The following is a 139,606-nucleotide window of genomic DNA, read 5'->3' as shown; positions in this document are numbered from 1 at the left end:
TGAAGTTGTGTGGGGAAAAACAGGGTCATTTCTGTTGTGTGGTTAAAGGTGGATGTGCTCCACTTTTTTCAATGCCATACACTTACAGTCCTTAACCATTTATATAATATTTATTTTAAAATGTATAATTTACATCGTGCTTTTTTTAAATGGGCAAACAGTTTCACAATCCATATTTACAATCCGTCTTTATCATTCTTCCCCACTCCCTCAGCACTGCAGTTGGGCCACCTCCGTTTTTATAATGTGTGTGTTTGATGGACGACGTTAACTGAAGACCCTCAGGCATTGAAAGTGTGCTTTGTTTGTTTGTTTTTAGGGGTGGTCATATCCAGAACTGCCTCCAAATGTGTAAAAGATCTTGTTTATATGTTGTGTTAAAATAATTCTAAGGTCTCAAATATATAATAAATATTCATAAATGCACATGTATCTAAATACAGTGGTACCTCGGGTTACATACACTTCAGGTTACAGGCGCTTCAGGTTACGGACTCCGCTAACCCAGAAATAGTACCTCGGGTTAAGAACTTTGCTTCAGGATGAGAACAGAAATCGTGCTCCGGTGGTCCGGCGGCAGTGGGAGGCCCCATTAGCTAAAGTGGTGCTTCAGGTTAAGAACAGTTTCAGGTTAAGAACGGATTAAGTACTTAACCCGAGGTACCACTGTACTAACCTTACTGTGGTTGTATTACTAACCTTGCTTTTCACTGGATCTTGCCTCCATCCATTTTCTCTGACCGATCATGGACATAGGGGACTTGGAGTCCTATAGGGAGTTGGGGAGTGAAAGCCAAACCCCAATTTTTACATCAGTTGGTATGTGTGCAGGGCAAACGTCTGGCTGGTGGATGGGAGGAAGTTCTTTCAGTGCACAAGGGTGGTTAGTGAGAAGAACCATGACAATGTGACTGGAGAGGTAGAATATATATATATATATATATAGTTGATTTTTATTTTATGTATTTTCCTTCTGCTCTTCTTCCCAGAGTGACTCACAAAACTGGAAGATCAAAAACAAGCAATACGACAGCAATATAATACAGTGGTGCCTCGCAAGACGAAATTAATTCATTCCGCAAGTTTTTTCTTCTTGCGAGTTTTTTGTCTTGCGAAGCACGGTTTCCCATAGGAATGCATTGAAAATCACTTAATGCATTCCTATGGAAACCGCTTGCCGGGAACAGAGGGGAAGGCGCGCAGCGCTTCTCCTCTGTTCCTGGGGCTTGCGGTGGGAGGAGGGTTTTTCCTCCCCACCGCCAACATTCAGAACAGCATTCTGAATGTTGGCGGTGGGGAGGAAAGCCCTCCTCCCACCGCAAGCCTTCAGGACAGGTCCGGGAACAGAGGAGAAGGCGCGCTGCGCTTCCCCGCTGTCCCCGGAGATTTCCCTATGGGCTTTCGTCTTGCGAAGCAAGCCCATAGGGAAATTTGTCTTGCGAAGCCGCTAAAAATCGGAAAACCCTTTCGTCTTGCGGGTTTTTCGTTTAGCGAGGCATTCGTCTTGCGGGGTACCACTGTAGCAGAACAGTAAACTCAGATACTAAAATGTGAGTCAAGTGCAAAGCGTTTTATTAAAACTGAATCCAAAAATGTGGGCAAACCAAGAGGTCTTCACCAGGAGCTGAAAATATAATGAAGTGAGCACCGCACAAGCCTCTGTCAGGAGGCATTTCACAAAGGGTCACCACTGATAAGACCCTATCTTGGTTCACCACCCACCTTGCCTCCAAACTGGCCTTAATGTGGTTGTTTATTATATCCAATGTATTTATTCTAGCTGCAGTTTCTTCTCTAACCCACTCCCTTTGTAAATAACCCTGGCCACCATTTTCAAAAGGGGCAGAAAACCTACACCAGACACTACCAGCATTTTGTCTATTTAGAAGAATTTATAAACCACTTAAATGTAATTCCTAAGAGGTGTACATAAAGCGATTTGAAACAATGGTCAATATTCAAAAAATTGGGGAGGGGACACATGTACAGTATATACAACTTGTTGGGAGGCTTAAAAAAATTCATTTTAGCAGGTAGCAGAAACAGCACAATTAACTAATGTCAGTAATCTGGGAGTTTCAGAACACAGGAACTATGATGCGTGCAAGAGTGCAAGTTCCACACCTTGAAGGAGTTGAGCAAGGTGATCCCTCAGGTAAATTGGTCCCAAGCTACTAAAAGCAACACCTTGAACTTGGCCAGGTAGGAAGTCAGGAGCCAGTGCAGATTATTCAGCAAAGGTGTAACATGTTGGCAGCATCTCCTGTTCTGTCAGCAATCATGATGTAGTCTTCTGCACTGACTACACCTTCTGGAGGAACTACAAGAGAAATCCCACACAGAACGTATTGCAATAATTCAATCTGGGGGTTACCAACGCCCAAACAAACAGATTTAGGAGGCATGCAGGGAGAGGAGAAGAAGGGGAAGTGGCAGTGTGAAGCCACAAATCACCACACCTGCGGAAACTGTCCTATGCTCTGAAAAGAATGGCATGTCACTTGGAGACTCTCTATGTGGCAAGTGGCTAATACGTTGAAAATTATCAATATTGCTGACAAAGCCTAATCCAGGAGCACTCTTAGACTGGGGTCTTGCTCTTTCAGAAAGAGTGTAACTAACCCCATGCAGATCAGGCAACGGGCCAACCAGCTGGCGGTTGAATCTGACTTTTAACATTGGCGACATGACAGTACAGTGGTACCTCTGGTTAAGAACTTAATTCGTTCCGGAGGTCCATTCTTAACCTGAAACTGTTCTTAACCTGAGGTACCTCTTTAGCTAATGGGGCCTCCTGCTGCCGCCACACTGCTGCCACGCGATTTCTGTTCTCATCCTGAAGCAAAGTTCTTAACCCGAGGTACTATTTCTGGGTTAGCAGAGTCTGTACCCTGAAGAATCTGTAACCTGAAGCGTCTGTAACCCGAGGTACCACTGTATCGTCTCTTCTGGGCGTGAGGGCATCATGCTTGTTTGGGGCATGAGACAGGCTGTTTGGCATTTGACAAAGGCGGCAAGAGTCTTAATAGCACAAGGATGGAAAAATGAGGAAATCCCAGCCAATGAACTGTGGCAAGAGAAACTGATGGACTACACGGAACTGGCGAAATTGACACACCAACTACGTGATAAGGACAACTGTGACTTTAAAGAAGAATGGGAACCTTTTACAAAGTACTTAAAGAAACGACAAAATGAACTGGACTCCTTGGCAGGTTTTGAATAAACATACACAAACTTTTTATTGGTAACATATTGATAGATTAATTAAGGATCTTTACAATTTTATAATATGCAGAGAATAACATGTGCTGAGAAACCAGAGAGAGGTGCTGAGGGAAGTCGGGGGGGGGGCTTTCTTTCTTTGGGGAGGGGGGAGGAAAAAAAGGAGGGGGGAAGAGGATGATGATGATGTGGGAGGATGGGTCTTTCTTTGCTGAGACACTGCAGAGCAGTGAACTTGGACATTTGCAGAAGAATGAAGACGGGGCTCATGGCCCCAAGAGTACCTCTACCTGAAAGCATCATCTCTTCCAGGATATGGGCAACACCCATGTTATGGGTTGGCATCTCCAGAGGCCCATGCCTCAGCAAGGAGCCCACTGTGAACCCCAGGTACCCCCTTGTCCTGCTGCTGTCAGCCCCTATTCACCTTCCCCAGGAAACAGGAACAAAAAAGGGGAATTTCTCTCTTCTTCTTGGAGGCTGAATGGATTGGACACAGAGGAAGAGGCAAAGCAAGTTGGACAGTGGGAATGGTGCAGGATGATGTGGGCCTCTCATGGTGCATAGATAGATGGGAAGCTCACTTAAGGTCACTTGTTCAAGGACTCTCCCTGCGTGCTCCCCCCCACGCCGCCCCAAAAATTAATTCCTGGAGCATTCACTCAGAGTTATTTGGAACACAGTTCGAAAACCATCATCTCAATGCAAAGGTCAAAGGGGTCAAAATTCACCCTCCGGGCATGTTCCATATGGCTTTCAGGACACTCCCAAAGGCCACACCCCTTATCTTTCACACAATCCATTAGTGGTTTTGCCTAGATAAGGCGCTGATGACATTATCCCTCTCAAATTACATCTACATTGGTGACCATCACTGCCTCCCTAAGTTTAACTACATGCTGTGTGCCTATAGAGGACAAATAAAACTCATAACCCACAAGTACCTCAATCCCACTCCATAATATGTGTGCAGGTATTCATCAGCTGTCTAAACCAGTGGTCAGCAAACTTTTTCAGCTGGGGGCCAGTCCACTGTCCCTCAGACCTTGTGGGGGGCTGGACTATATTTTGGGGAGGAAAATGAACGAATTCCTATGTCCCACAAATAACCCAGAGATGCATTTTAAATAAAAGCACGCATTCTACTCATGTAAAAACACACTGATTCCCAGACCGTCCACGGGCCAGATTTAGAAGGCGATTGGCCAGATCCGGCCCCTGGGCCTTAGTTTGCCTACCCATGGTCTAAACCACTCAGCCTAGGGCTTGCCAATCGGAAGGTCGGCAGTTCAAATCCCCACAACAGGGTGAGCTCCTGTTGCTCGGTCCCAGCTCCTGCCAACCTAGCAGTTCGAAAGCACATCAAAGTGCAAGTAGATAAATAGGTACCGCTCCGGCGGGAAGGTAAACAGCATTTCCGTGTGCTGCTCTGGTTCGCCAGAAGCGGCTTAGTCATGCTGGCCACATGACCTGGAAAAACTTTCTGCGGACAAATGTCATCTCCCTTGGCCAGTAAAGCGAGATGAGCATCGCAACCCCAGAGACGTCTGTGACTGGACTTAACTGTCAGGGGTCCTTTACCTTTTCTTCATCAGCTCTCTCTTTCGTCCAGGGCTGTTCATCCTGGCTTTTGCCTTCGCCTTGCGTCTATTTGGGCAACCTTTTATCCCTAGGCGACATTCTAGGTTGTTATGGATAACCTATAAATCCAATCACTCCAGATTCCCTGATATCACTCATGCTTTCAGCAGGGATCTGGCCATAAATAATTCACTGGTTCTGCAGTCCTGTGATCTTTGCTCTGAGATTAAAGGGTTGAAGGAAAGCAAGAGTGATTAGATTAGCTGCCATCCCTACAATATTGAACAAAAGGTGACACACCGTGTTGTAATGTCTGTTTTCAAAGTTAGTGCTATTGAAATTGGTTTGTTTTTTTTCAGCTGAGGATATTCTTTCGAGAGAGACTGCAATGCAACCCCCCTATCAGGTCCTCTTTCATTATGTTAGCCACATTTCCTGTTCAGGTGCATGTGTTTATTTAAAAATGCACAGTGTGTGTGTGTGTGTGTGTGTGTGTGTGTGTGTGTTCTATAGCTGCCTTCCTCACCCTTGTACCCTCCAGATATTTGGAGCTTCAACTCCTATAACCCAGGATGATGACAGCTGCAGTCTAAAACATCTGGATGGCACCATGCTGCAGCGGGAGACTTTTGGAACCTAAGCCATTTGGAGCTCTTACTCTTTTATTTTATTTTAAATCACATATGAGCTGCCTGTACAATTGTACATAAAAGTATTTCCGAACTGAGATGTTTGTTTTTTGTTTTTTTTTACAAACACCAGCCCTTTTAGCGCCAGTTGTTTGGGTGCATGTGTGAATCGCTGCAATGCAGCCTTGAAGGGCAGGAATCCAGCGTTCTAATTCAACTGACATTCTCGCTTTCAGCCCTCAGGCTCTTTGTGTCTTGTCTCTAAACAGACACACGCTTCTTGCAGTGTGTGGTTGGTACGCTCCATCTGCCGCGATGCTCACAAAGCCATTTACTTTCCAGAAAAGCTAGGTCAGTGCCAACTCTGGGCTTCAGAGGGTCCTTGGCAAAATGCCCTCCCTCTGAGCCCTCTCCTGTCTTGGTGAGTCTCTGCAGTTCCCACAATGCCCTGGAGCATGCTAGGGCATTGTGGGAAGTTTAAATGATGGCTCCCAACCTTCCTTTGTTTAAAGTGGGGAGGGGACACAGCAAATGTGAGGGATGGGTCCTGCCAGGGCACTGGGGCCCCAGGAGTAGTCCAGGGATGCTGCATGTTGTGTACTGGATAGAATGTTGGACCTGGGAGACCAGGGTTCAAATCCCTGCTCAGTACCAGATGCCCTTGGGCCAGTCACTGATTCTCCGCCTAACCTACCTCACAAGGTTGTTGTGATGATAAAATGGGAGGGGGAGAAGATGTGAACACCTTGAGCTCCTTAGAGAAAAGATGGGATAAGGTAAAGGGACCCCTGACCATTAGGTCTAGTCGTGACCGACTCTGGGGTTGTGGTGCTCATCTCGCTTTATTGGCCGAGGGAGCCAGCGTACAGCTTCCGGGTCATGTGGCCAGCATGACTAAGCCGCTTCTGGCAAACCAGAGCAGCGCACGGAAACGCCGTTTACCTTCCCGCCGGAGCGGTACCTATTTATCTACTTGCACTTTGACGTGCTTTTGAACTGCTAGGTTGGCAGGAGCAGGGACCGAGCAACAGGGGCTCACCCTGTTGCGGGGATTCGAACCACCGACCTTCCGATCAGCAAGTCCTAGGCTCTGTGGTTTAACCCACAGCACCACCTGCGTCCCTAAAAGATGGGATATGCATATACGGTAATAATAAAGAAATTAGTCTGCCTGCCTGCCTACTTTGACCTTCCCAGACATCCTGCCAATTCTTCCACAACCATTCTTTGCAAATTCTGGACCCGTTCCACTGCGACTTATAACAGAACTTGTTGCCGTCAGCCTGCTGCCAAAGGCCACAACCCACAAGAACCTGCTGGTCCTGTTCCTTCTGTTCCTCCCTGCTCACCTGCCCTCTTGCACAGGGCCAGCTCAAGGTATTTTGCTGCCTGAGGTAAAAGACAAGATGGCACCTCCCTCATTCCATGCACAGAAGCCACTCAATGATGGCAACTGTACCTTACCTCATCTCTCTCTGCGTCTCCTACCCATCCCTCACACCTGTTGCTTCAGGCAGCTTCCCTCTCTCTGCCTAATGCAGGCATGGGGAACTTCAGGACCAGGGGTCAAAGGTGGCTCTCGAGGCCTTTCTGGCTGGCCCTTGGGACTCTTCCCCAGGCCGCACCTCCTCTCCCCAGATCATGTCTCTCCCCAGCTCTGCTTTGCACCCTCCTGGAGTGTTTTTGTGTAGTTGGAATGCACCCTTCAACTTCCTGCTTCCCTGGATAGATGATACACAACTATGCAAATCTATAATCTACATCCATTGCTCTTAGGGACAGAGGAAGCTGCCTCATATCAAGTCAGACCGTTGGTCCATCTAGCTCAGTGCTGCCTACTCTGACTGGCAGTGCCTCTCCAGGATTTCAGGCAGAAATCTCTCCCGGCCCAGTTGGAGATGCCAGGGATTGAACATGGGACCTTCCACTTGCAAGGGAGACGTTCTGCCATTGAGCTCAGACCCTCCAAGTGCCCCTGTTTTCCAGGGACATCCCTGATTTAGAGAAGCTGTCCTGGTTTCTGATTTGATCCTGGAATGTCCATTTCCTTGTTGTTGTTTAGTCGTTTAGTTGTGTCCGACTCTTCGTGACCCCATGGACCAGAGCACGCCAGGCACTCCTGTCTTCCACTGCCTCCCACAGTTTGATCAGACTCATGTATGTAGCTTCGAGAACACTGTCTAACCATCTCGTCCTCTGTCATCCCCTTCTCCTTGTGCCCTCCATCTTTCCCAACATCAGGGTCTTCTCCAGGGAGTCTTCTCTTCTCATGAGGTGGCCAAAGTATTGGAGCCTCAGCTTCAGGATCTGTCCTTCCAGTGAGCACTCAGGGCTGATTTCCTTAAGAATAGATACGTTTGATCTTCTTGCAGTCCATGGGACTCTCAAGAGTCTCCTCCAGCACCATAATTCAAAATTTCCTTAGGATGTCCCTATTTTCACTGGAGAAATGTTGTAGGGTATGGAGTTATCCGACCCCCAAGCCATCTGAAGGCAATCCTGTATAGGGAATGTGTTGGGTTTTTTTTAAGTTTAATGTTTTATTACGTTTTTATATGCAGTTGTACCTTGGAAGCTGAACGGAATCTGTTCTGCAAGTCCGTTCGACTTCCAAAACATTCGATAACCAAGGCACAGCTTCTGATTGGCTGCAGGAGCTTCCTGCACACAAACGGAAGCCGTGTCGGACATTTGGCTTCCAAAGAACATCTGCAAACAAAGAACACTCACCTCCTGGTTTGCGGTGTTTGGGAGCCAAAACATTCAACTTGCAAGGCGTTTGGCTTCCAAGGTATGTTGAAAGCTGCCCAGAGTGGCTGGGGCAACCCAGTAAGATGTGTGGCGTATAAAATAGTAAAATTATCATTATGGAATGGGCCGTCCCTATTTTCATCGGAGAAATGTTTGAGGGTATGTGAGCAGTGGCTCTTCCCACTTTTCCTTCTGGCCCTACCCTCCACTGGCAGATTGCTGGCCAGATGGGAGTGCCTGCCTCAGGCAGAAAAAAATGTTCCCCAGGCCTGACTTACTGCCAGAGCCGGCCCTATCTTTTCAAGTATGTGAGCAAGGAGGACGAGGAACAACCTCCTTTTGCAGTGGTGAGGACTGGGCCATGTGAAGCACATGATCTGGACCCACTCAAAGAGGGCATATTTTTTAGCCCTTCCCCACAAACCCAGAACCTACACGGTGACCCAACTGCCCACACCCTAGAACTTAAAACAGAAAGACTGCTGAGTGTCTCCTAAGAGATGCTTCAAAACAGGTTCTGCCTGTCAGCCAGGAGGACCAAGAAGTTCAAACACAGCTTGACTCTCCCACGTTGCTCAACTTACGTTCAGCGACTGAGCTGTAACACACTCTGCTGACGTAAGGAATCGCTTTTTCCTTCTGGACTTGCTATGGGCTCTAACCAATGTTAGTCCTGCTCAGCGTAGAACGATTGAATAAATAGACCTGACTTAGGTCCATTGATTTCAATGTGCCTACTCGAGAGTAGCCTAGTTGGATACAACCCTGAGTTTTTAAACAAAATGTACATATCATTGTTTTATACCAAATATAAAGAATGACGGCCCATTATCAAAAATTGGGTGTGGGGGAGGAACTATCTTCATTTCTTACACTCTAAAATGTGAAGTGGGGTTGGGACCACCATAGACTGGGGGGTGGCAGCAATCTTTTACGGGGAATCTGATGTACATAAACTTAAGTCCATTCAGTGACGTCCGACTTAGACTCAGAAGAACCCTTGAAATCAATGTAACTAAAGACCATTGAATTCAATTATCTGCTCTGAATATTACTAACGTTGGATTCCACCAATTTCAGTGGGTCTTCCTTGAGCATAACTTTATTGGACACAATCCTCATTCCACATTTGTAAGAAATCACTTTCTTAGTGTGGTGGCACCTACACATTGAACTCCCTGTCTATTGACAGCAGGCTGGTGGTTTCACTGTACTCTTTTCATCAACTGCTAAAACACTTTTGCTAAGACTAGCTTACACAAATATGTAGAACATTGACACGTATTTCCATCGATTTTTTCCCTTATTGTTGATTTCAATCATGTCTGAATGCTTCAAAGAGCGGTTTATAATTGCTTTTACTGATAATGTTATTGTTTTATTATTTTTGTAAAACGCATTGGCGTGTGTGGTTTTTTACAATCAAGCGGTATACAAATTTTATGAAATAAAAACACAATCTTCTTTTTTTACTGTTATGATGTGGCACAGTTTTGCAAACCTTTTTGAATTCACTTGTTGGGTAAAGGCAAATGATATTGAAAGGAGGAATAATAATAATAATAATAATAATAATAATAATAATAATAATAATAATAATAATATATTTATACCCCACCCATCTGGCTGAGTTTCCCCAGCCACTCTGGGCGGCTTCCAATCAAGTGTTAAAAACAATACAGCATTAAATATTAAAAACTTCCCTAAACAGAAATGTGAATTGCGCTCTTAATCTCCCCCCCTTCCAAGTTTCTTTCTTTCTTTCCTTCTTTTTAAAGGATTTGGAAGGGTTAGATCACTGGATTCACAAGTCAAAAAATATGCAAAGCCTTTGCTCGTTTTCTCACACACAAATGTTATGTAGTAGCCAAAGCAAAACATTGCTTGTAATTACATTATCTCCTGATGCCATCATCAAATTGCTGAAAAGTCGCCTTTGTCTCTGATGTACTCATTAATCTAATCATGAGTGCCTGCTCTACCTCTGGCTCGCCTGTCTGAACAAGAAATGTGTAAAAGTTTATTAAACGTATTGCACAAATGGTTCCATAAAGCAACATGTCATAGAACAAGCACCTTGAAAACACCCTTTTTTGAACCAGAAGAATGTACACACATGGCTAGCATCCAAAACAGTTCAAAGGAAATGAAATGTTGATTTCTGTACGTCAGTTTAAAAAGTAGTGACTGCAAGCTGCATGGTGTTAGAAATTTGAGACTCTGCTTTGGATTTGTGTAGGGTTTCCTACTTAGCCTTTCCTTGAGTCCCCGTCAGGGAAAATGGTGGAGTACGGATATGTGATAATAAAGCTTCATGGGACAAACTATATTATTTACAGAGGGGTGTGTGTGTGTGTGTGTGTGTGTGTGTGTGAGAGAGAGAGAGAGAGAGAGAGAGAAGGCTACTGAGGACCACACTTTATGCAACTGACAATCTTATGCCACAATAAATTTATTAATTCACAAGTTCTTCATAGTTACAGGTAGGTAGCCGTGTTGGCCTGCCGTAGTCGAAACAAAATAAAAAAATTCCTTCCAGTAGCACCTTAGAGGCCAACTAAGTTTGTTATTGGTATGAGCTTTTGTGTTTCTGAAGAAGTGTGCATGCACATGAAAGCTCATACTAATACAGTGGTACCTCGGGTTAAGTACTTAATTCGTTCCAGAGGTCCGTACTTAACCTGAAACTGTTCTTAACCTGAAGCACCACTTTAGCTAATGGGGCCTCCTGCTGTCGCCGGAGCACGATTTCTGTTCTCATCCTGAAGCAAAGTTCTTAACCTGAAGCAATATTTCTGGGTTAACGGAGTCTGTAACCTGAAGCGTATGTAACCTGAAGCGTATGTAACCCGAGGTACCACTGTAACAAACTTAGTTGGCCTCTAAAGTGCTGCTGGAAGGAATTTTTTTATTAGGTCCTTCATAGTTCTCTAGTTCTGACTTGATGCATAGCTCAGCTCTGCCATGACTCTTCGCAGTCAGATCTTTGTGCGGAAAAATATCAAAATCTGCTGTCCCTAAGCGAACTCTCAGGAATTCTTACATCTGCATAGTGCAGCTGGGGAACCTCCATTCCATGGGGCATCCCGCCGCACCACACAAAGAGAACGCCCTAAATCTCCAAGAGCTGTCATTGACAGCCAAGCTTGAAACAAGTTCTGAACTATATAGGCTATTAAAATGCCCAGGCCCAGGAGAAGAGAAAAGAAGCCCAAGGGAGCATTGTGCAGGGAGCATTGTCTTTCAGGGAACAGAGAGTACAAGATTCCAAGTCACTGGGCACCACCAAACAGATCTGTGATCTATTGGTTGTGGGTGCTCTGTGCTCCCAGACACTGCAACAATTGTTCTGCTTTTTGCATTTCTTTCTACAACTGTGGCATGCAGTTCAGGATTTCTGTTTTGATTCAGGGAAACAAGTCACTGTGGTTTGGTTGCAGGGTTTTGTTTCTCTTGCAAAGGCAGCCCTGAATCGGGAAGTTTGTAATGTTTGACGTTTTATTATGTTTTCTCTGTTTTGCTGGAAGCCGCCCAGAGCGGCTGGGGAAACCCAGCAAGATGGGTTTCCCCATCTATTTTATAAATAAAATAAAATACAGTGGTACCTCGGGTTAAGTACTTAATTCATTCTGGAGGTCCGTTCTTAACCTGAAACTGTTCTTAACCTGAAGCACCACTTTAGCTAATGGGGCCTCCCGCTGCTGCCGTGTTGCCGGAGCACAATTTCTGTTCTCATCCTGAAGCAAAGTTCTTAACCCGATGTACTATTTCTGGGGTAGTAGAGTTTGTAACCTGAAGCGTATGTAACCTGAGGTACCACTGTATAGTAATAGTAACAGTGCAGAGACATCACCTTGCCAGCAAAGGTCTGTATAGTTAAAGCTATGGTTTTCCCAGTAGTGATGTATGGAAGTGAGAGCTGGACCATAAAGGCTGATCGCCGAAGAATTGATGCTTTTGAATTATGGTGCTGGAGGAGACTCTTGAGAGTCCCATGGACTGCAAGAAGATCAAACCTATCCATTCTGAAGGAAATCAGCCCCGAGTGCTCACTGGAAGGAAAGATCCTAAAGTTGAGGCTCCAATACTTTGGCCACCTCATGAGAAGAGAAGACTCCCTGGAAAAGACCCTGATGTTGGGATAGATGGAGGGCACAAGGAGAAGGGGACGACAGAGGACGAGATGGTTGGACAGTGTTCTCAAAGATACCAGCATGAGTTTGCACAAACTGTGGGAGGCAGTGGAAGACAGAAGTGCCTGGCGTGTTCTGGTCCATGAGGTCACGAAGAGTCGGACACGACTAAATGACTAAACAACAATAACAGTAACACTATGGTGTGTTGTTGTTGTTTAGTTGTTTAGCCGTGTCCGACTCTTCGTGACCCGACTAAACAACAACAATCGGCCATAGTATCACTCCCTGAATTAGGAAAATCCACGGTAGGGCCAACCAAAATGTCATCCTACTGTGGCTTTTTCTTTTTTCGAGGGACCAGCTTCTTAAATTAGAAGCATTTACATAGCTGACTAAGACATGTTGCTGAGATGAAGAACCAAATGTCTACACAATGCCTCCACCCCCATGCAAAATCCCGAAAAACCTGACTGTTGCCTCTAAGGCCACATATGTACCACACATTTAAAATGCTCTCGTTATCAGTCATGGTTTAACAACCCACCGTTCCTCCCAAGGAACTCTGGGAATTGTAGCTCTGTGAGGGAAATTGGTGCCTCCTAACAACTCTCACGCTAGCAAGGTTTATGCTTAAAATTCTACAAGGAAGGCTCAAACAGTATGTGGATCGAGAACTCCCAGAAGTGCAAGCTGGATTTAGAAGAGGCAGAGGAACCAGAGACCAAATTGCAAACATGAGCTAGATTATGGAGAAAGCTAGAGAGTTCCAGAAAGACATCTACTTCTGCTTCATTGACTATGCAAAAGCCTTTGACTGTGTCAACCACAGCAAACTATGGCAAGTTCTTAAAGAAATGGGAGTGCCTGATCACCTCATCTGTCTCCTGAGAAATCTCTATGTGGGACAAGAAGCTACAGTTAGAACTGGATATGGAACAACTGATTGGTTCAAAATTGGGAAAGGAGTACGACAAGGCTGTATTTTATCTCCCTGCTTATTTAATTTATATGCAGAATACATCATACGAAAGGCTGGGCTGGATGAATCCCTAGCCGGAATTAAGATTGCCGGAAGGAATATCAACAACCTCAGATATGCAGATGACACAACCTTGATGGCAGAAAGTGAGGAGGAATTAAAGAACCTTTTAATGAGGGTGAAAGAGGAGAGCGCAAAATATGGTCTGAAGCTCAACATCAAAAAAACGAAGATCATGGCCACTGGTCCCATCACCTCCTGGCAAATAGAAGGGGAAGAAATGGAGGCAGTGAGAGATTTTACTTTCTTGGGCTCCATGATCACTGCAGATGGTGACAGCAGCCACGAAATTAAAAGACGCCTGCTTCTTGGGAGAAGGGCAATGACAGGCCTAGACAGCATCTTGAGAAGTAGAGACGTCACCTTGCCAACAAAGGTCCGTATAGTTAAAGCCATGGTTTTCCCAGTAGTGATGTATGGAAGTGAGAGCTGGACCATAAAGGCTGATCGCCGAAGAATTGATGCTTTTGAATTATGGTGCTGGAGAAAACTCTTGAGAGTCTCATGGACTGCAAGAAGATCAAACGCATCCATTCTTAATGAAATCAGCCCTGAGTGCTCACTGGAAGGACAGATCGTGAAGCTGAGGCTCCAGTACTTTGGCCACCTCATGAGAAGAGAAGACTCCCTGGAGAAGACACTGATGCTGGGAAAGATGGAGGGCACAAGGAGAAGGGGGCGACAGAGGACGAGATGGTTGGATAGTGTTCTCGAGGTTACCAGCATGAGTTTGACCAAACTGTGGGAGGTAGTGGAGGACAGAGGTGCCAGGCGTGCTCTGGTCCATGGGGTCACGAAGAGTCGGACACGACTAAACGACTAAACAACAACAACAACAACTCTCAGCAGGGATGCAGGTGGCGCTGTGGGTTAAACCACAGAGCCTATGACTTGCCGATCAGAAGGTCGGCGGTTCAAATCCCCGCAATGGGGTGAGCTCCCGTTGCTCGGTCCCTGCTCCTGCCAACCTAGCAGTTCGAAAGCACGTCAAAGTGCAAGGAGATAAATAGGGACAGCTCCGGCCGGAAGGTAAACGGCGTTTCCGTGCGCTGCTCTGGTTCGCCAGAAGAGGCTTAGTCATGCTGGCCACATGTCCCGGAAGCTGTACGCCGGCTCCCTCGGCCAATAAAGCGAGATGAGTGCTGCAACCCCTGAGTCGGTCACGACTGGACCTAATGGGCAGGGGTCCCTTTACCTAACAACTCTCAGCACCCTTAACTACAGCTCCTAAGATTTTGAGGGGGAAGCCATGACTCTTAAAATGGTACAATAGTGCTTCAAATATATGGTGCACATGTCCAAACTTCAGCAGTAGTGATGGACAACCTCTGCCACTGAGCTTGAGATCAGCAGGGAGATATTTTGCCTGAGAGAACCACCTCACTCAAACTATAGGACCAGCCCTAGTAAAAGCTGGCTATTCCTGAAATCTCTATTCGTTCTTTTCTCTTTTATTGAGAAGAGTCAAACTAGTGCAAAGGTTTTCAATGCGCAATCTGAATTTCAGAATAATGCCAATATTCCTATTATTCTGGGGGACCACTTCTGTGTAACACACTTTCGAATCACAAGCAAACTTTTCAGCATAATCCTTTTGGGCTGGGTAATTAATCCCATCTGTGTTTCTCTCAGGAATTAGAAGCTTCACAAAGAAGCAAGCCATCTAAGTGGTGAACCAGGTCCCATTTCTCACAGACGTAAGATCTTCTGGGAGTCAGCGTCTGGATTTTGAAAATTATTGTTTACCGAGTGGAGGGATGAGTCAGATTGGCTAATGGCCCTGGTGCGTATGTTCCTGAGTCAAGCCAGAGAGGGCATGAAGGGAACAAAATCTTGATAATGCAGACAGTCAAAATGTACCAATTTGGTATTCTGATCTGATCTGGTGAGAAGAAAGATGCAGAATATTAAAACTGAGGATTTTATCCACATTTCATCAGCAGACCTGAAGCAAGATCTAAATGGATAAGCAGACAGGGATCATCTGGGGGGGGGGAGATCCAGTGTAACGAGGGCTATAATGGTAGAAGTGTAGAGTTGGAAGGGACCACAAGGGTCATCTAGTCCAACCTCTTGCAATGCTGGAATCATTTGCCCAATGTGGGGCTTTAACCCACAACCCTAAGATTAAGAGTCTCATGCTCTACCAACTGAGCTATCCCAGCAGTCAAACTTCCAGGGTGACTTAACTCTGTCTCAACCTAATCTACCTCCCAAGGTTGTTGTAAGGTCAAAATGGGAAGAATGAGGTATGATTCATAAATTCCATGGGGAAAGGATGTCCTTAAGCAGGAATGGGTATCCAGGCACATATAACATTATTGTGTGGCAGTGATGACAGCAAAGAGGACCACCATTGCATCCCCCAATAGAGCTTTTCTGAGTGGTGCAAGGATCGCCAAAATCTGGCCAAAGTGGAGGTGCTGGAGCCCTCAGAGGCCTGTTGGGACAGGTTTGCAAGGAACTTTGGGAGCAAGGTCGCTCATTCTCATTGTGAACTTGATGTCACTATCGGCAAGGATCCTATGGAGATGTCCAGTGCACCACCTAGTCAGATTGTGTAGGATCAGTTTTAGTTATTGAAGTCTGAGGATGCCAATAAGGGTCTGGGAAGAATCCAACTGAGCACGTCCATATTTGACTCTTGCCCTTTGTGGTTATTAACATCTGCCTGGAGGGGACTGACTCGCTAGGCCCAGGGGGTAGGTACTGTTACGAAAAAGGAGCAATGCAGAAGCGAGCTCCAGATGGCTGGAATGGTAAACAGGAAGCTGATGTTATGGGACTGTACCGTGGGAACCAGGGACGGTCTATTCAATGCACTGAGCACCGGATGTTAGCTCAGAGTGGCACATGACCCTGTACTGGAAGTACATGGGTGGAGTTATTCTCTCTCTGCAGCTGGGGATGAGAGAGTACAGACATGTTTTCTCTGTACTGCTGGAAAGACAGGAATAAAAGTATGTAAATATATTTCTGTCTGTCTCTCCCCCCCCCCCGGCTATGGGAGGGGGAGGAATGGTGTGTTCTTCTTCACGTTGGGAAGAATCGCCAATTGGAGACCTCCCCTGGTCTTGCCGGGAGTCGCAGACAGGAGGTCAACAAGGATTCAAGCCGGGCACCTGGAGGGTGGCCAAATTCCTCTGAGCTTCGCTGGCTCTGCTGGCTTGAAACAACAGGTAATTCATCACTGTGGGAGGGGCGCTAGCCTCTGCCCTGCCTAGTTTTGGCACAGAAAAGGCCCATGTCACCATAATGAATGACTTCTGTTGGGAGAGGGACATTTGGGAGTGTACCGCTGCCAGCTTTCCTTGATCTCTCAGCAGCATGTGATGCCATTGGGCCTGGTATCTTGCTGGATCAGGTTGTTGGGTTGGGAGCAAATGCACAGCGATATATTGGTTCCACTCCTACTTGAAGGCTGATCCAGTTTAAGGATATTGACAAGCTGGAATGTGTGCAGAGGAGGGTGAGCAAGATGATCAAGGCCTAGAAACCAAGCCTTCTGAGGAACAGTTGAGGGAGTTGGGTATGTTTAGCCTAGATAACAGAGGCGACATGGCAACCATCTTCAAATATCTAAAGGGCTGTCACATTGAAAACAGAACAAGCTTGTTTTCTACTGCTCCAGAGGGTAGGGCCAGAAGCAATGGATTCAAATGATAAGGAGATCCAGAGTAAACATCAGGAAGAAATTTCTAACACTAAGAGCTGCTTGCAAGTGGAATGGGCTACCTTGGCAGGTGGTGGGCTTTCCTTCATTGCAGGTTATTTTTTTATATCCCACCTTTTTCTTCAAGTTCAATGTAATGTTCGTGGTTTGCCTCATTTAACGCCCACAAGCATGTTGGGTAGATTAAGCAGAGATTAAGCGATTGGCAAAAGTTCACCCAGTGAGCTTCATGGCGAGTGGGGATTTGAACCCAGATCTTCCAGGTACTAGCCGAACACTTTTAACTTAGGCACATCCAGGCAAAATGATTGTTTTATCATTGATCTTATTGGGTTAGATCCAAAGAAAGGCACAAGGCCAACAGAAGCAGATTTCCTTGTTCCCTGCTCTCCAAGGATTGGGGATCCTACTGATGGGAATGTAGACAGCAGTCTTACAGAGTCAGAAAAGTAGCCCATCTAGCTCTATACTATCTCCACCAGATGTAGGGAACCCTTGACCTTACAGAAGTCACTGAGCTACAAGTCCCATCAAGCATGGCCAATGACCAGGGATGGTGACAGCTCTAAGTCAACAACATCTGGAGGCCCAAGGGTTCCTCACTTCCTGTGTACACCGACTGGCACCTACTGCCCAAGGCCTCAGGAGCAGGAAAGTGTTAAACCAAAACTTCTGGCTTTTGAGATTCAACAATACATTATTCACTGTTGGGCATGTCCTTGTGGTTCTAAGGTCCAGCATCTTGCTAAAGAAAGAAAGAAAGAGCCAAGTTTCTCAGGAAGCTTAGTTCCACATTCTGTGCTCTTTCAACATGCACAGGCCAGAATTTAACTTGATGGGAGGTGTGGTTTGGCAACATTTGTATGGACAAATGTTCCCCCACCCCTGCTGTATGCGATGCTGTAATCAGCAAACACACTTTGTTTTTTTTTGTGGGGGGGAGGCTGTGATAAAAGGTATCAGCTAATGCAACAGCCTGAGCTTTCGGATTTGCACAAATGTATCAAGCCAAGCGGAGCTGTGCCTAGTATGTAGAATGTGCAAAGGATAAGATCAGAGATCCGGTTATGGCAAATGCAACGTTTCTTCTTAAGATGTCATAGCAGGTGGCTGCTGGGAGAGACATAATCTCATTTGCAGCACCTCCCGGATGGTTTCCAATTGGCAGTGGAAGGAACATGATGATCTGATGCCATCAAGCAGGCAGCAAAGTGGATAGCATGAGTCACAGCAGGTGAGGCCATTGAGAGCAGAACTCAGACAATAGACAAAAACTACACTTTTCATATATAGCATAGGCTGGGATAAATGAGCTCATGCTATTTAACTGGGGTACCACAGAGGCAAAGCTAGCAAGAGCAGAAAAAAACCTCTTTCAGTCCTTCATCTGCAGGAGGCGAGTGATAATACTGGCCTACTTTACAATGTTGTTGTAAGGGACTGCAGCGACACTGCATGTAGTTTACAGCACTTGGGACCCATGCTAGATAAATGCTGAATATTAAGTCCCAACCATCTCTCGTTCTATCTGCAGGAAAAGCTGGGTGCAAGGCAGAGAAAAGAGCCACACACCACATCCTCTGCCAACCTGCAAGTTTTGGGCCACAACTCCTATCAGGCCCATCCAGCTTTGCCATGCTGGAACAGGGATTATGGAAGTTGTAGTCCAAAACTCACAGAACATACAGAAGGATGAAGGGGGAAAACACCTGCATTGCTTTTGCTTCCCTGGGGGCTGTTAACAGCCACTATATGACCAGCTGAGCTACTCACGTTAGCTCTTTTGTTAGAAGTGAAGCACCACCTTCCTCCACAATTTATCGCCAACTTTTAATCCTTGCTCCCAGCGATTTAGCATTTCTGTCACGACTTGTGGCCTCCAGATGTTGCTGGACTACAAATCCCACAATCCCTGCATGTTGGGAGGGCCACAGCCCCCCCCCACTTGATTTATAAGGGTGCTCTGATGTTCCAGTTCCCCGTGCAGTAACACTACCTGCACAGTTGGGTCTGCACAGAGGAGGTGCCATCATCTCTCCTCCACAGCTAGGGCACCTATATCTTGCCCCTTACGCAAGCAACATGTGTTTGCCTGATGAACGGGTGGTGACGTATTTGAAAGACTGGAGCCTCTGTAGCATTTGCCGACTTGTGACTAAGTGCACCAGCCTGCTCCTTTGCTCCAAAAACAACAGCCTGGGGTGCATGACCGCTTTCCTGCCATCAACGCAGAAAAACGATCTTCCTGCCACTGGTGCATTTTCGATTCACTGTGCCTGGCGTCTCTTACCCCCCCTACTGGACGAAGAATGGTGCTCAACCTCAGCTCTGCACATGTCCTATTAACAAGCGCAGATCTAGGTTTCTGCTAAGCAGCTTACGATCCACCGAACAATTAATGAACTTTCCAAAGTGACAACCTCAGGCCTGCACTGGTGGCAGCTCTGAAAATCAAGTCAGCCGATTTAGGTTTATCTTGACTTCCCAGTCCTGTTTTGCCATTTGCATTGCAAGAAGCGGTTCCTGGGCCTCCATCAAAGCACCCACCAACTGTGGCCTTTTAGGCTGAAAAGACAAAAGATTAGCTTGAGTGTAGTTCTAGCAGCCTATGGAGAAAAGAAAGAGTTGGTTACACAGGCTTGTTTTAAGAGGAAAGAGCTCTCTTCCCAGCTGAGTCATGGTTTTCTAATTTCCTGTACAAGTTGTTACTGCCTGTGTGAGTCACTTAAAAATGTATTAAGAAATGCCGTTTCAATTCGACACAGAAGCACATGCATCTTAGCTGTATAGATAATTGGGTCACGTTTTCCTGATTAACGCTTTGCCTGCTCCCATCAACCGATGCAAAACGCCGTGACACACCCATATTCAGTTTTCACCCATCCCCGTTTCCTGTCTTTCAACAGCAAATGACCCTAAAGAAAGGGAACAGGCAGGCGAGATTTCTGCCTACGGAGAAACAAAATTGTGAAACAGATGGCGCTCCTTTTGAATGGATGCGAGTGCAGCTCTTAAAACACAAAGCCCCGCAGGGAAACAGGCCCTAACCCCACCTCCAGGATATATTTGCCTATATACACCTGGAATGTAAAAGGGACCCCAACTCGGTGCCAAAGCATCTGATATGCACACAGGAAGGCCCAGGACCACTGCCAGCTAAAAAAGGATCAGTCGGTTGGCAGAGAGATTTTTTTCCTTTGTCCGAGGCTCAGAACACCACCGGTTTAACAGACAAAATAGCATGATCTGCTGTTAAGGTGCACGCAGGTGTGAAATATTTCACACTGGAATGTTGTTAAGCCAGCAAATGCAGGTCACCATTGCATCTGTAGGAGTGCTGGTAGGATACTTAGGCACGCAAGCTCTCTACAGGCAATTCCAGTTAAATGCTGTTCTCAACTTGCTTGTGATCACTGAACCTCCCTCACTCCATAAACACCAGAACCAAGGACCCCTTCTTGGTTGGATGGCGACATCTAGCATCTGTCCATCCATGGCCCAATCCAAATGTATGACTACAGTATTACACAAACATTCAATGGCCCATTTAATTATTGCACAGAAATGGGGCGAAGGAGCAGGAAGAGGGGCGCTCAACCCTTTTGCAGATCCTACTTGTAATCCTCCTGCAGCAGCCTTGGGGGGCAGGCAATCTTCTCTCATACATAGTGTGGTACCTCGGGTTACATACGCTTCAGGTTACAGACTCCGCTAAGCTAACCCAGAAACAGTGCTTCAGGTTAAGAACTTTGCTTCAGAATGAGAACAGAAATTGTGCTCCGGCAGCGTGGGAGACCCAATTAGCTAAAGTGATGCTTCAGGTTAAGAACAGTTTCGGGTTAAGAACGGAGCTCCGGAATGAATTAAGTACTTAACCCGAGGTACCACTGTATTTAGAACATGACTTTGAGGGTGGAGAAAAAAAGCATTCCTACAAGCTTGAGCAGTGAAGGTAGGCTCACTAAGCCTGTTAACCAGGCCCGGCCCACTGATGAGGCAGGGTGAGGCACTCACCTCAACTGGTAGAAGTCCAAAAGAGGGCACCTACCTTGCCTCTGCTGGCAGCCGTTTCCAGCAAGACCTTGCCGAAATCTCGTGAGATCTCATGGAGCATAAATCTCATGAGATTTCACCAGAAACTGCCACTGAGCAGCTCAGGTAAGAGGCACAGCAATGGGGTGGCAGCAACACCTGCCATCAACTCTTCCAAGGTGCCACAGCATTATGTTTTTTGCTGCAAGAGGCTAACATTCTGGAAACTGCCCATTCGTATTGCTTTTCTATGCAATATATAACGGTATGGGTCACTTGTTCCTGCCATCTCCTCCTAGGCTTCTTCATTCTCTTGCAAGACTGGCAATGTGGAGCAGTGGTTGGAATGTTGGACTAAGACCTCGGAGACCAGAGTTCAAATCCCCTGCTAAGCCAGGAAGTTCGCTGGGAAAGCTTGGTTGTGAGGGAAGAGCCACTTGGGATAAAAATGGGGTTAGCAATGTTTAGCTACTTGACTTTGCACTCACACGTGATGACAGTCTCTCCATCTCCCATTGGCTCAGTCGTTCCAACACATCTGCCAACCTTGGGTCGGGAAGAAAACATCAACATCTTGATTGGATGGTCCACAAACACAGGGCCAATCAAAGGCATTTTGGCACCCGAAGCAAAACACCCAATGCCCACTCACCAGGGAAGGGGCGAGTGAATGTCTACATCAGGAACAAGGCCGCTGTAGAGGCCATATTCCCAGCCTTCCTTGAAGGTCAGATCTGCTAACCCTGTGGATCCTGCCGCCCGAGGCGGCTGCCTTTAACTTGCCCCATGGGTGTGTCGGCCCTGCATGACCATCTTACCAAAACCAGACTCCCCCCTCTGCCAGAGTGTGACATGCTTTTAAAAGCCAATCTGTGGCTTATCCCCATTTTGTCAGGCCAAGACTCTCATCGTTCACTAAACACTGTCCATGCTTGCAAAGGCCGATTGTGATGAAAGACTTCTAAACAAGTTGGAAGGCACCAGGTTAGGGGAGACTGCCATGCACTGAAATCAGCAAGGAGCCTTCGAAGGACATTCCAGATTTCCTCAAGAAAAGGTTACTACTGTATCTGCTTCTACAGCACGAGGATGGCATCCGGCTTTCTAAGAGGACTGTGGTAAGGAGCATTCGGCATATGGAAAACTGTGGAAAGCAAGCATCATTACTTGATGGTTATCCATGTTTTCTGCACATTAAAACCAAACCCTTCTAGTATGAAATTGTTGAGCATTAAATTAGCCACCAGGTTAAAATCTATCTTGTGTGTCAAGGAAGGGGACCCTATTGCCCTCCAAACTTCAGAGGGAAGCCAACTCCCATCAGACCAAGCCAGAATGGTCCATCAGCAGGGATGCTGGCAACTGTAGCCAAGTAAAGTCTGCAGGGACAAAGCCTCTTCACTCCTGCTGTGCATAATGGATGCAATGAAGCCTCTTTCTCCAGCAGCATCGAACCCTTGTAAGGGGATAGGTCAGCAGCAGCACTGATTTGCTCCATTCTAAAAAAAGCAGCACCAGTGGCATGGATAATGCTAAGCAAAAGTATTGCTTTGGAAACCTGAAGGAGAGACTGAAAGAAGGTCCACCTGGAAATTAAATTCAACACGTATTTGGTTCCAAGGGATAAAATAGTTAAAGGTATGTGTAAACATAGCTTAAGAAATCAAAGTCATTTGACTAGGCTGTTTATAAGATCTGGCCACAAAAGCCATTTGAATTGTCTAATAAAATAGACCCAAGAAAATCGCAACTGGCCACTTCCTTGTACCTGGTAAACAGACCACCTGCATTATCTTTAGGAGCAGGAACCAAGTCCCACTGTGCAACCAACTGGATTTACTTCTACGTAAGCTTGTTATGATCACCGCATGAGGCTGCAGCTCTTAACTACACCTGGGCTTAAGCGATTCCAAGTTGAGAATAAGTAGAAAATATGAAGCGTGCAAAAAAATTTCAATCTTCAGTATGTCAACCCTGATTCACATACTATGTAGGTGCTTTACACAGTATCGAGACCAAAGTGCAACCAGACTCATTATTACCTGGTTCCTGCTGTCTCCTCTTGTAGAAGAAATTTTAAAATAAGTCCCGTCTATAGGTCACAGACAATTGATGTGCAATTGGATTGGCAGTTCACACACTCCACTGTGCTCCTGTCCAAGTCAGAGCTTTAGTAATTGAGGTTGGAAGGCCATCTCTCCAAGCTGATGCCCCTATTCTGTGTAGACACACCTGAACTTGTGGCCTGCAACTTACTGTGGGCTCAAATTGGTGGAGTCTTCAGTTGCCGATTCCTAGCACAATCCTTCCCCTCTTTAGATTTTTTGCCTTTCCTCCAAACCCACCCACAGCTGAAATTTACTTTGCAAACTCTTCGGGGGCAAGCATCCAGCTGTTAATTTTTTGCAAAGTCTCCTGTATAGTGCATCGCTCTGCAGCAGACCGATGGGACTATTTATAACAATAGCACCATCCCAAAAATGTCGGAACAAAGTAACTCGGTTGTACAGGACATGCTTTGCATGCCCGAGGGTCCTGGGTTCATCTCTGGCATCCCCATTTCAAAGATCTCACACTGAAGGGTTTGTAAATACCTCTTAACCCGAGACCCTGGAGAACAACTGGCAGCCAGAGTAAACAATACATAGATCAAGGTTTGACTCTATAGAAGGCAGCAAAAAGCACCTAATTTGTCTGTAATAACATTTTGGCCAACGTTCAGTGAAACCTGTGTCAGATGCTGCTTTACAGAAACAAGATCCTGGCAGGGCTTTTCAAAATACTTACTGCCTTTACCTATGAATGGATTTGTTGCTGTGGAGGAGATTCAATTTGACAAATCTTAAAAACAGGATGTTCTGACACCCAGGAGGGAACATCCTGAGCCTACTCAGATTTTAAAGCCCTCAATAAACATTTTCTTCAGGTGCTACAGATCTACCTGCTGTGAAGGGAAAGGGATTGAAGAGGAACGAACAAGGTTTGAGTGAAGTGTCTGCAGAAGGAAGAACTTTGAATAAATTACCTCCACCCTCCCCTCCCAACTAGCCATGATAAAATGAATGCGCTGTTGCTTCAATTCTTGCTGGGTCATGGGATAAGCAGCACGCCCTCGTCCTTCCAAGACATTGCCCAGAAACGGCAGATAAAGCCCAGATCACAGAAATCTCTAGTATGTCCCCATTAAGAAACGAAGAGACGTAGAAGTCACATTCTCTGTGCTGGCAGCTCCTGAAAGAGAACGCAAAACTGAACATTAAGCACTTTGCATTTCTCATTAGTTGCTTACTTTACAAGGGATGGGGGGACTGTGGCCTACTATCAGCCATCATCCCTATGGTCCACTCTGGCTGGGGATGATTGGAGCTAGAGTCCAGCAACACCTGGTAGGTCACAGGTTTCCCATCATTGCTTTATGTCAGGGGTCAGCAAACTTGCCGCGCCTCGGGCTGGTGTCTCCAGCACCGATCAGGAGGAGCGCATGCCCATATGTGTGCGCACACGCTATTTCCGGCGCACTTCAGGGTTGGAGGAGCACCGGAAATAGCTTGTGCACATGTGCACGGGCCTCCTCTGACCCAGATGTGCACTGGAAATAACTCTTGCGCATATTAACACTTGTGCATGCTCACAAGCTATTTCTGGTGCTCCTACAACCCGGAAGTGGACAGCCGCGCAGTGCAGGTAAGAGCAGGCGGCAGCAGTGGGAGTTGCTGCGGGCCGGATAAAAGAGTCCCTTGGGCCTTATCCGGCCTGCGGGCCTTAGTTTGGGGAGCCCTGCTTTATGTCCTCCCCAAGCCACTCACCTGGAAAGAAACTTTTGCAAGTCGAAGCACTCCACTCCGTCCCCCAACAGTGTCTGCCAATGTGCTGCACCTAAATATTCCTAGATAGGTTGACTAGTAATTTTGGTGGGCTTAAGGTCAGTGCACCAACCCAGTGTCAATTCACTGCTACACATTTACTCAGAAGTAAGCCTCATTGTGTCTAAGGGAGCTTTCAGCATAAGGCTGAAACCCCAAGAACATCGATTTAGGAGTAAAGTCCCTTGGGACACAGCAGGGATTACTTCTGATCCGTGCTTTTTTCGGGGGGGACGGGGACGCATACCCCTAAACATTTTGTGAATCTAAGTTTGGCCTCATTGAGGGGAAATATTTCAATACGAGTAGGAAAATGAGAGTACCCCTAAACATTTTTTTAAAGAAAAAAAAGCACTACTTCTGAGTAAACACACATAAGACCGTGCTGCATTTCTGCTTTTAAGTTTAGAACTAGGGTTTCCAACGTAGCACCTGTGGGCACCAAGCAAAGGCTTTCACCTGGGCACAAGCCCCAGACTTCATGCTTTCGTTCTTCTTTTTAAACGTGTCTCCAGGCCTCCTAGAAATAATGTTATGGAGCAAAATGTTCAGCAGCAGGATCAGTGTACAGTATGTTTAAAATCAGTGCTGTTTGCATGGATGTAGCCAGGATTCTTGTTGCGGGGGGAGAACTTTTGTTGAGGGGGGCAGAACCGATGTGATTGGTCAGTTAGTTAAGTATTCCTTTTGTTTTACTTGATCCAGGCCGGGGGGGGGGAGAGTCCTCCCTTCCGGCTACACCCATGGCTGTGTATCTCCACAATCGGGACAGGTAAGACTTCCCATTGAAAGCATAAAGTTGTTGTGGGTGGCTGTGTTTCTAATTTTGCATGTCGCCACACTCCCTGTGGCAACCATTTCAGGTTATCCTCCACCATCACATCCCTCTCCCCAATTGCAATAGCAACTATTTTGTGACTGGTGGCCTCCAACATTAGTAATGGGCCCACTGGTCCAAAAGGAAGGCAACCCCTGGTTTAGAATGACCGCCACAAATGTTTATGTGACCAGATCACAAGCCTTCCCCCTGCCCCCATTTACCGGCTCAGCCTGTGTATTATATAATCTCAAACCCCAAATGTACGTTCAGGTGAGATTGCTTGGTGTGAACAAGGAACAGCTAGTCTTTTCTGGCCCGAGGGCCACACTGACAACCAACCACTTTTCTGAAGGCCACATGCCAGTGGTGAAAGTGGTCAGTGTACACATGCATAGACACACACACGCAGCACAAACACTAGACACACTCTTACATAAATTTATCACACACACAAGACAGGTGCTGATGCACACACAACCATCATTTCCAGCCCCCTCCCCACTACCCGGCACTTTGGAGGGCTATATCTGTGAAAAGTAAAATGCAAACTTTCTGATCTCAGCACTGTGGTGCTTAGCGCTAAGATCAGAGATAAAATAGCCCCCTGCCTGCTCTTTATAGAGGCCCTTTCTAAAGATACTGTAATGCAGTACGCTTCATCTCCCTATAAAGCTGTGCTGGGGTAAGAACATTTCCTGGTGTTAGGAATATAAAAGGAATTAAAAAGTGGTCAAGCAGTGAGTTTTTCCCCTCCCTAAAATATACATGTGTGGGCAAAGCTGATTTTTCAAACACACACACACATATTTCACAATACTATATATGAAGAGTGAGTTTAACAATCCTTTTTTCCAGAGAACTATGGGAATTGTAGTTCTGAAAAGCAAAGCAGTGGCCTAAATGTAGCATTTTGTAGTTCCACAGCAGTGATAGGAAAGCTAATGGACTCAAACTCTCTGGAGGATACACAGAACATGGTTAACACCAAAACTGGTAAGAGAACACAGCATGGAAATGCCCAGTCCTTCTGGTCTAGACAAACACTCACCTGCCCCAGGTAGCATGGCCATTGGTGAGGAATGATGGGAACTGAAGCCCAGCAAGATCTGCAGGGCCAAACGTTCCCCATTCCTGCTCTGGAAGAAGTATTTACCAAACTAGTTTAACATCCACACATTGAGCTCTTTGACATCTGTCAATGATGCTCCATTTTTAGCCAACAATTCCCACAGAATGAGACCAATATCATAGAATTGTAGACTTGGGAGACCAAGAGTCATCTATTTCCTGCAATGCAAGAATATCTTCGGGGTTTGATGGTTAAAGATGTGATTCTGCTGAAGCAAAACGAGGATGACCCTTATCGTTAATTTGTCCTTATACTATCAGCTACCTCCCTGTTGTGATATCTGTTTTCACTAGGCTTTTATAACGCTTTGTAAATAAACTTTTCAGCCACGTGGAATGTTTGTTGTAGAGCAAACAAACAGGCAGGATACTAGCATAATAGTATATGTAGCAGATTAAAACAGGAACGTTGAAACCTCACCATTTTAGGACTATGCAATCTAGCACAATGGAGCTCCATAATATTGCCCTGAAATTCCAACACAATCTAAACTATCATAGGTATGTTACAGGGATTTCTACCTCACCTTTCAAATAAGATCCCAGAGATCTTGTCAAGAAGCAGAAAATTATTTTTAAAGCTGCTGTCCTATACCCACTTACCTGCAAGCAAGCCCCACTGAACTCAGTGGGACCTTTTGAGTAAAGATGTACAGAGTTGCACTGCTAAGGTATATCTTGAGTAAACCACAAAGTGCTTGGAAACAAGGGAAATCTGTAGTAGGATTTGGGGGGGGGGGGGGGCGGAGGGGAATTTCCAAAGTTAAAACTATTATAATTCTGCTGTCTTTCATCAACTTTATTGGGGAATTTGTCTAGATTAGGAAGCTGCCTTACCCTGAACTGCAATATTGGTTCTTCTAGCTCAGCACTGTCTACACAGACTGGCAGCAGATCCCCTGGGGATTCAACCTGCGGACTCCCTGCATGCAAGTAAGTGCTCTACCACTTCGCTGTATATTACAGCCGCAAGCTGGACAGATTCTCAGGACTACATGCCACTAGGACCAACTCTCCTAGTTTTACGAAAAGCAGGATTTCCAGGCAGTGTGATGGTTTTGCAAGCAGGAGGGTTTGCAGGCTGCATTGGGGGAGAGGGAGAGAAATAAAAACCTGGTCATTCCCTAAACTCAGTGAAACTCTAATCCACCCACCCCAAACAAAGCCACTCAACTCAACAGTAAAATCCCATTAAATTCAAGGGCTGCAAGCTCAGTCCTGGCCCGCTGCCAGCCAGTGCAGGCAACACTGAGCTAGATGGACCTAAGCAAGAGTCTGGGGCAGCTTCCTATCCATGCCCAAGTAGCAGGCGCCACTAATCCTGGCTCAAGGCTTGCGCTCTGCACTGGCGCCGCAGGAACCGATTGCTTCGGTGTTCAAACTGCCATTAGGGGAACCCGGCCCGAGAGAGGCGCCCGGGAACCGAACGCGGGGCTCCCGGGGACGCCGGCAACGAGCGCTCTAACCTCTGCGCCACCCGCGACAAGCGCGGAACGCTGCGGTCTGGGGACACCTATGAAGGGGCGGGGAAGGCGCAGCCGCGCTCCCATCCGAGGTTCCCACGGCAACACGCCGCCCCCCCCAGCGCGCGCCCCCGCCCCTCACTTATCACGAAGGGGAGAGGGAGAGAGAATCGCTAAACGCACCCGAGGACTTTTGACCTCCTCGCGCCCACCGTCGCTTCTCCCCCCCCCCTCAGGTTGAAATAGCTCTCCTCAACCGCTCCGGTTCGCTTTATTCCCACCCCCGCTCGCTCCCCCACCCCCCTCCTCTCCCACCGCACCGCCACTTTAAACCCGGCTTCCTTAGGGCCGCTCCTCCTCTCCGCAGGGCGCCCGTCGAGAACCGCACTGCCGCCGCCGCCGTCATCACCGCCGCCAATATGGCCGCTCTGAGGGAGCGAGCGGGCTCGGCTCCCGAAACCTTAAGGCCCTCCCTCTTCTCCCTCAGCTCCTTTCTGAGGCCGCGCCGCGCGGGGCTTCACGGGAGTTGTAGTGCTGCGGACGACCAGACGCGCCTGTAGTAGTCCGGGGCGGAACCGCTCCCCGGGACTACGTTTCCCAGGGACCCAAGGGACGCATGCCCGGAGGGGCCAATGGGAAAGCTCTGTCTTTCCTTTTCCCCGCCCACCCTCCGCCTCCGCCCCCTGCCGAGCCACAGAAGGATGATGTAATTGCAAAGCGGCTGAAGGGCGGGGCGGTCCTTCTGCGCTGCAATTCATTGTGCCAGACCCAGATCGGTGTGCAGCCTCCTCCTCCATCCCCCTGCTGTTGCTGCTTCCAGCAACCAGAGCAGCAGCAGCAGCACCAGTGACTGAATCCCAAGCAAAAGGGGGCGGGAGTGGGTGGCTTAGGTTGGTTGGGGAGGAAGCGGCGCGCACACACGACCTTCTACAGTTTGCATCCCAAGGGAACTGCTTCGCAAGCTTTGCCCCGCTCATGTCTAATTAAGTGACTTGGTTTCCAACCTGGCCTCTTGGCTTATGTTCTTTGTAAAGGGCAGGGAGCAGCCGTCCCAAACCAGGTGAGTTGCGCCATGCTTTTTTATTTTATTTAAAGCATGATTTCCCCTTCTTCATATCTATCAGCTTGCTGGTCTGTCTAAAATCCGGAACGTGTTGTGGATGTATGCATTGGCGGCGGCGTGGGGAAGGAGGGTTGGGGGGTGGAAACACGCTTTGTCTCCTGGATTCCCTGCTGTTTGGATGCAACATCGCCCAAAGCAAAGTGATAATGATAATGAGCCGCCTCCTAACTCCGAAGATTATTGATGAGCCCCAGCAACAAAGCCTTGGAGTTGTCTGCAAACGCGGTGTTTCCCCATCCTCCTCCTCCTGTCTTTTTTTTCTTTTTGGGAAAGGAAAGGTTACATGTGCGGAATCCCTACAGAGACGGGCTTGCTTGCTGAATGCTTATCAGACAGTGTTTCTGCCTGCCTCTCCTCTTTCTTCCCCTTTCCAGATGTTGGGGTGTGAGTGTCTGGGACGGTTGAAGCACCTAATTGTGGCATTGACTGAACATACCCGGGTGTGTTCGTGTTTTGGGGGGCTGCGGTGGAGAGTCTTTGGCACGTTGAACAATTACTGGGTGCGAAAGAGATGATTTAATGCAAGCTTCGAAGACTTGAGTCAGCTCCTTCCCCATCACTCTTTCTGCCTCCTTGTTTTGCAAGATCAGTAGAGGATATAAATGTGTGTGTGTGTGTTTAAATGTCAGATATGTTTACTATTGGAAATGGCTCTCGTCTTTCTTTCTTTTTTTAAAAAAAGATGACATAAGCAATAGTCATAGGGGTAGGCGAGTGGTGTTTAAAATAGAGAAAAGATAACAGTCCTCCAGGAACCCCACGCCCTGGATACATTTACTCAGAAGTAAGCTCCACTGAGTTTGATGGGGCTTAGGCTGCAGTCCTAAGCACCCTTGGACTTAGTGGAATTTACTTCTGAGCAAAGTGCATAGGATCACACTGTAATTTCCTATAGGGAGACTGCAGTCCCACTCTCACTTGGAAGTTTATCCTGTTGAATAAAATGGGACTTGCTTCCACCAAGAGTATTTGAAAAGATTGGTCTATAAGACATACTTTTGCATGCATGTATGGTAAGGCTGAGATCCTAAGCGTGCTTACTAAGAAGTAAGTTTGATTCAGCTTGGTGGGACTTGTTTCTGAGGAAGCCTGCATCCTAGCCTGCTACATAACCAATATGTTGCAATGAGTATTCCTACCTCCCCCAAAAAACTCACCCCGTTCCCCACTCCTGTTTTTCCTTTTCTTTCTGATGGTTGCTAACAGGCTTGGAATGAATGAATAGACTTTATTTGCATAGCCGACAGGCCATAGCATCAAAGGACAAACACCCACAAAAATACATTATGAATATAGTTACCATAAAATCTTATGACCTATTAAAACCCTAGGTAGAAGCTGGATTATCATTCATCCATGACCCTCTGTCCCATGGACAGAGGTCCCAGGCTTGGAATCTCTCTCTCTCTCTGTGTTTTCAACTCGGTAAAAACTTTGACCACACACTAACGACAAATTCCAGATGACCATATGCAAGCCATAAATTGTCAGGGAAGCGGCTGTACTGGTCCAGTTTTATTCTCTTGGCAACCAGAATCAGTCACTCACTGTTCTTAATGCTGCCAAGATGCTCAGAGAGATGGAAGGCCCTGGGAATGTCCGGAGAAATGCCTGATTGGCGAGGAGGAAAGCAAACATTGACACAGCAAGGACTTGGGCTGTTCTGCTCTTTCTCCTGGGATGACTGGTGTCTTAAAATAGTCTGAAAGATTCCTATTGGTCCTCTTCGTTTTTTTTCAGGAACCATCCTCAGTTTTGCGAAGGTGGGTCTATGTAGCCTGAGCCTCTGAATGTCAACTTGGGAAGTAAGCATCACTGAGTTCAGCAAGTTTGCATAGCTTGCAGCTGTGTTTCGGATGCTTGGGCACCCTGATGAATAAAGTGCAGTCTTGTCAAAAGCCATACAAGTTGCAATACTTGTGTTTCTGATAAGGCTGAATTTTAGTTGGAGGGTCATCGTTGCTCACTCCCCCACCCCCAAATATTAATTTTGCGGACTGTGTGGGAATTTGCAAAACTAAATTTGACAGCTCTTTCTCTTCTTGAGGACTGAGAATCCAATGTGTGGGGAGGAGATTAGGAGAGGCAAGTTACCTTCCCCCAACATGAAGTTGTGTGTGGGTAAGGGAGAATGAGTTAGATCTGCTCAGCCCAGCAGCTGAACATATGACAAATCAGTGTCTTAGTCCCAGCCCCACTGCATTATAGAGATTGTGAGGGTTTATTATTCTAACTTGCAAGAACTCCTGACTGCACATTCTGTGCTACCACCGGAAGAAATATGCTGCGCCGCAGGCGGATAAATGCTCCATGCACTGGGAAGGAGCTTTAAAAACATTGCATTCCCTGCATACAGCGTTGTTCCTTAGGGAAGGGCTTTTCTACAGCCTGCGTGCGGGGAGAGTAGCACCTCTATCAGCCCCATCGCCTGTTGTTCCAGTGCAATCCGAAGGGTCTTATTTCCAAATAAACCTCCTTCGGATTGAGCCATCAGTGCATTTGAGATGTGCTGGCTGCAATGGGATTCTGCAGAACTGGCTCCAGGTTTCAGGGCGCTCTTGGCATAGTGCCCTCTGGTGGAACGCCTCATGTGTCATTAGCTTCCTCCTCACCTGGAGTGCTTCCCTGGCAGGGGTGGGCAGCCATGGCAATTTGGGCTGCTGCTTTTGATTTTCCCACAGTGCTCCTGATGCAGCATCAGTCATGGGCAATGTGGGAAATTAAAATGGCAGCTCCCCACATCCAGCTACCCAGCTGGGAGCAAAGGCGTCCTGCTGGGGCCCTCCGAGCTGCCCAGGACGCTGCATCTTGACACTGGCTCTGGAGCCCTTAGCCTAACTTGCGCTCTCACAATTTATTTGAGAGCAATCATAGGTTTTTGGGGGGGATTATATGTTGCCAGAGTATATGTTTCTTATGCAAACATATACTCTGGCAGCATAAAATCCCAAATAAACCAAAGGATTGCTCCCAGATAAGGATAGCTCAGCACGAGACTTTTAATCTCAGGGTTGTGGGTTTGAGCCTTACGTTGGGCGATTCCTGCAGTGCAGGGGGTTGGACTAGATGACCCTCAGGGTCCCTTCCAATTCTGCAGTACTGTGGTTCCATGGTTTAAGTGTATTCTGGACTGTGGTTGGAAGAAAGCTCATAGACAAGTAGCAGGACTTTCTATTCAGTGCCCCACCCCAATAACTACTGGGTTTACAATGCTTTTGGGGAGGGTGTTATGGGATTTGGCTAAAGAATCAGGCAGTGGGGCTTATGGCTTTTATTAAGAGACCTCTCCTCCTCCCATTGCCTATAATTAATGCAATTGATGAAAGTACTATGTGGAAGAACCGTGGGATCCCAAGTTAAATCCCACTGATTTCAGCAGCTTGTCCAAGTAAAAGCATACAGAGGAGAAAAACTGGTGTGTGGGTGTGTGTGTGTGTGTGTGTGTGTGAGAGAGAGAGAGATAGTGTGAGTGTGATCTGTCTTAAGTGGTTTTGTGGAGTATAGGCCTGGCGTCATTGTGTTGGTTCCTGTTGTACAGAGTTCCCTCCCTGGAATGGAACGGCTCGAATTGAATCCATATGGCCGGCTAGCTGCCTCTCCTCCGCCGCTACTGCATAGATTTGTTCCTGCGCTTCCCTTGTGTAACTGACACTGTTTTGTCCTCTGGCAAACTTTCATTGGAATCGCATTGCCCTGCGTGACATGAGTTCGGGATGAACAATGAAACCCCCTGTTCCTTGAGATCAACGCGTTTGTAAACACTGACACAATGGCCACAAAAGCCGATATTGCAGCACATCCTATTTGATATCATTTTCTTTAATCTTGCGAGTGCCGTTCCCTTCCCGAGGGATCGACATTCCTCAGCTCAACTGCCTTGCATTTATATTTTATCTGATCTCTTTTCCTTCCTTTCTTATTGTTGTCAAAGGAGAGCAACAATGCAGCGACAGCCCAGGTCCCTTCTGCTTGCCATAGATTTCTTTATTTCTTTTGTGCCTGGAATTGCTTCTTTTATTTTACCCTCCTCATCTTCTCCACCCCTACCCCTTTTTCTTGGCAAGTTGGGGGTAAAGAAATATGCAGTTTCCTGCGCTGGCTATAAAAGCAGAGCTTTTTCTAGGAGCAGTTTGCCTTGGCCCAGAAGGACGAGCTTTGAAAGTTCAGCCTGATAAGTTTGTGCTGGGGGCTTCCTTGGTGAACTGGTGATATGTGAGCTATGAGAAAACTATGCAAGGACTTTAGGAAAAAGGGCGTGTTGGAGTCTCCAATCCAAACATAGAGCTTTTGGAGCATATGTTGTTCATATAGTTGTTAAAGTCATTTGTGTTACTGTGGGCTTGTTCATTGTTGTTGCTGTTTTTATTTTTAAGTGCCCTACTAACCATTGTTCCTAAGGTTTGGGATGGGTGGGGTAACAATGCCATTATCCAAAATACAAATTGTAAACAATAACAACAACTCTTCATAGTTTCAGTTCTGTACACACTTACCGTGTTTTTCGCTCCATAGGACGCACGCACCTTGTTTTAGAGGGGGAGAGCAAGAAAAAAAAATTCTTCCCCTCTCTGCTCAGCGCCCCTTCAGCGAAGCGGCAGGAGAAATGGAGGGGCTGAAGGGGCGTTGCGTAGCTCTCCCTCTCTGCTGAAGCCAGGAGAGTCTTGCTCTCCTGGCTTCAGCAAAAGGAACCTGAAGCCTCCGGAGCATGGAGGGAGTGCTCCTTCTGTGCTTCGGAGGCTTCACGTTGCTATCGCTGAAGCCAAGGAGCCTGCATTTGCTCCATAGGATGCACACACATTTCCCCTTAATTTTTGGAGGGGGAAAAGTGCGTCCTATAGAGCGAAAAATACGGTAATTGGGGCAAATCACTTTTGGCCCCACCAAGCTCAATGTGATTTACCCGAAGTATAAGCATGCAAACTTAATTTTAATAATGGTGTTGTCACTCACCCACTGTAGCACTTTCCTGAGCTTTGCAGTCTAGTCCAATGCCTGTTTGTTCCAAACAGCCATTGGACTGGACTGCAAAGTTAAGGAAAGCACTGTGTTGCTGTAGGTAGTGCTTTATTCAAGTGGACAATCCACCCACTTAGATTCTGTAGAGAAGAAGAGCCTGTGCGGAAACAAGCTTTTGCTAGTGCAGCTGCCGTGCAGATACTTCTGGATACTCATTTGGGCACCATTGAATGGCACTTTGGGGTGTAGATGTGCTTCTCCATCTAGGCCTGCAGTTTATTGCAAGCTCATAGAGCTCGGTCAGAGACATGGGATTGCTGGTGATCTCCTTTGCTGTATTTTTCGCTCTGTAAGACGCACCAGACCATAAGGCACACCTAGTTTTTGGAGGAGGAAAACAAGAAAAAAAATATGCTGAATCTCATAAGCCAGAACAGCAAGAGGGATTGCTGCGCAGCGAAAGCAGCAATCCCTCTTGCTGTTCTGGCTTCTGGGAAAGCTGCGCAGCCTGCATTCGCTCCATAAGACGCACACACATTTCCCCTTACTTTTTAGGAGGGAAAAAGTGAGTCTTATAGAGCAAAAAATACGGTATCTTAGGGCCGTCTCAGTGATTTCAAGTGGACAACAGATTTGCAGAATGGACCCTTTCCAAGCTGCTTCAGAAGTCAGTTGAGCTGACTCACTGGGATTCAAACTAGCATGCCCACCCTGACATCTCAGATAGCCTGATTCAATTATTTGTGGAACGGCCTATTAGTCTTTTATTTTCTACCACTAAATAATTAGTATGACAGTAATTGCTCTTTTTTGGGGGCCTTTAAAGCAGGCATAGGCAAACTCGGCCCTCCAGATGTTTTAGGACTTCAACTCCCATCATTCCTGACCACTGGTCCTGTTAGCTAGGGATATGGGAGTTGTAGTCCCAAAACATCTGGAGGGCCGAGTTTGCCTATGCCTGCTTTAAAGCGTTTGAGCAAAATATGTTATAAAGGATGGGTGGGGTGGGGTGAGAGCCTTTGCACTTCCTAAAGGTAAAGGTACCCCTGATTATTAGGTTCAGTCATGGCCGACTCTGGGGTTGTGGCGCTCCTCTCGCTTTATTGGCCGAGGGAGCCGGCATACAGCTTCCAGGTCATGTGGCCAGCATGACGAAGCCGCTTCTGGTGAACCAGAGCAACACCTGGAAACGCCGTTTACCTTCCCGCCGGAGCGGTACTGATTTATCTACTTGCACCCATGTGCTTTCAAACTGCTAGGTTGGCAGGAGCAGGGACCGAGCAACAGGAGCTCACCCTGTCGTGGGGATTCGAACCGCTTACCTTTTGATCGGCAAGCCCTAGGCTCTGTGGTTTAACCCACAGCGCCACCCGCGTCCTAAAGGTAGAGAGAGCTATAACTACAGACACTCCCAAGTGTCCCTATTTCCCCAGGACATCCCGGATTTACAGAAGCTGTCCCAGTTTCTGATTTGATTCCCAAAGGTCCCACTTTTCCTTACAACTTCACTATTTTTGTCAAAGAAATATTGGAAGGTATGGTGTTAGACAATCACCAAGCCAAGGAGATAAGTAATTATACATACAACCTTTAGAAGACATCTGTATGGGAAAGTTTTTTAATGTTTAATGTTTTATTTTGTTTTTATACATGTTGGAAGCTGCCCAGATTGGTTGGGGCAACCCAGTCAGATGGACGGGGTATGATTATTATTATTATTATGATATAGGATGTCCCTATGTTCATCAAAGAAATGTTGGAGGGTATGTAACTATAGCCAGCAAAAAATACATGCAAGTCATAGAGCAAATATGTTTATAGTTTGTGTTTAAAAGATATCCCAGACACTGAGTTGCCTAGGCATCTAAATGTGTTATTTTTCTTCTTCCCTGTACATCACTAGCATATTGATTTTTGGTTATGAGACTGGGGAATAAAAGTTTGTTTTTTTTAAAATCAGTTCTTACCATCTTATGTGCAAAATAAGATGGCTAGCCCTGATTAAAAAGCAGCCAGGAGATCCAGGACTGAATTCACTTTCAGTGAAACTAGAATGTTTGTGACATGGAACTGTTTGGCCAGCTAGGTTTCGACCGGGGAGGCCCTTTCCTATACAGCTGCCTGCTGGGTTGGTGGAACGTAGGTAGCAATCAGACCATTGGTCCATCTAGATTAGTATCGTCTACAGCACTAACTGTGGGACGCGGGTGGCGCTGTGGGTTAAACCACAGAGCCTAGGACTTGCCGATCAGAAGGTCGGCGGTTCGAATCCCCACGACAGGGTGAGCTCCCGTTGCTCGGTCCCTGCTCCTGCCAATCTAGCAGTTCGAAAGCACGTCAAAGTGCAAGTAGATAAATAGGTACCGCTCCGGCGGGAAGGTAAACGGCGTTTCCGTGCGCTGCTCTGGTTCGCCATAAGCGGCTTAGTCATGCTGGCCACATGACCTGGAAGCTGTATGCCAGCTCCCTTGGCCAATAAAGCGAGATGAGCGCTGCAACCCCAGAATTGGCCACGACTGGACCTAATGTTCAGGGGTCCCTTTACCTTTACAGCACTAACTGTCAGCAAATCTCCAGAGTTTCAGGCAGGGATCTCTTCCAGCTTGTTCCTGGAGATGCTGGGGACTGAATCTGAGGCCTTTCTGCATGCAATGTAGATGTTCTACTGCTGAACTACATCTGTTCCCCGGCAGTTCTAAGGCTTGCTTCATCTTCTGAGATGATTGTTGGGTGGGATGGAAGCTGTATGTTGATCTATATCATAGAATCATAGAGTTGGGACAGATCATCTAGTCCAACCCTCTGCAATGCAGTTGTCCCATACAGGGATTGAACTTGCAACCTTGGCGTTATCAGCTTACCAACTGAGCTATCCAGGCTGATATAAGCCCCTGCACTTGAAGCCAGAGATTCTAGCCCTGTAGGTTTCTGTAGCTGACTAACACATCAACTACTCCACACTGTAAGGAAATTAACAGACAAGCAGTTTGGAAATAAACGTGGGAATTAGCAGCACCCTGGAGGATTCTGCGGTGGCCTTTCTTGATGAATAAGGAGTCTTCTTTGTTGTGCTGCCTCCTTTTAGTGCAATGATTTAAATGGCGAAATGATCCCTTTGCAGTAACTGTACCTTGTTGACAATCCTATGTAATTTTAACTGAAACAGGGGACTGCCTGTTTTGTTCAAGTGGCATTAACGGGAAAGTTAAGCTATATGTAAGGTCTAATTTTGTCACTCACTGCCAGCACTGGGTTGTAGGCTTCAGCAGCAGGAACTAACACAAGTAGCTGCTGGATTTTGGGGTGACGGGGCTGGCATTGGCCTGAGGTTCATGCAGAACATTCATGGTTTTGGGGTCTATGCTGCAGTGTCCTGAAGTGAGCAGGAGGCAGCTGCACGGAGATGGTCGGCCAGACAGGCATGGCTTAAAATAGGCGATTGGCACAGGCAACCCCGCAGCCGTGACCTGGGAGTATTTATGGCTCAGCTAGGTTAGGGAAGGCCGTAGGCTGTCTGGTGAGGATCTGAGCAGGATAGTCCCACCCCTATTTATTCACTTGTCTGAGAAAACGTTTGGTCTGCTTAATACTAGAAGGGAAAGACTCTAAGCCAGGGGTGTCAAACTCAAATTCATCGGGGGCCGCATCAGCAGTTTGGTCACCCTCAAAGGGCCGGTTGTATCTGTAGGAATGCATGTAAAGTGGAGGTTTCCTGTGTAGAACGGCCGGCGCTACTAGAGGGCAGATGCTTGTAGGCTGCCGCGCATGCGCTGAAGAGGTGGCTTTCTTGTGTCAAAAAAAAAAGAAAAGAAAAGCGAGAATAAAAGGTGAAGGCTGGCGGCCGGCAGCGGCTACACGGGCCACATGACGAGGTCTGGCGGGCCAGATTCGGCCCGCGGGCCTTGTGTTTGACACCCATGCTCTAAGCAGTGTACAGTGGTACCTCAGGCTAAGTACTTAATTCGTTCCGGAGGTCCATACTTAACCTGAAACTGTTCTTAACCTGAAGCACCACTTCAGCTAATGGGGCCTCCTGCTGCCGCCGTGCCACCGGAGCACGATTTCTGTTCTTATCCTGAAGCAAAGTTCTTAACCTGAAGCACTATTTCTGGTTTAGCGGAGTCTGTAACCTGAAGTGTATGTAACTTGAGGTACCACTGTACATATAAACTGTAGAAATAGCATAAAATCATTAAAAACGTCAGGAGAATATTGGAAACGTAGAGGCACAGAATCCAGGGGATCAGGGAAGTCTGAGCACAGTCATGTTTTCAAGCGGAGATAAGTAGTCTTCAAGAACATGCTGTAAGGAATGCCAAAATGCAGTCCATACACAACCTGCTTCAAATCCTATTGCTAGCCGTAAGGGCCGTATTGACCTCCAGGCTTGGGTAGTTTAAAGTGTGTGCAATCTGTCCTTGATATACCTGCCTAAACATTTCACCCTCCAGAGGTTGTCGAGCTACAGTTCCCACCAGCCCCTGCAAGCATGGCCGATGGCTTGGGATGATGGGAGTCCAGCAACATCTGGAGGACCAAAGCTTCCCCACACATGTCCTGAAAAGACCTGGGGCTTTAGAGGTCAGCACCAGCGTTGGCTGCAAGTTTGTTTCTGAAGATGCCAACAGTTTTGCTCCTACGCGGCAGACGCCGTTTGAGCTGATTGCACTTGGTGAACTGTGTTTAAAGGCACTTCCAAGTGAAGCACTGTAATTGGATGTAGGAAGTTTGTGAGTCGCTGATGGAATTTGCCTCAGATGGGAGAGAAATGGTGTGTGTGTGAGGGAGTGGGTGATGTGTATTGGGGGTATAGCTGTCAACTGTTCCCTTTTCTTGCGAGGAATCCTATTTGGAATAAGGGAATTTCCCTTAAAAAATGGGAAACGTTAACAGCTATGATGTGGGGGGGGGGATGTGTTGGTTGGGCAAAGGGGTAGGTGGGGCCAGCGAGCGGAGCCCTTAGTGTGGGGCATGCGTGTAAAATCTTGGTGCAGTGGTTAACCACTGCTTCTTTCAAGGGGCCTTTAAATATGATGAACTTTATGATTAGTTGTGTTGAGTGCCTTGAGAGATCATCTGAAGCAGAGAACAAAGGACAAAATACTTGCAGAACGCCATATTTTTTGCATTAGCATAGGAAAGGGTTACCCGAGTTTATTTTTTCCTCTCATCCTTCTCAACAGTTCATGAAATTTCATCCTGCAGTAAATAAGCTGTTCATTTAGTGACGCAACTGTGTTGACACGAACTGAACACTTTAGTTTTATTTGTAGCAACGCCTGCAGTTCTAATAGCTGAGCTTTTTGCTTTAAGACTTTCTTTAGACATCATTTCTCCCTAACAAGCTTGGCGTTATTAACCAAGTGAGCTATCCCTGGTCATTCAAAATAGGAAGAGTCTTTCCGGTATAGTGGTACCTCAGGTTAAGTACTTAATTCGTTCCGGAGGTCCGTACTTAACCTGAAACTGTTCTTAACATGAAGCACCACTTTAGCTAATGGGGCCTCCTGCTGCTGCCGCGCCACCGGAGCGTGATTTCTGTTCTCATCCTGAAGTGCTTAATAGCCTGAAGCACTAATTCTGGGTTAGCGGAGTCTGTAACCTGAAGCGTATGTAACCTGAGGTACCACTGTAGTTCTCTCATCCTGTGGTTCATGGGTAGGGAACCTGCAACCCATGGGCCAGATCAGGCCCATCAAGGTGTTTGGGATGGCCTGCCAGCCCCCTTTCAGTTGTGCCTCTTCCTTACCTTGCAAAGAGACCTCCTCTTGTGCACTGGCATCGCTAACAGATTGACATGCTCTGGAAACAGAAAGGGCAAGGATGGTAAGCAAGAGGAAGAAGAGGAGATTTTGCAAGGTTAGAATGGAAGAGGTGGTTCCCTGAAATTTACACCCATTGGTTCCACTCCTACCCCATGGAGCAACAATGCAAATCTGCCTCCTCTTCTATGTGGAATCCTTTTAGGCATTTGGAGGTAGCTATCTTGCCTCTCCTGAATCTTCTCTTCTCCATGCTAAATGTACTCTTTCAGCTGTGCTTCGTAGGACTTGGTTTGCAGACCCCTTACCATTCTGGTATCCCTCCTTTGAACACAGTTTGTCAATCTCCTCCTACAAATGTGGCATCTAGAACTAGACACAGTACCCAGAGTGTCTCAGGAACTGTAGTTTGTGAAATGGCCTGTTTGGTGTCCTAGGGCTCACTGACGCCAGTGTTTGAAATTAGCCAGTGTTTGAAATTAGCCACGTACCAGGTGCATTTTGCGCCCTGGCTATCGCCCACTTGCAGCCAAGTGAAGATGCCCGGGCACCATCCCTGCATGCCTGGGGATCACTGGATCTTGGCTGTTTTCACACACTAACACCACATCCTGTAGAATTCTATCAGTTATATTTTACCTGCACAATCGGAATGAATTTCCGGAACCAAAAAGCTTTTTCCTGTACATTCTGAGCAGGATTAGTCACCATTAAGAAAAAGAGGCTGGAATAGGCCAATATATATGTGGACTGTCCTGCTATCAAGTGACCTTTCTTTTTTAAGTTCCCAAAGTTCTTAAACTAGCTCATGGTTGTCATCTGAACTAGCCAACTGCTTTTAACTGATAATCACAGTCAGTCCATCATTGCAGTTAAGTCTGCAACAGGGAAATGCATGTATTGGGTCCTCCTGATGGCATTTGAGATTGAATTCATTTTCTTCTCCTTCCGCCATGCTGTTCCTGTGGCCTCCCTGCTGCTTCTTCTTTTAAAATAATCTTTTTAAAGCACCCAAACTTTTTGTGCTGCTTGCAGTCAGCAATTGCGACCACGCTTCAGCAGAGCAAATCTGTTGAGTAAGGCTGTGCTGTTTGTACATGGTTGCCCCCCGCTGTGCTTTTTCAAACAGAACAGGTGAGGGAGGTCACACTTTTAACAGTTGTGGTTCGTTGTCATGAATTGCTTGAGTGCCCTGTGAAACGTTTTTTTGGCAGCAGAACCAGGAGGCCTAACTGCACCTCTGTTACATACAGCAGAGCTGCAGCTGGGCACCTTATCAAGTGGAAGACCTGGTTTTGTTTACTTTTTGTTTTTGGCACATCCGCTATCTGTCAGTGAAAACTGGCTCCAAGTTATGGTACATGAACTTGCCTATTACTTACAGGCCAGGAAATAGCAGACATGCCCCCAGGGAGCCGTCTCGCACCCATCAGACCCAATCCACTTGCTAATGAACCAGCCATCTGATAAGTGTCCATCTAAATGGATGTCATTAAGAAACTTCCCTGTCCTGATAGAACCATTTGCCTTGAGTCATTAACAACTCTTACCATCCACATTGGCTGGGCCAGGAGCAGCTTGTGATGTGGAAACCCCAGTTAAAAAAAGCAAAGGAAGCCAGATTGCCCCCCCAAATGACCATATTATTGCAATACTTTGACCAGCTGAATATTCACAAAATTATGTGCAAGCTTTTGAGTTCTCCAGAACTCTTCGCATAGCTGTCAACTTTCAGATTTGAAAATAAGGGATCAGCAGCCTCACCTGTCCCAGGGACAGTCTACGGGATATCTAACAATCCGGGATAGCAGCAGGAAGCAGCGGGAAACGGCGCTGGAATAAGGGAATTTCCCACACAAAAAAAGGGAAGGTTGACAGCTATGTCTTCGTCAGGCTAGGCAGTAAACAAAGGGGGGAAAGCAGGGGAAGAGAAGTTTATTAGTGCTTGTATGCCTATCATATTTACACGATGGCACAAGTGACTACCTGCCAAACTAGCTGGCATGTATCATATTTGCATGGCGCAATAGATATCTGTCCTCTCCCCTCTTTTCTTGGTGAAGAGTTCTGGAGAACTCGAAAGCTTGTGCATGATTTAGTGACCTTTTGATTAGCCAAATAACGGCATTGCACTGATATAAATGCTTAAACCCCAGTTGGTAATGCCTGAGGGCAGAGTCAGAAATTGGTCAACTTAAGAAGATGTTGTCCACCATGATCCAGGTTTAAATAAGCGCATGATGATAGTATAATGATTTTTAATAAAAAAAAGCTAGCCACTTCTATAGAGCTTGTACAACTGCAATCAGTGCAGAGTCGCTGTAGAGCTAGATGGACCAACGGTTTGAGACAGCTTTGTAGGCTCAAAATCGGAAGAAGTCCGACTGCCAATTAGCTACCAGGCTAAGTTTAGGGTCCCGGTTTTGGCATATAAAGCCCTATGTTTGGGATCAGGATACCTGAAAGACCATCTCATACATCCCATTGATCACTGCACCCTGCAGGTGAGAGCTCCCTCAGGTACCATCTTACCTAGAGGACCTTTAGTGTGGTGATACCTACCCTTTGAAATTCTGCTCCCCTTGAATATTAGCCAGGCGCCGTCTCTGTTGCTGTTTCGGTGCCCCACTAAAGACCTTCCTCTTTCCCACAAGCCTTTTCGGTCGAGATTTATCCCAGTCTGCAGCTGCCTTGGAATTGTTTTTGGATGTTTTAAACCAGGGGTCAGCAACCTTTTTCAGCCGTGGGCTGGTCCACCATCCCTCACACCATGTGGTGGGCAAGACTATATTTTGGGGAAAAAATAAATGAACGAATTCTTATGCCCCACAAATAACCCAGAGATGCATTTCAAATAAAAGCACACATTCTACTCATGTAAAAACACCAGGCAGGCCCCACAAATAACCCAGAGATGCATTTTAAATAAAAGCAAACATTCTACTCGTGTAAAAACACCAGGCAGGCCCCACAAATAACCCAGAGATGCATTTTAAATAAAAGCAAACATTCTACTCGTGTAAAAACACCAGGCAGGCCCCACAAATAACCCAGAGATGCATTTTAAATAAAAGCAAACATTCTACTCGTGTAAAAACACCAGGCAGGCCCCACAAATAACCCAGAGATGCATTTTAAATAAAAGCAAACATTCTACTCGTGTAAAAACACCAGGCAGGCCCCACAAATAACCCAGAGATGCATTTTAAATAAAAGGACACATTCTACTCATGTAAAAACACGCTGATTCCCGGACCGTCCACAGGCCGGATTGAGAAGGCGATTGGGCCGCATCCGGCCCACAGGCCTTAGGTTGCCTACCCCTGTTTTAAACGGTTTTTAATAATTGAATTTATACCGTGCCCTTCCTCCCAGAGGAGTCCAGGGCAGCGTTTGTGTGTTTGCCTTCCTGGACCCCTTTTCGGGAGGGAAGGTGGGGGATATAAAATAAGTTAAGTAGGTAGTTTTTGCCTGGCAAGGGTTTGAAGGAACAGAAGCAACCGGGGGTGGGGTGGGGGTGGCAGAAATAATTGGGATTCCACATGTGTCTCATCCTGCCCATTTCTTCTCTCCCCCTAAACCCACCCTGCCAATGGAAGTTGACAGCTCTCAATTTTGATGCGTGAGGCAGCCAGCTGGGAGAGGCCTGGCGTGCGCAGGGCTGCCTGGTTCTGGCGGGGGCCGGAGTAGCAGCTCTCTGGCCGGATCTTTGATTCTCTGTTCTCTGGGGTTGCAATTTAGCTGCTGCAGGAGCCGTCACGTGGTCCCGCTCCGTGTGGAATATATCGGTGGGCTGGTCTCCTGCCCCTTGAGCGGCAGGCGAAAGATGGGGAGCGGAGAGAGATTGTGTTTGCAGCACAAAGAGGGAAATCAAGAAATGGGCCGGGGAGCAGGGAGGACGTGGGAGAAAAGCTAACAAGCAGCACCCAGCTCCAGGGTTTTGTTTTGTGGGGTGGGGGTAGCGGGCTGTATTTATTTAAGAAATTTATATGCTTCCCATTGTTCCAGAGGCCGCAAAAGGCTGTTTGCAGTATGGTGATTTAGTAAAACATGAGCTGCTTTGGGAGCAGAGGCAGGATATAAATTCTGCTAATAATGGGAGTGATAAACACTGCACGTTCATAGGGTTGTGTTAAACGTAAATTCAGATCAAAGTAGACCCACTGAAATAAAAGGATGTGAGTTCGTCCTGCTGATTCATTTCAACAGCTATCCTGTGATTGGAGACAATTCTCCATAACTCAAATAAAATTTAAACATTTAAAACACTTTTCATAAATACAGTTTGTAATAATGTGCAGCATATAATAAGCACTTTTGGCAAGGTATTGTTGGGGAACCTTTGCCCCCTGATTTTCTACTGCCAAGGTTGTTACTAGTATATTTATATCCTGCTTTCCCCCCAGATGGAGACTCGAGGGGGCTTCAGCTGGAGCCGGGGCAGGTTCCCTGGGACGTGTCTTTTATTTGTATAGATATGGTTCTTAGGTTTTATTTTTCATCTGTATTGCAGTTGGCATTAGTGTTGACAGTTGTGTTTGTAAAGTCACTTTAGGTCACTTTGTTGTGAGCGGTACCTCCGAAGGGGAGGCTAACAAATTCTGAAAAGAAATATTCTCCCTTATGTGCTGCATAGCTTGGGAAGCATAACTCTGGTTTCTAGTAGAAGGAATAGGATCTTGCAGCCTGGTGTGTGGGTTTATTTTTATTTTTTTTTAAAGAAAAATTGGTTTTCCATTCACATGCTTCTAGCACTGTGGGTTCTTGCAAGCCTCTTCTGATTATTCAGCAATATTGTCCCATTACGGCTTTGAAACCTCATTTCAGCACAAGCTTTTCAGCCTCAGGGTTTTCACATGCCATGAAAGCACAAGACAGTTTATTACATGATTCTGTGCATCTGGGGAAGGTCCGTCCCCCCATTTTTTTCCTTTCGGGGACAGGCTTTAGCTATTGAATTTCAAGCAGTCCTGCATGAAGTCTAACTGATCCAGGAGAAAGAAGAGAAGCCTGTGTGTGTGCGTGTGTGTGTAACTATTTAGAAAGGAGAGGTTTAGAGCCTTGAGGATCACCTTTCAGCATGAAGCCAGATTTTATTCGTTTATTGATGTCTTATCCCTCTCTGCCAGGCATGTATGGGGTGTTAGGGACATGTGTGCTCCTTCTGGGGTAGTTTGCCGGGTCCCCATGCTGCACACAGCTCTCTCTTGCGGCTCCTGGAAGCTGTCAGCGTGTGACAGCGGCCGTACCCCAGGAACAGCTTCTGAAAAAGGTAAAGGAACCCTGAAAGTTAAGTCCAGTCACGAATGACTCGGGGGTTGCGGCGCTCATCTCGCTTTACTGGTCGAGGGAGCCGAAGTTTGTCCACAGTTTTTCTGGGTCATGTGGCCAGCATGACTAAGCCGCTTCTGGCAAACCAGAGCAGCACATGCAAACGCCGTTTACCTTCCCGCCGGAGTGGTATCTATTTATCTACTTGCACTTTGACGTGCTTTTGAACTGCTAGGTTGGCAGGAGCAGGGACCGAGCAACGGGAGCTCACCCCATCGCAGGGATTCGAACCGCCGACCTTCTGATCGGCAAGTCCTAGGCTCTGTGGTTTAGACCCCAGCTAAACCAGGTGAGGGTAGCCGAAGGGTCTCAAACCCTTAGTGAGTTAGGGGCTTCCCTTGCTTGTGAAGACAGGCTTCAGTGGATGGAGCAGATGAGATCAGTAGTGGGTCCAATGGTCAATAAGACAGTTTCTGCAAACTGTGGGAAGAGAAAGTGATGGACTATGCGGAATTTGCGAAACTGACACACAAACTACGTGACAAGGACAACTGTGACTTCAAAGAAGAATGAGAACCTTTTACAAAGTATTTAAAGAAACAACAAAATGGACTCCTTGGCAGGTTTTGAATAAACATTCGCAATTTTTTCTTTATTGGCAATATATAGATAGATAAATCAAGGATTTATAGATTTTTATAATATGCAGAGAACAATATTGTTGAGAAATCAGAAAGAGGAGCTGAGGGAAGTCTGGGGGGTGGGCCTTTCTTTCTTTGGGGAGCGGGGAGGATAAAAAGGGGGGAAGAGGAGGATGTATTTTTGATAAATTATGTTGAAATTCCATATATATATATATATATATATATATATATATATATATATATATATATAAAAAACCATTTCTGCACATGCTGTAGATGGAAGTGGGGGGCAAATGCAGCTCGCCCACCTGGCAAGGGAGCCCATTTTAGAGAAGGGAAACTCTGACCCTAAACCTCCATTGCCTTGTGGGATATCTTTGGTAGGAGTAAAGGCCAAGGAGTAAACCCTACACAAATGCAGTGGAGTCCATAAGATGGTTGGACTTGTACGCCTCCTTCCAGCAACTCCTGCAGCCAAGCTGGTGCCAAACGTCTTGCTCTGCTTTCCTTTGGACCAAGGTCGAGAGGGGGATCTTGTTGTCTGGGCAGCCCAGGACCTCCATACACACTGCCCAGGCTTGCACCCCAGGGAGGTCACTTCGGTGCTGCTAATACAGCAGTTTGACTTCACCCCCAGAGGCACACTCTGTTGCCTCTTGAGACAGATACCAGCAGTCCCTCTCTGCCTCCTCTCGGGGCAGTGCTCCTGGGTCTCTTGAGGTCTAGCTTCAGGTTTCCAGAACTCCCTTGCTAAAGTGTCCACTAGTGGGCTGCCTGGCCTCTGCCTCACCTGGCAGCAGCAGGCCTCTGTTTAAATTCCCCATTATGCCCTAAACTCAGCTGATTTCAAACCGTGTGCCGTTGTGAAGTCAGGCCATTGACAGGTTGGCAGCCCTGATTTTGCCAGCAGAGGCAATGGGCGTGAGGAGGGGAAAGAGAAGCATCTGGCCAGCAGGCAGGATTCAAATTCCCACAATGCCCTAGAGCAACACTATGCCCGTGGCATTGTGGGAAATCAAAATGGCCGTGTGCTTCTGCTGCTGCTGCCATCAGGTAAGCTGAAGGCAGGCATCAGTGCCAGTGCTCCCTACAGGTTGCAGGAAGGTGCAAGGGACTGATATCAGGCACAGCTGGTTGGCTGGAGTGCTGCACAGGAGCGCTGCAACATTTTGTTGCAGGCCCTACTTGTCACTACAGCTGTTGGGAACAGTGACCATTAGGTTGGCTGAAAACAAAATGCTGGTTTAGGTGGACTGTGTATCTGAACCAGCAAAGCACCCAGATTCTTAACCCCATAAAACCATTTTTATTTTTTTTACCGAAGAGAGATTGTGGTATCTATCTCCAAGGCAGTGCCTGTTTTTTTCCCTTTTTATCAGAAGGACTCCTTCCAAGTCCCTTAAAACTTATGGTCTGTAGCAGAGCTGGGATTAGACGTTGATTTCCGCTTCCTAGAGCAGCGTGTGAGCCATGAAATGCTGCACGTTCCCTGTGTGCCAGAATGCAGTTGCATTAACACCTGTGCGTTTAATAGAGCTCTGCAGAGAAAAATTCCCCAGGGGGGTTGTCCTGCTTGAGGAGGCTTGCTTGCTCTGCGCTGGGCAGAGGCATAAAATAAGCTCCTCCATGCATCCTAATTAAAGGGCCCGAGTCTGCTCCTTTTGAAGCCAGCGACATAATCAGACCAAGGACACTGAGCTAACACCTGCCACCCTATATTGCTGCCTATAAAATGCAACTCGCACGTACAGGATTGGTAATGTGCTGGGTTTTGCCATCGAGGCATCAATTTTTTATGTCTTGGAAGAAGGGAAAAATCCATTTTTCTTATCTTCCCAATCCCTCACCCCGCCCCCTCTTGTTCTCATTCTTTTTTGCTCGTTTTAGTATCTGTTTGCATTGCAAGTCTGCACGAAGGAACTTTGGCTTTGAAATGAAAATACAGCCATTTATTTCAATTCAAAGGAAGTGACCACAAATCCCTTCCTTCACTCATTCACCACAGGCAAGCCTCACTCCCTTCTCTTTTGTCTGCTGTCTGGGGATAAAACTGACCTTCCTCACAGGGCTGTTGTGAAAGATTGATGGGCGGTTTAAAAAGTAGGTGGGGGGGTTGTCTAGGGGGCATGGGGGCACACATGCAATCGTCCCTTCTAACATCCCTGCCCTGCATGCAAACTCCTAACCTTCTTGGCCCGAAAGGGTCTTCTAAGAATGTTCATCTGAGTGCACTTGGAAGCTCCTTTCCGACCTTCGTGATTCCATGTGCCAGTATCTTCTGTGAGAGTAATGTGTGCCTGACTCCACTGCTGTCTTCACACATTCAGTTTGAACATGTATGTGCGTGTAGAGGGCTTTGCTTATCTGCATAAGGTAAAGGTAAAGGGACCCCTGACCATTAGGTCTAGTTGTTACCGACTCTGGGGTTGCGGTGCTCATCTCGCTTTACTGGCCGAGGGAGCTGGAGTACAGCTTCCGGGTCATTTGGCCAGCAGGACTAAGCCACTTCTGGCGAATCAGAGCAGTGCACAGAAACTCCGTTTACCTTCCCACTGCAGCGGTACCTATTTATCTACTTGCACTGGCATGCTTTCGAACTGCTAGGTTGGCAGGAGCAGGGACCAAGCAATGGGAGCTCACCCCATTGCAGGGATTTGAACCGCCAACCTTCTGATCGGCAAGCCCTAGGCTCTGTGGTTTAACCCACAGTGCCACCTGCGTCCCTGCTTATCTGCATATCTGCTCACAATTAAGCCTCCTTTCCAGCTGTTGGCTGGGAGGTCCTGTTGAGCAAGAATGCCTGGAGGGGAATTCTAAGCACATTGGGCTGGATGCACTTATGACCCTCTCCGTACCTGAGCACCCCCACCATGCTGGGTTCCCGATTGCGGGGAACATTCAGACTTTTCTGCTCGATCTGGGGAGGTTGGTAGTGCAGGGGGCAGGCTGGCATGTGTGTGGGGACATTTGGGGTAGGGCTGGCGCCTGGGGTCCTACACCACATGATTTGACATACCACCATAGCTCTGTTCCTGAGCAGAGCATTGCCATACTGTGTGCTGCCAAATACAGCAATTCTTTCCAAGGATATCAGGACAAAAGGAATGAGGAGGTGGAAGGGGAACCAAAACAGTTTTATTAACAAATAAACAGCTGGCATACAAAGCATAAAATAAAACATACCCGACAGGGGCTACCCAATCTCCCCTTCAGCTGCCCGGAGCCCCAGGTAGAGCAGCAGGAGAAAGACCCTGACCATCGGTCTCCCAGCATCAGGTCCTTTGATCTGGGCAGAAGCTCCCCGGGCCTCTCCCGCCTATGGCTTTTATAGCCTGCCTTGATGTAATCAAGGGCACCTGGCATTACTCATGATTAGTCCAGGACCCTGAGATGGAACTAATACAGAGCGGCTGAGACTCTCCCACTACCTGCAGCCGGGCATCCAGCCAGCACTTGCAACACAGAAGAACCAAAGAAACACCCGGCAGGTGTGTGAAGCACAAGACTCAAACTGGGGATGTTAAAGGGAAAGGGACATGCCACCTAACTCCTCGGAATACAATTGTCTTCCGCATTTCCACTACATTGTGCCACCTGTATCTTGAAGCCAATGCTGGAGAACATGAATTCAACATTTACCGTATTTTTCGCTCTATAACATGCACCTGACCATAACACGCATGTAGTTTTTAGAGGAGGAAAATCCATAGGCATGCCACCCGTAGGCATTCCCTCCATAACACACACAGACATTTCCCCTTACTTTCTAGGAGGAAAAAAGTGAGTGTTATGGTGCAAAAAATACGGTAAGTTGAAATGTGACTGCATTTGCTTGCACTCTTCCATAGCTACTCTCGCCCCTCCTGTTCCTCTCTGCTCTTTGTTGTTTTCCCCTAAGATTGTAAACTCCTTGAGGGCAGGCAGCTTTTTGTATGCATGCAAAACTTTGCAAACATCCCAGAATGCTTTGCATATTGACTGCGAGTGAGATTTGTATGTCAGTAGTTCTGGCACTACCTTGTCCACAAAGATGCAGATGTTTTCTTGCTTTGGCTTTGGCCACTAACAAGGAACATCTGCACAGCTTGCGGCCCACCAAGCGAGACAAGTCCACCACCCACAAATGGTGACCCAGAGGCTGTTTTTCCTGTCTGCTTTGGATTTCTAAAATCAGGATTGCAGGGGAGGAGGTGTTGGCAAGCACCTGGCCAGTCAAAATTGCGTTCACGCCTTGGTGCATTGCAAATTATGGTAGTCCACTTTAAAAGCCTAGCATTCAGCAGCACAATCCTATATTACATTACTTTCCGAAGACATCACACATTGAAAACATCCCGATACAGGGCTGCCTTCAGATGTCTTCAGAAAGTAATGTAATTGGTTATCACTTGTGACATCTCTTTGCGTGCTTATGTGGAAGCAAGTCCATTGAGATCATTGCTTCTTCCTTCCAGCCCTGCAGGCTTGATCATGGTTTTTTGGCTGGGGGGTGGTGACCCATAACAGGGTCCAGCAGCCCCCAACCCAAGGTGGGTCAAGCCACTAGCTCCAGGACCATTTTCATTCTCACTTTCTTCAAATTGTTCCAAGGAGGAGGGGGGTAGCAGAAGGAGAGGGATGCAGAGGATGAGTTAAAAAGGTCTGGGAGTAGATTGGAAGAGATGGGAGAAAGACAAACATACAGCTTAAGCTTTTTGAATGTTAGGGGTAAAGATGAGGTCTTTGCCTGAAAAGGTTGAAGATGGCTATAACTGCATTCCTCAGTCTTTTACAGTGCAATCTTGGGTTTACTTTTCAGTAAGCCTTTCATCTCTCTCTCCTTTGAGAGCTAAAGACAGCCACAGAGCCAGACTACATTTAGGATCCAAGTCGGGAGATATGGCGACTACAGAGAGAGTAGCTATCTCGATGTTTTAAGTTAATGGCTAGACCGTGTAATGGGTGGTTGCAGACATCTCATCTCTGATGTCCTTGGCTATGAGAGAACACATCTAGGCAGCATCTGTATCTGCTTGGCTGCCTTCTTGCTCCTGGCAAGGCTCCTGAGCTCAGGTAGAACGGCATCTACATTTTGAGAAAGGGACTATATTGCTCTTTGAGGAGGTGAGGGGGGCATGCAGGAGCACAGCTAGATGATGAACAAACAGTAAGAGAGAAGAGCCACAGAGTCCTTGCAGGTTTGGAACCTGCAAATGCTGGGATGGGTGGCTGCGCAAGCAGGCTGGGACTTGTATATTGGGGGCGACTGAGGAGGAAGAGGCAGGTGCCCAAACTCAAAGCCTGACTTGACAGTGAAGCTCACAAGGTGACTTTGGACTATCCTAGTCTACCTCCCAGGACTGCTGTGAGGATAAAATGGCGGGGGGTGGGGCCAATGGAAAGGACATAACCTCTTGGATATAAATCATGCAAACTGGGCAAATTTCCATCATTTCTCTTATTTTTGCATAAATTATGCTTTAATTTTTAACTAGTTTCTATGATTTATTCTGCATAACTTTGAACTCTCTTTCCCCTGCCTGTTGGAAAGCACCACCAGTTACTTTAGACATCTTTGCAGATGCAACTTCATGGGTTTCCTTGATTATTAAGCTGTGCCCTGTCTTTTTATATAGCAATGCTTTATTGCATTTTTGTATTTTGTCCTACTGTTTCTGTAGTTTGCACAGATGGTTTATATATAGCCAAGGCTGTGGCAATGGGTGAATCAAGACCCTCTTGGGGTACTAATGCTGTGAACCTCTCCATTGTAAGCTCAGGTTGTATATATGTGTAAATAAACCATATATCATAAAGACACCGCAGTCTCTACTGTCCCTTATTCCAATGGAAATATGAACCCTGGGTAAAAGTGCCTGGAACCCCTGGAATTTTGCACTGCTTGGAGATTGGGGTGGCATGCAGTAGTATAAATCTCTGGTGTCAAAGGCCACAATAAAGACAAAGTGTCTTCAGCTGTAAGCTGTATAGTGAAGAAACCAGAATTCACAACTTTGGGGCTACCACAGAGAATGCCCTCTCCTGGGCAACATGCCCGCAAGCACCTGCGGATGCCAATGTTAACATCTAAGAGGGTCCATAGAGAAGGAGATGCTTTTTTCAGATACTTGGGGGTCTTAGTTGTTTAAGGCTTTAAATGCTAATGTGAGCATACTGAATTGGACCTGGGAACAAGCTGGGTTTCACTGCTGCTATTTCAAAACCGGGGTTATGCGAATTCTAAATAGAACTCCAGCTTGGAATCTGGCTGCTCCATTTTGGACCAGCTGAAGTTTCTTAGGCCTCTCCCAATACAAACTCAGCCGGGCCATCCCTTCCAACAGACGACAGTCCTCTTAAATTTGGACATGTTGCCTCTCCTTGGCCCATGCCCAACTCTAACCACTGCACTGTGTTGGCTCTGTAAATAATCACTACCGTATGGGAGGAGATGTGGTACAGTGGTGACCATATACTCCCCCCCCCTTTCCTGGACGTGTGTAGTTGGCCTTTAGCCTTGTGTTGGAACCAGGCCTGAGCTGATGATGCTCAGAAGCCAAGTTTGAGGCTTGCAGTTTGCATTTTTCATTTTTCTGGCGGCTCAGACTGTGGAAGTGCCTCCTGTCACAGTATTTTTTTTTGTTTTACTTTAAGAAAGCAATGCACTCTTGGCTTCTCTTTCTGTGTGAAAAGGGCAAGATGGTTTTAGCTTTCACCTGGCTCTCTCTTCCCCTCTGTGCCGAGGCTAAATTGTCCTTCTGGGGTTTAAAAGATGTTTCCTCCTGTGGTTTTCTGCTGCTTCAGGAAATGGCTCCTCTGAGGCGTCTGTGGGTTGTCTCAAGCCACCCAGAGGAGGGGTCTGGCAACACTTCTCTCCTTTCAAGAAGTGAGTAGCAACTTTGCAAGTGATGCTTGTGAAGATGCAGGTGAGAATCAGGAATCCTGGAGACTGATGGAATTGTAGCATCATTTTGCCGTCCAGATGTTATCTGTCATTCAGTCTTCACACCAGCAAAATAATACTTTATTAGCTTAACTTAGGGTGTTGCAGAGCATTCACAGTGCTTCATCCTAGGGGTGTGGAGAAGATTTGGAGGGGTCCCAAATAAAGAACGGAAGCAGACAGTCTTTGGACACAGATTCAGCGCTTGTCCAGGCCAAAGCACCATCTTTCCACAGGGCTTTAACTGAAACAGAGACCTCCAAAGCGCTTGCGACACTTGGAAATTCAGGTGCTGAAGAAACCCACACGCACTACCTGTTTGCAAAACCTGGAACATTTCTCCCCAAGCTTGCTACACAGGCATCTCCCCATTTAAAGCGGTAAAGAGACCCTTGACCATTAGGTCCAGTCGTGGCCGACTCTGGGGTTGCGACGCTCATCTCACTTTACTGGCCGAGGAAGCCGCCGTACAGCTTCCGGGTCATGTGGCCAGCATGACTAAGCCGCTTCTGGCGAACCAGAGCAGCGTACGGAAACACCGTTTACCTTCCTGCTGGAGCGGTACCTATTTATCTACTTGCACTTTGATGTGCTTTCAAACTGCTAGGTTGGCAGGAGCAGGGACTGAGCAACGGGAGCTCACCCCGTTGCGGGGATTCGAACCGCCGACCTTCTGATCGTCAAGTCCTAGGCTCCATGGTTTAACCCACAGCGCCACCCGTGTCCCTAACTCCCCATTTACGTGCATCCAATTGACGCACAACCCATGCTTGTGTGCATCACGTCGGACCCAGAAGTGACTTTAAAAATGGTAGAAACAGCCCTAAAAAAGAGCCCAGAAAGGGCAAAAAAATCATGTGTGTGTTGGGGAGAACCTTGTGTGCTGAGCTGAGCTGTTTGGAGTAAGTGTTGGGAGAGATGTAATAAATGAGTTTTAAAAAGTTAAAGTCTGGCTAGTGTGTAGCCATAAAAAGCCCCCACAATTCTGCAAGAGACGTTGACCCTCAGCAAAAAGAGCCACATGCCTATAGTGTTGCTGGCCCCCTTCCCTCTCTCTCACACAAATAGTGAGTTAGCATTGCAGGCTCTATTACACCTGAAAACATTATTTTCTACATTTCCCCTTCTCCCTTTTCTGCAGCCAGCCACCTCGGAGCGGAATCAGAGATACTCTGATGCTGGCTTTTCTTCACAAGCAGCATGCATGCTCTGGCTGACCGACAGCCTGGCTGCTCCCTCTGACTCCTCCTCTTTGCGTTCCTGTTCCTGGGCAGATATTCTGCACGCCGGCGTGTAGCCTGGTGAGGGACGGAGCCCAGGTTCCTTCCTTCACTGTACAAGCCTCGGGTGCAAAGAGAGAGGGGAGGCATTCAGTTCCTTTGTCTAGACAACATCCTGGAATAAGTCTGCCCAAACCGGGGAAATGTTTTGAGACGTGCTTTTTCTGACACCCTTGAGCCTTGGAGCTGCGGTGGTGGTTTGGAAGAGGCAGGAGTGCTCTGTTGTGTCCTGTCAGCAGCTGTCCATAGCCAAACATCTGGCCTCCTGACAGCAGCAACATTCCAGGTGAACGCTAGAAGAGATGGGGTTAGTCACTGCAGAGATCTCTGCAGCATAAGATCCCAGGGTGTGGTCTGAAGGCAGAGGAGGTGAACACCTTGCAGATGCTAAGAAGGTCCGGGTTGGTGAGTGCCTGGATGGGAGACTGCATGGGAGAAACATGTACGTTGCCTTGGGTTCTTTGCTGGGAGAAACACGGGTTGCAAATGCAACAAAACGTACACAATCATAAATAGAGAGTGATGCTTACACTTCTCTGCAAGCACAGAATTTGACAGAGAGCGAGAGGGCACAAGTTCCTGGTCCTCACGACTGAAAAGAAACTAATGAAAATCGAATGCTGAATCTGACCCCCAGCACTCATCAGGTGGGATTCTATTGCTCTGCATAGCCAAACAGGTAGCAATAGCAGAATAATGGATTTCTGGAACAGCACATAATTTGGCTCTTATTGCAGAATTTTATGGCCATGTGATAGGGCTTATATTCATATAGCTTGAATTCGTCTAGTCCCTGACTTGCTTTGTAGGGGAGAAGAAATCTAAACCTGGCGGGGCCTTGCTCTTTCTTGCCCTCCCACCCCCGGTTTCTGAAGCAGTGCTTCAGCTGTTTTTATAGTATTCCCAAAAGCCAGTCTTTTCATCAGTATGCTTTGTAGCAATTGTCCAGCTGGGTCAAAGGGCCTGTTGGTTTTCTATTTGCCCTGGACCTTTGGCAATCTTCTCCAAGGGAGCTGATTGTTCTGGCTAGCTGTGAGCGTTTGTAACAACCCTGACACCACATTCCAGAGGCCAGAAATGCATCTGCAGCAGCCAGAAAGATTTCCAAGAAATATTTAGACTTTGCAGATGGGTGTTTCCATCTCTCTCTCTTTCTCTCCCCTCCCTTCTCCTTTTCAGAATGTGTTTTGGCTGCTCTTTGCCTTCTGCTTCCAATAAAACCAGCTTAGTCCTTCCCACCCCCTTAGTATTTTTGTTCTGGGTGTCCTTCCCCCCTTTGTCTGCACAGACAGGGACAAAGGATCATCCTTATCTGTGTGGCCCTGACACATGCAATAGCTGAAGAGAAGTCAGTCACGCACAGTCAAGGGGAAGGGTGGGAAAAAGCGCAAAGAGGCTCACGCGCAGCTGATGTAACATCCACATCAGATGTAAATTGTTGCCTGCATGCCATTCCTGTTCACCTTTGGCTGCCAGTGCTGATAACGCCAAGGTTGCAAGTTCAATCCCTGTATGGGACAACTGCATTGCAGAGGGTTGGACTAGATGATCTGTCCCAACTCTATGATTCTATGATATAGATCAACATACAGCTTCCATCCCACCCAACAATCATCTCAGAAGATGAAGCAAGCCTTAGAACTGCCGGGAATAGACGTAGTTCAGCAGTAGAACATCGACATTGCATGCAGAAAGACCTCAGATTCAGTCCCCAGCATCTCCAGGAACAAGCTGGAAGAGATCCCTGCCTGAAACTCTGGAGATTTGCTGACAGTTAGTGCTGTAAAGGTAAAGGGACCCCTGACCATTAGGTCCAGTCGTGGCCGACTCTGGGGTTGTGGCACTCATCTCGCTTTACTGGCGGAGGGAGCCGGCGTACAGCTTCCGGGTCATGTGGCCAGCATGACTAAGCTGCTTCTGAAGAACCAGAGCAGTGCACGGAAACACCGTTTACCTTCCCGCCAGAGCAGTACCTATCTATCTACTTGCACTTTGATGTGCTTTTGAACTGCTAGGTTGGCAGGAGCAGGGACCGAGCAACAGGAGCTCACCCCGTCGCGGGGATTCGAACCACTGACCTTCTGATCGGCAAGTCCTAGGCTCTGTGGTTTAACCCACAGCGCCACCCACGTCCCATTTGGCTACCAGGCTAGTGCTTAAATGCACAGCAAATTCACAGAGGCTCTCAATGGCTACTAAACATGGATGGCTGTGCTCTGCCGACTTGGCTGGAGGTAGTAATGCTTCTGAATGCAAGTTGCTGGAAACCACAGGAGGAGAGAGGGCTTTGGTGGGGCATCTGGTTGGCCACCGTGAGAACAGGACGCTGGAGTAGCTGGCCCATTGGTCCGATCCAGCAGGCTCTTCTTACCACCTTAAGGCTTCTGCAAGCTATAATGATCTCTAATGTGATGCCCTGCAAATCCAGCTTTTGGCTTCAAAGGGTTGGGATTTTGCTGTACCCTAAGGACTTCTCCACCCTTGCTAATTTAATCTTGTTTACTGCAGTTGATTAACTCAGGCACAGTGTTGCTGCTAGCAGTATGCTTCTACAGTGGTACCTTGGGTTACATATGCTTCAGGTTACAGACGCTTCAGGTTACAGTCTCCGCTAACCCAGAAATAGTACCTCGGGTTAAGAACTTTGCTTCAGGATGAGAACAGAAATTGTGATCCGGTGGCGCAGCGGCAGCATGAGGCCCCATGAGCTAAAGTGGTGCTTCAGGTTAAGAACAGTTTCAGGTTAAGTACGGACCTCCGGAACAAATTAAGTACTTAACCCGAGGTACCACTGTAAAAGCTTTTCCTCGCACATGATTGAATCTTCTTCACTATAGTTGATGGACTCACGAATGTTACCTGTGTTTATTTTTTGAAATCCCAGACCACGCTGAATTAGATCATTTCCCAAGTGCGCAAGACCCTATTGTTTTTATTTGTTAAAGCGGAGACAGGAAAGAGCAGTGAGGTTTTTTTGGTTTGTGGATAGCCCTAAATTATATGAAACTGCGAAGATCCAAGCAGACCACAGAGAGCTCCCAAAGGATCTCTCCAAAGTGGGCAAACGGGCCACGAAATGTCAAATGAGATTCGTTCTGTGTTCCAAGTGATTGTTTTTAGTAAAATAAAATAAATCCCTAATTTCACATGGCATTGATGGGGGGTCTGACCAGGAAAGAGATTTTGGCATCATGGTAGATTGCTCAATGAAAAAGTTGATCCAGTATGCAGGAACTGTGTGATGTCTTTCTATACATCTGTGGTCCTGACCTATTTGGAATATTGTGTCGTTCTGGTTCCCGCTTTTCCAATATATGCAGTGTTGGAAAAGGTGAAGAGAAGAGCAACCGAAATTCAGTTTACCGTATTTTTCGCTATATAGGGTGCACCGGACCCTAGGGTGCACCTAGTTTTTTTGGGGGGGGGGGAAATAAATGAATGAATTTATTAATACGGTCACAGACCAGCGTCAACACACACAATATCACAGATCATAAAAATATATATCAGAAATACAAAAGACAATATGAATATAACAAGGATTTAAATATAAAAATTAAAATTAATTATTAGCGTGCCCCCTGTAATTAACATTTAGGGGTTTAGTCACTATGGAATACCACTTGCTTCCTGTGATTGATTGCAGACGCACAGAATTTAGCTACATTTAATGTAGTCTTGGGATTCTTGTCCTCTAGCAGTAGTTTTAAACTATGGTGTTCCGATTCTTTCCTGGACTTTTGCAAAACAGGTGTAATAAAAGTCAAACGTATATCCTCATAAAAATGACAACGTAATAGTACATGTGAAGCAGTTTCAACTTCCAACGAGCCACAAGGGCAGACCCGTGCTGTGTATGGTTTACCCTCAAATCTGCCCGGGGAAATAAAGAAAATATATATATATATATATATTTCCCCCCTGAGCCCCAAAGAGCAAAGAAGCCATGACAGCGAGCGGGATGGATCCTGCTAGCTGTCTTGGCTTCGTTTTTAGCCTCGGGGCTGGGGCGGGGGAAGCCCGAGTGTCCCCCGACCGCAGCCCCCAGAATGGGTCCGGGAGCGAAGGCGAGGTTGCGCTCAACCTCGCCATCGCTCCTGGAGCTTGCTGCTATCCGCAAGCCTTCTGAGCCCGGTGGGAACGCCCGCTGGGCTCTGAAGGCTTGCGGATAGCTGCCCTAAGCCCGGGGCGTGCAGTGCCACGCTCCCCGGGCTTTGGGCTGCAAGCAGCTATCCGCAAGCCTGCAGAGCCCGGCGGGAACTCCTGCCGGGCTCCGCAGGCTTGCGGATAGCTTCCAGGCTTCAGCGAAAGCCTGCATTTGCTCCATAGGATGCACACACATTTTGCCTTCATTTTTGGAGGGGGGAAGTGCGTCCTATAGAGCGAAAAATACGGTAATTTATTGCATTTATATTCCATGTTTTTCTCCAAAGATCTCAAAGCGGTCTGCATGGTTCTCCCCCATCCCATTTAAAGTTCTCAAGGGGTCAGAGCACACCATCCCAGAGCTATGGTTCCCAATTGGTGGTCTGCGGAGGCACATCCCCATCAATGGGGACATCCTATTTTGGGGGGCTGTGATCTCGCACGGGTCATGTGACTCGCATGGGAGCACGGCCCAGTTTTGCACTGGCGAATGTTGGAAGGTATGGTGGCACCATTCACATGATAAAAACTGGCAAAGAGATGTCAAGATTTTCAAAAGTAGGGGGTCCATAACTTGGCTTTTGAAAAACAGGGGGTCCACAATGCTTAGCTAATTGAGAGCCGTTACCCTAGAGGAAACACTAAAGGCATTAGGTTTTTTCTAGTTTTGGGCTGACTAAGGCAGGCTTCACAGAGGGTTGGTATACAGTATATTGATATTTTACAAGATTTATTTACCATTTTTTTAACACTCTGCGTGGTTTACATATTCATAATCTTTCTTATTTATTTTATTCATTCATAAAAGCATTCCTTTACTCCTGTATCATGAATTATCAGGGTGGTGTACAACAATTAACAGCAACAACAACAACAACAACGACGACGATGATGATGATGATGATGATGATGATGATGATGATGATGGAAGTGACTGGCTAATTAAACAGCCACAAAGGCCTGCTGCCATTTAAATAAAAAATATTCAGGAGATGCCTGAAAGTCAAAAGTGATGTTGGCTTCTGGCTGAGGCTGTTATGACTGCAATACCAATAAAATCAAACAAGTAGACATAATAAAACGGAACATTCAAGATAATGGGCAGAGTGGATGAAGCGAACAGAGAGAGATTTCTTTTACAATATTAGAGCCCAGGGTCATTCAGTGACGCTGAACGTTGGCGGGAGTTAGGGATAGACTAAGAAGGAGGTGATCTTCACGCAGCCCATATGGAATTTGCTGCCACAAGGTATGCATGAACATCTCTGGGCTGCTTTGAACAGGGATTTAAGACATATTTGTGGAGGATAAGGAGCTCCAGATGGTGTATGTGGTTCTCACAATAACCCTGCAACGTACCGTATTTTTTGCTCTATAAGACTCACTTTTCCCCTCCTAAAAAGTAAGGGAAAATGTGTGTGCGTCTTATGGAGTGAATGCAGGCTGCGCAGCTATCCCAGAAGCCAGAACAGCAAGAGGGATTGCTGCTTTCACTGCGCAGCGATCCCTCTTACTGTTCTGGCTTCTGAGATTCAGAATATTTTTTTTCTTGTTTTCCTCCTCCAAAAACTAGGTGCGTCTCGTGGTCTGATGCGTCTTATAGAGCGAAAAATACGGTCGTTTAGGCTGAGAGACAGTGGATGGCCCAAGGTCACCCAGGGAGCTTCATGGTTGAGTGGGGATTCGAACCCTAATCTCCCAGGTCATAGCCAAACACTCTAACCATGATACCGTGCTGACTGTGCAGAATACTACTTCCAGAATTAGAGGCCGCATGCTTCCAAGTACTAGATGCTGGAGAAGAACAGCGAGAGAGGATTTGCACCACTTCCTGCTTTTGGTCTTCCTGGAGGCATCTGGTTGGGGGCTGCTGTGGGAAGCAGACTAGATAGACCTTCAGCCTGAGCCACCAGGGCTCTTCTTACCGCTTTAAACACTGAATCCACTTCCTGTGTTTAGAAGAGGGAAACCGAAGGCCTTCTTCCAAAACCATCCCGTGGCTTCTGTGCAATTATAGACAGAAAGTTGAATGGCACCCAGGAGCTGCCGTCTGAGGTTTTATACCTCGAGCTGCCCGAGGGTCACTGAGCACTGAGTGTGACGCAGGGCTGCATCTGTATTGCAGCACTGTTACTGAAGGATAGAAACAGCAACAGGCAAGAAGTGAGTTGGCTGTAGCCAAAGTCCAGTTGCAGTCATGTTCGTATGGCGAGGTTGAGATGACAAAGTTGGCTCCAGAGGGGGGCTACCACGTGCTTTCCACATCCACCCCAGGGTTCGAAATTAGGGCGCCAGGCGCATTTCACACCTTGTGAGCACCTCAAAAAGCCTGGGTGCCATTTTTTGCACCTGGCTGACAGTCAAGGATTACTGAAACGTATGTGCTTTGAAGCCTCAAAGTACCGTCGTACCTCGGGGTAAGAACTTAATTTGTTCTGGAGGTCCGTTCTTAACCTGAAACTGTTCTTAACCTGAAGCACCACTTTAGCTAATGGGGCCTCCCACTGCCGCCACGTTGCCGCTGTGTGATTTCTGTTCCCATCCTGAAGCAAAGTTCTTAACCTGAGGTACTATTTCTGGGTTAGTGGAGTCTGTAACCTGAAGTGTCTGTAACCTGAAGCGTCTGTAACCCAAGGTACCACTGTATATGTTAAGGAGTTTAACAACAGAGAGTAGAGTGTTTTGGAAACTAAAGCATGGTACCAATATTTTTTGTGGTAAACACATTAAACATGTATTAACAATTTCTGTTAAAAATGTGATATTAACAATGTGTCACTTAGGTGAATTGCGTATTAGTTCATGCTTATCAAAATAATAAATAAAGTGTTGCTGACTCTCTCCCCCCTCCCAAAATGGCAACTAGACATTCTGTTTTGGCGCCCACAACCCAGGTCCCAGGAGCCATTTGGCTCCTAGCTTTTCTATTCCAGTTTCTAATACTGATCCATCCATGGGAACCTTTATAAATGTGTGATATGGCCCTTCGTACCACCTTCTCTCCCAGCATCTCTAGGTAAAAAGATCTCTGGTACCCTTGTACGCCTCCTCCTGGCAAATCCTGCATCCCAGCTGGTGCCAAGCATCTTGCTCTGCTTTCCTTTGGACCATATCAGCGAGTCTGGGGGGAGGGGGTCTTGTCATCCGGGCTGCCCAGGACCTCCATACTCAATGCCCAGGCTTGTGCCCCGGGGAGATCACTTAGATGCTGCTAACGCAGTGGTTTGACTTCACCTCTGGAGGCGGACTCCATTGTCTGTTGAGGCAGTTGGAGGCCAACATAACCAGAGCTGTCAAAGACCTCTCTCTCCCTGAGAACCTGGGGCAGATTGAGGAGCCATTGCTGGCTAGGTGGCCCAATGGTCTGAATCAATGGTTCTCAAAGTGGGTGGGTGGGGATTACCTAGGGGGACGCTGGAGTTGTAAATGACTATCAGGCTTTGAAAAACTGGTATCAATGGATCAAGTTCACCAGTGTTGTTGAATTAATTAAACTTAGTAGTTTTAATTGGATTTTGAATAAAATGTGCAATCGCTTGTTACTGTTTTGATTTTTAAAAAATTGTGTTATCATCTTCCTTAGCAGGTTGTTCAGACTGCTATTCTGAATAATGCTTTTTGCAGGCTAGGAGGAGCTGGGGATAGGTTCATGAAACCAAAGGGTTGGTGGCCCAAAGGAGTTTGGGAACTGTTGCTCTGATTGCTGTATAAGGGAACTATATTATTGTTGATTAGATTTGCATACCATCCCTCATCCACAGATCTCAGGGCAGTTCAAAATATAAAATTACAATACAGAAACCACGAAATTTGTAGTGAAAATAAGAACAACAAACAGCAATCCCTGCTCCCACAACACATTTAAAAGGGCATCGAATGTCATTTACTCAAGGCCATGTTGAAGAGGAACGTTTTCACCTGGAGCCTAAAGGTGTATAATGAAGGCTGCAGACGAACCTCCCTGGGGAGCCACCACAGAAAAGACCCCGTTCTCGTGTTGCCACCCTCTGGACCAGCTGGAGAGGTGACGCAGCTATTGCAGCAGCCTCTATAGCCGCGCGCCACCTCTCCAGCTGGGAGAGTGCGCGTGGGGGGCTAAAGAAGCCCCGCTTACCCTCTCCCGGCTGGAGATGTGACACGCAGCAATTGCAGCAGCCTCTTTAGCCGCGCACCATCTCTCCAGCCGGGAGAGCGCGCACGGGGCTAAAGAAGCCCCCCCACAACCCTCTCCCGGCTGGAGATGTGACATGCGGCTATGGCAGGAGCCTCTATAGCCGCGCGCCTTTGTGCTGCTCCCCGACCTGCTCTTTGGGGCTGGTGGTGGGCTTCCCCCCGCCAGCCCCAAAGAGCAGGTCGAAAGGAACCTGAAGCCTGGAGAGTGAGAGGGGTCGGTGCGCACCGACCCCTCTCGCTCTCCAGGCTTCCAAGGTAGCCGCCTGAAGGTGTCTGAACGCACCTTAAACGGCACCTTCTTTTAGAGGGGGAAGACAAGAGGGGGGAAATTCTCCCCCTCTCTGCGCAGCGCCTCCTGCCACTTCGCTGAAGGGGCGCTGGGCAGAGAGGGAGAGATTTTTTTTTCTTGTTCTCCCCCCTCTAAAACAAGGTGCGTCCTATTGTCCAGTGTGTCCTATGGTGTGAAAAATACGGTGATCTAGAGGTTGCCAGATCACAGGCAACAGTAGTTCCTGGGTTCATGTGCTGCCATGACTTCTGTGTTCTGGTGAGAAATTGCCAATACCGCAGTGACCTTTGCCTTGAATACCTGGAGGATCAAAGTCCGTCAATAATGAAATAAGTCACTGGGTCTTCTAACGTCCCTCCTTTATGTATTTTGCTTCTGATTCTGTGTCGCCGGTGGATTCCAGGGAGCTTAACTGGAAACCTGGTGCTCTTTTAACCAGCAGGAGTTAAAGCCCTTTGGAGAAGACTGGCTGCAACGGAAGCCCTTTGGGGATTTCTTTTTTAATTCCTTGTTTTCCTTTCCCTTGCAGCTGTGTAAATGAGTATGGAAGATTATGACTTTCTCTTCAAGATAGTTTTAATTGGGAACGCTGGCGTGGGGAAGACCTGCTTAGTGCGGCGGTTTACTCAGGTAAGGTGGCATTTCAGGGTTGTTGATGCTTTGGGCGTACGAGAAGGACAGGACAGATGTGTACACAGCACATTCATATATGTGTTAGTTAGTGCACAGGAGGAAGGAGCTAGGACCCAGGAGAACCTCAGCCATCTTCTCCTGGTATGAGACAGGACTGTACCATCATATAGTAAGAGAGGGCATCAGCCAACGCAGGAGTGGCTTGCCTGTGACCTTCCGGGTGTTCCCATATTCTTGTATCAGGGTGGCCAGTCTGGCGATCTCCATATGTTTCTGGATTCCAACTCCCATCATCCCCAGCCAGATTGGCCTCTTGTCCGGGATGATGGGAGTTGTAGTCCAACAGCATTTGAAGGGCTGCAGGCTCTCCATCTTTGAACTGCAGTCTCTGCTGCTGCTTGTGCTGCTGCTGCTGCTGGGTTTTGGGGCAGGATGAACTTCATGGGTGAAGACAGGCTGTTGGACCATGCACCTCATTTGAGGATTGCAGCATCAAACAGGAACTTGGAGGTTTTTAAACAGAGGATGGATGGGGATCCACTGGAGATTCTTTCGCTGTGGTTCCTGCATCGCTGGGGGGTTGCAGGGCCTTGCAGAGCCAGGCAGAGGCCCCGGCCAGGTAGATAATGTGCCCCCCCCTTTTTTTACCCTGGGGATAGCTGAAGTCTTATAAATAAGTAAGTACAGTGGTATCTTGGGATGCGAACAGGATCCGTTCCAGAGCCCCGTTCGCATCCAGAAGCAAACGTAACTGGTGACGGCACATTTGCGCACATTTGCGTCTCTTTTCGCCGCTTCTGCGCATGCATGTGACATCATTTTGAGTGTCTGCGCATGGCGAGAGGCGAAACCCGGAAGTAACGCGCTCCGTTACTTCCGGGTTGCCGCGGAGCGCAACTCGAACATGCTCAACATGAAGCGTATTCAACCCAAGGTATGACTGTATATAAATAACAGTTATGCTGACAAATAATTTTATTTCAAGGCTTTAACCATATCTGCATATAAAGACAAAATGGAAAATATAGTTATTGCGATTGTGAATATGCTGACTAAGGCCCCCTTTGGAATCGGAGGCCCGGGCCAAGTGGCCCATATGGCCCCCCCTCTGTCTGGGCCTGGGGGGTGGGACTAGATGACCAAGTTGCAGGGGAGTGTTCTCTTGTGCTGCAGACTTCCTATAGGATGCAGACCCAGATGGGCTCTTGTTATATTTCTATGAGCAGGTGATGCCACTTTGGTGGAAGGAAAGTAATAACAGAAAACTGGCTTTCCCCTTCCCTTTCTGTGCAAGAAGACATTGAAAGGGTCAGCGGCGACGTTGCATTTGCCTGGTAGAAAGGAAGATCTTGCCGAGCGGTTGCGTAACGCACGGAATGTTTCTTGGCAGTTCTGCATCTTAAACAGTCAGCACTTCTTCCCCGTGGAGACCTTTCAAAGAATGTGCCTGGAAATATTCTCTTTTCTATGGGCAGCCTGCCATGGGGGCTGGAGCAAAGTTGACCCCCCCACCCCTGGGGAAGTGGGGGTGGGGAATCAAAACACCAGCTTATCCACTCCACAGCCCGTCCCTGTAAGTGTTCCAAGGGATGGAGGTGTCCAACAAAACAAGAGGAACAAGTTGTGGTGCAGAGCTAACAAAAGAGGCAGCTGGTGCTTTGCTTGCTTGCTTGCTCTGTTCCAACAGCGCCGACTTAAAATTCTGCTGGGAGCACTGCAGACTGACTGAACTCGCTGTGATTCGGTGGTTTCTGGGAGACATCTCCAGGTGATTTGTGTTCCTTTGCAAGGAACATAAATCTTGCTTGCTGCGCACACGGGGGGAAAACAAAACCACCCAAACATCTCTTCTCTATAAAAAGTTGGAGGGTGAGAGAGAACCTGCACATATTTAACTTAATGAGAAATACTGGGCTTTTCAGCTACCTCTCATAGCTTCCAGACATTATTATTTTTTTGCTCCGGTGGGCTGGTCCTCCATGTCAGATGGGATTTGCACAACTTGGTCCCCCATCTTCTGAAAAACCGGCCGCAGAACAGTAGCTTGTGGTGGGGGTTCGTGAAGTGGTTTCTCTGAGCTGGACGAGGGAAAACTGTGTACGAGAAATCCAAATGAAATCCAAAGTGTGCAGCTCAGGAGAGTATTGGCCATGCGTTTTACGAAGGGAGGACAGTGTCCCCAAGGGACCATCTGTGCACGGAACTGCAGATGTCAATTCCTTGGCCATGTTCCCCAGCCACTAAATGATGCCTCCTTGCCTGCAAAAAACCTAGAATTGGACCTGTTGGTGGTGCCTCATTGATTGCCATTATGCTGCAGGGCTGTTGCCTTGAGCAAAAGTCTACTGTTGCAGGAAATCTGAAAATTTCCCTCTAGCCTTTCTTAAAGAAGAGATTCAGAAGAGGCATGTAATGACACAGAGCCTCAAGTCAGAACATTGATCGGTGTTCACAAGATTCTTCCACTAGGACAACGGCAGTGTGAAATGTCCAACATTCCTTATGCTGAAAATGTTTTATGAACAATGTTTATTTTCCCTTCTCAAGGGTCTTTTTCCACCAGGGCAAGGTGCCACAATCGGCGTTGACTTTATGATTAAGACAGTGGAGATCAATGGTGAAAAAGTAAAGGTAAGGGTTTGCTTGGTTTTTTTCCTCCACTTTGAGTTGATTTGACATAAGGAAAAACAGTTTTCTCTGTTAAAATATATGACCACTCAGGGAAATACCTGGGATCTTGGGATTGGAAAACTCATATTGGCGCCATGTTGTGTGATGTATGAAAACTCTGCATCCTATGAGTTTCCCCTTCATATGGAACTTCCCTGTGGCAGCAGTGGGGATTCCCATAGAAGGATCTCATTTCCCCTGTCTTTCACCCTGCCTCATCCTCTGCCCCCCACCTCCTGTGAACCAAAGATCAGGTTTCCCAATCAATTGGGAGAAAGCAACTAAGAAAGAGATTGTAGAGGAAAGTGGCTGGGAGGCTAGGGGTTAAGCATCTCACTCTCCCACCTGTGGCTTCTCTCTACTGAAAATCCCTCCTGGCGCTTGCTTTGCATGTTGGAGGTCAATGTTGGCGATCCAGAGTCTAACAAATGGCCTCTACTACTGGGCTTAGCTGGCAACCTAAAAGTATATTGGCGGCTTTGGAAGGGGTGTTGTGAATGGTTGCTATAACATGGCAAGTGCAGATTGCCTAAGGGCCCCTCCAGGCACTCTTTTTATTGTGCATTCAATATTATTTGTGCCTATTATGCTATTAGGTTGGTTACACATGCTCTCACTTTCGGCAATATTTGCACCTGCAAAGGTTTTCAGAAGGACACCCTGCTTTGCTTCAGATTGGTGCATGTCCCTTAACTTCCTGCTGAAATATCTTATATTCTAGGGTTGCCATATTTAAAACACTGTAACTATGGACAGAAAAGTTGTTAAGCTTTTTGGGAGGGGAGGGGGCCAAAGTCGTTGAGCTTTTTGGGCAAAATACGTCTTAAGACATTTTCCCGATTTCCGTACAGACGTATGGCAAGTTTTCTGGGGGAGCATTGTAGAGCAACTAATAGAGTAGAGTGATATGTGGACTGTGCAGTATAAATCCAGCACTAATGCAATATTGTTGGATTCAATGACATGTTGCAGAATACACCCGGGGGGGGGACCTACCAGTCTGGAGGGACCCTAAGTTGTAGGGCAAGGGTAGGGAACCTTTTCTGGTGGGCAGCCCATTCCTTATCCCAGTCCCGGAAGGGCTCCCCACCTGCCCAGTTACATTCCCCCATCACTTTGCATGCATATGCAGTATCCACATGAGGCTGGTTCCAAGGAGAATCACCGGGGAATGTCATGCATACATACATAATTTTATTTGTATGTCGCTTTTCCATAGATGAAACCATGCTCAAGGTGGCTTTAAAAGAATTACATAATTACAGACATAACAAAAGTAGTAATAAACAATAAAGTATCAAAAATACACAACCAAAATTAAACAATTTCCCCATAAAATTCAGAAGATCTAAAATAAAGATACAAAAATTAGTATCATTAACAGCGACAGCCCCCCTCTCAACAACCCCCCCCAAATACCCCAGCCCAAAAGTCATCTCAGCTTCATGCCGCCTGTTGTAAATCTCAAAATGCAGAAAGGGTTGTGTCTGTGTCATAAAGTAGACAGGGCACGAGAGAAGTTTATATCATCACGCATCATGGAAGGAGCTAAGAGAGAGCGACCCATCCCTTCCGTTTCTCCTAATAAAATTCAGGGTGAAGCTGTGGGCCTTTTGACATGTAATACAACCTTGTTTTAAACAGATCCAGCAAGGCACATTTCGACATTCTTAAAACGGGGTTGGGTTTATCGGGTGGCATACGGAAGAAATATTGCCTACGTTGAGACATTCTCGGGAAGGAAATTGGGGTCAATGAGACATTCTAATTGAGGATTTTGTACTAATGCAGTCGCTTTCTCCTTCCCACCCACCCACCCACCCCAATCATTTTTCCTCTCCTGTTACGGAAAAAAAAGCTGCAGATCTGGGACACGGCAGGACAAGAGCGATTTCGGTCCATTACTCAAAGTTACTATCGCAGTGCTAATGCATTAATACTGACCTATGACATCACCTGCGAAGAGTCCTTCCGATGCCTCCCAGAGTGGCTGCGGGAGATAGAGCAGTACGCCAGCAATAAGGTCATCACCGTCCTAGTGGGTAAGAGGCATTGATGCAAAGGGAGCCTTAATAGCAAATCCAGGGGTGGCAGAGTTGGGCAGGGGGAGTCGGAGCACAGGGCCATTGGAAGCACTGGCAGAAGGGAGATATGTGTGGCCTGCCTTCTATGGACACAGCTATGCGCTGCGCTAGGCTTAATGCCAGCGATTTTTAGCAAGGATATGGAGGCCCAAGGTCTCAAAACGGCTCCCGGAGCAGTTTTATAGAGCTGTTGATTGCCGTTGGCAGATTTTATTGGAGTAGTAAAGAGGCTGCATGCAGACAGGGCTGGTCACTTCCAAGGAGAGCAGGGAAGGAAGGAGAAAGAGAGTCCGGACTTCCATGCTTCACCTCTCTCATGAGTTTTGTATGTCATGATGGCAGGCCCACAAATTGCAGCGTTTTCTTAACTTAACCGAGCAGCCTGCTCCCCATGCCCATTTCCAGTGTTCAGAGGTAACTGACGTTGCTTATGCAGGCAAAACACCAGTATCTGTGCACAGGAAGGAAGCATCTGTAGGCTCAGGGAAACCCCAAGATTTGCCCATACAACCCCCCCCCAAAAAAACCACACCACCTTTTAGGGAAACAGTGCAAAAGGGGAAGGGAGAAACAGCTTCCCCAAAAACATAGCTGAATGAGAAATGCATTAGCTCAGTGGCCGTGGAATGCTTTTCTTTGTGAGGACTGAGGGAGCAGATGGGGAGGGAGAATCAAATGGAGTCTCCAGAACTGGAATATCCTGCACGGCAATATTTTGTTGCAGTCCTCACTAGTAGCTCAGAAACCCGTGGTTGCATCTACCTGCTCTTTCGGCACTGAAATGTTATTCTGATCACCCAGAAAAGTAATGTGGTACTCACTCACTCACTCACTCACTCACTCACTCACTCACTCACATACACCCCCCCCAACCACTACCAGGAGGGCTAGACAATTCCCCATGCCCAACCGCATCGTCTCCTCTGCCTCCTTTTCAAATGGAGCCTCTTCCAGTCCTTTAAGTGTGTTAGGAAAGGGGTACAAAATGGGCACCAGGGTTTGTACATAGCTATATTGACCACTTTTTGTTGTTGCTGTTTTAAAAAAACTACAACCAAACTTAAGGCTTTCTTTCCTGTTTGAAATAATTGGACTTGATGATAGAAGGCAGGTGCTTTAGTTGAGATTCCTGTATTGCAGTGGGTGGTGCTAACCAACTCTACAGTTCTACCACTCCAAGATGAGCTAGTTATCAACTTTTGGGGTTTAGTTAGGGCAACTGGCCAGCTGCCATGGCACCGCGGCTGCTTCTCATTGGCTTTGTGCCTGCAGCCTAACAGTATGAAACACATTTGCCCCTTGACTACGGACAAGGGACAGGGAGAGAAAATGGGAGGTGTGCCCACACCTGGGAAGGTGGGGTGTGGATGACAAATCTGGAAGTGGGAGATATAAATTCTGGTTTTGTGCCTCCCTCCTTCCTGCTGAGTTCTGCAAAGGCGATGCTGAGAGGGGTCAGCAAACTTTTTCAGCAGGGGTCTGGTCCACTATCCCTCAGACCTTGTGGGTGCCGGACTATATTTTGAAAAAAATATATGAACAGATTCCTATGCCCCACAAATAACCCAGAGATGGATTTTAAATAAAAGCACACGTTCTACTCATGTAAAAACACCAGGCAGGCCCCACAAATAACCCAGAGATGCATTTTAAATAAAAGCACACATTCCACCCATGTAAAAACATGCTGATTCCCAGACTGTCCGTGGGTCAGATTTAGAAGGTGATTGGGCCAGATCCGGGCCCCGGGCCTTAGTTTGCCCACCCATGGCTGAGACTAAGGAGGAAGCCGGCAGCCTGGGCTGGTTATAAGAAGGCAGGCAAGGTGGGGAGTAGCTGAGGGTTGGTGGGTCAGTGCCCCATTCATCCTAATGGACCAGCCTCCACTGCTCTGTAGGGTGGGGTTTTTAGTTTTCGTTGGCTTCTGCTGCCTTGCAGTCAAGCTAATCTCCTCCGTCTGCTTTGTTTACGCAGGGAACAAGATTGATTTAGCGGATAAAAGAGAAGTCTCCCAACAAAGAGCGGAGGAATTTTCCGAAGCCCAAGACATGTACTATCTGGAGACTTCGGCTAAAGAATCGGATAACGTGGAAAAACTCTTTCTCGACTTGGCTTGCCGGCTGATCAGCGAAGCGCGGCAAAACACGCTTGTGAACAATGTGGAATCCCCGTTGCCCGGGGAAGGGAAAAGTATCAGCTATTTGACTTGCTGCAATTTCAACTGATAACCGGTCGAGCCCCCGAGGGTTATGACTCTTCTTTCTCGCCAAGGCCTGTCTTGACAAAGGCCACTCCTGCCACCTCAACCCAATCTGACTGGCGGATGTCGTCAGGTTCACAACTTTGAAGCATGGCAGGCTGGCCACTTCGCCTGCGGGGTCAGCGTAGCAGAAATATAACCTGGTTTAATTTTTTAAAGATATATATACACACACACACACAAATATATATAAAAATGTAATTCCCCTGTAATCTGGAGGTGGTGAGGATTCACAAGGGTGCTCTAGGTATCCGATGGCAAGCGGAAGCCAGGTCTTCGTTTCACTTCCACGAAGCAACTAGGGAAACTTCCTTGGAATTGCTGAGTAATGCAAGTTCTCTCTTGCACCATTTCTCTCCCCCCCCCCCGACCTTTTAATAAGTGTAATGCACATTAGCCATCATGCAGCTGTCATGGCCTGCCAGCTAAGCAATGACCTGTGTATATAGATATGGCCCAAATCATTCGATTTCTAGGGCACAGCCCCTGAAAATATGTTTCTTTTGGGGGGTGGGGGTGGGAAATAAGTGTTAATGCCTCTCATGTCCATACACTTTCATCGACATGGAAGTTAAAAATAGAAATGCCAATATTTTGAAACCAACAAGAGTGGAGATTGGCCCTCTCACTTCTTTGGGTACTAATAGTTTGGCTAACTTTTACCCCAGGCGAAATTTTAGATGTGATCCATAACTGCCCGCTCTGTTTTGTACAGAAGCCAGGAACTGTTCACTAGGAAGCACCAATTGTAAAAAAACAAAAAAACCCTTTTTGCTGGTAGAAACAAATACACCACAGGCCTCGTTTTGCCTGGATGCCGTTTCTGTGGGTTGAAAGAGTTGGTTTTAGCTTATTAAAAAGGTGTATTAAAAATCCTCTGCGAACTTGACCTGAACAAATAAGTGTTCTGAAGTTTGCAATTAAAATCAGCGTTCTTGCACCGTCCTGGCATATAGTGGAGCTTTCTGTTCCCTCTTACGGAAGTGACCCGATGAAGGTGTTTTGAATATAGTTAATTATTTCGGGAGTTGGCAGAAATAGCTCCAGGACTGGTTCACTGGAATACTGGGAAACTTGGGGATTTGGACAGCAATATAGAGTTGTCTGTTTAAAGGCATATTACAACACAAGGATTCTGAGATTTTGGGGGGGCTGGCGAAATGTTTCCATGTGTCCACTTTAAGCACAGATGCCACACGTGGTGTGCACTGCTAAATGTAAAAAAGAAAGTGTGAGGAAGACCTTACCAAAGGAGTAAAACCCCAAGATCAGTCCTGATAATAGCTGTCCAGAACAGCAGTACAGTCTGCAGAAGGATCGATACTGAGCGTGCTTTTAATTAAAGCAGAAGCAGCCGCCGCCATGGTACTGGACTCAAATCCATTTGTGGAAATGTATTTCTCATTGGGAAGCGAGCGCACAATTTCATAGGGTTTTTATATGCTTTAGGAATAAAACAGATAATGGCAGCGCATGTTCTGATCTTTACTGAGGCTGCGACCATCTTGCAAAGCTGTAGCTCCTGAGAAGCAAATTCAAATTGCATTGTCAAAAAGCCTTCCTTTATAATGTAGTCGCTTGCAGGCTCACGATTGTAGTTCATCTAATTTGTCCGCTGCGCTCTCCTGGGCTCAACTGTGTGTGTGCGTGTGTATCTGTATGTAAAACTCTTGGCTTGGGCATTCCCCTCAGTCCCAAACCACGAAAGTTGGAAGCAGTGTGAAATGTGTCCTGCCCTCATCTCCATTGTTACTGCACCTCTTGTGCCATGCTCAAAGAACGCACCAGATTCTGCAAATTGGATGCTGGAAGAAGAATCACAAGGGCAGAGATGGCCAGCTTTTTTCCTCAGATCTTGGTGTTGACTCGCTTACCCTGCAAGAAAGGGCGAACTGTCTGGTTCATGATGGACCTGCAATGGATTGTAATTTTAGTATTAATTCGCTGGTTATTCTGTATTTAGTATTAATTAGTTCAATTATGTGCAGAAGAAGAATGGGCACTGTTTGCTGGGGACTGGACGGGTGCATCTCCCCTGGTGAAAGGGGAACATGTGAAAAGGCATGGATACATGATGCGCTCTGTGTATCAACCCTTTGTTTAAAGAGGGCTTGCTTTTACTCGAGGTGCTTCTAGGAGGCTGTGCCCGATCACCGACAAGGCGATCTCTTCTGCATTGAAAAAGAAGCTGCTAAAGTTTTAGCCTTTTTTTGAGAATAAAGTCAACATTTTAAAAAGTGTGTGTCTTCCCTCTGCCCCCTACAAGGTTTTATCAAAATAAAGGGCGTGGACTGCAGTTTACTGATAAATCACAGGCAAAAGGTTCATTCTGTGGTATTTCTTGTGAGAAAGAGCAGGTAGCAAGTGATGGAAAAGACCTCTGTGTTGAGACCCTGGATGGCTACTGCCAGCCAGAAACTAGATGGAAGGCAATTTCCTATTTTCCTTTATCACTGCAGCAGAAACACCCAAGAGATGAGATTTTAAAAGAATGTTACATGGTCAAACTACATGTGGCATAATCAAATATACCCCTAGGGTTTTTATTCTTATGTGGAGAGTTGCATAATACATACAAAGGGAGTTGCCATGAAATGAAGAATGCATAGGGTGGTATTCAACTCAGAGTAGACCTATTTACATTAACGAACATGACCAAGTTAAACTTGACTGGGTAAAACTTTAGTTTGGCCCTTAACTCAGCTTTCTAAACTTTTCATGTCTGTGACACACTTTTTAGACATGCATTATTTCATGTCACAGTAATTCAGGTTTACTACCAAACGAGGTTAAACTAACCCCTTTCCAGCCCTGGGAGGATCGTGGAGTGTGCTCGTACGACACACCTACACACTGCAGCTGACACGCTAATGTGTCGCGACACACTGTTTGGACACACTGTTAACTCTTCCAGAGCCAGTGTGGTGTACTGGTTAAGAGCAGTAGACTCGTAATTTGGTGAACTGGGTTCGCTTCCCTGCTCCTCCACATGCAGCTGCTGGGTGACCTTGGGCTAGTCACACTTCTCTGAAGTCTCTCAGCCCCACTCACCTCACAGAGTGTTTGTTGTGGGGGAGGAAGGGAAAGGAGAATGTTAGCTGCTTTGAGACTCCTTCGGGTAGTGATAAAGTGGGATATCAAATCCAAACTCCCCCTCTCGAGCTGTACACATGCAGAACTCATGGTAAAAAGTATTTGCAAACAGAGTACTTGCAGGAATACTAAAAAAGCTTTCTGGACACATTTGGATACCCAAAAGATGTGCTTTTGGAATGCCACAAGGCAAACTGGAAGCAAGTAGCCCATTGTGTCAAGGCATCCATTTTTAACCATACGCATTGGATGGATCAATCAGCGGTGTATTGTTCCATATTCCTGGGTTTTTATAAGAGCTGCATTCCAGATGTTGCTTTCATTTCCCACAGCTGCACACCAAGGCCCAAAAAACTCCTTTCTGGTAGAGCAGAGCAGCTACAATTATTTCCATTTTAGTAGTTTCCCCTCGATTGTTCAAAGCAGCTTTTCTCTTCCCCCTCCCCCAATTTTGTACAGAAAATCCTGTACAAGTTAGTGGCACGCTACAGGAACTTGTGCATACTGTAAATGATCATCCTGAAACCTGTGTATACTATAAATGGGCATCCTAGATTTCATCCCCAATAAACAATCTGTATATTCATGACTGTAAGTACACAAAACCCAGCAGTGCTTTTCCTCCTAATGCACATAGGAAGCAGTGCTGATGGGAGATACAGCTCAGTTCACAAGGTTCCCTACCACTCATTTACACGACCAGGTTGCATAGAAAAACAACATGTGGAATTGATTTCAGGTGTCAGTTCAGATGTACACAGGACCTATTTCCATGTAAGTGGGTGCAGAAGGGCAGCCTTACCAATCCTCTAGAAGAGATACACTTCCCAACAGGGCAAAGCCTATCTTCTGCCCTATTCGCTGCAAGCAGCATTTAGAGCATGAGATTCTTAATCTCGCAATCTTGGGTTCAAGCCTCACGTTGGGCAAAAGATTGGGGTTGAACTAGATGACCCTGTGGACCCTTCCAGCCCTACAATTCTATCACAGGGGTGTAAATAAAGGTTCTGGTGGAGCGGCCACTGAAGGTGGGCCCCAGAGTGAACACAGCTTGGCATAAGCTTGCCTGGAGGGGCTACCCAAATCACCTCTCCTTTGTGTGCCACGCCGGCACTCTGTACCCTTCTGCTGCCCTCTATATTACACAGCAATAGAGCAGTCACCAGTTCAAAGCTATTGATAAAAAATACCCAGAGATAGAGGCAACATTTTATTTTGTCTTCCAGCAAATAGTGACTTAATGCTCAGTCCAACAGACATAATTCATTGTTTAAAAGTGCCAAGAGGAATAGCAAACAATAGTGTTTTTTCCCTTCAAAATAGCCCTTTCCCATTTCACAATCACTTCAGAAAACTACTCGTAACTGAGAACATGTCAAAAGGCACAACGCTGACCAAAAAGGATGTTTTGAAAGGAAACTTACATACAAGTAGATGAATTTGACAAAGTGGCCTCCAAGCTGGCTGTTTTATTACACGAACAGTTCAGAAGACCAATCTGCAGTGTTATGCATGCTGCCAGGTGTGGAAGAAGGGCCTGGCCCGTTGACGTCTGAAGAAGCAGAGGAGCTGAGGGATTCATTCATGAGCTGTCTGAGATAAACACCATCTTCAGGAACAGGTCCATCCTCAAATCTAGTCTCTGTCGGCTGTTGCCTTTTATGAATGAATTCTACCTTCCTTAAGCTAACATTAGACTTTGGAATCACAAACCTTACTTTGTTTTCAGAAAGAGGAGACTTCTCTGCAACTTGGCAACTGGCATCGCTCCTCAAAGTTTTTCCGTTCTGGAAAGCAAGTGGATGTATCCATTTTTTCTCCGACGGAGGAATCCATTCCTCATCATCGTTTTCAGACAGCCTCTGGGCTGGACTTACTTTGATAGATAGCTGCTGAGGACCAGATGAATTGATGCTAACAGAATTTGCATCGCTCGACTTTCTAGATTGCGGGAACTTGCTGACAAGCTGTTTCGCTAAATAATTTTTCAAGGAAGGCCTGGGTCTTTTGCATCTGGCATTGATCCAAGACAATTTATTCCGTGGCAATTTGGTAAGAATGGATTCTCTCCCTCTAGGGAGGCTTACTTGTCGAAAAGGTCTGGAAAGGGGAGTCGACTGGGAATCAGGAACAAAGCCTGGAGTACCTGCAGGGCTGTGCTCAAACTCAGATATGGAACCAGAAACTGGGGTGCTTGTTTTCTGATGAGGTGTAGTGAACACTTTATGTAAGGACAGTCCATGCCAAGAAGTATTCCAGCTAGCATCTTGCTCACTCAGCATAGCTTCAGATCTTATACACTTCTTGTTCAATGTGCCCTCCTGTGGAGAGAAAGCTGGTGCTAAGTTGAACAATCGTACAGTGGCTTCTGCCTGTCTGGTAGTAGCATCAAAGAGATCAGCTGAAGCATTGTAACTGCCCTCAGGGGAACCGGAACCGCTGACCTCAGCCTCTCTAAAATTATAATTTTGCACTTCTGAGAGCAACTCTCTCTCTTTTTCACAAACTTTGTCTGTTTTTTCACAAGTTTCCAGGGTGAAACCCTGTTCCTGGGTGTTTGTGAGATCAGCCATTTGGTTTAGTGGATCGCTAACACTTCCTGTATTTTCCCATTTGTCTAAATTACCATCCCCATTACAGTTTAAGTGGGTAGTCTTCCTGGTTTGTAAACAAGGGCTTTTGAGACAGTTGTTGGTAGATGAGCAGGAATTGAGACTCTTACAACTACTGACATCTTGGCCAACTCCTTCCTTGGATGACAGACAGCTTCCCTTTGAATGAGAACGTTTAATTCCAGTTGGGGTGGACCAAGGTGAAAGATCTGGGTGCTGGTTGGACCAACACCCCAAATTTTCCTTTTCTTCAGTGGGTAAAGAGGTATAAGAGGCTTCTTGGTGATATCTGTTGCTAACGAAGCATGGAAGATTCAGCTGGTGGCAAGGGAAATTATCTTCTTTGCACATTTCCATCTTCCCAGCTAGCTTCTTCAGTTTCTCACCTGACTCTTCAGTAATGAAATTGGCACTGCAAATGCCTGGATTGGGAGACGACTGCTTAAAAGGTCCATGGAATTCATCAGCGTTCTGACTGGGGAAATGCTCAGCTTTTGTTGGCAACACCATGGCTTTGTCATTTTCAATTTTGGCAATGAATTCATTGAAACTTTCAGATGATGGCAGCTCATCCCAAAGCCATGGAGCTTCTTGAGTGTTTTCACCTGCTCTAATGCGACTGGAAGATGGACCAAGGGAGGAAAGAGATCTATCGTATGTCTGGGGTGGGAATGAGGTCCATGATTTTTCCAGTCCATCGCTGCACTGGATGCTAATTTTTCTCAGCGGAGAGTCTCTCTCCTCTAATTCTAAGGGGCTAAGCAATGATCTGCAGTCTTTTCTTCTTAATGAGGAATAGCCTTCTGCTTCACTCTTTTCAGTGACATCGTGCAAATGACATTTCTTATCTTTCTGTTCTTTTTTCGTATTCACAGTCAGGTTACGGTCCTGGGGCTTGAAGACTGACAGGCTATGCAAAGAAACTGGACTATCATCCGAGTTTGGCTCATCCTGGGCAGCCTTGCTTGTACTTAGAGTTACAAGATCAGTGGCTGTTCCTGAAGAAACGCAGGAGGAAGTCAGTCCAAAGGATTGAGGCCAGAGGCTTGAAATAACATCTATGCAACTTGATGGAACTGCACCCAAGGTGCCAGAGCCATGCAGGCCACTGAGTTCTCTGCTTGGTTGATCAAATGCTGCAAAGCAGTCAGGAGGCCAGAAGCCCCCATGGCTATGTTTGGAGTAAGAACGTTGCAGCTCCTTGAGGTATTGTATAACAGTGCAGCCCACAAGACCAGCGTTTGGTACAACCATCTGACAGGCAGTGAGAGCTCTGGAGTTCTTGTCAATCTGGCAGCCATTTTGCACGGAGCCGGTGCCATCCTGCTTATCAGAATCCTGCAAGATAATAGAAGGTGCTCTATCAGCTAGCATACTTTACAAGAAGGTGCTTCTATTTTATAGCTCAAAACCTTAAGAGGTTTACCTGGACCAATCACTTTCATGAAGCTGATTACTTTAGATCAGGAACCTATGGGCCTCTAGATGTTGCTGGATTACAACCCCCATCAGCCCCAGCCAGTATTTCCAATAGCCAAGGATGATGAGAGTTGTAGTCCAGCAGAATTGCACCAAGACGAAATGCTTCGGTTCTGAAGCAAACATTCCCATTTTCATCACCACCTATGGCAGTTGTACACCTGGGTTCTGCATATGCACATCTATCAGCAAGGTACACATGGGTACACCTGGGTTTCCTTTAAAGTTATGTTATTGGGGAACAACATTATAGTTTTATTTGGTATCCGCATGTCAGTAAGGAGGATATTTATTGTTGTAGACAGACTGCACTGGAAACTGAGTTGCAGGACTGTGATTGAGTAAGGACTTGGGCTAGATCTGTGGGGTTGCAGTCATAGCCAGTTAGACAAGAAAAGGTGAAACCTATTAGGATTTCAGGTAAGGAGGACAAAGAGGAAGGCCCGAAAGCTACTCTTGCATATTAGCAAGCAGAGTTGAGGAAACTGTCAGGAACAGCAAAAGGAGTGTATAAACTGAGACAAGACCACAATCTGTGCTGAAAGACACTGCTGTTCTCCCTTGGGAACCCACAGCTACTCTTTGATATTGGACTTTTGCTTCTTAAGACAGACAAGGTTCTCATTAACTTCAATTTCTATCACAAATTTTGCACAGATCGTTGCACCCATGGGACTACGGGAAACAATCCCTTGCTCCAAAACTCCAGATACACAGGATTGAAATTCCAAGTTCCTGTAACTCCATGCTATAAGTTATCTAGTAAGCATCTGTTAAGCACTCAAGGGCCAAGAGGTTGTTTATACAGAAACACTTTCTCCTAACTACAACCAGTGGGCGGTTCTTTTCAACCACAGAATAGAAGGAAAGGCTAGCTGGCTGGATTCACTTGGAAGTTGTACTGTAAGGCAGAGGTGCTGTCTTGTGCCCAATATTAGGGGGACCTGGCATGCGACATGTGTCTGACGTCATATGTGTGATATCGTGTGCACAATGCACAAGAATGTTGCAGAGCAGCTTCCTCTCGTGCTCAGGGGGAGTCAGCCACAAAAGCACTCCGCACTTAGCCTCCGCCGCCCCTTAACATGGAGGGAGCCCATCCCCATCAGGAAATTTTGAGGAGTCTGAAGACACCTACGTCCTTTGGAGTTGGTGTGCCTGCTGTAAGGGGACTCCATGTGTCAGGGAACTGACATCAGAGACTAGCGGAGAGGGAAGTCGCTCCAAGGATGCAGGGGAGGGAACTAGCAAGGGGAGAGAGAGAGCTTCCGCTGGGGAAGGAAACCAAGGTGACACCAGGAAGAAAGGGGAGGCTGAGAGTACTTCAGAGGGAAGGCTCCGAGACTCTTCCAGTGAGATCAGTGGGGAGAGCGCAGGACCTCCGCTTGGCACGCCTACTCTGCACAGAAGGCTTCCGCGCAGAGAAGCTAGGCGGAGACTGGCTGTCAAGGAATTTTTTTGTTGGAAGAAGTTCAGGAAACGCCCACTGACGGATTCTGCCAGTGATTGAGACAGTCGCGTTGTAAGGGGCTGTCAAACTAGGGAAAGGTTTAGCTATACAACCCGTTTGGAGCAGTTTGGAGTTTTACGCACAAGCAACCCCAATTCCCACTACACCATGTTTTGAACCCAAATGCTTAGGTTTACAAGATTTACAAGGTTTACAAGGACCCTCTCCTGTCTATAATACAAGGAGGGTCAATCCAAATTGCAAACTGATGAGGGCACTAAAGCAAGCCCAGCACCAAATCTCTTCAACCACAACAAGTGTAAGATAGATAGATAATACTTTATTCGGCTATAAGCCCACAAGGTAAAACCAATCAATCAATAAAATAGCATTTTACATTCTAAAATATCAACTAAAATATTTCAACGCATAATCTCCTTCACGTTACATACAATCTCTAGATGTACCTTATTGTGGCCTTGGATATAAAGATGGTGGATAGAGTTTACTAGATTTTTAATAGTCATGCAGCATTCCATGAAGTCTTTTATATGAAAGAACTGAATTCAGGAATCTGGCAACCTGTAATGTTCTATAAGAGTCAATGTCCTGGAGTAGATAGGCTAGATGTAATTCAGGTGGTTTAGCAACAGTTTCCAAAATGATTGAACTCAGAATCCTTGATCGGGGAACAATATATAAAGGACAATTAAACAAGATATGATAAAGGGATTCTATTGATTTGTTGTCACATGCGCATAAAACAGAGGTTTTACCGTTAGAAAATCTATTGCTCAGCACATTTGAGGGGAACACATTAAATCTGGCTCTAACAAAAGCGAATCTATGCGACGCAACCGATAAGGTAGACAGATATCGAGGTATCTGGGACCTAAATGTAATGCCCTGATTTATCGGGGAACATGTACCTCCACCTGTAGTAAGATTTTGTTGCAAATCAACCTCCTCCAATCTTTGTTTGATAACCTTTTTTGCTGTAATTAGATCTAAATTTAGTATATTGGAAGGAGAGATTCCATAAGACAACAGTTTGGAATGGATTTTTGTTGCCCATGGGCTGGTAAATTCATCTCTCCAAAGGCACTGAATAAGATGGTAATTGGGCAATTTATGCCAAAGGGACAGCCAGTAATTAAAGGCATGTCTCCACATCAGGATCTCTAAGGAGGGGGTCTTAAGTTCTAAGCGAATAGCCGAGTTGCTTACACAGGAGGGTAGTTTCAAAAGGCGTCTGAGAAAAAGATTTTGCAATGTCACCAGAGGCATGAGGTTTACAAAAGCGCCCCATAAAGGGACCGCATAGGCCATAGTTGCAACCACTTTTGCACTATAAACTTTTAAGGCAGATGGAATATGCATAGCCCCCTCTGTAAAGAAAAAGCGTAATAGAGCGTAGATAAGGGCTTTGCCCTTATTTTGTAAGTATGTGATATGCGCTTTCCATCCCATATTATGCTGGAAGTAAATTCCTAGATATAGAAATTTGTAGACTTGTTCAATTGGCTTCCCCTCGAGTTCCCACCTATACAATTTACGACTCCTGGAAAAAATTAGGACTTTAGATTTGGAATGGTTAATAGTAAGTAAATTTGTTTGGCAATATAATGCGAAGATCTTAAAGGCCCTCCTCAAACCGATTCTTGAATATGAGAGGATCACCGCATCGTCAGCGTATAATAGTAAGGGGCAGCGATAGTCTGCAAGCCTGGGTGCATGAATGGTGGTTTGGGCCTCAACTAGGGGAGTTCTCATGTCACTAATATAGAGGTTAAAGAGATAGGGGGCAAGGATGCACCCTTGTCGTACCCCCTTATTTATTGGTACAGAGTTTGTGAGATCGCCCTCAGGTGTTAACCTCACCCTAGCAGCCGTCCCTTCATGTAATTTGATCATAAGCCACAACAGCCTTTTATCTATGCCCCACTTTGCCAATTTTTCCCATAGCAGCTCTCTAGAGATACTGTCAAAAGCTGCCTTCAGATCTATAAAAGCGGCACATAGAAGACCATGAGTGGGGGAAGAATACTTCCGCGCCAAATGATATAGAATTATTGCATGGTCAATAGAAGCACGATTTGGTCTAAACCCGGCCTGTTCATGGCCTATCAGATTGAAATCTTCGGCCCATTGGGTTAGTCTGGTTAGCAGGAAGCAAGTATAGATTTTTCCGATGATTGATAATAAACTGATATTACGATAGTTTCCTGGGTCCTCTGGTGGTCCTTTTTTATATATAGGAATTATGATGGACTCCTTCCATGATCTAGGTATCTGGCCCGTGGCATTAATTGCATCAAAGATTTTTGCAAGAATTTTGGCCCACCATGCTGGGTGTTGTTTAATAGCTTCCGCCGGGATCAGATCGGGCCCTGGGGCTTTATCAGTTTTCAGTTTAGCAATTAAATCAACTATTTCCTCCGGGTCAGTATCTGGCCATATGGGCAAGTGACATGAAAGAGTATCAGAATGAATGTTAGAGATAACTGTCTGGGAGAAATATTTTCTTAGAAATTGTTCCCATGTCGGGGCTGGTATAACCGTCAATGGGTATTTCCTCGATCTTTTGTTGATTAAATTCCAAAAACCACGAGAGCTGCGAAGCTTAGAGGCAGCAATCAGCGCTTGCTAACGTCTTAGCTGCCATTCATACTTGGCTGACTTCTGTGCCTGTTTGTAAGCAATTTTGGCCTGCAAGTACTCTGGTGGAAGAGTTTCAGCTCCAGAAGATTTCTATCTGTTGTAGATACAACAGAGAGAGAGTCTAGCTTGCTTACATTTGGAATCAAACCAAGGTGCACCGAACCTGGGTTGATCTCGGTTAACCAGGTGAGTCGGCATCGTAAAGAAGCTAGTTAAATCTACAGAGAGGTGGGAAAACCACTCCAATATCCTATTTGGTTCAGACAACTCCGCCACTGAAACAATAAGGGGTTCGGAGATATTCCTCTGGAAGAATTCTGCGTATTTTTGGGCCTGTTTCACAGACCATTTAATGCTTCTTACTTGAGCTGCGGCATTTAAACCTACATGAATTGGGTGTGAACTGCTAACCAGGTGCCAGTCAAGCGTTAGCTTGGCCGCTAGAGGTAGGTGGTCACTGGATTGTACATTGTCTACTTTAAAATAAAAGAAGTTTGAGAATAGGTCTTCTGAAACTAGAAGGTAGTCTAGGACACTATTTGATGTTGTGCCCAAATGAGTGAATTCTCCTGGCACGTCCGGAGGGCAATTGCCATTCAAAATGTTCAAATTCATACGAATGGCCAATTGATAAAGAAGGACTCCCGCCTCATTCACTCTGATGTCCTTAGATCTTCTTGATGTAAAAGAGATTAAATCAGATTTTGGGTAGGGGGGAGGTACCCACCACTTGGCCTTGATTATCCCATCCCAATTGGCGGCTGTACGTGCATTAAAGTCAGCACCCATTATCGATGGAATATTAGGGTACATAACATAGCATGCCAATAAATGATCTTCCAGAGAATCCCATCTATAATGGAGGTCCGATATAAGACCACCTGGAGGAAGATAAACATTGGTGATTAATAGGGAGAATTTTTCGCTTGAAATCAGACCTGTAAAGGCAAAAGGAGGAAAAGTCTGAACTAGCGAGAGTTTAGCGCTCATTTTAAGCGATATGGCGATTGCAAGACCACCTCTGGACCGGCCACCTTTTTGGGAGGGACTAGCTGGAAGTGATATCAGTTCAAAGCCATTTATATCTATTTTATCTTCTTCCCATGTTTCTTGCAAAAGGATTATCTGAAAAGAGTTTATATAGGACAAAAATTCGGGATCTAATCTTTTCCTTTTCCAGCCAGCAATATTCCAACTTAGGACTGCTAGCTGGGGACTTCTGTGTTGTTCTTTCAACAGTCAAAGCGAAGGAGGGGCAGACTCTCTGGAAGAGACAGAAGGTGTAACAAAAAAATCAGTTATTTTACATTGGGAAGATGGTAACTGTGAGGAGCCCTCCAAATTAGAATTTTTAACAATTTGGTTCGACTGTTGGAACACTGAGGGTGATCTACTAGAAGTAGATCCCTGAACAGGAAGTCTCTTCATTTCGAAATTCTTTGTACAACTTGACAGAGAAATACCCAGAGAGGGAGAAATTAAGTCCGTCGGAGGAAACCCTCTAGCAGATTTATCATCAGGCATTAGGATGATTTTATTGATGCGTCCCATCGGGTCTTCAATCGTTTCCGACGACGGGTCCCGAAGTGTAACATTCACATTTTCCTTTAAAGAAGGTAGTTGAGGGGACATCACGGGGGTGGTAATTGCGGAAGACTCTCTCAGGGGCATCACTTGTGGACTACTTCTATATCTGGTCGAAACTGGAGAAGATTCTAGCTCTGGCATAGATGAGTGAGTTAAAGAGGGATTTGAGTCAGGCAGGGAAATCAGAGTTTCGTCCTTAGGTGTGTTGGTCGATGGATGTAGATGAAGGTTAAGTGAGGATGGCAGAGCCTGGTTGTCTCGTGGAATAGCACTGGGGGCAGAAACAACTTGAAGATTTGAGTCTTGCAGGATGGTTTTTGTTTTCAAAATGGGGCTGAGCTGAAGAAGGTCGACCACTTCTGTCCGGTGAACCCAAGTGGGGTTGTTTGAAGCATCGTTAGTATCTTCCCCTCTGTGTTGGACTTGCAAAAGCTGTGATTTAAGCGTGTCAAATCTTTGCATCATCACCGACTGTTCTTTCGGAGGGAGGGCTCTGAACGAATCAATAAGTTCCCTTTCATCAAGGGCAGTCTGCAGATTTCCGTCCTCATATATGGCTGTTTGAGAGGGTATCGAGATTGGTCGAGAATGGCACGCTGCAGAATCATCGCAGTGGGGCCTGACAGTATTTTGAAGTAAGGCAGAGTCTCTTGTCCTAATGTCCTCACCGCCAGGGCACCTATTTAGAAGGGGTTTGATCTTGCTATCTGCAAAAACTCTCGTTGCTACGATATCGGCCATGGACAAAAGCGTTTTCCGCCTAACAATAATAGATGGTATCTTTTCAGAGTGGAACGCAAGTATCACCTTCAAGAAGTTGGTCTGTCGGAACAGGGGCATCACCGCATATAGGTCAATCTGGTGTTTCTTAATTTTTAAAAGTTTGCTTAAACCGTCTTTAGCCCCTTCTAGCGATGACCATCTTCCTATTTCCGACCTGACAGAAAGGCAACTTTTCTTGGGTTGCAGAGTTAATATCTGATTATTCAATTGGGAATTTAAGATATATTTAATATTAGTCTCCTTTCTTTTATCTGAATTGGGGTGAGGCAATAAGTTTTTGACCTCACAAACTGAAGATTGTGTTGTTGATTCAAGTTTTTCGACTTTCATGGAAATGTAATGGAACTGAAGGTACTTTTTATCACCTTTGGTGGACGTGCCCAAGGATTAAGGCCTTCTGGGAAACGATATATAATGAAATTAAGAAGGTGCTTAAGTGTACCTTTCATAAGAAACCAGAGGCTTTCCTCCTGGGCATGGTAGGCCAATTGGTGTCAAAGAAAGACAGGACGTTTTTTATGTATGCTACAACAGCAGCAAGAGTTCTACTAGCAAAGTATTGGAAGACACAAGAACTACCCACACTGGAAGAGTGGCAGACGAAGGTGATCGACTACATGGGACTAGCAGAGATGACGAGCAGAATCCGTGACCAAGGGAAAGAGACGGTGGAGGAAGACTGGAAGAAATTTAAACTTTATCTTAAAAATTCTTGTAAAATTATTGAGTGTTAAAATGTCATGGGTAAAGCATAGCAGATTTGCAGCGATAAATGATTGGACAAGAGGAAAGAAAAGGGTTAAAGAAAGGAATTAATAAGTAATTCAGACCAGGGGTTGCTGAAAAAAATTTAGAACAGGGATGCAGAAAAGGGAGGCATGGGGAAGTCGTTGAAATTGGGTATACGAAAAAATTTATGAAATTATACATGTTTATATGTTTGTTTGTTGGTGTTTGTTGTTTGTATTGTCTTATATTATATGTTGAAAAACCAATAAAAATTTTATAAAAAAAAACAAGTTTTTCGACTTTCAGCAAGATATTGGATAATTGTGAAGATACCTCATCCAGCCTTTTAAAGATACAGTGAAGGGTCTTAATTACTAAGTGTAACTGCTCACAACTGGGGAACTCCCCCATGTCAGATGTTAAACCATCATCCTGTGTTGAGAGTTTTTCTTTCATATTTTCCTTTACAGGCTTTACTTTTGAAAAATTTTGAGTCGTCAGAGTTGGAGTGGCTTCTAAATCAATTAGAGGTAGGAAGCGATTTTGGGTTTCCACCGCAAAGCAATGCTCAGCATTGTCACTCCCTCTTCTATTCCGGTGTGGCACCAACCTTAATAGTTTTGGTTTAGGGGATGATAGGGGCTCGTCAAAGTCTCTCAAGCGTTTGTTCTGACCCATACTTTCCTCAGGCAAAGGATTATACGATTCTTAAAATAACATAACATTTAACACACAAGTAAGATAGTTAAGACCACCAGAAGATGGCACCGTGGGTGAAAGCTCCTTGGATGGATAATAATAGTGAAGTTTTCCTCTCCACTGCGGTAAAATCCACTTACAACATCAGTCTTCTGTGGACACCTCGGACCCAGTTTGCAGAAGCTTTTCACAAGGGGAAGTATTGAAATGTGACAGCCTCAAGATGTCTAGGGGGTAGGGTGCCAAATGTCCTGGCTCCACTGGCCTCTCTCAACCCTCTATGACAGCAGCCTGGGCACAAACGATGACCACACAGCGTCTTCCTCTTAAGCCCTCTCTCCAATTAGGATAATGGCGTTCTCTTCTCTTTTAGCAGCCGAGGCCGGCCCGCTGATAAGAGAGAAACAAGGAGCAGTCTGCAGCAATCTGGAGCAGGGCCAAATTTCTCAGAAAGTTGCCATAGCATGTAGCTGCAGCAATTATAAAATGCTTCAAAGACTGACTGGGTCAGTTAAGATAAAATATAAAGGATTAAGAGAAGATTAAAAGAAATCCGAAGAGCACCGGTAAGCGCGTCTTACCTCGGCGCCATGTTGAAATCGCCAAAGACTATGTGTGTGCTCATATTAAAAAGTATTTGCATATAAGAAACTAGCATGTTAGGAAAACAATTATGTAGACCCCCCCACAGTCACATGAGGACGCATCTGCACCCTCAGGTGGTGTACTCCAGACACAGATTTACTTCGGTGAGAAGGAAGCCTTGGTTTTTTGCTCTTCCTAGAATCTAAAAGTCACAAAATAGATATTCTGAGGAAGAGACCCTTCCTCATAAGCAGCTTTATTCTCATTAATACCCCTCATTATAATTCCTCACATGTAAGGCGTCTGGAGGCAGATGCCCAAACTCAGAGGATATCTGTGCAAACTGACAGTAACCTCTCTCTCTCTCATCACAAACAGTCTACCTATTTCCAACTCTAGGTTGTTGAACAGAGAGATTGAAAATGAAAAAAATAAAATCAGCAAGCCTAGAGTAGGATTATTGTTGCAGTGATTTGATTTTGTATCTCTCCCGGGAGCTGTGCCTTTGATTGAAGGGGGAGCGGGAAAATATCCAAACATGCTTCAAGGAGCCGTTGATGGCACATGTTTACTTTTAGCAGTTGGAACTGGATGGTCTCATAGCCATCACTTGGAAAAGTCAGAACGCTGGAGGCATATATATTATTAGTTCGCACCTTATGGATCAAGAAATTCAAGCTTCATTTTTGGTAACTGCCTCTATGTTCCTGCTTGGAGGCAAAGCGATCTGAACACAAATTCCCACTCCTCTTCTAATTCTGAAATGCAGCCAGACTGATTTCCTGGTGCAGACATTAATGTTTTGCCGTAGGAAATACTAGTCATGTTTGGTGTCTTAATTTTAGTTAAAATACCAATTGTGAAGTAACTAGTGCAGAACGAAAAAATGTTTTCCAATTCTTCCCCCCCTTTCACATGCAGACATTTTTTTGGAGTGTGTGTGGATTTTGGTGACGAGTTATTTTTTTCTGGGTGGGGGACGGGATAGGGCTTGCCATTGATATAATGCAGAAGCAAGTTATTTCTCTTTCTACATTTCAAACAATTCAGTTTCTTGGGCCAGCTATTCCACACCCTCTAGAATGCCCCAGATGCTAAAAAGGTTCCAGGGCATCTGAGGGGTGGGGGTGGGTTAGGGTGAAATATAGAAATAAGGCAGTCATGCACAAAATTTGGCAGCTTTATCCCCCCCCCACCGAATGATGCTCATCTCCCCCAAGAATGAGTTGTGCATTCTTTGAGCAAAACATGCTGGTGGGGTGGGGGTGAGTTACCTTAACTCCAAAGACAAATTTCTTCCCAAGGAAGCACGTTTCAACTGCTTGAAATACCAAACCCAGAACTTCATCCCTGTCTGGTCCTCTTGCTTCTTGTTTCAGTTCTTCAATGTACCTTGAATAAAAGTGTTACAAAAAATTACTGACTGGATACTGCTTGTCTTCTGAGACCTATAAGGAATTTAAGGTCCAAGTGTCAAAATATTGCTGTGTTACACTTCGCAGCAAGCTGCGAAGAGATAACTCAGCAAAATGCACTTCCATTCAAATAGCCAGGACATCACTAACTGTGCTATGGGGTGCAACCTTACCTGGGAGTAAGCCTTAATGAACACAGTGGGACTTACTTCGCAGTAAACACACCCAGGATTGTTTGTGCACATGTATTAGCAAGTTGAAAATGTGACCTGGAAATGTCTGCTTGCGTATCAGAAAAGGACAGCATCCATCGTATTCAAATTTTAATGCCTCCCTCAATCCCTCTACAGTGGTACCTCGGGTTAAGTACTTAATTCGTTCTCGAGGTCGGTTCTTAACCTGAAACTGTTCTTAACCTGAGGTACCACTTTAGCTAATGGGGCCTCTCACTGCTGTAGCACGATTTCTGTTCTCATCCTGAAGCAAAGTTCTTAACCTGAGGTACTATTTCTGGGTTAGAGGAGTCTGTAACCTGAAGCATCTGTAACCTGAAGCATCTGTAACCCGAGGTACCACTGTACAATAGAATATGCTGAACTCAGGTTTTCCAGGCCTGCCATGAAAAAGGAAACAGATTCCCTCCTTCCTTCCATCTTCTTTGTATGTATCAGGTTTCTTGGGACAGTCTCCCAGGTTTATCAAAGATCTTTACCTGGGGCCTTTGAGAGCTGTTCTCAGTTACAGCAGATACTTGTAAATACTGGACAAGATGAACCAAAAGCCTGAATACACTGAAACCTGAAAAAGGCTTGAAAATTATGAATTTGGGAACTGTTGTTGTTGGCATCTGTCCGTCTCGGGAGACGATGGAGGATTATGCCTTTGGGGGTGAACTCAAGCTTTTGGAAGGTCGCAACGCCTACTGTGCTGTAGAGACCGATGTGGGAGAGACATGTTTTGTTGCAGCTGGGGCAGATGACGGTGTCTGGTTGTGCTGCTGCAGATGCACCAGGGCGTTTCTTCTCCCTGTGCTTCTCCCAGCAAAGGGGTGAATGTTACCATGTCTATCCCCATATGAAGAGGGTCTTTTTGAATTGCACGGAGAGAGAATTCTACAAGTTGTTGCTTCTGTTATAATCTGGCTACCCTTAATGGAGTACTGGAATAAGGTATCAAAGTCCACATATGAATTTGAGCAACTCAGTCAATTATTTCGTTATCATTTCTTTCACTTGCACCCTGCTGTTCCCAAAAGAGCTCTGAAGAGCTTTAAATGGCTCCCAGGTGGCTAAAAAGCCTGGCTTAGTATCAGAAATAGAAGTGAGTCATATGACAACAGACTGCTATCTGAGCTTAGTTAGCATCAATCAGGGCTCCTGAGAATCTTTACTTTGCTTCTTTTTTAAAAATACAGTTTTGGCCCCCCCGCCCCCCCGGCCACTGTTTCAAACCTTGGTCCAAATCATCATTCTCTTATAAAGCATAGAAGTTTGAAAACACAAAAGCATTTTCTCATGGCCTCTGACTGTTATCAGAACCCTTCATTTTTGTCCATCAGTGGCTCATCTCCTTCTGCAAATCCTGCAAGACAGTTTAACTTAAGTATGCTACATTATGCTGTACCTGCTTTGCTCTAGCTTACCTCAGTGTTACTCACTGGTACACATGCAGTGTAAAGCTTGAATTTTCTGGACAAAGACTGATTATTGCCATTTTTTAAAATGCAGGGCATGAAGCAATCATGCTCCCTTTTTCTTAGAAACTGAAATCAGGGTTAGGTGGCAAGATGTAGTCATTGTTTGCTCTTCTTTCATCTTACAGATGGATGTTTATATACACAAACATCAATTTAAAAAAAATGTTTTAAGGAAAGCTGAGAGGAGACTTGAGTCCAGATTTGTCCAGGGATCCACCCCACTAGAATGTGCTGGGCTTGCTGAATGTCCACAAATTTCATAGCTGCACAGATTTAATTGCCCCTATTAATAAATACCAGCTTGGTATCCAAGCAGCAAAATGTGCCGCAACTGTTTTTAGAGACATAATTACATCACATGCAGTCTGGGATGTACTGGGGGGGGGAGGGGGACACACTCATTTTCAGCAGAGAAATGATGTTGCATTCCTTACCTCTGCAGTCCCTTTGCTGTCACTCCAAAGAAAGTATCCAAACAGCTTCCAAATACTGTCACCTCAAATACATCACGAGTGTCAGCTACCTCTAGTGAGAGTCGATACCTGTAGTTCGCTTCCCTAGAGTCACCTGAGCAGCCACACTTCAGGCAACTGTACCTGTTAAAAGACCAGATGAAAAAGCTACTGGAAGCTGACAAATATTGCAGGTGCATACCAGCTTCCCAACCTAAGTCTTTAATCACCTGTCATCTTAATAATCTAACAGCACAATCCTTTGCATATTTGCTCGGAAGCAAGTTCCACTGAGTCCCATTAGATTCACTGCCTAGGAAGTGTACTTGGGATTGTTGCCTTAGGAAAAAATGAGTGGAAATGGCAAAAGCGACCTGCTTTCACAGGTTCTGAGCGGAGGAAACCTGGATTCAAACCTCGGCTCAGATTTGGACTCACAGAAGTGGTTAGGAAAAGGCAGTCCCCATCTGCAACAGACAATTTAATTTCATAAGTGAGAAGCGGTGGGAAACAATCCTGTATGGGAGACTCACTCTGTGACCTCCTGGGGGAACAGAACTGGTTGCAGTTATATACTCTGTGTGCGCTCTTTGTCATTTTGTATGTTCTAAAAGAGAGAGCTGACTCTTTAGAGGCCAGAACTATGCCCTGCTTCAGATTAAGCCCTAAAGGGGGAATTAAACCTGGCAATGCATCACAATGAAAGGTGGGCTACTCGGTGAACAATTGAAAAATGAGAATTAATCTATATTGTGTTAGAAGAATTACAGATTACTGGAAACGATGTTGACATACTTTAGAGTGTAAATGTTAACAGATTTATGAAAGCAGAAGCTTTTCCGGACTAGGCTTCACTTATCACGTACCGCTGAACCATGGAGCTCCCCCGTGTGGCGAATCTTTCAACTGCAGTTCCAAATACTCAAGTTTTTCACCACAGTTTAAACTATGGCATTTGCCTTCTGCTGCCCCATGTGATGAACTTCCAAGCCTGAGGATCGAATGAGGCCCCGCTATCTGGCCCTTAGGACTTTCTCTATTCCACTCTCTCAAGGCCACACTCCCCCACTGACTCTGCTCCATGTCCTTGGATGCTTTGCCTGTCTGGAAGGTGTCCTTGAACTGTGACAAGTCCTCTTACTTGCCTGCTTGAAGGCTGTGTGTGTGGTCACTGTGTGGAAACTGGGAGGGGTGGCTAACACCCCAGAGGACAGGATCACACTTCAAAACGACCTTGACAGATTAGAGAACTGGGCCAAAGCAAACAAGATGAACTTTAACAGGGAGAAATGTAAAGTATTGCACTTGGGCAAAAAAAATGAGAGGCACAAATACAAGATGGGCGACACCTGGCTTGAGAGCAGTACATGTGAAAATGATCTAGGAGTCCTGGTTGACCACAAACTTGACATGAGCCAACAGTGTGACGCGGCAGCTAAAAAAGCCAATGCAATTCTGGGCTGCATCAATAGGAGTATAGCATCTAGATCAAGGGAAGTAATAGTGCCACTGTATTCTGCTCTGGTCAGACCTCACCTGGAGTACTGTGTCCAGTTCTGGGCACCACAGTCCAAGAAGGACACTGACAAACTGGAACGTGTCCAGAGGAGGGCAACCAAAATGGTCAAAGGTCTGGAAACGATGCCTTATGAGGAATGGCTAAGGGAGCTGGGCATGTTTAGCCTGGAGAAGAGGAGGTTAAGGGGTGATGTGATAGCCATGTTCAAATATATAAAAGGATGTCATATAGAGGAGGGAGAAAGGTTGTTTTCTGCTGGATGGATCTTATGGGAGTTGAAGCTCAACATTCGAAGGGCCACAGCTTTCCTGTTTGTGCTGTGCTAGATGGTAGTCCAAATTTATCAGTGCTCTGGAGTGGACTTACCTCTTTAAATCTAGGAGTAGCCTGGAAAAGCAGTTTTGACATGAAGGATATACAAAATTGGAGTTCTGGACAGAAATTATAGAAGCAGCCAGGAGATGTCTGCCATTCATGTGCTCCCAGGGTTAGCTACTAAGAGACAACATAGTTTATTGTTAATCATACCAAGTCTGCTCACATTCCTACAGTGAATGTTTCTTAAGCTAGACATGCATCACTCAATGCGATTTGTAGTATAGCAGCCACCAATTCTGACTCTCTGTTATTTTAATTGACAAAAAGCTTTATTGTTTGCACTTTACCCTGGCCTTCCCTTTGACACTTGATACACACACACACACACATATCAGGACCCTATTCTCTTGAATATAATTTATTTCAAACTGGTTTTAATATTGTATTTTTTATTGCTGTAATCCACCCTGTGATCTCACAGTGGAAGGCTGGTAAGAAATAAAATAAAAAATAAAAACTACTTGGACTGTTAAGAGTCCCTGATATGTAGTAATTTAGGTTGTGTGGCCCATGGAGTGCAACAGGTAATTAGCTCCACTGCCAAAACCAGGGGTTGGCAACTTCCAGATAATAGGCTTAATTAGATCCAGCACCTGACATTAAGATGTAATGTGAGGTGCGAAGCAGGTAAGGACATGGCTACAAAGGGGTAATCAAAGTTAGCTCTGTATTGTTCCTTTGCAAGCAAGAGCTTGCTGACATCAACGGCCGGCTGATCAACATTGACAGCAAACATGGATGGGACTGGCTACACTAGAGCTCCCCATCAAAACTCTCTAGTGAATTGTGACAGCTCATTCACCAATAACCTTATCCGTTGCATCTCTGCATAACTCATTGTTCAGAACTTGCTTCCTTCCAGTGAGCAGGTGAATACAGAAAGCATACTTCTCTGAGGGTAGGTATTATTATTGGGATTCTTTAAAAATGGGGAAGTTTTTCAGATACAAGAGTAAAGGTTCCGATTTTAAATTATGGAATTGGACAGAGCAGGGGTCTGAAGTTGGGAAAGCACTAACCAAAACATTTCAGCAAGATATGCTCTTGGGTTTCAAAGCAGAAGGCAAAACAAACTGGCACATGTATTTACTCATCTACAGGACTGGCTAATGCCTTAGTGACTCATTTGCTGGAGCAGAATGCAAGATCAGCACTTGGAGTGTAGAAATGCAAAAGAAAAGCAGTTTTGGTTAGAAAGGGCCTCTGTACAGCAATAACCTAGGGAAGATATAACAGTTAGCCTTAATATCTACTTTCTGACTACTTTCATTGCTCTTCAGGGTAACCTAAATTTTCAGCAATTTTCATGCTGCACATTTACATTTACCAGGAAAGTTTCCCCACTCTATTTTGTTAATCTCATCTCTCTTCCCCACTCTTGCTTCTACATATTTTGTATTCTCTGCCTTCTTTTTCTTTTTCCTGGTTTTTTATTTATAAAAAAAGACTTAAGTGACTAATTCATGCATCGTGGTAGAAGTGGGTTCTGAACACAAAACATTGTTGGCACAGATCTGTATCAATGGACAATGGAATGTGCCTCTGGGGGTGAAGTCAAACCACTGTGCTAGCAGCACTGAAGTGACCTCTCTGGGCACAAGGCTGGCCAGTGTGTATGGAGGGCCTAGGCTGCCCAGATGACAAGACTCCCCTTTTGGCTTGCTGATAAGGCCCAAAGGAAAGCAGAGCAATATGTCTGGCACCAGCTTGGCTACAGGAGTTGCTGGAAGGAGGTGCACAAGTTGCCATCCATCTTAGGAACTCCATTCTGGATTTGTGTAGGGTTTACTTGTTAGCCTTTTCTTCTGAAGATTGCACACAAGGCAGAGGAAGTTTAGGATCAGAGATTCAACGCTATGCTAAAAGTGTTAGTTCTTACAATGGCACTAGAATCTTCCTTGGTTTTGTCTTGTTGGTTTCTGCATTTACATGTTCCCCATACAAATCTCAGTGAAGTATGAAATTTTCAGCTGCTGGAGCAGTAGGCGGATTTCAGCCCTCTAGTTTTGAAGCAGACTTACTTAATTCAAATACCACATCACAAGGAGAATTTCTTCCTCAAAAAATTCCACAGAAGTATATATGAACACAAGAAAAATCCTGCAGGTGGATCAATGACCAGGTTCTCCCTTCACTGTCAGAGACTGTAAGTTTCTGAGTACCAGAAACCGCAGAGGTGAAGAGTGTTGTTGCGTTCAGAAATCTGGTTGGTCACTGTGAGATCTGGATACTGCACTACATGGGCCTTTAGCCTGATTCAGGAGGTTCTTTTTATGTTCTTACCAGGCCAAATTTCCATCAAGCCCAGCATCCTGTTCTCACAGTGGCAAACCAGGTGCCTATGGTAAGTCCACAGGCAGGACATGAGCGCAACATTCTTCCCACTTGTGGTCCTCATAAACTGGTCTTCAAAGATGTACAGTGCTGCTATCATGGCTAGTAGCCTTATTCTCCATAAATGTATTCATTCATTTAGAAAAATGTACGGGCTGCTTAATAATAAAAAACCATCTAAGTATACACAATTATATAAAACAATTATCAATGATTCACAGATAGACTGAACTAATATATATGGCTAAATGATATATATGGCTAAATTATTTGTCTGGGTAGGCTGGCTGGAAGCTTTTTCTTTTTTGTCTAACCCTATTTTAATATGAACAATCATCTTCACCCATTTTGCTTACAACTGGGGCCCTGGGGATGATACTAGCATTCTAGCACCTGGTTTGTTATGAAAGGCAACCTATCAATACAATACAATAAAAATGAGGGTTGCAACTCAAGCACTTTAACCCTGGACTGTACAGCAGCAAAGATTACCAAAGGACCAATACCACTTCAGCTCGGGTCAAGAGCAAAATTAAACTTAATTTTAATGTTACAAGAATAAAGCTAATGAGAGTCCTGGGCGCAAGCATCTGCTAAGATGTAGCTTGCAGGTGCAGCAACTTAAATCTAGTACTTCTGGAGCAATCATATTTCTGCCTAATTTACCTCAGGGTGCTAATGCACCTTATTGCATGTGACTGCACAACCAGCTGTGTTTGAGTAATTTTGGATTAATTAACACTCAATAAACTGGTAGGGTGACTTGTAAGAAATATGTGGCTTGGGAGATGTTATGAGGAAAGTGCACACAAGAACAGCAGAGAAGCAAAATGTTAGGCAAGAAATTACTCTTTTCTTTTTTCCTGACATGGCTCCTACATTTTTATAAACTGCTCAGTACTGTGTGTTTTAAAGAGAGAGTATGGTGGAGTGGACAGAATAGCACACAACTTGGAACACAGAGACCTGGGTTCAAATCCTTATTCAGCCATGAAGCTCTCTGGGTATTTTTTGACAAGTTGCTATTCCTCAACTTATAGGAAGGAGGAAAAGATGACGTATGCCAGTCATTCTGAGCTCCTTGGAGGAAAGGTGCGATATAAATATAAAAATAAGCTTTGGGACCCACCACAACCATCAAGTCAGTGTGGAATAAAAAGCATTCATACTAAACAAACATTCTGGCCCCTAAGCTACAAAATCCATTTCAAAATAAAAATACAATAATATGTTGATTGTTTGCAATACATTCCAATAAACCATAGTTTGTCAGTGGTTCCCTGAAAGAAAGCTTGTACACTTCCACTGTGTGTACAACCACAAGATGCTGTTGTGTATGCTTTAATGAGCATGTAGTGAGGTCCAACAGCTATACCTTAAAACACAGGCAGAGGGAATATAGATTTGGATGCACTGGTGGATTGCTACATGATTTTCAGCTGAGGTACAATGGTTTCAAATTCCCAGTTATTTCACAGCAGCAGCAACAAAAATGCTGTCACCCCCACTTTAGCATACCCTCCAACATTTCTCTGACAAAAATAGAGATGATGAAGAAGAAGAAGAAGAAGAGGAGGAGGAGGAGGAAGAGGAGGGGTTTGGATTTGATATCCCGCCTTTCACTCCCTTTAAGGAGTCTCAAAGCGGCTAACATTCTCCTTTCCCTTCCTCCCCCACAACAAACACTCTGTGAGGTGAATGGGGCTGAGAGACTTCAAAGAAGTGTGACTGGCCCAAGGTCACCCAGCAGCTGCATGTGGAGGAGCGGAGACGCGAACCCGGTTCCCCAGATTACGAGTCTATCGCTCTTAACCACTACACCACACTGGCTCATACTACTGGATGTCCTACCGTACCCTCCAACACTTCTCTGATGAAAAGTAGGGACGTTCTAAGGAACAGAGGAACATTCTGGGATCAAATCAGAGACTGGGACGGTTTCTGTCCCTGGAAAATACACTTGGAGGGTCTGCCTTAAGCTATTGGAATCCTTGGTCTGTGGTAATGCAGGTGCCGATTGTAGTTATACTGCAAATTTCCTAGTGTATAAAACCCATGGGGTAAGTAACTGGCTCAATGCCAAGCCATTATTTTGTACAGTACCTGGTTTAAGGCAGATGCCTGCCTTAAAACATGTCGCAGAGTCCTTTGCAATGAGCCAGGGGATCCATAGCAGAATGTGCACATCAGGATTTCCTTGGCCAGAGGAGTCAATCTGGAAAAGGGTGCTGGGAGGAAAACACATTAAAGGGGGGAAGCTCTGTGCTTTATATGTTTTTAACAAGTACAACTTAATCTTTGCCCTTTTAAATAGCAAGCAAGCACAAGTGGTTGTAAAATTGTTTTGATGTACAGTAAGCTCACAACTTACACACATTTAGCTTGTGTACATTCTGCTTTGCCTGCTTGGCAATTAAAAAAAATTTTTTTAAGGGGTGAAAAAAGAGCAGGCATCCAGGAAAAAATCCCAACGGCCATGATGCCTGGAATGTAACCTCACATATATTGAAGGCTTACTGTATTTTGCTACTGGTTTTGTTACTTTACATTTTACACATTTTGAAAAATAATAATAATGAATGCCATCATGGGAGAATGACAGAATACAAATACGTTAAAGAAACAAAATGAAACTATGTGGCTAAAGGAAGGGCAAAGCCCCTTTTCTTTTTTTACATGGTACAGTGACCATTTGTATCTCACTTGAGACAGGAAGAGCAAACAAGGACTCCTGCCATTCCCAGTCATGGTGGACTATTGGAGAGTTCTCCTTGAGTAGAGTGTACACTCTTTCTTTGTATGCCATTTGTGTGGTGTGATAATGTATTTTCCTTTTCATTCACAATACAGTGGTACCTTGGTTTACAACCATAATCCGTTCCGGAGGTCTGTTTGTAAACCAAAATAGGTTGTAACCCAAGGTGCGCTTTCACCAATGGGGCCTCCCAAAAAAATGTGTTCATAATCCCCCCCCCAAAAAAGGGGGTTGTAATCCAAAAAAAAAAAAAGGTTACAAACCACAACACACACTTCCGGGCTTGACATGTTTATAATCCAAGACGTGTACCACTGTATCCTGAAAGCTCTTATGGGTGAATAATGCAAAGGCATTCAAGATGCTTGCAACAGTCCTCCTTTGCTGCATGTTGCAAAATGAAATAAAAACATTTAAAAAGAAATAAGTAGAATAAAACGGTAACACGGGGGTTTGGGAGCTGCCTAGTGACAAGGAAGGGTGGCAACAAGAGTGGTGGCTCCCCGATTGTGGAATGCTCTCCACAGAGAGGCTTGCCTGGTGCCTTCATTACATGTCTTTAGGCGCAAGGCAAAAGCATTCCTCTTTACCCATGCCTATGGCTATTAAATAATCTATGGCCTGTGAAATTGTAGGGGAGAGGACTGTTATTATGATGACTATTTTATTATCTGTCAGTATGCTTTTTATGTTTTTATCATTGATGTTCTGTAATTTTTTTTAACGCTGTACAGTGGTACCTCTGGACACGAACGGGATCCGTTCCGGAGCCCCGTTCGCATCTTAGAAGCAAACGTAACTAGAGATGGCACGTCTGCACACGCACGCATCACTTTTCACTGCTGCTGCGCATGTGACGTTATTTTGAGCGTCTGCGCATGCGCAAGTGGCGAAACCCGGAAGTAACGTGCTCTGTTACTTCTGGCTTGCCGCGGAGCGCAACTCGAACACGCTCAACCTGAAGCGCATTCAATCCAAGGTATGACTGTATACTACCCTGGGGTCTTTTGATAAAGGGTGGTATATAAATTGAATTAATGGTAGTAACAATGGCAGTAGTAGTCCAACCACAGGCACTGGTTTTGATCTCTAAAGCCTTAAACGGCTCAGGACCACAATACCTCAAGGATCACCTCTCTCCATATGAACTGACCTGGAGCCTGAAATCATCCTGAGGCCCTTCTTTGGGTGCCTCCTCCACTTGAGGTCCGGAGGGTGTCACCACAAGAACGGGGTCTTTGCTGTGGTGGATCCCTATTTGGGAAATGCTCTTCCCACGGAGGCTCACCTGACACCTTCATTATGTATATATTTAGGAGAAAATATTCCTCTTCTCTCAGGCATTTGTCTGATTAAACCAGGGTTTCCCAATCTTGGTTCGCCAGCTGTTTTTGGACTACAATTCCCATAATCCCTAGCTAGAAGGACCAGTGGTCAGGGATGATGGGAATTGTAGTACCAAACAGGAAGAGACCCAAGTTTGGGAAACTCTGGATTAAACAATCCATGGATTTTTAAACTGTTTTTTGTCTGTTACTACGGTATGTATGTCGAGGTTTTTATAGTGTAAACCGCCCTGTGAACCCCAGATTAAGGGCGGCACAGAAATTTAATAATATTTTTCGGGGGTGGGTGTTTCGGGCGTAGCATTAAGGGGCCAGTGGGAGGGGACACGAAGGAAGATTACAAAGAGGAAGAAAGAGACATTGGTTAGAAAAATGGGTAGGGAAACGGGGGGGAGGGAGAAGCGCCTCACTCACCACAGACTTTCAACTTCCCTAACGCCCCCTACCACACATTCTCCTCACGCTCCAGAGGAAGTGACGACACCAGAGCCGCGCACCAATCAGAGAGGGGGAGAGAGAGCCCCGCGCGAGACCCAAGACACCGCCGGCAATGCCAACAAGGTCTGTTTTTCCCGCCTCGGCCGAAGGCAGCCAATCGCCGCTCAAGCCCCGCCCGGCCTCCCTTCGCTACCGCGCCCAGCGACCAATCGGAGGGCGTCCATCGCGGCTTCCAACCGTCAGACCCGCGCGCCCGCATCCACAGCAGGTCTTGAGAAGCTAGCCAATCGTGGGAAGCCTCGGCAGCCGACCTCCCGCTCTTTAATGAGGAGGGGCCTCCTTCGCCAGCCAATCGCCTTGGAGGAGGGCGGGGTTTAGCACGAGCTGGGACCTCCCGCCGCTCCTCCTCCTCCTCCTCCCCTCACCGCCCAACGGATTTGGTTTTGGTTTCCCTCCCGGCAATGGGCGGAGCCAGGAGCCGCCGCGCGCCCTGCTCCCTCCGTTCCCCCGGCCCCGCCCTCACGATGCTCAGCTATAAAAAGGGCGGCGCGCGGATGCGGCTGAGGTAGTCTTATCATGAGGCTTCCGGCGATACTTGGGTTGTTGGAGGCTGTGTGCCTTGTTTCAGGGGGCGTCGTCGTCCCCGGACCCCCTTCTCTCCACACGGCGTCCCGCCCCGACCCCGGCGTCCTCTATGACTCCCGCACTTACCGCACCTGCTATGTCACCCAGAAGGTAAGGCGGGGAAGAGCGGGTTCGCCTCAGCGGAGGGGAAAAAGCTGATAGGCATATATTTAAAAGTAGTCATTGGCTAAGGTGTTCTCGCTTCAGGTGGGGCAAGGCAAGGGTCCCTGTCCCCCCAGTGCAACAGAGCCACGTTTCAAAAGAATAAAATGTTGTTTTTTTCCAATTTGGAAAGTGTCAGGAAATAAGGACAAAAGTTTACATGCATATATTTAAAAGTAATAATAGCAATAATTTTCTTATTAATAGTAATTCATTAATAATAATTAGTAACTTATTGATAGTTTGCCATTGGTATTAAATGAATTGATATTAAATCAATGACAATAGTTTCTGAAGAATTTGTTAATAAGTTTCCCATTAACAATAAATTAATAGTATTAAATAGTAAACTATTAAATTTATTATTGGTAATTTATTAATAGGAATTTACAATATAACTGCAGTTCAGGTGGGTCAATGGTCCCTGCCTCCCTAGTGCAACAGAGCCACGTTTAAACATAAGTTTGGAAAGTGACAGGCATTGAAAAGTGTGGGGCAAATGAGTGAGCCATGGGAAAACATATAAATCAGGATGGAGATGGGTTGAATGCTCAGTGGTGTCTAACTGCCCCATAAACGAATTGGAATATATGCTCAGCAAAGATGGAAGACTCAGTGAAAATGGGATATAATCTAAGCTCTGCGACAATGTTTGTGCAAGGAGGTCAGGATGAGTGTGACTGGAGGGGCCTAGTGTCAAGTATTCTTACATACTTAAAAAGTACTGGTACAGTGGTACCTTTGCTTACATACGCTTCAGGTTACAGACTCCACTAACCCAGAAATAGTACCTCGGGTTAAGAACTTTGCTTCAGGATGAGAACAGAAATTGCGCAGCGGCGGTGTGGCGGCAGCGGGAGGCTCCATTAGTTAAAGTGATGCTTCAGGTTAAGAACAGTTTCAGGTTAAGAACGGACCTCCGGAACGAATTAAGTACTTAACTCGAGGTACCACTGTACTTGCCTTTTTAAGAAGACTCCCAGAGTGACTCTCAAGGATCAGTAATAAGACTGCTCATGTCTTCAAGCTCACAGTCCTAAAAAAAGAGATACAGTACATAAGAGGAAAAAGATTTGGAGGGAGGAGGAAAAATGCATACATACTCTTGACATTAGTATTTCGTATAGAAGGTGCTTAATAAATTTCATTTCTGGCAGGGAGGGGGTAAAGCAAGCTTCTTGCAGCTGCTTTTCTTTGGGTGGCCAATGGAGCCACGTCGGCTTCACCCATGTGCATCATGTTCTTCCAGGAAAGCGGGTGGTGTAATCTCCCAGTGGTGCTTGGTGCCTGTTTGAATGACAGAATGTGCTTTCTCACAACTCTTTTGCCCCAGGCTGCTGCTTTCTTACATTAAACTTAGATGAACTCATGATTATTCTGTTTTTCAGCAGTGACTAGACAAGTGCTTTCCAGAAACCCACAACTAGGGCATGAAAGCAAAAGCCAGCAACTGGGTTTCAGCTAACTATGGTGTTTCTCTTTGGCTAGGAGGTGTCTTCAGTTAGCCCAGCCAATTTTCCTTGACACAATTGCCACCCTCTGCTAATGGAGCCTTATGCCCTTCTGCTCTTGTGCAAACTCTGGTCTCTCCCTTCTACTTGGCCAGTTGTCTTTGTAAGTACATAAGAGGGATCACACCACAGGCTTACCTGGTTCGGCACTCTGTTTTCATGGTGTCCAGCCTGATGCACATGGCATATTGTAAGCACAATAGCACTCTCCTTGCTTGATTTTCCGAGCAACTGGTGTTTAGAGACAGAACCATTGTGCCTTATTAAACTTTTTGGCTATGAGTTCATCTAATTTTAACCTATCCTGTCATTATTCGTTTGCAGGTTTCTTGGGCTTTTCCTATTAACTAACACCCTCTGGTTGTAGCTCTTATATACACTTGCCTGAGAGTGAGCCCAATTGAACATGTTGTGTGCTTACTTAGAAGAAAGTCCCAGAGAATTGTTAGTTGATTCATAGGAGGGGGAGATTCAAAACTCAGTGCCAAAAACACTAAAATTTCATGAGTTTCATCAATAGTAGCCTTGTAAAGATTGATGAGATTATAATGTATGTGAAGTACTTTTGAACATAAAACCCAGCGATTGGCTGTGACTGTTAAGTGAACTTTGGGTGCCAGTTAAAAGCTTTTCTTTTCTGCCAGGTCTTTGGTATTTAATTATCTGTGGCCCTCAGTGGGTGGGATGTGCCTTTTTAGAAAAAGGAATGTGTTTTTAGCTTGTACTCTTTTAGTTCTGTGGTGGTTTTAATGCACATGCTATTTTTTGTAAGTCACTTTCAGATGCATTTTGTAAAACAAAACTAACAAGTTCATGGAAAAAATGAAGTTGGGGGGAATGACAGGTGGCGTAACTTGCTCATTTGTCATAATTTGCCTGTAGAGTGAGATGAGAAGCTGCCCTAGAAAGATAGAGTTCCCTGTGCATCATTTCAGCATTTTTTTTTGGGTGGGGGGAAATTACTTTTTCTCTCTTCCCCATGTGTCTGGTCTTGGGCAGGTGGGTGTGGCTTGGGGAAAAGGTTCTTATGAGCTGAATGAGGAGGGCTGGTGGGCCACATTTGGGCTGTGGGTCAGAGGTTCCCTTCCCCTGGGGTAACACTCAATAATTTATGTTGGGTGATCATGCGGAATCAGTTTCATGTTTATCTTCGTGGAAATCACATGCCACCGGAAAATGAGGATGTGATTTGGAGAAGTCATGGGGACCGCACATAACTTCAAACTTGGTATTTAAATGCATTCTGCTTGCCTTGAGACAATCAGTGTAGTGACCTCTCACATGACTGATAATTAAGGTATGTCTCTTCTCAGTATGGAAGTCTGTTCATTTAACTAGTCTGAGGTGCTGAGATTGGAGTGATCAAACTGATCAGAGGGTCAGGACAAAGCTTGAATTACGACTTGTACTTTTGTCTTAGAATGAAGCAGCACAAAGCCCCAAGCTATTGTAGCTGTGCCACAGGGGAGGCAGTTGTGTGGCAGAATACCAGATGATCACCTGACATATAAATATGCCAAGGCTGAGAGCCAGTGTGGCATAATGCTTAGTGTTGGACTTTGACCTGGGAGACATGGTGACCTTGGGCTAGTCACCATCTCACAGCCTAACCTACCTCACAGGGTTGTTGTGAATATGAAATGGAGAGGAGGGGAACCATGTACACCACTTTGAGCTCCTTGGAAGAAAAGGTGGTTTAGAAATGTAGCAAATAAATAAATGGCTGCACATGTAGACTTGTAAACGGCCTCGGTCCAGTATACCTGAAGGAGCGTCTCCACCCCCATCATTCTGCCCGGACGCTGAGGCCCAGCGCCGAGGGCCTTCTGGCGGTTCCCTCATTGCGAGAAGCAAAGCTACAGGGAACCAGGCAGAGGGCCTTCTCGGTAGTGGCGCCCGCCCTGTGGAACGCCCTTCCAGCAGATGTCAAAGCGATAAACAACTACCTGGCATTCAGAATACATCTTAAGGCAGCCCTGTTCAGGGAAGTTTTTAACGTGTGATATTTTACTGTATTTTTGGTTTTTATGGAAGCCGCCCAGAGTGGCTGGGGAGGCCCAGCCAGATGGGCGGGGTATAAATAATAAATTATTATTATTATTATTATTATTATTATTATTGGAACAGAAACTCAGATGGTGTATGCATATATTGGGAACCTTTGATTGCTGTGAGAAGAGTTGTATTATGACATAACCATATTGGCCTTGCAAATGAGCACTGAAGGTGTGTGTAGTTTCCCAACTCCAAAATCCAGTTGTGTGCAGTTCCTCTTCCTCATAGCTCTGAGAAGGGCTTGCATAGTAGCTGGAATTTATTATGGTGGCTGCCTGTTATGCACTAAGAGAATGTGACCAGCTCATCAGCAGTGGGTGGGATAGACCAGTTTGCTGTCTGGAGACAGTTGCTCCTTACTTCAAAAGTGTAGGAATTTGGCATGGCTCTTCCATTAACAACATCTGAAGCAGACAGTGATCTAGGGTTGCTCTACCTTTCAGAGCAACTATTAGTAGATTGGGACCTGCAAACATTTTTTCCTTTGGTTTTTAAGGGGTGTTCTGGGGTGGGGGGTGGATTTTGCATTTTAACAGTTGTTCAGATTATCCTTGCTTGACAATTTGTACATAGCTAACATTTTTTCCCCAGAGGTCCAGTAACATGACCTCCTTTGTGTCTGGTTGCTTAGGAGAAAGCTTTACTATTTTAATAAGGCTAAAGGCAAGTTACAGGTTTTAAGTAGAAGGGGCAACTGTTTGGATCATGTGGAATTAGCCTTATAATAATTTTATTATTTGTACTCTGCCAATTTGACTGGGTGCCCCAGCCACTCTGGGTGGCTTCCAACAGATATAAAAACATAATAAAACCATAACCCTTCTTGTAATATAGCCCAACAAACTAAGAAAGCCTTTCAAATAGAAGCATGGATCTTTGCGTTTCTTTAGGTGTAGTAATGCCTTGTCCCTGGGTGGCTCAGTAAAAATAACTCTAGGGTGGAAGGAAAGATGTTGCAAGCCAAATTGCTTATTGATTTAATAGGTGTCTTGGACTGCCTGCAGAAGGGAGGAGAGCACATGGCAGTTTCGCTTGCCATCAATTTGTTTTGACGGATGTGTAATTAGTGTTTTTCCTGGTTTCATACTTGAAAGTAATTATGCACAGGTGCAAATGCAGTCTTCCATTCTCCCAGGCAGTTAAAACAGATGGCGCAGATCACCTTCATCAGAATGCTGTAGACTCAACTGTTCAGTGCAATGTCTTAAAAACTGCACCCATGAACCATGAAGAACCTTGAAATTTCATTGTGGATTTTTCAAAAGAAGAATAGTAGTGGCAAGCATGCCGCCGCATTAGTGTTGCCAGCTTTCCCTTGCAATGTTTTGCTGCAACAATTTCTAAGGTAGTGCTCTTAATCCTTGAGTCCTTGGATGTTATTGGACTACAACTCCCAACATCCCCTGCTACCTTAGCCAAGATTGAAGAACATTGTTCTAGGGCATGCATAAATGGCTAGGTGTGAATGGAGTAGATCCAGGTGTATTACTTTTTAAAATTTCTGTATTGTATTTCATAACTCTCCTCTTACTTTTCAGAGTCATTGCCTCCATCATACACCAGTTGAAAGAGGTGTCCGATTCTCTCTATCATGTTCTTAAAATAAGTGATTGTCTCTTAGAGGTTGCTAGCCAGCATTGCTCATATGAGTCCTTTTGGGCAGATGTTTGCATAGTGAGGATGCAGTGAGGGACAAAAGAAACTGTGAGTGAAACAATAGGCCTTTGAACAATAGTCCTCGGAAATAGTGGAAGTAGTTGCTTGTGTTTTCTCAGTGAAACTTTATTTTTATGCACTTAATCTGTAGGTCAGACTGCAGACATGACTCTTTAAGGATGTCTGTAATTGAAGAGTTTCCTTTTCATAATTTCCAGCTTTTTCCTTCACTGCAGTGCTTAATGCAGCAACGAGGGCTTAGATATGTGCATTCCCCCACTTCATCAACCCCTCCCTTCACACATTCTCACACAAAAAGATTAGCATGGCAGGATCCCTTATACCCGGTGGAGGAAAACCTGTGGCTTTTCAGATGTAGGTGGTCCTTGACCATTGGCCATGCTGACTGGGACTGGTGGGAGTTGTAGTCCGAAACATCTGGAAGGTCACAGCTTCCCCATCATCTTTCTCTTTGGCAGACATTTGAGTTCTTGCTAGTTGTCAGCTGTACTATGATACTTGCACCCCACTTTTCTCCCTCTAAACCAGGCTTCCTCAACTTCAGCCCTCCAGATGTTTTAGGCCTACAGCTCCCATGATCCCTAGCTAGCAGGACCAGTGGTCAGGGATGATAAGAATTGTAGTCTCAAATCATCTGGAGGGCTGAGGTTGAGGAAGCCTGCTCTAAACAATTGGTGGTTAACATAAGATCACCCTAACTTTATTCTTGCAGCTGAGGAAGTGACATACACAGGCCTTCCCAGTGAGCTACATGGATGGACATGCGTTCAAACTCCCCATTCTTCCATGTCCAATATCTTATTTTTGTTAGAATGGTGTTATCTTTCCTTTTCCATTCCAAAGCACTTTGAAGGTGGTTACAGCATCAATAAAGCAATACAGTAAACATCCAAAACTACACATTGCTACATAGCAAACCATTTAATTATCTAAGCTAAAGGCCCAGATAAATAAATTTGTCTATTGGTTGATGAAGCACCATCAAAGAAAGTTCAATTGCGTTAGGGCGTTCTCAAATCCAGGTGCCATAATGGAGAATCCTCTCCTGCATACCCATCAGCTGCACTTCTGCTAGTGGTGAGATAGAACAAACTACCCCTCTTTTCATTTCTCTCCCATCTGAGTAGACAGGTAGAATCCTCCAGCTGAAGATAATGTGTTCCCTAGTTAAGAACCCATGAAGCTGGTGCATCAGCAGACAATTGCAGGATCATAATTTTTTTGATTATAACCAAATTTTTATTACGACTAATGATCCTCAGCATCACTGGCATGCAAGATAATAATAATATATTTCTAGTGGGAAGTTGACCCCCCCCCCCGCAAAAACATATTTTCCCTGGTATTCCCCTGTGGCTTGATCTGCTCAGCTGACTTGTGAATTTGTATCGGTTGCTTTTCTTTCAAGCATTTCATGGTGTCCCATTTTGGCTTGCCTAGGATAGACCTGTGGAGAAAGGAGCTGTCTTCTTACCGCTGGGTTTTACTACATAGCCTTCATAATCATAGTATAAGTGCCTCACAGGGCAGAGAATGCAAGCCTTCATTTAAAACAACTGTAGCTTCAAGCAAGCTATACTGTGTAAGATTACAGGTCTTGGGCAATCACTCTACGTTGCTTTCTAGTTGAGGTTCAGACAGGTACATAATCACCTTTCCAAAAGCCACAAGGGCTAGAATCTGTTAACTTTTGGGGAGCCAAGCAAACTTTTGAAGGATCAAGATTGTGAAATATAGTCGTACCTTGGTTCTCGAATGCTTTGGTACTTGGACGTTTTGGCTCCCAAGCGCCGCAAACCCGGCAGCTTCCAATTGAGTGCAGGAAGTTCCTGCAGCCAATCGGAAGTCATGCCTTGGTTTTTGAACTGTTTTGGGAGTCGAACGGACTCCTGGAATGGATTAAGTGTAGGAATCAAGCAACGAAGTGCAACGAAGGTACGACTGTAAACTCTGTAGGGCAAAAGTATGTGTCTGGGCACTCAACACATAAGTGTGTCACTAATGTGACTGACAAGCTAGTGCTTTGAAAACACGTCCTTTAAGTGCATCTCTTAAAAGAGCAAAGGTTGACTGCAACTTCCTACTGAATGTATGCTTGGAAGCAAGCCCATGTTGGTTATTGTATAACTTGTGGAATGGCCTCCCAATAGTGAAGAAGTCACAATATGGGCAAGTTAACTGTTGTTGTTTAGTCGTGTCCGACTCTTCGTGACCCCATGGACCAGAGAACGCCAGGCACCTCTGTCCTCCACTGCCTCCCGCAGTTTGGTCAAACTCATGCTGGTAACCTCGAAAACACTATCCAACCATCTCGTCCTCTGTCGCCCCCTTCTCCTTGTGCCCTCCATCTTTCCCAACATCAGGGTCTTTTCCAGGGAGTCTTCTCTTCTCACGAGGTGGCCAAAGTACTGGAGCCTCAGCTTCACAATCTGTCCTTCCAGTGAACACTCAGGGCTGATTTCCATCAGAATGGAGAGGTTTGATCTTCTTGCAGTCCATGGGACTCTCAAGAGTCTCCTCCAGCACCATAATTCAAAAGCATCAATTCTTCGGCGATCAGCCTTCTTTATGGTCCAGCTCTCACTTCCATACATCACTACTGGGAAAACCATAGCTTTAACTATACGAACCTTTGTTGGCAAGGTGATGTCTCTACTTCTCAAGATGCTGTCTAGGCCTGTCATTGCCCTTCTCCCAAGAAGCAGGCGTCTTTTAATTTCGTGACTGCTGTCACCATCTGCAGTGATCATGGAGCCCAGGAAGGTAAAATCTCTCACTGCCTCCATTTCTTCCCCTTCTATTTGCCAGGAGGTGATGGGACCAGTGGCCATGATCTTTGTTTTTTTGATGTTGAGCTTCAGACCATATTTTGCGCTCTCCTCTTTCACCCTCATTAAAAGGTTCTTTAATTCCTCCTCACTTTCTGCCATCAAGGTTGTGTCATCTGCATATCTGAGGTTGTTGATATTTCTTCCGGCAATCTTAATTCCGGCTAGGGATTCATCCAGCCCAGCCTTTCGCATGATGAATTCTGCATATAAGTTAAATAAGCAGGGAGACAAAATACAGCCTTGTCGTACTCCCTTTCCAATTTTGAACCAATCAGTTGTTCCATATCCAGTTCTAACTGTAGCTTCTTGTCCCATATAGAGATTTCTCAGGAGACAGATGAGGTGATCAGGCACTCCCATTTCTTTAAGAACTTGCCATAGTTTGCCGTGGTCGACACAGTCAAAGGCTTTTGCATAGTCAATGAAGCAGAAGTAGATGTCTTTCTGGAACTCTCTAGCTTTCTCCATAATCCAGCGCATGTTTGCAATTTGGTCTCTGGTTCCTCTGCCTCTTCTAAATCCAGCTTGCACTTCTGGGAGTTCTCGGTCCACATACTGCTTGAGCCTTCCTTGTAGAATTTTAAGCATAACCTTGCTAGCGTGTGAAATGAGTGCAATTGTGCGGTAGTTGGAGCACTCTTTTGCACTGCCCTTCTTTGGGACTGGGATGTAGACTGATCTTCTCCAATCTTCTGGCCACTGCTGAGTTTTCCAAACTTGCTGGCATATTGAGTGTAGCACCTTAACAGCATCATCTTTTAAAATTTTAAATAGTTCAGCTGGAATACCATCACTTCCACTGGCCTTGTTATTTGCAGTGCTTTCTAAGGCCCATTTGACTTCACTCTCCAGGATGTCTGGCTCAAGGTCAGCAACTACACTACCTGGGGTATACGAGACATCCATTTCTTTCTGGTATAATTCCTCTGTGTATTCTTGCCACCTCTTCTTGATGTCTTCTGCTTCTGTTAGGTCCTTTCCACTTTTGTCCTTTATTATGGAAATCTTTGTACGAAATGTTCCTTTCATATCTCCAATTTTCTTGAACAGATCTCTGGTTCTTCCCATTCTATTGCTTTCCTCTATTTCTTTGCATTGCTCGTTTAAGAAGGTCTTCTTGTCTCTCCTTGCTATTCTTTGGAAATCTGCATTCAATTTCCTGTATCTATCACTATCTCCCTCGCATTTTGCTTGCCTTCTTTCCCCCGCTATTTGTAAGGCCTCATTGGACAGCCACTTTGCTTTCTTGCATTTCCTTTTCATTGGGATGGTTTTCGTTGCTGCCTCCTGTATAATGTTACGAGCCTCCATCCATAGTTCTTCAGGCACTCTGTCCACCAAATCTAAATCCTTAAACCTGTTCCTCACTTCCACTGTGTATTCATAAGGGATTTGACTTAGATTGTATCTTACCGGCCCAGTGGTTTTTCCTACTTACTTCAGTTTAAGCTTGAATTTTGCTATAAGAAGCTGATGATCTGAGCCACAGTCAGCTCCAGGTCTTGTTTTTGCTAACTGTATAGAGCTTCTCCATCTTTGGCTGCAGAGAATATAATCAATCTGATTTCGATGCTGCCCATCTGGTGATGTCCATGTGTAGAGTCGTCTCTTGTGTTGTTGGAAAAGCGTGTTTGTGATGACCAGCTTGTTCTCTTGACAGAACTCTATTAGCCTTTGCCCTGCTTCGTTTTGATCTCCAAGGCCAAACTTGCCAGTTGTTCCTTTTATCTCTTGACTCCCTACTTTAGCATTCCAATCCCCTATAATGAGAAGAACATCCTTCTTTGGTGTCACTTCTATAAGGTGTTGTAAGTCTTCATAGAATTGGTCTATTTCAGTTTCTTCAGCACCAGTAGTTGGTGCATAAACTTGGATTACTGTGATGTTAAAAGGTCTGCCTTGGATTCGTATCGAGATCATTCTATCATTTTTGAGATTGCATCCCAGTACAGCTTTCGCCACTCTTTTGTTGACTATGAGGGCCACTCCATTTCTTTTACGAGTTTCTTGCCCACAGTAGTAGATATGATGGTCATCCGAACTGAATTCACCCATTCCCATCCATTTTAGTTCACTGATGCCCAGGATGTCAATATTTATTCTTGCCACCTCATTTTTGACCACCTCCAACTTACCCAGGTTCATGGTTCTTACATTCCAGGTTCCTATGCAATATTTTTCTTTACAGCATTGGACTTTCCTTTCGCTTCCAGGCATATCCGCAACTGAGCGTCCTTTCGGCTTTGGCCCAGCCGCTTCATCAGCTCTGGATCTACTTGTACTTGCCCTCCGCTCTTCCCCAGTAGCATGTTGGACGCCTTCCGACCTGAGGGGCTCATCTTCCAGCGTCATAACTTTTATATGCCTGTTGTCTTCATGGATCACTGCCCCCTTCATGGATCACTGCCTTGCCGTGGCGAAGGGGCTTGAAGAACTCAGAGAAGCTATGAACTATGCCGAGCAGGGCACTCAAGATAAACAGGTCATAGTGGAGAGTTTTGACCAAACGTGATCCACCTGGAGGAGGAACTGGCAAGCCACTCCAGTATCCCTGCCAAGAAAACTCCATGGACAAAGACAGCAAGTTAACTAGTGGTATTTTATTTTTATTTTTATTTTTTTGGAAAAAAAGTTTATTGAAGTTTTCACAATACAATAAAAGAAACAAACTAATCTACAGGAAAAATAGAAAAGAAAGAAAAGAAAGAAAGAAGGAACAGATAAAGAAACTACAAGATCCTCCCTCATCACTGTATCTTAACTTTCATCCTCTACAGAGGAAGGTGTGCCCTCCTAGCTCTACCTGGGCTCATTCCACTCTTATGCAGTGGTATTTTAGTAAGTAAAGGGTCAAAACAGCAAGTAGCATTTTAGGATAATTAACAGGGTAAGAGTAGCAATGGAGGGGGAGCTTTGCTGTTCTTTCCTCTACTGTAGTTCCGAGGGAAGCCCCCCTCTGAAGCTGGAATGGGGAGGAAATCCTGCCACCCATTGGTGCCAATACAGGGATGCATATGTCTATTTCAGCCCTAATCATGTCTACTTTGACCCTAATTCAACATGAGCTGAACTCCTTACTGGAATTATTTCAGTCAGCTTTCATATCCATATACCGAATTAGGATTGTTTCTGTCTGGTTTATATAATATAGGATTATCTATCCTTATTATCCTATCCTTATTTAGCACCTGACATTCCAAGAGCAGGCTGTCATATCACATTGACTAAGCAATACCTTCTTAACAATGGAGTATCAGGGTTGCTTAAATGTTGTGGAGCCCTAAAACTCATTAGAATGGAAAGGTGTGACTAGTAGTGGCTTTCCACCACACCCAAGGATGGAACTCCCGAAGACACCCATTTTCAGTTTGGTTGGAACTGCCCTATGAATCTGACTCTAGGAAGAGCTGCCCTTGTAGATATATCCTACTAGATAATAGCTTCTTTGGGTGGCAGAACTAAAAACAACATTAAAGGATAGTAAACTTTTTGAATGTACATTGTCAAATGTTGAAATCAAACTGCACAAAAGCAAAATTTAGCCGGTGTTTGAAACTCCCATTGTCCTAGGCACATTTTGCGACAGGGAATTTCATTAGTGCGAGCAGTTTCTGAGCTCAAAAACAGCTCACATTAGTGAAATGCGCCTAGAACAAAGGGATCTTTGAATGCTGGTTGTGTGTACCAGGCTGTCACAGGAAGCGGTGTAGGAGTTCAGACACCTATTTTGAGGAGAGGAAGGCAAACATATTGTTTCTTAAGAAATTAATGATGTGAGGTCGCATCTTTTGACACGGCTGTGTAAAGAAGCTGTAACCTGAATAAAGTGAAAGCTTGTGGTTTGTAGAACATGATATGGAAGTGTACATTGTGTTCCTCTGTGGAACATCTACTTGGACTTCTTGTTCAGAACAACAGCATGTATTTATTAGCAAGCTCCTGGCCTATTGTTTATCTTTGAATGCACCTCTGTATTTTTCTATGTAAAATGATGATCGTGTTAGGGTTGGCAGGAGGCTCCCACTTTGGATGAAACGAGTGCCTCTATAGACTTAGGCAGGCTTGATCATGTTTACGGCAGTCGTTGCAGCACTCATCTCGCTTTATTGGCCGAGGGAGCCAGCGTACAGCTTCTGGGTCATGTGGCCAGCATGACTAAGCCGCTTCTGGCGAACCAGAGCAGCGCACGGAAACGCCGTTTACCTTCCCGCTGGAGCGGTACCTATTTATCTACTTGCACTTTGAGGTGCTTTTGAACTGCTAGGTTGGCAGGAGCAGGGACCAAGCAACGGGAGCTCACCCCATCGCAGGGATTTGAACCGCCGACCTTCTGATCGGCAAGTCCTAGGCTCTGTGGTTTAACCCACAGCACCACCCATGTTTAGGTTATAATAGCCTTTAAAGTCAAGATCTTAATGCCAGTGCTGTAATACTATGCAATAATTGACCTTGGGAGTATTAAGTGATGTGCTTCATGAAATACTGAATTATATACAGTGGAACCTCGGTTGTTGGAACACTTCGGAAGCCGAACAATTTGGAACCTGAACACTGACAATCCAGAAGTGAATGCTTCCATATCTGAACATGCCTCGAAAGCCGAACGGCTTCCTAGGCACGTTTCTCCATTTATTTATTTTTTAAAATGTCAATCAGCAATCGTCAGACGTTTTGGAAGTCAAACGGTCTTCAGCAATGGATTGCGTTCGACAACCGAGGTTCCACTTTAGTAAAAAAAAAAATCAGGCAGGTGCAGGGATGGCTGCATTTGTAATTAAAATACAAGTGATCCCAAGCAAACGGAAACCAGTATCAAACTCTCATTGAAAAACATCCTTGGTTAATCAAAATTTTAGGATGGAAAGAGTTGGTATATTGTAAGAGTTGTTTAAAAATAGTCATGTATTGTGAACAAATCACTGGGGGATTTATTTGACAATAGAAGTCTTTATTGTCCTGTAGGGTCAAAGGACTTTGTAGAAGTTCCTATTGGACTTCCCTCTTCCCACTGCCATCTGGGTATCTTTATCAGTGGATTGTGTGCCAAGAGCTCTGCATGACTTCATCAAAGCATTGGAACTGATAAAGCAGCAAAATTATACCATAAAACTAGCAAAAGTAATTTTCCTGTCTTCTAATTCACTCTTTTCTCTCATATCACCTTATCTCACTAAAATTAAATTATGTAGGTAAGTGACATCAGTGGCAGACTCCTGTAAAAGAAAAAGAAAGGTGTTTTAGTTTTACTTAATTATTTTTGGGAAGTGACATATTCTCAAGCCTTATCAGGGCACAAAGAGTTTGATGAAGGTCACTCAGCTGCTAATGAGTCTTGCATCTTCTTCACCTGGCACATGATCTCAGTTCAACTGAAGCCTTCTGTTCCTCATGTTCCACGAAGGGGTCAAGGTAGACATGGGATTTTCTGCCCTTAAAGCTTATAGCAGGCTTCCTCAACCTTGGCCCGCCAGATGTTTTGAGACTACAATTCCCATCATCCCTGACCACTGGTCCTGCTAGCCTAGGGATCATGGGAGTTGTAGGCCAAAAACATCTGGAGGGCTGAGGTTGAGGAAGCCTGGCTTATAGCATCCAAGCCTGCTTAAACCATGAGCCACAGGCTTATAATGACCAAAGTCTGCTTCTGTTCCACAGCTTCTGGCATGATCACTTTAGTCATGCACACAGATTCACACCCTGAAATGAGCTAATAACATACTCTGAGTGGCGGTAGCTGTCCAGGATTTGGGGCAGAAGTTTTCCCATCCCTTGCTACCTGATACTTTCAATTCCTGTGTTGAGTGTCTGGAGCACATGCTTGCTGATGAAAATAAATCAAGCCACAAAATCTAATTACTCAGCTATCTATATAAAAGTGCTCACATTTTATGGTCAGTTTTAAGGTTATATATATTCTGGGAATAAGTTTCAAGCGAACGTTAAGCTTGCAGTGTGTATTAAAGGGAAGTTATGATTGGGAAGATGCAGAGGGAAGCAAGAGTCAATTTGCATTTTGAATCCAATATAAACACCATGATGCAATATCTCCTTTTAAAAAAAACATAGACTGAAGATTATTTTTGGAAAAGCAGAAGTAGAGCAAAATTTCCAAAGGTGAAGAGGCTTACCAAAGGTGAAAAGGGAGGAGGAAATATGAATGTATTAGTTTTAGACAAGGATTTATTGAAAGATTGAATCATAGAATTGTCGAGTTGGAAGGGACCCTGAGGGTCATCTGGTCCTCAAGGGGCTGATCCTGTCTGATTGAGGCAGAGGTTTGACAAATCATGGTTTACAAAATGGGAAGGGTCCTGAAGAATTTATATTCCTCATCCCATGTTACCTATCCTTTGGACCAGATTCCCCCTCTTCCCCCAGTAGCTGTGACTTCACATGAGATGTATACAGACATAAATCTCAGCTCCCTTATAAATCTGAAATTGATGGGTTGGCAAACCAGCAAATATGGCAAATATGACAAATATGGTTTAGGCCAGGATTGGAATAGATAATCCCTTTGGGAGGATGGAGGGCACAGTCTCAAGGCTTGCTTCCATCTTTCAAATGATGGATTGTTGCCATATCTTCATACTGCCACACAGGATGTCAGAGATGCAGTTGAAATGGCATCTCTCAGCTGAGAAAATGTGGTGCCAGCATGAAGCATCTCCATGTATTGCAATAAAACATGGTGATTGACTTTGCATCAGTGCTTGGCAACTTTTTTTTATGGCCAGTGGGCACACTTGGCATTTTGGTAGATTGCTGTGGGTACCAGTCATGAAACAACTGCTGAGGGGCATGGCATAATACATGCATACCTTGAATAAAACAATTAAATCTTTTGAAACACTAGTTTCATTCCCCACAATATTCTTTTCACATGGTGCTTTGAAGCCTCTTGCTGACTCCTTTCTTTGTCAGCTTAACTATGAAGGTTGGTTCTGCCACGTGGTTATTCTGCACTCCTTAGTCACTGCAACAAGGGTGGATTGATTCCAAGTTCCTCCTCTACTGCACTGCCAGGGAGGGGTGGTAAGTTGTTCCTTGTCTTAGTTAGGGGAGGTAGGGACTTTTCTGTCTGTAGGTGGTTCTTACATAATAGAGAAGGGTGGTTGTATGTGTTTGTAGTTTATGTGGATACCTGAACATTGATCTTTTCCATTTCTTCAGTGAAAGGAAGCAAGCCTGGCCCATGTGTTGAGCACCCTCTTCATTGCATGCCTGGGCTGGGGAGCTTCTGCAGTTCTTTGAGTAAACCATTGTCCTCACCTGGGTGTGTGAGCTAAGATTTGGAGTGGTAGCTTGGAAAATCCTCTGCATGCGTTTCATGTTCCTCATGATGCTCAGTTGTTGTAGTCGTTTAGTCGTGTCCGACTCTTCATGACCCCATGGACCAGAGCACGCCAGGCACTCCTGTCTTCCACTGCCTCCCACAGTTTGGTCAAACTCATGTTGGTAGCTTTGAGAACACTGTCCAACCATCTCGTCCTCTGTCGTCCCCTTCTCCTTGTGCCCTCCATCTTTCCCAACATCAGGGTCTTTTCCAGGGAGTCTTCTCATGAGGTGGCCAAAGTATTGGAGCCTCAGCTTCACCTTCAGTACATCACTGATAAAGCAGAAGTTCTCCTGGGGTGAGGGGAATGCCTGTACAAAATAAGATTCTGAATAAAAACTACATGTGGAACAACCACCAGAATGGAATAAGTCTTCCCTTCAGTTAGTCATATTCTGTCTCTTCCATCCTTCCTTCTTGCCCCCCACTTCTGCTTTTTGAAACTTCCTGCTTTTACTTTAATGTGACTACAGTGACAAAGGTGTTGATCTTTCTTCAGTATCTGGGCCAGGAACTAAAGATGCTTTGTGAAGCTGCTTCCAGGCTGGCTTCCTTTTTTGTACGTGTTTTCACAATTTAACTTTCTCCTCCTTAGCTTTTAAAAACTGGCATGTGGTAAAACTCCACTGATCTAATTCTAGCAAAGGAGTTGCGACCATCTTAGTGTAGCAAATGGAAGCAGCTGTTTTGAGACACTTTGAAGAACTAACAAATAGCTTTCAGAATAAGGTTTGTTTCTTTGTTTCGCTAGTACCTGTGAGAGCTTGTGCCACATTATTTGCCTTTAGGGTGCCCTGGAACTATGTGTCACTTGATCCAATTTTGTTGCTGTGATGCAGAACGGACACAAATAAAGCAACCTTGCAAAGGTCTACCTAGTTAATACCCTGCTATAATGACGATGATGATCTGGTTGCCTCCAGGCTCTGAAATGTAACCTCCCCTTTCATCTTGCACTAATACTGTAGGCCATTAACAGGTAAAGATTCATCTATATGTATTGCATTTTATGTAGGTAACTTACTTTAGGACCAATGAGTGAAAGGCAATGAACAAGCTTTCTTGGTAGATCCACATTTGACGAGTCTTGTGTATAAGGACCTTTGTACCTTTGTAATAGTGTGTCTTGACTGACTTGCCCTGTAACTCTCGCTCACACATGTCTTTTCCCAACAAGCTATTGTAATGGGTTTGTGGGTACCCTGACCCCCTCTAGGTTCCTGGGGGCTAGGGTTTGATCAGTGCTTTGAGAATTAAGACGAGCTGACAGACATTTGATTCAGCAGTGTAAAAATGCTGGATCAACCCTAAACGCACTTCCTAGAGAGTAGTCCTATTGAACATAGTGAGACTTCTGAATTAATTTGTATAGGAATGCTATATTTAGCCTTGCCATGTACCTACTCCTGCCCTTCTTGATGTTAAAAAACTTTGATTACATATTTTTAAAAGTAATACTTCATTTAAAACTGAGATTTAAGAAGGTTTGGCTTGTTGACATGGGCTTGTAAGCTGCAGGAGGATATCCTGTGACTTCCGTGATTCTTTTTACAAGGAGACAATAATATAGACAGGATGTGCCCTGTTGCCCTCTACCGTGTCTTGCTTGGGACTAGTGTGAATTCTTAAAGCCTTTCCCCATGATCAGAAAACTGTACTAGTTACATTTGATCTATAGAGTGATATTCCTTTACGCTTGGATCCAGCACCAGCACCTAAATTGCAGTGTGTGAGAGTAATATCCTATTTTGCTCTGGCTTTTTAAAAAAAGCAAGGGATGAAAGTTCCAACATTAGCTTTGCTCCGCAGAGGGATAATATAGCCACCAAAGGAATGAAATTTAATAGATGAACAAAATGGAGTGTAGGGATTCCTTAAAGACTGTCTTATCTCCAGCATATCCAACCCATCACCACAATCTGCAGGGGAAGACAGCCTGCAGATACCATCTTGTCAAGGACTCTCCTTCCTTGGAGGTTTTTAAGCAGAGGTTTTATGGCCATCTATCATGGATGCTTTAGCTGAGATTACTGCATTGCAGGGGTTGGACTAGATGACCCTTGGGGGTCCCTTCCAGCCCTACAATTCTATGATTCTATACTGCAAATAGATTCCATTCACACAATGAACGTGTTTGTTGACAGGGAGAAAATTGTGGCCACTCTGCTTCTCTCTTGTGCTACTGCTGCCATGCTACTGGGAACTAAGCCATGGCTTGGCTTTATGTTGAATCTGAACCTAGGCTTGTGGTCTCACTCCAAGCGTAACCACATTCTGCAACCTAGGTTTGTTCTTTGCTTACCAAGAAAACAATTTGCATTGCTTCATTCAGTTTAAAACCTTTCGTTGAGCAGGGCTCTGGACTCCTGCCTCAGAAGTCCTGCCATTGCAGCACCACTGCTATTCTGTACAGTAAGCCCACAACTTACGCACAATTAACTTGTGTGTATTCAGCTTTACACGCCTGGCAAATAAATAAATAAATAAATAAATAAATAAATAGGTGGAAAGGGGGTGGGCAACCACAAAAAAAGACTTTGGCAACCCCACCTGTCATTGAACCCAATGTGTTTTAACTATACAGGATTTTGGCTTTAGGTGTAACCGCCGCGTTAAGGGGCCGGCTTACTGTACTGAAAAACTTCTCTGAGTATCTAGTACGGTTTAGTTTTGCTTATGTGAACATAGCCTAGAACTAAAAACAGTAGGATCCTCAAAGGTGAGCCACTTCTTCAGCACTGTTACTGTTTGTAGCCTTTCTTGAAACATATATGGACTCCTGCACAAAGCTTCAGATCGCATCTTTTGCTTTGACTGGAAGAAGGTTTTAGTTTATGCAACAGCTCCATCTACTGTCTTTCTCCCATCCCAATCTTCTTTGCTGAGTTTGTTTCCTTGAGTCTGTTTCTACTGTGATAGGTTCTGCATGTCTGAATAGCACATGAGCCAGTTGGTGTAGTGGTTACGGTGTCAGACTAAGACCAGGGAGACCAGGATTCAAATCCCCACTCAGCCATGAAGTTCACTGGGTAACCTAGGGCCAGTCACACTCTGCCTAACCTACTGGAGCCAGTGTGGTGTAGTGGTTAAGAGCGGTAGTCTTGTAATCTGGGGAACCGGGTTCGCATCTCTGCTCCTCCACATGCAGCTGCTGGGTGACCTTGGGCCAGTCATACTTCTTTGAAGTCTCTCAGCCCCACTCACCTCACAGAGTGTTTGTTGTAGGGGAGGAAGGGAAAGGAGAATGTTAGCCGCTTTGAGACTCCTGAAGGGGCGTGAAAGGCGGGATATCAAATCCAACTCCTCCTCCTCCTCCTCCTCCTCCTCCTCCTCCTCCTCCTTCTACTACCTCACAGGGTTATTTTCAGGATAAAATGAGAAGGAGAGCTATGTATGCCACCTTGAGCTCCTTGTGGGGGAAAGGTGCGGTATGAAATGTAATAAATAAATAGCTTGTGAATCTCATTACTCGGAGAGTTGCAGATAGAATGGTCTAAAATTAGGAAATTCCTTATTGATGAGTTTTACCTGCTTTCCATATCATGAGCTCCCTTCTGTCTGTTGCTGCAGATCGACCACTTTGGTTTTTCCGAAGATGGAACATTCAAGCAACGCTACCTCATTGCAGACCAGCACTGGAAGAGAAATATCGGGTCGATGCTCTTCTATACTGGCAATGAAGGAGATATCATTTGGTTTGCCAATAATACGGTAAGGGAGAGTCTAGGATTCTAGGTAGGAACTCTCTTGTCATTTATTATCTGTACAGCTCTTAGAAGACGGTTGGCATTCTGATTTCCTACATATATTTCAGGATTGCAGTATAATAATGGAAATGATCTTTGTCCCTGAGAGGGGGCAATGACAATAAAGATATTATTATTATTATTATTATTATTATTAAATGACTGGATAATCCCAGGAGCCAAAAATATCACATTTGCATTATTTAAATAACTTTGTTATAGATGACTTGGAAGTGGTGACAAATCTTGCTGCTGCAAAAATGTATAAAGCAAAAAACTGGAAAAAATACTGCTCCATCAGTTTCAGAATGGTAGAACAGAATATGTCTAACAGAACAATCCTAATTATAGGAAGCTGACAAAAGTTGCTTGAAATATGCCAGCGTAAATTTTGCTTATATCGCCCTTTTTGCCAGCTTATGCTCACCCTGGTTGCCAGGTCATGTGATTGATCTGAATGGAGTTAGGATCCAATGCAAGACACCCTGCCCAGTCCTGCTCACCCCCCTGGAATGTCCTCCCCCCCCCCAGGGTTTATGCCAGCATAATATCCACTGGTCTCAGCTCAGGCAGAGCTTACCCTGGCTGATCTGGGGCAAGGGAGTTAGCCTGGTATATTTCCAGCCAAGCTGGGATGTGGTACTTTTACCGGCATAGCCTTGGTGTGCTGGGCATTAACTAACTGAGCCAGAAATCTTCTGGATCTCAACTTGCTTGTCGTGACTGATATTGAGTTTGCTTTGCTCCCTAAATTAACATATTACAGAAGAGTAATCAGTAATATGAACTTTGAGACTAACAACCTAGTACCTGGTATTGCTCATGAATTCTGAGAACATGCCCCCCTCCCCCCCAAAACCCCCCTGTGCTTAAATTCAGGACAGTTTTCAAAGGCTCAGTTTTCATGTTGATTCAAAAGGGCATCTGAGTGTATCCAGACATAGGCAAAAGCTTGGTCCTTGATCTCAGGAACCATTATGCAAAATTTGGGTATCATATCTTAAGAGATTTCCAAATGCATAGTGAACAAACAACTTTACAAAATATATAGTAGATGAATTGGAATGATAAATTTCAGAATATACAACCTTACAACTCTTTTGATTTATAGTAATTATGTATGCATAGGATGTTCTATAACTTAAAATTATGTTTAAATGGTTTAGTGGTTGGCAGTTTGTAAATAGACAACATTTATTCTGCTGGGTTTTTCTCTTTACTTCCTTCCAGGGTCTTATGTGGAACATAGCGGAAGAGCTTGATGCCATATTGGTATTTGCTGAACACCGATACTATGGAGAGTCTCTGCCCTTTGGAAACAAATCATTCAGTGTAAGTAGCCCATTGCATTCAGGCTAGTCATTGGTTCAACAGAGAATTTAGAATTTTAGAGGACAACTAGAATGGGAGATACGGGTGTGGTAATAGAAAAAACCAATAAGCAATTTATATGTAAATAATAGAAAGCTCTGGAGCAATTGCAAAATGGTAATTTGAAGTATAGGGATAAGTTGTTTCAGCAAGGGTAGTCAGTTAAATACAGCTAAAACTCAGTGTCTTCCCTCATAGTCCTGCTACATTGGAGGTGACAGTCTTGCCGTGTGACATTTGCAAGGGTTCCTTTGGTAAAAGTAGACAGGGTTTCACCCACTGTCATAGCTTTACTATGGCATAATCCCTCCCACAACACACAATTTCTATGGCATAATCCCTCCCACAATGGCATAATTCCTATGGCATAATCCCTCCCACAACACACAATTTCAGGGTGCAGTTGTATCACATGTTCATATAGGTAGAGCTTGTGCTACCCAAAGTGGTTGGGAACATCCCAGACACAGTCCTGTTCCTTTGCAGTAGAAACCATGTGAGCTGCTGTGCAGTGAGTGGTCAATTCTGCTGCCTTGTGTGGATTCTTCTGTACCTTTTTGCTGAACTCCCACATCATTGTTTCAGGTGCTCTCTCCATTGAGCCATGTGAGAAATGAATAGCATTTTCACCTCCTGCATTGGGGTAGCAATGACTAAGAGTTTTCTGTTGTTAAATGCAATTGTCATGCAATCTTGTTTCAGGATGCCAAGCATCTGAATTACCTGTCTTCAGAACAAGCTCTGGCTGATTTTGCAGTGCTCATTCAACACCTGAAGCATACTATCCCTGGGACCCAGGACACTCCTGTCATTGCCATAGGGGGATCTTACGGAGGGATGCTTGCTGCCTGGTTTCGAATGAAATATCCTCATATAGTAATTGGGTGAGTGCGGTACCAAAAGAGTATCAAAAAATGATCTTGCCTGATAGGAAATTCTGCATATTTCAGAGAACCAGCTATCACTAACATACAAACATAACACATACTTAACCTGGAAGTTAATCCACGTTGAACCCAGTGGGGCTTGTTTCTGGGCAGACCTGCATAGGTTTGCTTGTAAGTCGAGCAGTGCCTACATGTGCAATAATTTCTATAATGCTTCTCTGTGCAAATATTTTTTTACTGCTCCAGAGGCGTAGGCAGGGGGGCGCGGTGGGTGTGGTCCTCTCCGGGTGTCATGACAAAATGGCAGGCGAGTGGGTGGCACACCTCACACCCGGCGGCAGCTGCTCTTCTGACCTGACGGCAGAGAGCAGCCCTCCCCAGCTGTGGCGAGGTGCACCCGGCTGCAGCAGCCCCATTGCTGGGTCATGTCTGACCCGGCTGCGGAGAGCAGGAGGAGAGTGAGCAGCAGCTTCCTTGCCCCTCTCCTACCCTGAACTGTGGCGCGTGGGAGGGCACCCTCCATGCCCCGCCCCCCTCGAGAGCACACCCGCCCTGGGCAACGCGCGCATATGCTTTGCCGCTGGACTCCTCATCGCTTATTCCTAAGTCACCTTGGCTGCTTTTGAGAAGGCAGGGCAGAACTGAATTAACAAAAGCTCCAGCCTTTTTCCCGCCTGGAAATTCACCACACCATCCTGCAGCTTAAGACACATTTTAATTTTGTCTCGTGACCTTTCTTCACTACCCTTTCTCCTTTTTTAAAAACAGTGCTGTTGCCACTGTCAAGTCCTCCCTTTTAAGATTGGCACAAGCAAGTCATGGGTTGCAACCCCCATGTTGAAGAACAACCAAGCAACAGCTCTGTGAGGAAGGCTATTAACTGAAGGGGGAAAGCTTACGAAAAACAAGCCAAGACTGAATGGCTTTGGGGGATGATTCAGTTGACTCACTGCTAGGGTTTGGATCCATGGCAAAAGCTCTTGTTACCACAAGTGCTCAGTTAGATCTCCTTATTCATTAATCTCCTCTTTTTCCCCCTTGGCTCACAGAGCTCTTGCGGCTTCAGCCCCCATCTGGCAGTTCGATAACCTGGTTCCCTGTGGCAGCTTCTATCGTATCGTAACCGAAGATTTCAAAAAGAGTGGGAACTGTTGCTCAGAAAGCATCAGGAACTCCTGGGCAGCCATTGACCGTCTTGCTTCCACAGGTAGGCAGCTCATGAAGAGACTCATCTAGAGCCTTCTCTAGGCCTTCGATCTCTGCTGTGATGTGCTCCTAGCAGTTCTATAAAGCCTGCCTGCCTTGGGGGTGGGGCCAACACCAAAGGGGGTCATCCCTTTGGAGGCAGCGCTTTGGTGGTGGAATGAGGGCGTGGACCAGCCTCCTTGTTGTAAGATTAATGTATTTAAGGGGTTTTCAGCATTAAGTGTGTTTTTTATTAGTTTGGAGAAATTGGTACAGTGGTGCCTCAGGTTAAGTGCTTAATTCGTTCTGGAGGTCCGTTCTTAACCTGAAACTGTTCTTAACCTGAAGCACCACTTTAGCTAATGGGGCCTCCTGCTGCTGCTGCCGCACTGCCGGAGCACAATTTCTGTTCTCATCCTGAAGCAAAGTTCTTAACCCGAGGTACTATTTCTGGGTTAGCGGTGTTTATAACCTGAAGCATATGTAACCCGAGGTACCACTGTTTTATGTATTTCATGCTTTTTTTATATTGCAACTTTAGGATGGGAACCACCCTGAGACCTATGGGTGTCGGGTGGTATACAGATTTAATAAACAACATCCAGGCTACCACTTCATTCACTCTCCAGAGATTGCACTTTCCTTTATTCCCTTCCTTCACACATACCTCACACATTATAATGACCAGGTACTTTCTTCCCAGCTTGGCTTTAAGAAGCACAAATGCTGGGGTTGGTGGGAGTTGTCATCCATAGCCTATTGGGGCACAGGTAGTATCCAGTAGATGCTCATGATGCTGCCCAAATATATTTCACACACATACTTTTTGCTTGTGTAATCCCTGTTGGAAGTGCCTATAGGATCTCACTCAGGGCTCTCCCGAAATGTTAAGAGCCTCCTTTCTGCACTCTTTGTACTGACAGTGGGGAGGAGCCATATCTAGGTGTTCAGAGGCTGCTCTATCTAGCACTCGGAGCTCACCTCACTAACCGTACTCGATGCCCTCCTTCAGGTTTTCTGCCTGGGTGAAATGTGCCCTTGAACCCGGGTAATGCCTCTTCCTTCCCTGAAGAGGGTTGTGTTGTGTGACTTTTGTATGGCTTGAATGTAACCTCCTGGAAAAAGCGTTGCATTTGTTCCCCTGCCCACTTTTTGTCTATGGCCTCACCCACCAATATTAGTCCAGCCCCCAGGAAGTTGGCAGTGAGGAAAGGTTTTCCCACTCAGTATAGAAGTTCAGTTGCCAACATCTCCAGTTTTTTAAAAAAAAGACTCCTGGATAGGAGAACTTGGAAAAGACCCCAAGAAGAGCCACTGCCCAGAGAGGAGAAACAACTGGACTAGAGGGAGCAATGGTTTGACTTGGCATAAGGCAGCTTAATATGTGTTAACTGAATCTCTGTATTTTCTCCTTTCTAGAGGAAGGCTTGCATTGGCTTTCAGGTACATTTCGCCTGTGTAGCCCACTGAAAACTGTGACAGATGCTGCTGCTTTCAAAGGATGGCTAAGTGAGACTTGGGTTAATTTGGCAATGGTTGACTACCCATATAAGGCTGACTTCTTGCAACCTCTCCCTGCCTGGCCTATTAAGGTAACTGAACAAAGGCATCTTTTCATTTGCTCCCCATCCCCGCTTTTAGCCAACACTTTTTAAAGACTCTAGGAGGTCAAACATGAATAAATAGCAGTGACACAAGATGCCCAAGCATTCCATAGTAAGAGAATTCTAAGCATAATTTGGTTGATTGCACAACCTCCAGATGATTTTCCTTTATTGATGAGGTTGTAGTTCAGTAATAACTGAACACTAAATGGATTTTTATTCTGCCTCTTGGCTCCACAGTGGTACTCCCAAGGTAGCAAATAATTTCAGTTAAAAACATCAATGTACAAAAGCAGCCAGCACATTAGGCATCAGACATAAATTGTGGCTTTCAGCATTGTGAGTTGTTTCTAAGCAATTGCTTTTAATTGATGCCTGAAGATAGAGGAGATGAATACTTTTTAAATAAGGGGGTTAGCAGAATTTCTAGAGCCAAGATGTGATGTAACCTAAGCAGGGAGAGGGGAACACCCCTGCCCAAACACACACACACACACACACACCACAGAAGAGCAAAAGGAGTGAGCTACAAGCTAGTAGTTGAAAGCAGTAGCTTTATTGTAGGGGATGTGTATTCTTAAGTGAGCTGTGTTTCCTATGCTAGAATACTAGAATATGGCACATAGAGGCAAAAGGCTTCTGGAAGGCCCTGCAGTCATAGTTCAGGTACCACTACCGAGAAGGCCCTGCCCTTTGTACCTGCCAAGTCTACCTCCTATGGAGCAGTGACACATTAACCTGCCCTAAAGATCCGACTGCATGAACACGTTTTTATGGGCAGAGGTGACTCTTCAGGTACCTAAAAGTCCAGGGAGGACACAGATTGTTGGGGAGATGCTGCGTTGGTCACATCCCGGAGATTCTTCAAGCCCAGTCTAGGACTTTGGGACAGTTTAATGGCCTTTTATTGGGGGGGAGGGAGAGATGAGTGAAGATACGTGGAAATCCAGGTTTGGTAAAACTTTGAAACCAAAATTGTTTTGTTTGTTACTGCTTGCTTTAGAGGGTTTTTTATGGCTAGAAGCCATTTAGGGAGGAGGCGGCTTTCTTTGAGTGCCTTTTGACAAGGCACTTCAGTTCCCCAACACCTAAAACCAAGAGATTTCCTTCTCTTTTGTTGCGAAACATTTTTTTAAAAGAGAAAAATGTATGCAGCCTCTCTGGGTGGCATAAGCTGTTCCAGTTTCCTCCCTTCCTTTCTTTTCAAAGGGGGGGGGGGACTTCAGTGACAAAACTAATGTGATTATCCTGAGTGAGACTTAGAGGTGTATTGAGAGCTTAGGGGAAAGAATCCGTTCGAACAGTTGAATGTATCTGCTTAATCCTCCTCTGTAATGGGGCCCATGGTCCTCTGGGGGAAGTGCAGGCTTTCCCTCTTTTCCCCAAACCTACCCCCTTTCCCCGCTGCCCTTCATAAAAGGTGGCCGCCTCTTAAAGCCGCTCTTTAACTTCCGTATGGCACATCTGTGCTAGTAAAGGAGTTTTCAGGAATCCTTGGTCTTCCAGCCGAGAAGCTGCTCAGTAGGCTGGAAAAGGCTAGAAGTCGTCTTAATAAGTGATTAACTCCCCCCACCCCTTCACCCTTTGCTCAGTGAACCAGCTCCTGCCAAGAACTGAATACCGAAGCTGTTGGAACTCTCCACCTCCTCCCCTTGCACCTTACTAAGGCACCAGATCATCAGTGTCTCAAAGTAATGTAAAACAGATTGTTACCTTATCCTCAGCCTATTTGCAGTAGCATCCACAGTTATGCTGCAAAGAAGCCATCTTAAACTAGAATGAATCTTCTTGGAGCGACCAAACAGCTCAGCAGGAACTGCACCTAAGATCATAAGAGGCTGCTTGATCTGCTCTAGCATCCTGCCCTCACAGTGGCCAGCCACACGCCTATGGGAAGCAGGATCTGAGCATAACAGTTCTCTTCCCATTTAGAATCCCCAGGAAACCTGTATTCAGTAACGTACTGCCTTCAACCGTAGATGATTTCCCTCTGTGAAAATCATTTGGGGTTAGTAAGCTTAAACTCTCAAAGTTCTTTGAAGCAAAGGTGGCTAACCTGTGACTCTCCAGATGTTGCTGGACTTTTAACTCCCGTCAGCCCTGGCCAAGGGATAATGGGAAATGAAGTCCAGCAACATTTTGAGGACCGTAGGTCCATCGCCCCTATTTTTATTAAAGTATAATGAAGGAAACCCTCTCGCTGCAGATTTGTGGTAATGATTTTGTTTATTGGTAGAATAACAAATGTTTTGGCCATGCCAAGATTCAAAGTTAATTTGCTGATCTGTAGTTTAGAGGTTGCTTATCTGCTGTCACTAACCAGAGTGGACAAACTGAGTCTTCAGAAAACGCAGCATCTCCTGTCTGCAGGTTTAGTCTGTTGCTGATTTCTTTGCACTCTCTCTTTTAAAAAAAAACCTTCCCCTTTTCTGTCTTTCTATAGGCAGTTTGTAAATACTTGAGGAATCCCAAACTGCCAGACAAATTGCTGCTGCAAAACATCTTACAGGCAGTAGACGTCTACTATAACTACACGGGACGTGCTTCATGCCTTAATTTAACTCAGACTGCCACAAAAAGCCTTGGGATTCAGGGCTGGTATTATCAGGTATGTATGCAGCATCATTTGCTCTGTGAAACTGTGGCACAAAGTGGGGCTCTTGTGACCAATATGTGAATGCAGAATGTCCTATGTTTGATCTCCGACAGCTACAATTAAAAAAATATAGGATCAGGAGGTCGCAGGTAATAGGACAGATAAGGTTACAGGCGCAACTGGTCTAACCTGGTATGAAACACAATAAAGACCCGGTTATAGATCCATCTACGTTTAAGTCCTTTTACAATATGTTCCATTTAATCCTGAGTCATTGGAAAAGGTATATCTACTCATTTCTGTGATCTAATTCATCATATTTAACTGTCTAAATTGTAATATCTTTTAAGTAAACATCAATTCTTTTTGTATTTCCGCTAACCATTCTGCTTTATCTTGTCATATGCAATTAAATTCCAGCTCGGTTTCACTGTCCGGAGTATCCTTAGCTATCATCTCCATTTTCACATTTGAGAGTTCAATTAGCCATTGTGCTTCTATACAAATGGGCATCTATTCTGAACATACATTCTACGGATTTAATGTTCTTCCTAACTGAACGTTCAAATGTGGAAACGGAAGACAGATAAAAACTACTCAGTATTGTGAAACCAAGCTGGAATTTGATAGTATATCACAAGATAAAGCACAGTGGTTAGAGAAAATGCAAAACATTTTGGATGTTTTCTTAAAGGATTTAAAAGCTATTAGAATTAAGAAATATCAACATGATTATGGGATTACAGAAATGTGAAAGTAAACCTTTGATTGAGTCCTTTTAAAAAGCCCATTAGATTTGAAGAACCATGGAGTCTCTATTCTGATCCTCAGAGTAGCAATAGTTACTGGGATACCTCAAATGGGGAGGAATATAACAGAGATAGAGAATGCTTTTTGAGGCATTGCCCCAAATTAAGACAATTGAGGTGTTGGAGGGTTCAACAAACATACTCCCCAGTATTCCTGAAGGAGACTGGTCTAGTAGGCAAAATATCCCTTGAACTGAACATTGATGAGAACTCTGTTCTGAATAAAGGTTTGCCATTTGTGCCCACTCCTAAACGCAACTGTGAGGGGCAGAATTGATGGAGAGAAGGTGCAATCCATCTTTCCTCTACATCTAGCATAGAAATGGAAGGGGCAGTGTTTTCCACCCCTCCTCTGCCAGCCAAGCAGGCTAGTGAAAAACAATTTGTAATCTGGTAGCTTTTTGGGTGGTGGGTATATTTACAGTGCCAATTATTTATACAGAACATGGTTGGGAAACTAGCACAGCCTTTGGTCCTAGCCTGTGGCCTTCCCTACCCAAGCATGGCAATTAGGATAAAGGGGGAAACTTCAGGGGCAGGTGGCAGGTATGGGGGGGGGGGACTAAGCACATTTTTGCTTTGACCCCCACCCATCTCTGGCATGCAGCTCCCAGAAGATTCTCCATGGAGAAATGCAGCTCTTGGGTGGGAAAGGGTTCTTCCTCCATGATGTGATGCTATCAGTCTGCCTGGTGTTTAACAGAGGACAGAAGGCCAGGTAGGTCCCTGCTCCGAAGAGTGTGCCGTCCAAACTGCTGGAGGAGGCAGGGGTAAAACAGGGACACATTATGGAAGTTGCTTTAGTTATATACACCTGAGGGTTGGTGAAAAGCCGCCAAGTTGCAACAGAATGTCTAGATGTTGATGTCAAACTAGTTGAACTGGACCTCCTGTAGCCTTGTGAAATATGTCAAGGGAAGACAACAGTGAAGTTGGGCAACTTGGAAGAAAAAAGTTTAAAATACTGACCAGGGGCGGCGGCGGTGGGGGGGGGGTTCAAATGCAATTTCAAGAAGAGTGCCCATTCCGGATATACACTGAGCCTCAGGAGTTTAGAACAATGAAGCAATTAAAGCTGAATAGTCACACTTTTGTATTGTCCTCATGTTATGGTGAACTTGTACTGTAAAAAATTGAAGTAGAGAACTCGATTGTTTTAGAAGTGGACTGGCTGCCTTATTTATACAGCAATCTTGATGTACCTGCCTGTTGCTTTACAGAGGATCATAAGTTGGTTCATTTCCCCCCCCCTAAAAAAAGGCGGTCTACTTCTCTAAATTAATTTCATTGTTTTCCTCTTCACCCTTCTGCTCTAGGCTTGCACTGAAATGGTAATGCCCATGTGTTCAGATGGCATCAATGACATGTTTGAGCCCGAAAATTGGGACTTGAAAACCTACTCAGATGAATGCTTCAAAACCTGGGGCGTGAGACCTCGTCCTGACTGGATCCCCACTCTCTATGGGGGGAAGAACATCAGTGCTCACAGCAACATCATCTTCAGGTGAGGTGTTGGTGTGTCTGTCAATCATAAGTGGTGGGCATGGCTGGAATGTCAGCTTTGTCACTAGCTGATGGCGTTTGGTGCTGTTCTGGAGCCGCATAGAATTCCACCCGTGACTGTATTGTGACTCTCTGTCTGCCAACAGAAGCTACTCTAATAACAGACAGCTTCTCTCGTCTACATTTTCCATTTTATGCAAGGTAGTAGTACTTGAATAGTCAGCAAATGATGCAAACCTGATGCCAAGCCAGTGGTGGGGATGATAACGTAATTGCATATTGGAATTGCATGAGTAAGAGATTTATGTGGTCAGCCTTGCACTCAATCCGCATAGCTTGTTAAAAGTAGGGATGACTTTTGTGGGAACGGGTGTCTTAGACATGCATGCACAGAAGTAAACAGCAGGTGTCAGCTTGAATTTTTGCTGGAATCTTACATTCATGGCCCACTTTTCAGCCAAGATTACTTTCCACAATGGCTTGCAAGTAGAATTGGTGCAAATATACAATATAATCAGGGGCATGTTGGTGTGATGGGGAGAGACACACACACGTGACCTTCGGGACCCCTGACAGTTGCTTTACAGTTGACACCCTGATCCAGTTTCCAGGGTGATAACACAAAACGAGCCTTTCCATTGACCTGCAGAGATTGCTGGGATGGGATGCAAACCTTTTGTTAATTGGGATGTTCCTAACATGCAGATAGATGTTCATTTCTCCCCCTCCCCTTCCCTTCCAGCAATGGTGGGCTTGACCCCTGGTCTGGGGGCGGAGTAACACGGAATATCACGGACACTCTAGTTGCCATAGTGATCCCAGAAGGTGCTCATCACTTGGACCTGCGCTCCAACAGCCCTTACGATCCGGACTCAGTGCTGCAAGCCCGTCTTTTGGAAGTTCACTACATGAGACTTTGGTTGCAGAACTATCGTCGTAATGGTTCGAAGTAACTGAAAGAGCTGGTTTTTGTGGTTTCCGCTTTCTCCTGTCAACGCCGAGGGAGGATCTGCTGGCTGGATGGCTGGCTTCACACAAGTGTTTCCCCCCTCGTTGTTTCATGCCTGCTTTCCTCTTTCTCTCCTAACCAAAGCATCTTATTTGTATAGCAGATGTCTGGCTGTGCAAAGGATCTTTTGAGGTGGCAAACCTAAACCTTGCAGTGTATGGCTCCAGACTGGTAGCTCTTCCTTGATGTTCTTCTGGCGCTTCACAATTTTGGCAGAGTTCAAATGGCATTGTCGGTGTTTAGGTTTAGCCCACTCCACCATGTCTTATGGAAGAAAGCTGCTTTAGAGGAATTTTCCACTGCTCCTGGTTGAGCACTGGAACCCAAACTTGGGAGTGTAGGGTATCTTTGTGGGGGGGGGGGTTGGGGGGCGAGGCTGTCCTTTCTTGTCCCACAAGCGTCCCTTGTGTATGGGAAGCTGGCACATAAGTAACTTGTAATATCCGCTGGGTTTAAAGCTGTATCGTGTAAATTCACAGATGACAAATCAGTGGCTATAACGCATTATGGCTCAAAGTTCCTGATCATGGAATTTCTATCTGAATTCCTGTTGCTGGGAATCACAAGAATGGCAGGAGGTTGGTGCTTTCAAGAAGCCCCCAAGCAGGGCATGAAAGCATCTCACTGGCTGTGGTTAGAAAACAGGATGCTGAACTAGATGGATCCTTAGCCTGATGCAGCAATGCACTTGTGTTAAGCTAATCAGTTTATGACATAGGTGTAAACTTTTTCAGGGGCGCTGTTGGGCTCAAGGTCCCCGTCCCCCCCGTAATTCCCCCAGCAGACAGTGCCAGGCATATTGAAAGGCTCACCTGATAGATTCAGTTACAGTAGTAGCTGCTGCAGCACAGGACCGCCCCATATCTCTGTGTTGTACCACATTTGCCATGATTCTTTGGGGCTTTGTTCCTATCTGCCAGTAATTTTGTTTGTGTGTTTGTTTGCTAAGAATTTATACCCTGCCTTAAACAGGGTGGCTTAGGCTGGCTTCACCTTTTCATTGGACCATGAACTGCAAGGCCTCAGTCGGGCCCAACAGATTGTAAAGCTGTTAAGAAAAAAAAGGCCAGATAAGCTATGAGCCTCCATAATATTAAACAGAAATAAAACCTTCAACATATTTTACAGGGACAATAACTTTTGTTGCAGTTGGGCGTGAGTGTGTCTTAGTCGCCATGAAAAACAACAGGAAAGAGTCTGTGGGATGTGAATGACTGTTTTTTATTATGGTATCAGTTTTTGTAGGCTAAAGCTTATATATGTGTGTGCATGTGTTACTGAGTTTTAAATCATAGCAGATTTTACAACAAACAACACTACAGTGATGCCCCGCAAGACGAATGCCTCGCAAGACGGAAAACCCGCTAGACGAAAGGGTTTTCCGTTTTGGAGGTGCTTCGCAAGACGAATTTCCCTATGGGCTTGCTTCGCAAGACGAAAATGTCTTGCGAGTCTTGCCATTTTTTTCCCGCTCCCCCCCCCTTTTCTAAGCCGCTAAGCCGCTAATAGCCTTTTAGCAGCTCAGCCGCTAAGCCTTTAATAGCCGCTAAACCGCTAATAGCGCTAAGCCGCTTAGCCACTAATGGGGTTGCTTCACAAGACGAAAAAACCGCTAGACGAAGAGAATTGCGGAACGGATTCTTTTCGTCTTGCGAGGCACCACTGTATAAACAATCATGGTTACTTATTTTAGTCTAACATGAGTCATATGCCATCTTGAGGTTGTTTTGAAGTTAAGATCTTGTGTTCCTGAGCTTAATGACCCTGTAATTGGATAGGTAAGAAGTTGAGTCGACTGTCTATCCACCCAGTCTGATTCTTCATGTATGCATCTGAGGAAGTAGGTGCTGCCCATGAAAGCTTATGCCCTCTTAAAATAATTGCAGTTAGTCCATGGTATCAGGGGTGAAAAACCCAGTCTGTGGCACTTTGAAGACTAACACAACTACTCTCCTATTTCTTTATATGCCATTTAGACCAAAAGAAACAACCTCAAACTGGTTAAAAGAGTAGGTATGGGAGAGGCTTTTTGTCCACTAATGTGAACCGGCCAGCTTGAGGCAATATGACAAAGCCTTATCCCTCATCTTAAGCTGGCAGATGTTTTAAATGAAGGGATATTCTGGGGTCTAGAGTGGTAGCAACACTGATGTTTTCCTTTGAATTGCATTCCGTTCAACATTCTCACCAATTTGCCATGCATAGATTTGTTGTTAGAAGCATAATGCCCATTCTGATGCTCCCACTATGGACAAGCACATCTGCAACATTCTGCAGTGGAGACCTGAATGCGGGGGGGGGGGGGGGTCTACTACTTATTACTTAAAAAAACAACCCATCAGTTTTTGTATTGGTTTTCAATGTAGCAAGTAACAATAAAAAACAAGGAACAAATAATTATGCAATAAATAATAAAGAGAAGAACTCTATACACAGAGAGGGTTCTAAGCACATACATCTGCACAAAACATTAAAAAGGATATAGGGAATCTAGGTACAATGAGAAAAGAAAATATATTGACCCACACAACAAAAGGGAGGTAAAGCAGCTTAGGGTTGAGATAAACAGTTAGATCAGAAAGCCAAGTGGCAGCCTGGATGATGTCTCATACATTCTGGTTGCATAGGATAACTAAAAAAGGGCCACCGCATAATCTCATATTTGTTGGACTTTATTGCTCTTCTGCCAAGCCTCCTTCATTGGGTGAGTCATTCTGGTTGCACCAAATTCCAAACGTCACTGCACCATCCTTCCTGAGGTAATGTAAAATTATGTTTCCAGTGGCGAGCTTTTTGCATCTTGGCAGCTGCGGGAGGGATTAGAACCAAGTTTGGGTGGCCGCTGCGAGAGCTGGACCATTGGCCTGATACACCAGGCTCTTCCCATTTATTTTATCATTAATTATAAGGGAATTGTAAATAAATAAATGAACGAATGGAGGAAGCTCTTGCCAACAGCGCTAGTTTGTGCAGATCCAGAAATGTGACCCCCTAGAAACTTGTTATTCAAGGTGCTAACTGAAGAGGGTGCCGTTGTTTTTCAGATACCACCCCATCTTCTGCATAACTGTCTCCCTCTGGTTTCCATTGCTTCCTCTCTCCCACCCCAGCAGCCCCCAGTTTCCATTTGCAAAGGGAGAAAAAATATTTTAGTTCGATCTCCTGGCTGTGAAAAAAATAAAGGGCTGTCCTGAAACATGGAGCTGCAGGATGGCAAATCCCTTCCGTTTGTCTTGTTCCCCTAATCTATGCAACCCCTTTGGGTGGTGGGTAAGCAGTTTAGGTATTTGCCATAGAAGGGGAGGTGGTGTGCCCTCCTTTCTTAACGACAAAACTAATGTGATTATCCAAGTGAATGTGAGAGGGGGGTATTGACGGCGTAAAGGAAATCTGTTAGAATAGCTGAATGTATCGGCTTAATCCTTTTCTCTAATGTGCTGGACAATGCTATTGGGAGGCGGTCGTTCTTTCTATACAGGAGCAAATGCTTAGTCTGCAGAGGTTATGAGTAGCTGGCAGCTTTTTAAAATACTTTTTCTAATGCCTCTCTTTTTTTAAAGAAAAAGAAAAAAGAAAAACACAACCACCAAAGCTGCTGGAAGTAGCTAAGGAGCACTCTGAAAAGCATTAAACAAAAACAAAAAACCAACCTCTCACAAAAGCTAAATAGTGGAACTTGGAGCAAGATGAGCATTTGTTTTGCCTCCAGCTGCCCAAAATGTTTTGGAACTAGATAAAATTCATCATTATTATATTTCCGCTTTTCACTTGAGTCACAAGGCGGCTTGCATACTATAAATATAGTAGAACACCACAACATAACATTAACAAATCATCAGTAAAACAACCACCTTCCATAAAACACCAGTAACAAAACAACTTTAAAAATAGGCTAAACAGCACAACTACGAGAAAAGTCATATTGCAAAATTCACAAAGCATTACAGCTCTCGTAACCCACAAAACAATATTAGCAACATTAGCAAACTAACAACCGAAAACAAAACTAAGCATTGCTGAATTTTCTTTCATTGTAGAAACAGATCCTTACCAGCCCATTCAATGCATAATACTGAATGGGAAAGAGGGTTTGTCTTCAAGAACGCGTCATGTAAGGAAGCAGCAAATTACCTAAAATATTCTGAGTGCTGTACATACCTGCATATATCAAAGCAGTGATTCCCAGATGTTTTGGGGCCATTTCCCCAATAGTTCCACAAATTCATCCACTGTGCCCCCTGCCAAAAGCATTATTCAGAATAGCTGTCTGCAAGACCCACTAAGGGAGATAATAACACAATAAAATCCAAAGTGGGAACAATTAGTTGCATGTTTATTCAAAATCCCTTTAAAACCATTTAGCTGAATTAATGCAACAAAACTGCTGAACTTGATCCAGTGGTACCAGCTTTTCAAAGCCATTTGCACCTACAATGTTCCCTGCTTGCTGCACTTCCAAGTACCCCAAGGTAATCCCCCCCCACAGGGGGTAGTACCACCCACTTCAGGATCCACTGATTTATGCCATCATCATTATGGCTGAAGGGACGCAGGTGGCGCTGTGGGTTAAACCACAGAGCCTAGGATTTGCTGATCAGAAGGTCGACAGTTCGAATCCCCGCAACGGGGTGAGCTCCAGTTGCTCGGTCCCTGCTCCTGCCAACCTAGCAGTTCGAAAGCACGTCAAAGTGCAAGTAGATAAATAGGTACCACTCCGGCGGGAAGGTAAACGGCGTTTCCGTGCGCTGCTCTGGTTCTCCAGAAGCAGCTTAGTCATGCTGGCCACATGACCCGCAAGCTGTACGCCAGCTCCCTCGCAACCCCAGAGTCGGCCACAACTGGACCTAATGGTCAGGGCCCCCTTTACCTTTACCTTTATGGCTAAGCCAGGTGAGGGTAGCCAATGGGGTCTCAAACCCTCTGTGAGTTAGGGACTTCCCCTGCATGTGAAGACAGGCTCTGGTGGATTGAGCAGACAAGATCAGTAGTGGGTCCAATGGTCAATAAGGCAGTTTCTGCACTTGCTGTAGAGAGAAGTGAGGGGCAGATGGGGCTTGCCAACCTGGGAAGGGAGCCCATCTAGAAGGAAAACACTGGTCCCAAACCTCTGTTGCCTTGTGGGATATCTTCCAGAGAAGAAAAGGCCAAGGAGTAAACACAAATCCAGAGTGATGTCCTTAAAATGGTTAGGTTGTGTCTTGTACACCTCCTTCCAGCAACTCCTGCTGCCAAGCTGGTGCCAAATGTCTTGCTCTGCTTTCTGTTGGACCCACTCAGTGAGGCTGAGAGGGGGGCGTCTTGCTGCCTGGGCAGCCCAGCGCCTCTATACACACTGCCCAAGCTTGTGTCCTGGGGAGGTCATTTCAGTTTGATGTCACCCCCGGAGGCACACTCCATTGTCTTTCAAGACAGACGGGTGCTAACAGCAGCCACATTTATTAAAGGAGAAGTTCTTGCCTGCATGTTCACAATCTCAGACATGACACAAAAGGAAAATCAAACAGGAAAGGGAAAGGAAAGTGAGTCTTCATCTACAGATGGATATTGGCTGGTTGACCCCCTGTCCATGGGAAGCAGGGGCTGCAGTTGTCATCCTAGATTTCCTAGACTGTTCCTTCCTGCAGCTCTGCAATTGCGGGTACGTGGAAGTTTGAACAGAGTATTCTTACTCTTATTTCAGGGAAGCAGTACAACAGCACTGTGAGGCGATTCAGAATTTACTCCCTATTGCAGAGAGAGTGCTCTTAAGTGGTAGGAGACGGCCTTGTCTCAAGGACTTCCAGCGATTTCCTAACTGCAGCAAGACTAGAACACAAGCCTGGAACATTTTAGCCAATAGCTGTAGCCCAGTCGTTGGGCATGCCCACCTAGCAGTTCGAAAGCACCCCTAAGTGTAAGTAGATAAATAGGTATCGCTTTATAGCGGGAAGGTAAACGGCATTTCCGTGTGCTGCACTGGTGCTGGCTCGCCAGAGCAGCTTCGTCACGCTGGCCACGTGACCCGGAAGTGTCTCCAGACAGCGCTGGCCCCCGGCCTCTTAAGTGAGATGGGCGCACACCCCTAGAGTCGGACACGACTGGCCCGTACGGGCAGGGGTACCTTTACCCTTTACCTTTAGTCGTTGGGCAACCTTTTCTGGAATGAGGGCCAAATTCCCTCGGCCAAATGTCTTGAGGCTGCATGCAAGCCCAGAAGTAAAAGGGGACAGAGCAACAGACAGGACTCTTTTGCATTCACACACATCTCCTAATCTGCCACCCACGAAAGTAAGATGAATATTCACAACGCAAGGATGCATTACAGCCAGGTGGAGCCGGCCCACCCATGAGGCAGAATGAGATGGCTGCTTCAGTTGGTCTAAGGGGCATCACCCGTGTTCTGCTGCCCAACTTCGCCACTGGTCTCCCCAGCCTCTGGGGCAGAGAGGGATCGGCAACAAAGCTCTGTGGAACACCTCCCCTTCTGCCAAGTTGGCATGAGGGGAGGTGTTCTACCACCCAGCTTTGCTGCTGGGCAGGGGGCAGGGAGATTCCCCACCCTGGCAGTGTGGCAGGGCTTTGCTCCATCTTTTCCTGAAGGGAGGAGCCACTGCAAAGCCGTGTTGTCAGGTGGGGAAGGAGTTCCAGAAAGTATGCTTCTCCCTGTCCGGCAGGGAGGTGAGGTCAGGTCATCAATATGCTTGCTGCTGTGTGAAGTGAAGGACATGAGGAAAGAGTTGGTAAAGCAGGTGAGCTCCGCACAGGTGAGCTGCAAGCAAGCTGCTGGCCAGCTCTGTGGAGGCTCCTTTTAGTGACACAGTATGCAAACCCAGGTAGATACATTTTGGGCTGTGAGCTTTACACATCTTCCAGTCCCAAGATCGCGGGGTGGTACAAAGTTATTTTGGCACCTGTTTCCACCATGTCATTTCCCCCTTGCACAATGTGTGACAAAAGAGACAAAGGTCACAGACAGGACACGGCAGACTACTGAGATCGCAAAAGGTTAGACAGAGGGCAAGATGTTCAGACAGCTGTGACTTTATCTGTGAGGGGGAGTGTGCTCCGCACCCCAAGGTCATGCGTTCAGGCAGCTGAGGCTGCTCATGGGCAGGAGTGTGCTCTGCAACCCAGCGATCATTCCTACACTGTGTCACCTCAGGCAGCAAAGGTTCTTGGGCCAGCACAGGTGGAGATACCCAGAATTTCCAGCTCTGCAACTATCAAGGGCTACTAGCCATAATGGCTCTGTTCTGCCACCACATTTGCAGGCAGCGATGCTTCTGAATGCCAATTGCTAGAAGCCACAGAAGGGAAAAGCGTCCTTTTGCTTGAATCCTGCTTCCCAAAGATATCTGGTTGCCCGCCATGAGAATGGGATCCTGGCCCTTTTATTGCGTTCTAATGCAGACACGCCTCTTCCAAAACCGAACAGGCATGACTAGCCTCCTTTGACTTGGGCAAAATCATTTCCACGAGAAGCGGCATCTCTTGGTCTCAGGCCCTCCCTTTAATTTCCTGAGCTCCGTGCTTGAGGCTTTTGTTGAAACAATGGCACAAGACCTTTGTGAGACACCGCTTCCAAGGTCTCTCTCCCAAAGTGACGGGGCCTGCCACCTCCTCATGTCGAGAAGAGGCCAATAAGCAAGAAGGCAGCAGGAGGCAAACGCAATAACCGCAGGCCCTTGAGTTATAGCGGTAACCTGCCGAAATCCCAGGTCGCCGAGTAATTTACAGAGGCGGCCCGATGTCAAACGAGAACAATTCCCGCAGCCTAGGCCCCAAATGTCTACGGACTCCTGCTGCTCATATTATTAATACTATCAACAAACAGCAGGGCGTTTATACCGCAGAGAAAAGAAACCCGACTCAGGCAACTGAGCTAAAGGATCACCAGTGGCCCGGATTCAGTGGGAAACTTGAATTAGGGTTTAATAAGGGCGTGATGGGAAAAGAGAGCTTTTCCTAACATTTTCTCCAATAGGGCTTTTTTGTGTGAGCTGCATCAGTGTGTGTGTGTGTGTGTGTGTGTGTGTGTGTGTGTTTGCAGGGTGGGGGGCTGACTGGAGGAACAGGTGCTCAGCAGTAGCAACAGCGGAGGGGAGGAATTATAGGCAGGGGTGCAGAAGGGGCAAAGTATATTTCTAGGTGGGTGAGTTGCTTCTCACATGCAAAGATCTCTGAAGGAAAAATAACAGCACAGTGGTACCTTGGGTTACATACGCTTCAGGTTACAGACTCCACTAACCCACAAACAGTGCTTCAGGTTAAGAACTTTGCTTCAGGATGAGAACAGAAATCGCATGGTGGCAGCGCGAGGCCCCATTAGCTAAAGTGGTGCTTCCACTGTACAGTGGTACCTCGGGATGCAAACAGGATCCGTTCCGGAGCCCCGTTCGCATCCTGAATAGAACATAAGACACAACGGCACGTCTGCGCATGCACGAGCGGCGAAACCCTGATGTAACGCGCTCCATTACTTCCGGGTTGCCGCAGAGCACAACCCGAAAGTGCTCAACCTGAAGCACAACCTGAAGCACATTCAACCCGAAGTATGACTGTAAACATTAATGAGGGGAGTCCAGAAAATGGGGGGGCAAGCTCCTTGTTTGTAGTTGTGAGGGGAGATTGTCCCTCCTGCTGCCACCCTTGTGCTCCAGACTGACCTCTTAGCATTCCAAAAAGTCTCGGGTCACTTCCATCCTTGTACGTTCCCAACCAGTAGAACCTGATCTACAGTGGTGCCCCACAAGACGAATGCCTCGCAAGACGAAAAACTCGCTAGACGAAAGGGTTTTCCGTTTTTTGAGTCGTTCCGCAAGACGAATTTCCCTATGGGCTTGCTTTGCAAGACGAAACGTCTTGCAAGTTCTTGTGAGTTTGTTTCCTTTTTCTTAAAGCCGCTAAGCCGTTAATAGCCACTAATCCGCTAAGCCACTAATAGCCGTGCTTCGCAAGACGAAAAACCGCAAGACGAAGAGACTCATGGAACAGATTAATTTCGTCTTGCGAGGCACCACTGTATTATTATTAATATCTGTGAATTATTCATCTGATAATCTCTTATCGGTTAGTGAGAAAACCATCACATCTCTCACTTGGCTTAGATTTGCAGAGGGGTGTCACATTTGGGCCTGGTCCGTGCAGGAATGAAGTTGTGAAACTAATGAAATCTCCACCCCACCCCCGGCAAAAAATGAGCCAGTGTCTAAATTAGATGGCCCCTTTTGAGCTGAAGGCCAAATGCCCCCCCCTTTCTCATTGGTCCTGGTCTTGTCCATGTATCATCCCAGCGATCTCCTCAATACCCACCTGTGGAGATGAGATGAGGTGGGAGCAAAGAGTTTTCCTGGCACCCCAGAATCATTTTAAATTAATAACCAGCAAGCAACGTAAACCTTTTCTGCTTTTTTTTTACACTTACCACACACAGCGTGGGAATAAGCCGTCATGGCAATGTAACCGGGTCACTTGAAACAGAAAGGTGAAACCAAGTCCCTCTTGGATGAGATGGTCTTTTTTAAAAAAACAAAACAAGCCAACCTCTTCCCTGTTACTTTCTCTGGTGTCTCCCTTGCACTTTTCCTGCTTGAAATTTCTGTAGTTTTACCTTTCCTTCACCCAGCTACCAGGACACATCTTTCTTGTGGTGGTGCCCTGCTGAGATCTGGTACTTCCTTGAAGTTATTTTCTGCAAATGCCACTGCGCACAATAAGTATTAAAGAATCCCCGCTCCCAAATGCAAAATATGAAAACTTTGGAAGCAAGAACTAAAGACCTAGCATTAATTAAGAATTCACTGTATAAAGTTATGGTATACAGTGGTACCTCGGATTACATACGCTTCAGGTTACAGACTCCGCTAACCCGCAAATAGTGCTTCAGGTGAAGAACTTTGCTTCAGGATGAGAACGGAAATCGTGCTCTGGCGGCACGGCGGCAGCAGGAGGCCCCATTAGCTAAAGTGGTGCTTCAGGTTAAGAACAGTTTCAGGTTAAGTACGGACCTCCGGAACGAATTAAGTACTTAACCCGAGGTACCATGTCTCTTTACTGCAGACTCTAGGACTGCAGTCTAGACTTTGCTTTTAGGGTTGGCATTAGAGAAAGGCCAGGGCTCTTGTTCCATTACAAGGAACGCTTCGCCTGTTGACTGT

General features: G+C 45.6%; 3 protein-coding genes across 6 annotated transcripts; 2 read left to right on the top strand and 1 right to left on the bottom strand.

The window, feature by feature from the left end:
- Positions 1–28,683: 28,683 nt before the first annotated feature.
- RAB30 (RAB30, member RAS oncogene family) lies at positions 28,684–72,790 on the top strand. Its single transcript, XM_053385469.1, has 5 exons — positions 28,684–29,400; positions 63,436–63,536; positions 66,087–66,170; positions 68,068–68,251; positions 70,268–72,790. The coding sequence occupies exons 2-5, from the start codon at positions 63,444–63,446 to the stop codon at positions 70,516–70,518; spliced, it is 612 nt and encodes a 203-aa protein (XP_053241444.1). The 5' UTR covers positions 28,684–29,400; positions 63,436–63,443; the 3' UTR covers positions 70,519–72,790.
- On the bottom strand, positions 71,061–98,754 carry DDIAS (DNA damage induced apoptosis suppressor). 4 transcript variants are annotated; one of them, XM_053385465.1, is made up of 6 exons: positions 98,541–98,754; positions 96,129–96,253; positions 91,680–91,805; positions 89,777–89,938; positions 87,506–87,623; positions 74,844–77,596 (listed from the first exon to the last, which is right to left on the bottom strand). In XM_053385465.1, the coding sequence occupies exons 3-6, from the start codon at positions 91,787–91,789 to the stop codon at positions 75,119–75,121; spliced, it is 2,868 nt and encodes a 955-aa protein (XP_053241440.1). In that variant the 5' UTR covers positions 91,790–91,805; positions 96,129–96,253; positions 98,541–98,754; the 3' UTR covers positions 74,844–75,118. The 4 variants fall into 4 exon arrangements, with proteins under 4 accessions (XP_053241442.1, XP_053241440.1, XP_053241441.1 ...); XM_053385467.1 differs by lacking the exons at positions 74,844–77,596; positions 96,129–96,253; positions 98,541–98,754 and adding exons at positions 71,061–72,465; positions 92,711–92,845; XM_053385466.1 differs by lacking the exon at positions 96,129–96,253.
- A 241-nt stretch (positions 98,755–98,995) lies between these two features.
- Positions 98,996–130,595, top strand: PRCP (prolylcarboxypeptidase). Its single transcript, XM_053385468.1, has 9 exons — positions 98,996–99,299; positions 118,331–118,471; positions 119,737–119,838; positions 120,580–120,761; positions 121,814–121,971; positions 123,369–123,541; positions 125,997–126,161; positions 128,275–128,462; positions 129,204–130,595. Exons 1-9 carry the CDS (start codon positions 99,141–99,143, stop codon positions 129,412–129,414), a joined length of 1,479 nt encoding a protein of 492 aa, XP_053241443.1. The 5' UTR covers positions 98,996–99,140; the 3' UTR covers positions 129,415–130,595.
- The last annotated feature ends 9,011 nt before the right edge of the window (positions 130,596–139,606 follow it).

Source organism: Podarcis raffonei, chromosome 4 (assembly GCF_027172205.1).
Source record: "Podarcis raffonei isolate rPodRaf1 chromosome 4, rPodRaf1.pri, whole genome shotgun sequence".
Taxonomy (NCBI): domain Eukaryota; kingdom Metazoa; phylum Chordata; class Lepidosauria; order Squamata; family Lacertidae; genus Podarcis; species Podarcis raffonei.
Note: the sequence above shows the minus strand (reverse complement) of the source record. Positions and strands in the feature narration are given on the sequence as shown.

Bases quoted from the DNA above. Each gene is read 5' to 3' on its own strand.
- RAB30 (XM_053385469.1), top strand. From the start codon at position 63,444: ATGAGTATGGAAGATTATGACTTTCTCTTCAAGATAGTTTTAATTGGG. The intron at 63,537-66,086 runs GTAAGGTGGCAT...TCCCTTCTCAAG, and splicing joins TAGTGCGGCGGTTTACTCAG to GGTCTTTTTCCACCAGGGCA. The intron at 68,252-70,267 runs GTAAGAGGCATT...TTGTTTACGCAG, and splicing joins GGTCATCACCGTCCTAGTGG to GGAACAAGATTGATTTAGCG.
- DDIAS (XM_053385465.1), bottom strand. From the start codon at position 91,789: ATGAATGGCAGACATCTCCTGGCTGCTTCTATAATTTCTGTCCAGAAC. The intron at 87,624-89,776 runs GTAAGGAATGCA...CTTTTATTCAAG, and splicing joins ACAGCAAAGGGACTGCAGAG to GTACATTGAAGAACTGAAAC. The intron at 77,597-87,505 runs GTAACTCACCCC...ATTATCTTGCAG, and splicing joins AATTTGTCTTTGGAGTTAAG to GATTCTGATAAGCAGGATGG.
- PRCP (XM_053385468.1), top strand. From the start codon at position 99,141: ATGAGGCTTCCGGCGATACTTGGGTTGTTGGAGGCTGTGTGCCTTGTT. The intron at 119,839-120,579 runs GTAAGTAGCCCA...ATCTTGTTTCAG, and splicing joins TTGGAAACAAATCATTCAGT to GATGCCAAGCATCTGAATTA. The intron at 120,762-121,813 runs GTGAGTGCGGTA...CTTGGCTCACAG, and splicing joins TATCCTCATATAGTAATTGG to AGCTCTTGCGGCTTCAGCCC.